General features: G+C 39.4%; 4 protein-coding genes across 11 annotated transcripts; 3 read left to right on the top strand and 1 right to left on the bottom strand.

Annotated features, from left to right (window-relative positions):
• Positions 1-21,347: 21,347 nt before the first annotated feature.
• DEK (DEK proto-oncogene) lies at positions 21,348-40,999 on the top strand. 2 transcript variants are annotated; one of them, XM_063298952.1, is made up of 10 exons: positions 21,348-21,557; positions 24,515-24,651; positions 28,475-28,576; positions 29,051-29,160; positions 33,536-33,630; positions 34,642-34,762; positions 36,177-36,362; positions 36,876-37,011; positions 37,657-37,805; positions 39,054-39,134. In XM_063298952.1, the coding sequence occupies exons 2-10, from the start codon at positions 24,528-24,530 to the stop codon at positions 39,132-39,134; spliced, it is 1,104 nt and encodes a 367-aa protein (XP_063155022.1). In that variant the 5' UTR covers positions 21,348-21,557; positions 24,515-24,527. The 2 variants fall into 2 exon arrangements, with proteins under 2 accessions (XP_063155022.1, XP_063155021.1); XM_063298951.1 differs by lacking the exons at positions 21,348-21,557; positions 24,515-24,651 and adding an exon at positions 39,523-40,999 and having other exon boundaries at positions 28,376-28,576; positions 39,054-39,122.
• A 612-nt stretch (positions 41,000-41,611) lies between these two features.
• On the bottom strand, positions 41,612-76,923 carry KDM1B (lysine demethylase 1B). Of its 5 annotated transcripts, none has more exons than XM_063298946.1 (22): positions 76,808-76,923; positions 76,015-76,059; positions 71,649-71,742; positions 70,317-70,441; positions 68,229-68,318; positions 66,457-66,568; positions 65,285-65,401; positions 64,241-64,279; positions 63,373-63,577; positions 60,836-61,014; positions 58,911-59,087; positions 57,358-57,432; positions 56,724-56,861; positions 55,811-55,982; positions 54,130-54,257; positions 53,118-53,249; positions 52,362-52,436; positions 47,509-47,625; positions 46,711-46,836; positions 45,711-45,833; positions 44,701-44,853; positions 41,612-43,464 (listed from the first exon to the last, which is right to left on the bottom strand). In XM_063298946.1, exons 3-22 carry the CDS (start codon positions 71,736-71,738, stop codon positions 43,381-43,383), a joined length of 2,457 nt encoding a protein of 818 aa, XP_063155016.1. In that variant the 5' UTR covers positions 71,739-71,742; positions 76,015-76,059; positions 76,808-76,923; the 3' UTR covers positions 41,612-43,380. The 5 variants fall into 5 exon arrangements, with proteins under 5 accessions (XP_063155016.1, XP_063155019.1, XP_063155017.1 ...); XM_063298949.1 differs by having other exon boundaries at positions 56,823-56,861; XM_063298947.1 differs by having other exon boundaries at positions 76,015-76,175; positions 76,808-76,874.
• On the top strand, positions 76,916-88,475 carry TPMT (thiopurine S-methyltransferase). Of its 3 annotated transcripts, XM_063298955.1 has the most exons (10): positions 76,931-77,037; positions 77,269-77,321; positions 78,811-78,989; positions 79,956-80,048; positions 82,021-82,153; positions 82,850-82,902; positions 83,728-83,802; positions 85,290-85,375; positions 86,118-86,162; positions 88,232-88,475. In XM_063298955.1, the coding sequence occupies exons 3-10, from the start codon at positions 78,850-78,852 to the stop codon at positions 88,351-88,353; spliced, it is 747 nt and encodes a 248-aa protein (XP_063155025.1). In that variant the 5' UTR covers positions 76,931-77,037; positions 77,269-77,321; positions 78,811-78,849; the 3' UTR covers positions 88,354-88,475. The 3 variants fall into 3 exon arrangements, with proteins under 3 accessions (XP_063155024.1, XP_063155025.1, XP_063155023.1); XM_063298954.1 differs by lacking the exon at positions 77,269-77,321 and having other exon boundaries at positions 76,916-77,037; positions 78,807-78,989; XM_063298953.1 differs by lacking the exon at positions 77,269-77,321 and having other exon boundaries at positions 76,941-77,037; positions 78,827-78,989.
• Positions 88,476-92,446: 3,971 nt separating this feature from the next.
• NHLRC1 (NHL repeat containing E3 ubiquitin protein ligase 1) lies at positions 92,447-94,847 on the top strand. Its single transcript, XM_063298945.1, has one exon. It carries the CDS (start codon positions 92,548-92,550, stop codon positions 93,748-93,750), a length of 1,203 nt encoding a protein of 400 aa, XP_063155015.1. The 5' UTR covers positions 92,447-92,547; the 3' UTR covers positions 93,751-94,847.
• The last annotated feature ends 17,075 nt before the right edge of the window (positions 94,848-111,922 follow it).

The raw sequence follows: 111,922 nt of genomic DNA, 5'->3' as shown, positions 1-111,922 counted from the left end.
GATGTTCAGACATTCCAAGATGTATCAGGCTGTGAAGGAATGGACCCAGAGGTTTCTAGATGGCATGTGGGGATCTGGAACACAATTCTTCCCCCAGAGATGAGACAGGCCCCCTCGCTCCTGGACTTCTGTAAAAAATTAAAAACCTGGTTCTGTCAGCATGCCTGAAGCAGGAAGGGGAACAGTCTTCCTTGGGGATGGCTAATGCCCTAGAAGGGCCCTTTATACTCACAGGTTGAGATGAAAACTTAGCCATCTGGATTTTATTTTTATTATTTATTTATTTATTTATTTATTTGATTTCTATAGCCACCCATCTCAGCAAGTGACTCTGGGAGGCTTACAACATTTTATTACATTTTATATTTTTACTGTTTATTTTATATTCATGTTTATTGTATTTAATGGCACTGAATTTTAAACTTTGCTTTTGTTGTAAACTGCCCAGAGTCCCCCCTTTGGGAGGAGATGGGTGGTAATAAAATTTGATAAATAAAATAAATAAATAAATTATGTTGACTGTTTAGTTAGCCTGTAAAATATGGAAGAGAGCAGGGCATTAGATGGGAGTGCTTCTGAGTAGCCTCTCTGCATTAGCTGATCCTGGGTGGCTCCTTGGTCCTCTGAGGAGCTCTAGGGAATGAAGTAGTTGGAAAGATGCCTGGAACATTTCAACACTGTATTTATATTATTGTTCCATTTGTTTTGTTGTCACTTGGTATCTTTCAGTTGAAACTCTTTTTATCCTTCAGGTGCCCAGGGCAGGCCATCCAAATTAGCATATCTTCTGTGTGGAGGCTAGCAGTTCTGGTCAACCCCTTGATCACAAGGAGTTGATCTGTCCATGGCAATGGACTGATAGAAATCTCTCCCAACACCAGATCATGTTTCATGGGCTCTGAAGTAAAGACCAGGTCCAATGTACTGTATAGCCAGGTTTATGGGTTGGAGCCATGATGACCTGGTACTATCCTGCATTTGTCATGGTAGCTATCAGTGCTCAAGCAATCTCTGAACCTTGTGAGGGGTAGTTAAAATCACCCAGGACTAATGCAATGGGCAAATCCACAATCACCCTAAAAAGTAATTGAATAGCTTAGGAAAGGATGCTGTTAAGATGATAGCAGCTCCCACAGCCTATTCCTCAGGCCCAGCCTCACAAGTACACCCTCAAAGCCGGCCACCTGTGGAACAATGCTTCTCACAACTGCCAAGGTCTCCCAGTACATGATTGCTAGTCTACCTCCCCTGCCTTGTAGTCATGACTATGCACTACAGGAAACCTGGCTGGACCGATCTTTGAGAGGTATTCCTTCTCCTTGTCCAACCAGGTTTTCAATGACACATGTCCTCTTATTCACAGTTTCATCAGATTACACATCTGGCATTCAAAACCATCAGCCTCAGCCTGGGGTGCCAAGCAATCCAGATGCTGGCCTGTGAGGTGAGATTAGAGACCCTAAAATAGATTGAAACCAACTTTCAAATTTCTCTTGCTCTGGAATGGCTTGCCCCCACACCCTGCCATTTCTCATCATACTCACCTCACCCTTCAATACTGTACTACTTCTGTGTCAATGTCCCCAAGATGAATTAAAGTCCCCTCTCAATCACCCAGGCCTGCACCAGACAATCAGTTTTAACCACTCTCACTATACCTGGCAGCTACATTTGGATAATATATATCCAAACAATACACATTTGAACAATATACTGTACGTCCTCCAACCCAACCCTACCCTTCTCCTATACACACTCCTCTGACTCCAACCACCTCTTTCCTCCCTCCAGTTCTGCACCTGGCTCTCATCCAGTCTGGAGTCTGGGGTCCCAAGGTTAGACAAAGACAAACAAATTAATAGGATTTATATCTTTGAATACATTGGTTTGAAAATACAGGTACTATAAAACATTTGTGTCTAAACTTTTTTCTTGTCTAGCCTTCTTTTTGGGAGTTGGCAGCTGCCTGATGCTGTGGCTAGTTTGGCAGTTCGATTTCCCAGGCCTGTTCTAAGTGTGCCTTTTCTGGGTGTGTAGTCTGAAGTGGCTCCAGAGTTAATGACCATCATGGCAGTCATGGACTTGACACAAATCATCAACTGCCTAGCACATAGTGAGGGTTACACAATGGATGTTTATTCCCTAATGGAAGTGGCAACAAGAACTGGAGTTGGAGGATGCTGATATTAGTCCCTTATCATGGTCAGATCACTCTTTGATTGCTTTGGAACTCTCCACAACTACTCGCTACCCAGAGACGCCTAATGGACTCCACTGGGAATGAACCCAATTTGTTCAATCTACCCCAGATGTCTAATGGACACTGCTGGGTTCCAAAAGGAGCTTAGTGAAGTTCTCAAGGTTCAAATGTACAGTTCAAATGAGGCTTTAGTCACAACTGGAATGATGGGGTGAAACAGCCTTAGATCAGGTTACCCTCTGCAGCCTCTCCCCACATGTGGACCCCAGAAGATCTCTGGTTTTCAGAGGAACTCTGCAAGATGAGCCAGAAGAGATGCCTAGACAGCCACTAGAGAGAGATGAAGAGTAAGTCCTATTGAATATGGTAAGACCTTTCATTAAGGATTATACCCTGCAATAAGAACAGCAAAACATAATTACTTATCTCCTATAATGGCATCCATGGGTTGCCATTTGGCAGCCCTGTTTAGAGCCCTAGTCCCTCTAAGGGAAGGATCAGTCACAGGATCATCTGAGGAGAAGATTTGTTGGGAGGATTATTCAAGGCATCTATCCAGCAAAATTGTTCAGATCCACTCTGTGTGGGATTTGGCTGTGCAGTATCTACTGAGTTGACTGAAGTATGGTCTCTTCTGTGCAACTAAACATGCATGCAGTTAGCTTCTGGTACATTCTCTATTTACTGCAGTCTTACATTTTTGACTGTAATAACTGAAAACATTGCAAACTGCATATTTTCTGCTTAGACAATGCAAATACAAAAGCTTACTTTTCAGATAGTCCAAGAGACAAAATGTCAGTTCAGAAATGATCCAAGAGTGGTAAGGTTCCAGTCCAGAGTTCAGTCAGGTAATGTAAGAAATCCAAAACAAATAGAGTTGCAAGCAATCAGGGAATGGAACGTTTATTGCCATAAAGAGCCAATCTAGCCAGTTTTCTTTATATAGCCCTTACAAAAAAACTGAATCACACTTCCTTCTGTCAGGTAGATCGCTTGACTTCCTTGTTCTTCTCTTCTTCATTTGCAATGTGTTGCTGGGCTTAGGGTCTTGCCTAGCTCAGGTTCTGGATCAGGTGACTCAGCTTGCCCCTGCATCTCCTCAGGTGTCCTCTCTTCAGCTAATTCCTGTGGTGCATGATGAAACTCAGAGTGGTTCACCTCTTTAGCTTCTGAATCTGAAGACTCAGTCTGATCCCGGACATAGTCTGGCTTGGTTAGGTAAGAGCTTCAGCCTGTTGATCCCAGGGAAATGGACAGGCTCCTCAGAGTTGTGAACAGAGCCACTATTAAATTCATGTTCCTGTTAAGGCACATTGGAAGATGACATGTCACTGGGGAAAAGCAGTGTTGAATTCATCCTTAAATGAGGAGATGGTTCCAGCTGGGTTCTGTCTCCTCCTCAAGAAGCCATCACTGGAACCAACAGGGCTGAATAATTTTTGATCCATGTCCAAGCTTGGACATGGATCAAAAAGAAGAAGGTTGTTGAGAAGGTAGTCAGGCTGCAGGTTGAGAGGGCCCCAGAGGAGGAAACCCCTCTGGGTTTCAGGCCTAGGCACAGTACTGAATTGGCATTGATCATACTTAGTGACTACCTAGGGGCTGTGCATCCATCCTGGCCCTCCTTGATTTCTCAACAGCTTGAGATACCATCAATCATGGCATTCTTCTGGACCAGCATAAAGGGTTGGGAGTGGGAGGCATAGTATTAGGATGGCTGTCCTCCTTTCTCTAGGGCCTGTTCAGTTGGTGTTGGTAGGGGGCAGAGATCCAGCCTTTTTTGGTTCTAGATGGGTTACACTGCTGATTCCTGCCACCTGCTCAAAAAGCAGGTGGCAGCCATGGCTAGGAGGGAGCCAATGTAATGGTATGTGGGAATGGCTTTGGCATATAGGAGGGAGAGCAACAGATGGGACAACCAGCATGTAAAAGATGTGTCAGCCCACAGAAGGGGGGATGGCATGGGAAAAGTTTCAGAAGGGACCATCCCTAGTTTTCAAGAGAGTAAAAGGAAATGAGGGGAGAAATACTTTCAGTCTTGCAAGATTCGATTAATGTAACTTTACAATAAAGCTAATACTCATGGTTGTGCTGCTTGACTGGACTACCTTGCAGGGCTAACAGCAATCTTTGCACCCCTTCCAGGATCAGCCTCATGTCTTGGTCACCTTGCATCTGGTGCAATGCAATTTACATGGACCACTTTTGAAGACCACTTGGAAGGCTCAGCTGGTCCTGAATGCAATGGCTCAAGTAGTTATGGATGCATCTTGGTATGCCTATTTAACACTGCTACTATGCAAGTAGCACTGGTTGCCAGTGGTCTTCTGAGTGCATTTCAAGATGCTGGTGGTCACAGTCCCCTGTGGAACTGCCTGTATCTGATTAACTGCCTGTCTGAAGCTATCTGACAGGGTTGGGAAGGTCTGGGTACCATCTCTCGTATCAAATTGAGGGAGCCAGGAGATGTAGCTTCTTGGTCACCACACCTGCTCTTTAGATCCATATGGCCCAACTGCCTGCCTTTTGAAAGGCCTTGAAGAACTGGCTGTTCCTGCAGGTACTGCATCAGGGACCCATTTTAATTGTCTAAATGTATGAACTGTCTTAGGTGCAATATGTTTTTAATTTGTTTTGTTTTATTATTTGCTGTTTTTAATGACAAGGGGGTAACCATATAAATCAAAACAAGCTAGAAGGCCAGTTTTATTCTGAAATGGTTAGTCCTGACTTTGAGAATTCTGGGCATACTTTGAGAAGGATTCAGATAAATTGGAATAGGTTCAGAGAAGGCCAACAAGATGGTTTGGGAATTAGAAATTGAACTGTAAAAGGAAATTGAACAAAATGGGGATGTTTAAACTTGAGAAGAGAATAATGAAGGAGAATATTAGTCATTATTCAAAGAGCTGAATGGAGGTCACACAGAAAATCAATATCAGCTTTTTCAATAGGAATTCTCTCATTTCCAGAATGCAGGACATGGAATAATGAATTTCAGATATAGCAGTATTTCTCAACCTTGGGAACTTTAATGCTGACTGGGGAATTCTGGGAGTTGAAGTCCACACATCTTAAAAGCTCCCAAGTTTGAGAAACACCGAGTTATAGGAAGGCAGATTCTGAAAGAATCTGACTGGAAAGTAATTATCCAGAATATGGTGAGCTTCCCTTCCCTGGATATGTTTAAGCAGAGGCTAGATAGTTATCTGTCATGGCAGTTTTAATTTGGATTCTTGCCCCAAACAGTGGGAATAGACTCAATGGCCATTTCTACCTCTATGATTCAACAAGCCCATAACACATATGTACTCATCATTAAAACATTCACTCCCACTCTGCATTGAAATTCAGTATATAGAGGGGTTTTTAAGACCCTTGTTCTACTGTTGGATACTGTAGTGCCAAATGCACCTCTCCCTAGTTGAGAGCAAGGGACAAAGGGTAATAATATTAATCCCTTTGGAATGTTGTATTTCACACCCACTACCTGACTACTGCATTCCTAGATTAGTACAGCCGATACAAAACAAGAATGATGGGTGGAACTCTATTTTAACTTGTAACAAAATAATGTAGGCTTTTCCTCAATTTGAGATGCCATCACTTTATTTTTACTCAAGTTTCTTTGTCAATTCTCTGCTCACTTCTGAAACCAAATTACAATACTGGAGTAAACATCAGTAATCATCTGGCCTAGACAGCACTAATAGATTAAAAAAAAAAATCCATTGCACTTTACTGAAAGAATGGAAATCATTGCTTAGAAAAACAGGATGATGAATCTTCATTTCCATAATCCTAACCTTCCTGTTTTCTGCATCAGGAACAATATACCTGATAAAACTACCTTCACCTGCTTCTCTGATCAATGATAGTGATCTCACTCTGAGTAGCCACAGAGCTTTAGAAGAGGTAATATGCCTGCATGGTCATTATAATAAAAAGCACTGTAATATTTGCAAAATTTAAAATATAAAGAATATATAATGTAATGAAGTAATATGATAAATTAATAATTGTATAAAGTCCTCAATTGATTTTTTCTGTGGGCCACTTTTATCCTAGCCCTTGATTAAAAAAAAGGAGGGGGGCGGTCACAGGCCTGACCTCTTTTGCAGATAAAATGGATTTGTAGAAACAGCTAGTAGACAGATGGACTTATTGTCCTAAACATATTTTTTGGATGGTTTGACTTAATGTATTATGTGAACCCAGCATTATGCTTTGTAAGCACTGTTTTATGGCTTAGAGTGATATGTGAAGTCATCCAGCTATGGCTTAGCCAACAAGCCAAGCTTAATTGGGGCTTACCACAATCATCCAAGACAGTTTGGGAACAGAGGCAGCAATCTCAATACTTCATCCCCTATGAGGGAACAATCCTTCATCTGCAGAATGCATGTTGATTATCATGCTGTGAAGGGTTTGTAGTTGCCTATCCCTACAAGACAGCAGGCTGCACGATTGCAGAATCTACCCATACCTAATCATGGAATATTACAGTCCACAATTCCACAGCCTGGACTTCATGGTCTATGTGAGAGAAAAGCACTGAGTAAAACTTTTAATCCTTTCAACCCACACAGCTCTTATTTATAAGTTTGTATTTGATCACACTACAAGCAAGGGTTTTTGTTTTTGTTCAGTGATAATACTCTGAATGCCATTGACCCAACTACCAATCATTGACTTTTACAGTTCAGGAAGGCCATGAACTCCAAAATTATCATTGGGCAAATTCTTGGCAGTGAATACTACTGCAAGTTAGCCATTTGTTAGAAAAAACACCACTTTGCAACTCAGATACAGATATGCTTGTACATACTATGGCTTTCCTAAACAGAAAGGATTTGCATAGATAGAGTACATATCTATTTTCACTGTAGGAATATGTTATAGGAGCAGTGAATACAAGTGTGTGCAATCAAGCAGGCTACTTTGCTATGCAAATAAAACAAAAGGAATGCAGATATTATTCTGCTGTTACGAGAGTATGAATAAATATTTGTGAAACCAGAGTATGAAGAAAGTATTCTGCCTCTATCACAGCAAAAGTCACAACAAGGAGTGTAAAACAAGAAAGCAAGCAGTTACCGAGGAAATAACATACAACAACTGTAGTCAACAGCCAACAGTACATGCACCAAGCAACGGCACTGCTCATTTTTGGTGACTGTTAGGTAAACCCAGCCATTGGGATTTGTAAATCATGATTCATGGCTTAAGGAAGGCAATTCTGGGTGGTGCAAGGGTCACACCAGATTTCTGTAGCATGTTAAAGGCTATATCCCAAAAGCAGCTGTAGTAGAGTTTAACATGAGGCAGGGCACTTTTTATTTTTATTTTATTTTTATGCTTACATTTTATTTTTGCTGTTTTTTGAGTAATAGCAAATTTCTTTTAAAATGCCACTCTTCTAACAACAGAGGGTGCTATGATTTTGCTTGTTATAATCATCAGTTCTTGAAAGCTGCATAGAATGTTTACATTTGTAGTGAAGAATGAATTGTTAGATGTACAGCCCGCCTTCCTTTCAAGAGCAAAAGGTACTTCACGTAGCACTTCCTCCTTATTTTTCCCCACAACCACCACCTTGTGAAGCAGAATGGACTGAGAATGTGACTAGCCCAAAGTCACTCCATGAGCTTCCATGAAAATAAACTTGAAACTGGATTTCCCCAGTACCAGCTATAAACTGCTACTTGCTACCATGTTATTAGTAAAGTTGGATGTAATTGAATAATTTTAGTTGAAGTAAGGGGGGGAGGGAAACTACTCAGACAGGTTTTACAAAGTAGCCTGCCAGAAAAGAACAAGATTTAACATATTCCTACCTATACTTAAACAAATATTTTAAAATGAGCACAGGTGAATATTGCCTTTGAAGTAGCTCCTTCCTTCTGCCCATCTAAAAAGCCAATGTTGTGATATTCAAAAAAAAAAGGGAGGGGGGTATTTTTTAAGCAGGCAGGTAAAAAAGGCTGCAATCCAAAACACACATTTTGACATATATAGGATTTTGATTTAAACTTCTGTTAATTCTCTCTGGACCAATTCACATAATGTGCTAAGCTATATTATGCTTTGTTTAGTTTTGATTTAGTTGTGTGATCCCACCCAATTATGTTTATTCAACAAATAAGTGTAGCCTTCGCGTATAATATAGCCTTAGCACAAAGGCTTAACCCAACCAAACTTCCTCATAGTAAAACCAGCAGGATCTCCAGCTCTGTTATAAGCTTATTAAAAAATTAAAAAAGAGGAGACACTATTGTAAAACAAAGAATCACAGAAATAGAAGAAAATCATGCTGATCCTGCTGTTGCCCTGAGTGAGGGGTCTCTGCAAGACTGTGGGCTGCTAATCAGTCATGCCTGATTTCACTTGCCTTGAGTAGATGGGTCTATACAGGAACATAATTTAATAATATAGGAACACTGACTGCAGGCTGCAATTTGCTGGAAGCCTGACAGAAAGAAGACCATCAGCTCCCAGACAGACCAGGAAGAGAGCCTGTCATCCATCTGGTGTATCTGCTGCTGCAAGATTACACCAGTGGGATTGTTGAGGTGACAATGGTGGTGCCTGCAGCTAAGTTGATGAGGATCTCTGCAGAACTAGGTCTGCTAATCAGCTGTTCCTTTTTATATACAGTAATTTTATTAAAGATTATAATTACAACAATAAAAACTCATACAAACTGAAAAAAGAATAAAAAGAAAGAGAAGGTGCAGAAAAGAAAGGAAAAAAGGAAGAAATAGAAATAGGAAAGAAAAAGAAAGAAAGAAAGAAAGAAAGAAGAATATAGTAAAGAAAAAGAAAAATATATAAAGAAGTGACTTCCCACCTTCATCAAAAAATGAAAACAATTTTAGTAACTTATCGCCTTCTCTTAAAATATAACAAATGGTCTCTTCTTCCCATATCCCTTCTCTTATCTATAAACAAAGATCTGTCAACTATGGCAGAATGAAGAGCCAGCAAGTAGACCAGCTTTTTGATAATTTCTGTCCAGACAAGAAGGGGACTTGAGATCTCAAACAAAAATCCATAAAGCCTTGTCATTTCAGTCCTGATGTCAGCAAAAGTCCATTAAGGGTTACCAGAGATAACAATATATCTATTTTAACCTTGATCAAATAAACCAACTTTATATTCCTTCCTTTTACTTCTAACAATTTTAATTGTTAGTCCATTCGAACAATATTGTAGAACTTGATTTCTTTTCATTTTTCCTTTGTCCCTTCTCACAAAACTCTTCAAAGCTTTAACAAGCTTCTTTTGTAAATCCAATATAGGAAAATTAACCAGGTCACTCTCTTGGTTTGTTGTTTCTATCCCTTTTAATTATTAAGACAGCAGCTGGTTTCTTTTGTTTGTCCAGTGTAACATCTTTTTCCATGTCATTCTTGTAGCCTGTCATTTTTAAATCCACTTTCAGATCAGTCTCGATCTTGTCAGGTAGAACTTGTTTGTCTTCTATAACATCTTTTAAACACAGTCTCTCCATAGAGACAGACACTCTTAAAATTAACTTCTGGGTCCATTGTTCAAAAATTCTTTTCAGTATGTCCAATGTTAAAATATTTTGCTTCATTCTGTAAGTTGAGTTTAAGTGTTCTTCTCCTTTAATTGTAATCTTTAGTTCCCTCTAGTGTCCAATTTTTAAAATCTTTCTACTTTTTAAAAAATAATTCAAAACAAAAGCATTTTCCCATGTGAAGGATTCTTTACAATTAATTCCAAAATCTTATTTCAAATTTATCTGGACCCTTAGTCCATTTGTAACTTTCTAAAATCAAAATTTTAATCACCCTTTTGCTGTTTATTCCAAAAAAAAATTTTTTTTTAAGTTCTTAAACTTGTAGTTAAAATTTCTTTCACTAAGGATTGAAGGGAACTCACCCAGTGCTATAAAACTTGTTGATCCAAAGGTTCATAACAGCTGAAAAGCAGTTAACAAACAATTTCTGAAAGTGATTAGAAAAGGAAGTATGCAAACTTAGTGTCCTTTCAAAGGTGCCAACTACGGTTTGAGCAAGATGGTTATTCCCTCATCTTCCAGAGCTCTAATCCCACCAGAGACTGCTATCTTCTAGTCTCTTCATGAGGAACAGCTGTCTGAAGCACTTGTGGGAGATCTCAAGTCCCCTCCTTGTCCGGAGAGGAATTATCAAAGAGCCGGGCTACTCGCCGGCTCTTCATTCCGCCACGGTTGACAATTCCACTTTTCAGAGCTGTCTTCAGTTCACCATTTCTTCCTCTGGAAGTCCCCAATCAGCTGTTCCTGATTTTTATTTTTTAAATACTTTTTATTGAAAGTTTTAATAATAATAAAAGAAAATACAAACTAAACTCAGAAAGAGGAAAAAGTAAAGAAAAAAGAGAATTATGTGGTACAGAAAAAAACAAAAAGAGAAAAAGAATAAGAGAAAGAATAAAAAAATATTTAAAGAAGTAGCTTTCAATCTTCATCATAAGTACACACTTAATAACTCATCATCCCCTATAATATTGCATGCAAGTATCTCTTCTTCTCATAACCCATCCCTTATCCATACACAAATCCATAAATCATTAACTTTCAGGCCTAGTGTCAGCAAAAAGTTCATAAAGGGACCCCAGATTTATATAAACATATCTTATTTTAACCTTGGTCAAACAAACCAACTTTGTACTCCTTCCCTTTGTTTCTAACAATCCTAATCTTTAGTTTGTTCAGATAGTGTCATAGGATTTGATCTCTCTTCAGTTTTTCTTTTTCCCATCTCAAAGATCTTTGCAAGGCTTTAACCAACTTCTTTTGTCAGTCCAGTAAAAAGTCCTTATCCAGGTCAATTTCTTGGCTTGTCATTTGTATTTCCATTTTAGTTGTTTTCTCTGTTTTATAGTCCATACTTTTTTATTTTCCAGTATTTCTGCAAATTATTTATGTTCTGATATTTATGCATCAGGCAAAATTTGTTTCTTCTCTTTATCTGGTAAATCTTCCAAGATGTTCTCACTCACATCAGTCATTTATTATTTAATATCTTTTAGACATAATCAATTCATAGGAGCATGCATCATTGCTGAGAATGAACCTTTTTTTTGACCCCACTCTTCAAAAATCTCTTGAAGTATTTCAACTATCATAGCATTTTCTGTCATTCTGCAAGTTCCAGTGATGACCATAGGCAAGAGACAAGCTTTTCACTTTTTTTCCCCTTTTCCTTTCTGCCTGGAATCTTTAGTCCCCTCTAGTGTTCAATTTCTGAAATCATAATCTCAAATTTCTGTTTTGATATAGGATAGATTAAACAAATTTGTTCCCATGAAGGTGCCATTTATTTATATAATCATTTCTAAAATCTTATAGTAAAAGTCCTCATATTCCATTATTCCAAGGTTGTCATGTCCCTTAATTTGTTTATAACTTTCTTGAATCAGATTCTTATTTAGCTTTCTGCTGTCTATTTTTAATTCTTTAAGTTCTTAAACTTAGAGTTAATGTTTCTTTTATTCAAGAATGAAGGAAACTCACTAGGTGGCTTTTCAAACTTGTTGGTTTGAAGATCTCTAATATCCTTAAAGCAGTTGAATAGGTAATTTCCAAAAGTGATTAGAAAGTGAGTTAGTGAGCTCAGTGTTCTTTAGAAGTCTTTGCTGCAGGTGTGAGCATGATGGCTGTTTCCGTCATCTCCCAGCGCTCAAACCCATGGAAGACTGTTGTCCTGCAAGAAGCAGCTGTTCAGAGCACAAGTGGGTGATCTCCCATCCTCTCCTTATCTGGAGAAGCTCTATGGGACCGGTCTACTCGCCAGTCTTTCAGTCTTAACCACAGTTGTCATTTCTACTCAGAGACATCTTAGCTCACCATTCCTTACCCAGAAGCTCCTGCTGTTCCTGATTCTATACACCCTGAACTGGGATTACTGTATATGGAGCAGTGAATGTGATGATGGATCTGCCACCAAACAGTTACTCCTTTGGAGGAGAGCAAGGGTAGTGGCCATCTTCCTTGGTCCTGGGCAAAAAGTGCTGCTGGTAAAGGTGTTCTACTCTAATATCTTGATTGCTACATTATACAGGCTTTCATTATTATTACATTATCATTGAAAGAAAGGGACCTTCTCAAATCTTTAATCACACCATTGAGAGGCATACTGTGTCTAATTCTAGAAGAAGCGTTTAGCCATCAGCAGAAGCAATGAGGGTTGTTAAATGAGTATTAAACAAATTAATAGAATATTAGTCTATCAGCATCTATTAGCTGCATTAGTTAATATCAAGGCATTCTGCAGCTCTGTCAACTTTTAAATCAAATTATAAGGGACTTTTTTTCATGTAAAAGCTACTCCTTCCACAGGAAATATTTTCAAGTTGTTGTTTAACACCATGGTTATTACATCTACTCAAAGAGTGGTAGTGACTAGAGGAATCTGGATAACAAATTCCTGTGAAACATACAGTACCAACTCTCTCCAGACCAAACTATTCTTCAGAAAATAAAGAGCTTTCGGGAATAATTATTCTAGACTGAGAGCACTATTTTAGAGAAGGCTGGGTTAATCCTTGCACAAATGTAGTATTTCTAAAGATTTCCTCAAAACTCTACAGGTAGTCCTTGTTTAGCAACCACACTTGGGACCAGTAACTTGGTCATTAAACCAAGCAGTTGCTAAGTGAAACTGTGACTGTATTTATGATCTTACTTTAGCTTTCCTTTGCTTTACAGACCTGCAAAGGTTGTAAATGTGAGGATTGGTTGTAAAGTTACTTTTTCATCACCATTGCAACTGTGAATGGTTGCTAAACAAGGCAGTCGCTAAACAAGGACTACCTGTACTTCAGTGGACATCAATATTTATTGCTGTTGATCCATTAGTAAATAACTAGCTTGATGAAAAGCATAAAGATACAAATACTACTGACTTTTCCATTTTGGAAGAACATTTACAGATATTGCCAACCTGTAACCCATCTGTAGGGACGCGGTGGCGCTGCGGGTTAAACCGCTGAGCTGCCGATCGGAAGGTCGGCGGTTCGAAACCGCGCAGCGGGGTGAGCTCCCGTTGCTCGTCCCAGCTCCTGCTCACCTAGCAGTTCGAAAACATGCAAATGTGAGTAGATCAATAGGTACCGCTTCGGCGGGAAGGTAACGGCGTTCCGAGTCGTCATGCTGGCCACATGACCCGGAAGTGTCTATGACAACGCCGGCTCCAAGGCTTAGAAACGGAGATGAGCACCGCCCCCTAGAGTCGGACACGACTGGACTTTACGTCAAGGGAAACCTTTACCTTTACCTTTTAACCCATCTGTAAGGATAATTTCCTTTTTTAGCATTATTCTGCAATTAGGCCCACTATGCTGTTGATGTACTTTGACTTCTCTATCAGAGTACCAATGTGTCTGAAGAACAGAGCCTGTTGAAGACACTGGGCTGCCTCCAGTGAAGAATGAACTGGTGTCCACCCTAATTCTATGAGTGGACTGATGACTGAACCTTTTTTCACAGTTGGGATGAAATAACATCTGTCACTGCACTTGAAGAAAATAGGTTAGCTGAGTGTGCAAGACAGAGTATTGTACTCAGCTGTCTCTTCCCACACCTTGTTGCTACCTCCCAACATCTGAAGCCTGAGGCAATTGCTTCAAATTGCCTAATGATAGAGTCATCCCTCTTGAGGATGGAAATGCATCAAACAAATCCTTGGGAATCAGGCTGTACACTGAAATTACACCCAAGCTACAAATAATTCTTTATTCTCTTTCTCAGGTTTCTGTCTATGAGATTATAAGATTAATGAGTGCATTCTATTCCTGTGCATCCACCATCTAGGTTAGGGCATGAAAGACAGAAAAAAACTTCTTAACTAGATATAAAAATAAAAGACCGCATAGCATTTGTAGGATCAGTTTCTCTCTGCTTATTTTCTTATGAGCTCCCAAAGAGGGAAGAAATGACAATAAGGTATCCAAATAGTCTTAAAAAGCAGCCTCAAGCAGACCACAATTTGTGCCCCTGCATTGAGCAGGCAATGGATGTGATTATCTAAATGGCCTCTTCCAGCTACATAATTCTATGGGCTAAATCAGCGACAATAAATTAATTGATAGGATTATCAATTGGGAAACTTGAAACTTTCAGAAGGACTACAACCTAGAAATTAAGTTAGGAAAGATCTATGTTTATACTTCTGTACCTATGGTTCCTGCAAAAATATATGCTGTGTATGTGTGTGTGTCCCTTCAAGTCAGTGTTGACTCCTGGTGACTGCCTGGACAAGTCCCTGCAGTTTTCGTGTCAAGATTTCAGAAGTGGTATGCCATTGCTTCCTTCCTAGGGCTGAGAGAGAGTGACTGGCCCAAGGTCACCCAGCTGGCTTTGTGCCTAAAGTGGAACTAGAACTCCTGGTTTCTAGCCTAGTGCCTTAACCACTATACCAAATTGGCTCTCATAAGCATATTAGTTAGTGCCATTTCCACCTGCAGTTATGGGTAGCCAAACACTTTTAACAACATTTATGAGCGGCAACAAATTACCCCAATCATAGGTTTGTGCAAAACCTACCATCTGTTTGTCCTGCAGGCCATGCCAATCTGGTTATTCTGAATGTGGTCCTGCAATTTTCTGGAAGTTAATCTCCATTTCTGATTCAGAAAATTAAATACTGAAATGTATTACAGTAGTAGGGGCTTGTTCTGATTAAGGAACGTCCATAACAACAACTGCCAATGGATGATTAGGAGACATTATCATAAAATATACACATGAAGACATGTACCATACATTGCACCCTAACTACAAATGACAATTAAATCAGGCTACACTCTTGTGTCCAGACAAGAATGTATGTGTTTTGATGTAATAAGCTTGCCATAAATTAACAGCACTGGAAAATCCTATGTCCCCAAATTTCCTTGTTATGAGATGGACCACTTTAACGGACTACAACAAATTTTCTTCTTGGAATTCCTGACACTTCTTGAGTCTAACATTCTGTTGGAATTAAGTAAACACATTCTTTTTTGGCATGGAAGTTATTGACCGTATAAAAGTAAAAGGAATTCAGAAAATGTCAGGAATTCCAAGAGGAAAATATGTTGTGGTTTCATTAAGGTGGTCCATTTTGGTATGATATCTGAATGTGTCATGCCCATATTTAGACCTGGATAAAACAGGATTACACCTCTGAAAGCTAAGTCAGTATTGTTTCCATATTGCAGATGAGATACTAGGTGTGGCTTTTTCATGAGCACATTCTCAATTCATGGCAGAAACAAAATTCCAGCAGTGACTTTTTAACAATTTTTCTTATGATGCTACAGTTATGAAAATGTTAGAAACATGTGAGTCAGATCCAATATAACAATAAAATAAACAGCCGCTTGGGGAGAAATGTACTTTTAGTATAGCACCTGTTTCATTCTGTCAGATTTACAATTTGCAAAGAAATGAAATTTCATTGAAATGCCCCAAAATAGATTTAATTATTTAAATTTACAGGTATCCAGAATTTAATAGATCTGTGTGGAAAAATTCTGGTCCTGTTGAATGCAATGGCAAATAAAGGCAGGATAGAAAATAAATAAGTAAGTAAGTAAATTTCCTGACTTGTGCTAGATCACAGGTTTCCTTTATATAGCGAGACTAGCAATAGTGTGCTAGACCTTGTAGTTCCTTGAAGAAAACTGTGGTAAAAAATGACTGATCCTCTGGAATGCCTAACGTACAGACACATATAAATACACACTTCACCACAAATATGAATGCAATGTCTTGGTATAATTTTACAAAGTTGATAGTTTACAATAGAGAAACCTATAGGAGGGAGATAGAACAATTAAATTTGCAGTATGAACATGACAATATTTGGGAACCAAACACTATTTTCACTGCATAGAGAGAGCTCACCTTTTTGTTCAGTCTTGGCAATTAATAGTTTCGGAAATGGAGAGCAAACTGTTTCTGCTGGACCCAGCTTACATCTTCTAGTTCTCTTGTAAATACAGCAGTGTATTTAGTGCACCAACAAGAAACTTGGTGTCACCTTTAGATTGAGATAATGTTTTAAAATATCCTTTTGTAGGCATTGGTTTGTCACTCCTCTTTTTGCTCCTGTTTCATTCTAAACTATCAGCCTTCTATGTTTTCCAGAGAAGTTGAAGAAGTTCAAAATGTTCGTATTCTAGAAGTGTCAGACAACTTATTGCAGGGACTATTTTGCTGGAGGTGAAACAATTCAATTGCTTCTCCAGGAACTGGCCTAGCCTGAAAAGCAAATTTCAGTGCAGCAGTATATTCACAGCAATTCATACAGGCAGTTTGTGTCTGAAGGCACCTCCCTCCTCTAAAGGGCAAACATTTGTTCTATATTTCAGGAATACTGTATTAGAAAGAGTCTGTCTCAAGAGTCAGCTACTGTTCAGATAGAGAATTAGGAAACTTATCCTTAAAAAGAAAAAGAAAAAAAAAGGACTCCTGTGTAATTTCTGCATCCAGAAATAAGATATTAAATATTCTGTTACAGTAAATAATAGCACAAAATATTTAATATTTAGCTTATTGCTAAAACACACAGAAAATGGAAAAACTTCTTCTGTGTTAAGCTTCAATATTTGCATGTAATTCCCTTGGTTTAGCTTTGCCATAAAGCAGCAATATTATTTATTTTATTTACCACTTTGGAGAACCAGTTTGGTTAAAGCAGCAGGCTAGAAACTGGCAGACCATAGGTTCTAGTCCTGCCTTAGGCACAAAGCCAGCTGGGTGACCTTGGGCCAGTCACTCTCTCTCAGCCATAGGAAGGCGGCCATGGCAAACCACTTCTGAAAAATCTTGCCAAGGAAGGTCTAGGCAGTCACCATCAATCAATCAATCAATCAAATCACTTCAAATGTACACCTACTTTAAGAGGCAAGATAAGTGAGAACTCCCTCTCAGCCCAGCTCACCTCACAGGGTTACTGTTGTGGGAAAATAGGAAGAGGAAGGAGTATGAGGTATGTTCCCCACCTTGAGTCATTTATAAAAATAATAAAGAAGGGAGATAGATAGATATTTTCAGAATTAGGCATTAATGATTATGGATCATTTTTCCCCAAGACACTAAACAAGCTTGCAAAATCACAAGAAAAAAGACATTCTGATAAAGTTTCTTTTAATTAAAATTACGAGTCCTATTGCTAGCATTGAATGGCATAGTTAACTTCAAACTATATAAAACCTGAAGTCATTATGTGAGTGCAAATGCAGGGGAGGAGGGTCATGTTTCCAGTTCACCAAAAACATTAAAAATATTGTAAAATTGGAAGATTGTTCTAGATGGTCTGTTGGGATTTCTTTCAGCTCTACAGTTGTGGACCTCTTCCAATTACTAAACTGGGTTTACTTAAAAATAGCATTTAATTAAAAATTATACTTAGTTATTAAGAGTACTGTCCAATTATGTATTTAATATTTTTAATCTTCTGTCACAATATGCTTCCCCATACTGATAATAGATTAGCTTACCTGAGCTAGCATGAACCAGAAACTCACGATATGCCTGGGTTTCCAGATTAAAATATGGTTGGCTACTTTGTGGCTCTGTGTATCATGTGAATTCAGCTGTTACAATGTACTATTTTGTAACAATTTTGAAACTTTCTCAGAACTGCAACTAAGGTTTCTGGTGGTTACACATAGCCTTGGGATCTCAGATTGTGTACCTCTGATTAAATGATGTATGTCTAATGTGTGCATTCTTAAAAAACAGTAGTGGTGTGGTTTCAAGCCCAATACTTCCTTTAGAAGTGTGCCCATCTGTCAAGAAAAAAAAAGGCAAAGATAAAGGAGAAAACACACTGCAGAACTAGATGGTTGTGGGGAACAACCTCACCAGTCTGACTTCTAGTAAATGTGTGGATCTCAGGCACTAGACACAATTATGCAATTTTGCATTAAAGTTCAGTTTCTATTCCATTACAGATGTCAGAAATTTTGCATCTGTCAAATTATGTAAGAAGTCAGTGACCTCACCCAAAATCTTCAAAGATTTCCAATAGGAACACTGAAATCTCTAAAATTTCAACTAGTTTAAAACATTATTTTGTGGATCCTATGTACTCCATCTGCTGATACAAGCAATACAGTTAATATACTGCCCGTAGACACCACAAGACTTGCCTTACAATGTACTAATCCAATTATCAGATCCAGTATACAATTTCCTGATCAAAACCAAAAGCCAAGTAAAAGTTATGTCCTGCTATAAGAATGAATCTGATATTGAGCTAAGTTGACACTTAGTAGAAACAAATAAAAAAGGAAATTGTAACTATGTTTACATCATTTGTACATCTATGCCTCTGGCTGACCAAGTGATACTGCCTCAATGCTTTCTCAGTGTCTGGAGGCAATTGGGGTATGGATGGAGAACAGACTTTTGACTCAACCCAGGCAAGACCAGCTGGTTGTGGGTTTGGGACCCAAATCAAAGGATTTTCCATCTTTGGTTCCTCCTATCCACCATTGGCTATCTTTATAGCATCCTAACTCAAAAAGTTAACAGGTATGAAAAAAGCTGCCCAGAGTCACTTTTATAGTGAGATGGGCAGTGTATAAATTAAATTAAATTATTAAATTAAATTAAATTAAATTAAAAAATAAAAAACATATTTTCTGTTGCTTTTGGCTCTATAACCAAAACCATAGATTTACTGTGCTGTCCAAATCCACTCCCCCATTCAGAACCTGTGTGAAATATGGGGGGTCCTCTTGGCTCACAACTCCTGCTTGAGAAGAGTTGGCAGCTGTGGCCAGGAGACTCCATCTCCAATTTCATCTTATGTTCCAGATGCACCTGTTTCTGAATCAAGTAGTTCTGCTCACAGTCACTCATGTCCTGGACACCTCCTGTTGGCCTTCTGCAACATGCTCTACTCAGGCTGCCCTTGAAGGCTATCCTGGAGCTGCAGTTGTTCCAGAATCCAGCAACACAGTAATAGGTATGTCTTGGGACACCCATGTGACACCACTACTTTATGAGCTGCACTGGCTTCCAATAGGCTACTGGGTGCAATTCCAGGATGGTGGTTATCAGCTATAAAGCCCTGCACAGCACAATGCCAGGTCACGAAGCAGATTATCTTGACCCTTTTCAGACAGGATTCAGGCTGGGCTATAGCACTGAGACAGCATTGGTCATGCTTGTGGATGACCTTTGGAGGGCTCGGGATGAGGTTGGTGTGTCCATCCTGGGCCTTGTCAGCAGCTTTTGATACCATTGACATGGTATCTTGCTGGACTGGCTCAAGGGGTTGGGAGAGGGGGGCATTGTTTTGCAGTGGTTCTCCTCTTTTCTCCATGGCCAGTACCAGTCAGTGCTAATAGGGGAGGAGAGGTCCAGCTCTTGGTCCCTATTATGTGGGGTGCCTCAGGGCTCAAGTCTCTCTCCCCTCCTATTTAACATCTATATGAAGCCACTGGGAGAGGTCATGTGCCAATATGTGGATGATACCAAATTATACATCTCTACCCCATGCTGGGCAAATGATGCTGTTCAGGTGCTGGCCCTGTGTCTAGTGTCTTTAAGGGCCTGGATGGGGAGAAACCAGCTGCAACCAGTCCAAGCAAGATGGAGTGGTTGTGGGTTTTTGGCCTTTTGGGGTCAGGAGAGGTGACATCTCTGACTCTGGATGAGGTAACACCCCTCCAGACAGATCTGGTGCACAATTTGGGGGTCCTTTTGGATTACTGGAAGAGCAGGTGGCAGCAGTGGCCAGAGGAGCCTTTGAACAAATCCATCTTGTGCACCAATTGTGCCCATTTTTGGACCAGGAGGCCTTGCTCGCTGTCATCCATGCCTTAGTCACCTCCTGTTTTTATTACTGCAATATGCTCTACATGGGATGCCCTTGAAGACCATCCAGAAGCTGCAAGTGGTCCAGAAGGCAGCAGCACACATTTTGGGTGCCCTGTGTAATACCACTATTGCATGGGCTGCACTGGCTTCCAGCTGCTTTCTGGCTGCAATTCAAGGTGCTAGTTATCACCTTTAAAGCCCTGAATGGCGCAGGGCCATGTTACCCACAGGACCACGTCTCCCTGAGGGATTCCGCCTAGCCTACTAGATTAGATAGGGTGGGCATGCTCCAGGTCCCCTCCCTTAAATATTGCCACCTGATGGGATCTCAGAGGTGCACCTTCTCAGTGACTGCCCCAGCCCTTTAGAACAGCCTCCCACCTGAGATCTGAGGGATCCCTACCCCTTTAGCCTTCTGGAGGGCCATGAGGACCTGGCTCTTCCCCCAAGCATTGGGCTAGGAATGGAGTTGAGCTGTGAGGATGTTTGGTCTGAAAGGGTACTTTTGTTTTCAACTATGTTTTTATGGATTGTTGTAAGCCGCCTAGAGTCACTGTATGAGATAGGCAGCCATATAAGTCCTGTAAATAAATAAATTTCTGCTCATTCCCCTAGGTCACAGAACATGGGCATGCTCTAGGCCTCTTCTAGGAGGCAGTGTCATCTTATGGGACTTAGGAGATACACCTGTCCTTTGAAACAACCTCCCTGCTAAGGTGCAGATGGCCAGGATGCAAGCCTGTTCTGTTAGGGAGTGTTTGTTGTATCTTGACTTAGTTGTGCCTTTAGTTCAATATGCCACCCAGAATAATAAATTGTTGGGCAGCCTTCTAAATCCTTTAAATAAATAAAATATCCCTAATACAAAATGTGTCTCATTTGCTTGGGGTCTACTGTAAACGCAGGCAATTGCACCTTATTCAATAAGCTATGGTTAATACAATAGAAAAACCAGGGCACATATTGAATAAAGATTACACTTATTTCGGGTAAATTCATGAATCACGTAATCCCCCGCTGAGTTTAGAGAAGAAGATGACTCCTGAAGAAATGATAAGCTGCCCCCCCCTCTGGATTTGAAAGGGGGCGCAGCTTCCCCCTTGCAGCTAGGGAAAGAAAACACGCGGGCAACTCCAAGAGGTCTCGCGCAGAACCGAACCCCGCTCAGACATCCTTCCGGCTCTGCGCATGCTCCGCATACCTTCCTACAAATTAATATCTTTGACTTGCTCTCAAGGCTCCTGCCCATCACTTTCCAGCCCCGCCTCGTTCGGTCTACGTCATGGGAATCTATTGGCCAGCACTTTCCCGCTTCCTTCTTCCCCTTTGACAACCCGCCATTTTGAAACGTTGTTGATTTTCTGCGAGGAAGGGAGTAACGCCAAGGTCACGCGTAGCCCCACCCCTCTTCTGTTAGCCGCGGATCTTCTCTTGAAGGGTTTTGTTTTGTCGCCGTCTGGGCCGCCTCCGTCGCTGCCGGGCCTATTTTCTTAGAAGCACCCCGAGGAATCTGTCGCCGACGAGGTGGGTGTTTCGGTGTTCTTGTGATAACGGCCGAAAAGAAGATGCTTGTAACAGGCCTGACGGAGGGATGGTGTTAGTGTCCGAAGCCCGGCCTGGGGCCTAGCGGGGTGCCCCAGAGAACCGTCAGGAAAGAGAAGAGTCTCACAGCGCCTCTCTTCCCTACTCCCCTCGGAGTGGACTTCGACTCCGGCCGGCGCGAGGCCTGACGTCTTCCGCCGCTCGAGCTGTTTCCCGCCGGAATTCTGCTGCTTGTCACAGTCCTCGCCAGCTGCTTGGGGGTCTGTGCTCTGACCTTCGGCGCTCCATGTACCTATGATCCTTAAGCAAGCAGTGGTAGTAAATGGAATAGATTTTGATGTGAGGGAGGCACCTTCCTGATCAGCTCGCCTCTTGGGGACGCGTGGAAACGTCCATGTAATGCCTTGGCCGCATTACTCTTCCTCCTCCTCCTCCTCCGTGTAATTGCTTGGCCGCAGTTGTCTTGTTGTTGTTGTTATACATTTTTATCCCGCCTTTTCATATAAAACTCAGGCGAACAGACTTAATGCTTCTACCTCCTATTTTCCCCACAACAACTCTGTGAGGTAGGTTGGGGTGAGAAAGACGGACTGGCCCAAACTCATCCAACCGGCTTTCATGAGTTTCAGGGGTTTGCAATTACTTTTGAGGGGGAGGTGGGAGTGTTTTTTTCGACTTCCCACTCAGACTTATAGCCTGGTGATTTCTGAACACCCTCCCTCCAAGTATTAACCACCTCCCAGCTAGCAGAGAATTTGCTACATATCTGCTACAAGTTAAAACATCCATCCTGAAAAAAAGTTCAGTGCCACCCAGAAGCGTTCAAACTCCTTTTTGTTGTTCTGGAAAGATATTTTGTTGCAATGAGCTGACAATCTGACAAACATCGACTCTACATCAAAAAACAGCTAACTATTTTAGCCTGAGAAATATACTGGTGTGGTTAGTTTATGGTATGGTGTATTGCACAAGACCAGATGATTGGATTAATTCCATAAATGATCCAGTTATCCATTACTAAGCATGTTGCACAAATACAACTGCTGCACACTTGCTCCACCAGCTACATGAAGTAGCCTCTTAAAATAGTGTGTTTATATCTGCAGAGATAGCAAGAATTGCCTACTTCAGTGAAGAAAACATATAAATGTGAAAATCAGACACAGAATGAAGCATCGGAGTTCATTATTTAGCATTTTAAGGAAAGCTTCCCTGCCCTTATTTCAAGCAGCTTGGGATGGATTTCATGGTGTGCATTGTATTTTATTATCTCAGTAATCATACTGGTAGTTTAAGTTGAGTTGTATTGCCTTATCCAAAGTAACTACTTCTTTATGCAACACAGTTAAAGCTATTCACCAACTCAGTTTCAGAAGGGGATAAATACATTCAAGGAACATAAAGCTATCATCACTGTGAAGCAGTATCCCTCTTGACTATCAGTTTTTGATAAATGCACATGGAGGAGTCTAATTTAGTTTTCTTGCTTGTGGATGTCCATGTTATTGGTATATTAACAAAGCCAAGAATTGGCTAATTTCAGTATAAGCATTCTATTAGGAATTCTGTCTGTCCCTCTATGAAACTTACCACGCAGATACATACTGAGTACCTTTTTAAAGTATGTGTTGAGTGATCCAAAGAGTACCCATTTTTTTATGGGTAAGACCATGGTCTGTTTGGGTCAGAATATTTTTGCAAAGAACCAGGTGGTCTACTATAAAACTGTTGACTTGCTTATAGAAAGCAAAAACTCTCCTGAATTAATTTTCTGGAAAGGAACTTAATAGTTTTCTAAGTTAACGTGGATTAATTTCCTTTCATGTGTAGGAGTCATCTTGTCCAATTATTTTCTATTTAAGTAACTAGAAATCTTTAGAATCAGGATATAATAATAAACTCCCAACCATGCTAAAAATTATGCAAAGCTTATTGTTTATTTTGAATACATTTGTCTACGCTTTAGTGTGTTTACTGTAGAACATAGGATTTTATTTATTTACAGAAGGGCCTATTCTAGAACAAGATTTGAGTTGTTGGATTCCATGGCCAAATATGGATGCTTCCATACTTGTCGTATGAGAGGACGTGTATTTGCAGTGCCCCAGCCATCGAAGATACTGCTCATGTTTTGTTTGATTGACAACTGTATGCCCCTTTTAGGCTTAGATATTTAAAACCCCTACTTGAAAGAATAGCCCACTGGGACCTGAATTGCAGATTGTCCTATTTTCTCCTAGGCTCTAACATACACATTGTTAGCAGATTTACTAATTTTATAGACCAGGCAGTTTAGCTAAGAATCTGTTATATTGAACAGATCAGGGTATCATGTAAAGGCAATGTATTTATCTGAAGGTTGATTCTTTGTAGTTAGCACATACGTATTTTATTGTTGTGTTTTCTTTTACCTATATGGTTGTAAGACTAATCAATAAACCATCTATCTATTTTATTTACAAGTAGTTACTCTTTATCAGCATGTTTATTAGCTATATGATTTAATCTACCATATCAGATAGATAGTGTTGAATCTATAGCAAAATATTCACATGATATTTTGGGCTGCATTTAATAGCCAAGATAGCAAACAAACACTTATATCTGCTGTTAAGAAGAACTGCTTCTTGTGCTATAAGAAAATTTGAAAGAAAGTAATTGAGCTTATGCAATGAAGGATTTAAAAGCAGGACTTTTTAATCACTGTTTGTGGAACAAATATAAGTGACCTAGTTCGTGCATAACATTAAACAGTAATGGGTAGACTCACATATCACTCTAAGCCAAAAATAAACCAGTTTTGACTATGCACATTGTATGAACCTTTGTGCTAAAAGATGCAACACTACAGCTTTGTGTTGAAAGTCTCAGTACTAGTAGTAATAATAAAATACTTCATACTAATCATGTTGACATTTTCCCATATGTCTTCCATGCAGAAAGAAAGCAAATATGTCTTCAGTTTCTGGAAAAGATGATTTACTATCTACGGAACAAATGGAAAAAAGAGACCCACGAACTGAAAACAAAGCTGAAAATAGCGAGGAAGAGGAGGAAGAGGAGGAGGAGGAAAAAGGTGGGTGGAATCTATTCTAAACTGAGATTCAAAATGCTGTTAATGCAGCAAGCTATTTTCAGGCCCCATCCCCTTCTGGCTCCTTGTCACTTTCAAGTAGAAACTCTCCAGAATGGAGTTCATTGTAAATTATAGAGATCAATGAAGAAATATACTTTTTACTTTTACTTTCTGTTCACTGTATATTAAGCTGGGGGATCTCAAATTTTGGATGTGACTCTCGGGAATCATAAGCAAATTTAAAAGGTGGGGGATCATGCTCACTCTTTGTCCAGACACAGTGGAAGCACGGTTTGGCATTGATAAAGCTGTGCGTTTACAAGCCAAGCTTGCACAAAGAGAATGGCTACTTTCAGACAGGAGATAGAGAAGAGAAGCAGTAACAGCATGTCTCAGTGAACCCCACCAGATTTGGCTGAAAGGGAGTGTACCTCCCAGTGTGAAGGAGGGCAGAATAACATTTCTGCTCACAGAAGAGGAACAAAAATGCACTCCTGGTACAAGCTCCACCAGTCTCGTTTCACTGTTGGTACCTGTAGATCTGCCATAGGACCAAGGGAAAAAAGTTGCTATCTTTTCTGCAGAGTTCTCCTACCAAGGCTCTTTGCCCATTACCCAGGAGCTGCCCCTGAATGAGGGGCCCCAGTGCAGCACTAGCCTCTCCCCTTCCTGTTTCTAAGTTACTGTCCCGCTCCAACAGGTACTGGCATGCCCAGTACTTATACTGCCCAAATGTGGAGACAGGCTACCTGGGTAGAACTGTCTTGTGCTGGGGAAGAGTTCTGTACCATCCCTGCCAGCCTGCCAGTGTACCGTGCAAGGTTCACCAAGTCATCTATCTCAGTTCAGGCACGAGGCCTGCCTCTGATGCTGCCTTAAGATTGCTTGTCTGTATGGGAGTGACCTCTAAGATGGTGGAGAAGGTTGTCCCGCTGGCTTACATTCCTCCAGAGGGGCTTCTGGGCCTAGGCACCAAAAAGTTTCCCCAGAAACAGGAAAAGGAAGCAGCCTATATTGGCTGTTCCATACTAAATAATAAATGAACACATGCAACCCCACTTTCCCTGAATGAAGTTGTCAGATTGAACTCTGATCAGGCTCCTATTATCTGTGCTTGTCCAGGCACAGCGTGAACCATGTCACTGTGTTATGACAGTTCTATTTATGGAAAAGGCTAGCAGATCATGGCACCAAAAAGTTGAGGAGCTTTGCTTTAAGCCTCTAGTAACTTTAGTTCCTTTCTTTGAACTACAGTATTTATGTAAACACAGGTAGTCCTCACTTAATGACTGTTTGTTTAACAACAGTTCAGAGATACAACAGAGCTAAAAAAGTTGCTTATGACCATCGCACCACCCCCGCAGTCACATGATCGCAATTTGGGTGCACAGTAACCGGCTTGCATTTACAACCGTTTGTAGCATCCCACAGTCAAGGGATCGCGATTTGCGACCTTCCCAGCCAGTTTCTGACCCAAAAAATCAATTAGAAACAATTGATTCGTTTTACAACCATGTTGTTGTTTATTCGTTTAGTCGCTTCCGACTCTTCGTGACTTCATGGACCAGCCCACGCCAGAGCTTCCTGTCAGTCGTCAACTTCCCCAGCTCCCCCAGGGACGAGTCCGTCAACTCTAGAATATCATCCATCCACCTTGCCCTTGGCCGGCCCCTCTTCCTTTTGCCTTCCATTCTCCCTAGCATCAGCATCTTCTCCAGGGTGTCCTGTCTTCTCATTATGTGGCCAAAGTATTTCAGTTTTGCCTTTAATACCATTCCCTCAAGTGAGCAGTCTGGCTTTATTTCCTGGAGGATGGACTGGTTTGATCTTCTTGCAGTCCAAGGCACTCTCAGAATTTTCCTCCAACACCACAGTTCAAAAGCATCTATCTTCCTTCTCTCAGCCTTCCTTATGGTCCAGCTCTCGCAGCCATATGTTACTACGGGGAACACCATTGCTTTAACGATGCGGACCTTTGTTGTCAGTGTGATGTCTCTGCTCTTAACTATTTTATCGAGATTTGTCATTGCTCTTCTCCCAAGGATTAAGCGTCTTCTGATTTCCTGACTGCAGTCAGTATCTGCAGTAATCTTCGCACCTAGGAATACAAAGTCTTTCACTGCTTCTACATTTTCTCCCTCTCTTTGCCAGTTATCAATCAAGCTGGTTGCCATAATCTTGGTTTTTTTGAGGTTTAGCTGCAAACCAGCTTTTGCACTTTCTTCTTTCACCTTCATCATAAGGCTCCTCAGTTCCTCTTCGCTTTCAGCCATCAAAGTGGTATCATCTGCATATCTGAGATTGTTAATGTTTCTTCCAGCAATTTTAACTCCAGCCTTGGATTCTTCAAGGCCAGCTTGTCGCATGATGTGTTCTGCATACAAGTTGAATAGGTAGGGTGAGAGTATACAGCCCTGCCGTACTCCTTTCCCAATCTTAAACCAGTCCGTTGTTCCGTGGTCTGTTCTTACTGTTGCTACTTGGTCATTATACAGATTCTTCAGGATCTTTACAACCATAGTGACTCACTTTACAACCACCACAAAATGGTCGTAAAATCAGGTCTGGTCACATGGTGCCTCGCTTAATGACCACATTGCTTAGCAACTGAAATTTCAGTCCCTATTGTAGTCGTTAAGTGAGGACTGCCTATAGCTGAATGTCAGACATATTAGACGGTAATATTTTCATTTCCAGAGATTTAATTTAAAACATTCTCTATTAAGTATGTTCAGTTGCCATGCTTAAGAAAAATGAAGAGCAAATCAATACTGTATATAATGTATTGAGAAAATATTTTGTTGCTATTTGCTTTATGTCCACGAACTAAAAAAAAATCCTCTGAATGTATAGTCAATATTTCATATTTGTATACAGTACTCACTAAATCCTTGCTAGTCTATTTATGATTAAAGATTCATCTGTTGGGGTTGCATCTACCTACCAATACCTTTGGTCCCCAGAAACCAAACAATGCACTTTCTAATTTACAGGCAACTGTGAAGAAAGTATAAATATACTTGAGGTATAGAAAAAAAAATATGAAAAGTATCAAGACAAATAAAAAATAGAGAGTTTTATCTCTATAGAATTGTTCCAACTCAAATTTCAATTACTTCTAAGGCCTGGAAATTATTTGTATGTTAGTAGTTATGCAAGTATAATATTATTTTTAAATGCCTACTTATATTTTCACTAGAAAACCCAGCTTCCCTTTTTCAGGTTTCCTACTTTAAATTACAACTTCAGTTCAAAACTTTATTATGAGGGACAGTATTTTTAACCTATGTTTTGAAGATTTCAAGCATCAGAACACATAGAAATCAGCATTTGATTTTAAACTACAATAATTATTTTCTATATATGTATAATGCCGACACTGAATCATGCAGAGAGATTCAGATACTTGATTTTCATTTATTTATTGCATGGTTCTCGGGCTGACAAGAGAATTAGTAGACTCACTAGATTCATTCTATGGTGCAGAATGCAAACAGACAACCAGAGGACCTGTTACTTGGTTAACATAACATCATACAGATTGTACCATATTTTCAGGGTCCTTAAATTTCAAAGTGTATTGAAAGTGCTTGATAGGAGATAACCTATAAAATTCTACTGGCATTATAGGAGTAGATCAACTGCTAAATTATTTGATCATTGATGCATCTGGCCCTAATTTGCCAGTATTTTAGGTGTCATCAGAATGCTTTTCCAAATGACACATATACTCGTAAGTCTACAGGACACTTTATTTTTGTTTCTCCCATGTAGTAATTTCAACAACTTTCCTAACTGCATGAAAGTATCATTTGTCTTTCAGAAAAGAGCCTCATTGTTGAAGGAAAGAGAGAGAAGAAAAAAGTAGAAAGGTTGACAATGCAGGTGTCATCATTACAGAAGGAACCTTTTACAATTACACCAGGCAAGCTATTTATTTTGTATATTAATTATGAATTTCTTTGTCTGAAGTTAAACAAATGCTAAATTAAAGAGAAAACCTTTGTGTATATTATATAGAAGATGATATTTGTAATTTCTAAACTATCCTATATATAGGTATTTGAGACATCTTTAATGTTTATTTTGAAGCAGCATTGCAATAAATCCTGTTGAACTTTTAAGAGGCTGTTCTCCAAATGTTATTACAAGTTTGCATTGTTTGTCCAGTGTGCAAGGTAACTCCATTGGTTGTTCTTAGCAAACTTAGGAGTCTTAGTTGTTAAATGAACCAGTTGTACTGGTCTAACCATAATAAATTATGAGAGTGAGTTGAATGTTTAATTATTCTTTACCCTTTATATGGTGATGGCCTTTGGTTAAATGCAAATAAAAGAATGACAAAAAAGTGATTAAGTACCTTTGTTTGATTACTATAACATAATACTTGCCTTTTCAGGAAAGGGTCAAAAACTTTGTGAAATTGAAAGAATACAGTACTTTTTAAGCAAGAAGAAAACTGATGAACTTCGAAATTTGCATAAACTTCTTTACAACAGGCCAGGCACGGTAAGAAATCTCATAACACTCTTTTCATTCAAACTGTTTTAAACTGTTTCATATAATTGCAAAATTTCCTGAATTGAACATATTTATATACTGCGTGATCCCACCAAAGGAAGCCCATGGCAATTTGCAATATAATCCAATAAATACCAATCACATTCAAAATTAAAAATATAATAAACAATGTAAACAAAATAACAGAACCATAAATAGTTAAACCTATTGCATAAAAACAGGGCATCAGGCTTAAAAGCAAATTGAAAACAAGTCTTCTACAAGGGAAATGCTAGGGTATAAGAGTAAATTCCTCAGATTTTGTTTAAACACACCACAGAAGAAGCAGACTGTTAAGGGGAAGGAATTCCAGAGTATTGGAGGCATTGCCAAAAAGGCCCTGGTCCTAGTAAACACCAGGTGAGCCTCTTTCTGGTGAGGCACATATTTTATCTATGCTTCTTAGGATTATATGGTTCTTCCTTTGGTTATTTGATCCCAGTTTCCTTCCATTTCCAAAACAAGTAGTAATTGTGGAAAAATGTCTACTCAAGAAAAGTAAGTCCACATACCTATGGCCACATAAAATTGGTTATAGATTCCTTTGAAGCCTTGTCTCTAGGATTTAGAATAGATATTTTTCTGTTGTTAATTGTCCTGTTGATAAATGTGGGATCTCCTAGTGTTGGTAGTTCAAAATACAATTCAGGTTTTGTTCATTTCCCAAGTCTTTTTTATTATTATTATTTAGGTTTGAGATTGTTTTGAGATTTTTGCAAATGGTACTTAGAGCAAAATATAGCAGTGAATGTGCCTAGTGAGTAGGCTAGCTAACCTTATCCTCTGCCAAAATAGTTAAATACAGGCACCGTCTTTTGTGGCTATCATCCTGTTCAGATCATATTTGGTTGTGGGAGTACTTTTCCCTTTATTTTTCTTTTCCAAGGTTCTTTCTTTAGTATGTGTGCACTGATATTACTCTCTTGTCCCACTTTGGCTACATAAAGATTGGTATGGGTAGGAAACCTACAGGGTTCATTACATTTCCTGATGGCCTTTCTGTAGTCTACAGGTAGTCCTTGATTAATGACCACAATTGTGACTGGAATCTCAGCTGTTGAGTGGATTAGTTGTTAAGTGAGATTTCCACATGACTGCTTCACTCGAAGGCCACAATCCCAGCACTCCTGGTTGTGGTTGTTAAGCAATCTCCCGGGATGTTAAGCAGATGGAGCAAAAGAGTTGCTTGCCAAAGGATTTCCCCTCCTCTCCGTGCATGGAGGGGAAATCCTTTGTGGGGCTACTGGAATAAAGCGGAAATCTTTTTTTTATAATAAATTTTATTAAATTTCAAGAAAAGAATAAAAACTACAAAAAACTACAAAGAAAGAGAAAAAAAACTAAAAAAGGGCAGAAACACAAATGAAGAAAAGTTTTTACAGAGAGAGATGTGGCTTCCGACTCTATATTAAACCAAACACCACATTATTTCTATAGGTCATTCCACTTTAACACATAATAAAAATCACAGAGTACAGTTGCTCTTCCCCCTTATATTAAAATGAAGAAAAAATAAAATTCATGTAAACCTCTTAAACATCTTTCTCCCCTCCAAAACATATTTAATTATTCCCTCCTACCACTATTCTATACAAATTAAAAAGCACATAAATTGTCTGCTATTATACTTAATACTACAACAATTATAATAATCTCAATATTCAAAACAGTGAATCCAAATCTTTAAAGCAAATAACATCAAATCCTTAAAGGAAAGCAAATGAACGTTCTTCAACCGTTATCCCACTTCAAAATAATCCAGAGTTACATGTTCCCAAGATATGCACAGGGCTTTCTTCTTAAGAAAATCAAACAGCCCGGCTGCCCCCCTCAAAAATTCCAGGTTCTTTTCATGGCATTCCACCAGGAGATCGACCCTATTTATGACTTGCAGATCACTCTCTCCCCCAGATTTCTCCAACTCCATTATCCAATCTTCAGCCAGCATCTCAATAAAGATCTCAGTCTTAAAAAAAACCTTTCTGTCACTCTTAAATTCTTCAATTTCATTCTTCACATCCTCAACCTGATGGCACATTTTAGAGCTCATATTTTCCACAATGTCCTGGATGTCTTGCATAAAGGCTTGACAGATGTCAGAAGAAATCTGTTTAAGATCCCGGTGAAGGTCAGAAAGTATCAGTTTGAATTCCTCCACATCTCACACAGTAGATTATGGCGCCCCCTAAGAGCTCAATCAGTGAAAGTCAAAGATATTCCAACATTGTTTACGTGACGTGAGAGTGAATTCTCAAGGGAAAGTGAACAGAAAGCTGAAGGTTCAAATCAGCCGATTCAATGTGCAGGAAAACACCAATATCTTAAAATTTAACACAAAAGCAATAACAGACAATTGCTTACTCTCAGTCTTTAGAATTTCCCTTAGAAGGAAAATGAAAATCCAAAACTTAAAAAAAAAAAAAAAACTTTAATCCCAAAAATAACATTAAGCGCTCAGAGGGCTGGCTTCTCCTCGCTATAAAAAGCCTCTCTTGGGGTACATATACTTAGAAAAAAAATGCAAATTGGTGATTTAGAAATGGGGTGGCCGTTCTTAGTGTCCCTTTAACACTACAGTGCAGCTTGGAAATTATGACGTCCCCGCCTCCCAGGAGCTCTTACCATCAACTGCAAAACGCTGTTTGTGATCTGGCTGCAAGCCGCTATTCCAGAGGACAAATGGGATGATTCCGTGAGTTCTCCTTGATCCAGAAAATGGTTCTGTGCTTCAGGAAAGCCTGCCTGAGCCCGAAAAAAAGCCACCTCGCTTCCTGCTCCTCCCACAGAAACAGTGGGCACAGCCACTCAGAATGCCGTTCCCATCGGAAGCCTGGAATAAAGCAGAAATCTTCAGGATTTGAGCTCCATTCCTTCAGCCTGCTGAAGGGTTTCCCCTCCCCACCATGCACGAACGGGAAATCCTTCATGGGGCTGCTGGTACAAAGCAGAAATCTTAAGGATTTGAGCTCCGTTCCTTCAGCCTGCTGAAGAATTTCCCCTCCCCTCTGTCCCTTCCACTTGCAACCTTCCCTGCTGGCTTCCCCATTGACTTTCTGGGGAAGCCAGCAGAGAAGATTGCAAATGGTGATCACAGGATCGCGGGGCTCTTGGCAACTGGTTGTAAATGTGACCTGGTTGCCAAGCACCTGAAATGCAGTCACGTGACCATGGAGGGGGGGTTGGCCTGACATTTCACGATGGCTGGAAGTGCTTTATGAGCTGTAAAGCACCCTTTCCAAGGCTGTTGTAACTTTGAACAGTCATTAAGTGACTGGCCGTTAAGCAAGGACTATCTGTATCATAGAAAAGTCTCCTGCCAGTACCAACAAACTTAGAATTTTTAAGATGGTTATTTCTCTGCTACTAAAAACAGCAGGAAAGCAGTCTCCATTGAAAATGCTTGGTGGGGGACAGCTGCAGACCCCCACCCCCATAGCATTGGATGTTGTCTTCTAGGCTAAAAATGTTGCCCACTATTAATATATTTAAGGTATCTAAGCTACATATTGGTGGGGACGTGGTGGCGCTGCGGGTTAAACCGCTGAGCTGTCGATCGGAAGGTCGGCGGTTCGAAACCACGCGGCGGGGTGAGCTCCCGTTGTTAATCCCAGCTCCTGCTCACCTAGCAGTTCGAAAACATGCAAATGTGAGTAGATCAATAGGTACCGCTTCGGCGGGAAGGTAACGGCGTTCCGAGTCGTCATGCTGGCCACATGACCCGGAAGTGTCTATGACAACGCCGGCTCCAAGGCTTAGAAACGGAGATGAGCACCGCCCCCTAGAGTCGGATTCGACTGGACTTTACGTCAAGGGAAACCTTTACCTTTACTTTTAAGCTACATATTATGATTCTATTATTTTTAGGCATAGGTACAGATGTCTTCCATAATTATTATACTGTCTACAATAATTAGACTGGGGCTGATAGAAATTCTGTTAATGAATAAATATAAAATTGCTTCATGAATTGTATTACCAGAGTAATATGTTTATTGTAGCGAACAGTTCCCACACATGTAATAACATTCCAACTATCCATTATGTTTAATATACCTTATGTTACTCAGAGATACTACTATGTGTAATATGTAGCAGATTCCTCACATCAGTACTAAGGCAAAGTGTTCCTGGGTTGTTTTTTTTTCTGATTGGGAAATGCTAAACATTTGTCTTGTTATAGACTTAGAACTGAATCAAAGCTGACATGGCAGCTTTGCAGTCTGACTTTAAGGCTATACTTTTGTACTCATCTTTTGATATTTTGGCAATTACATAAAGTAAAGAACATTGCAAGCTGTTTTATATTGATCGTATTATTTTCTAGGTTGCTTCGCTGAAAAAGAATGTAGGACAGTTCAGTGGCTTTCCATTTGAAAAAGGAAGTGATCAGTACAAGAAAAAGGAAGAAATGCTGAAAAAGTGAGACTTTAGCATGATTAAACAATATAATTAATGTTCAAAATACTTGGATCCCAGTGTGCATTCCCAGGACAAAATTCAGTTAGTAACTTCAGTGTACAAGTATTTCAAATCATATCTGTGAATGTAATTTTATATAATTTGACATTATACTCAAACATAGCTTATGTTTAAGAAGTTAAATGGCATTAAATTGTTGCTGATACTGTTTACAGCAATGTAGTTTTGGGTATAACGTTTTATTGAATAAAATACTGTAAGCTTTCACATACATAAATTTGAAATGCAATCCAGTCAGAAGTGAACATATTAGTTCCCTTTGCACTGTCTTTGGAAACTTTTGGAATTTAGCAGTATAATCATGTTTGTATTTAGGGATTTGATGAAAGACATATCTTTATTTTGGAGGGAATATTCAAGTTCCTCTACTATCAAATTTTATTTTTTTCACTATTTATTTGCATTAACTGTAAGATCTTCCATAGTTTTCAAGTTCCTATTGGTATTAATATTTTTAGTTATCAGAAGATTTTGTGCGACTTCATTTCATATATAGGGCCATGTAACAATCAGAACAATTGTTAAGTATTTGAATTGGTTTTTAGTACTTAATTTTAAAAATACTTGATTCTTGTGAGTCATTTGGATATGTTGTGTGGAGGCCAAAAGGGAAGTATAAAATACATATTAATTTAGTTATCTATTTGCAAAATTATGATTGGCAACACTGATGGGGGCATTGATTAAAGTTTGAAAGAACATTGGAAGCGTTTGCATTTTAAATACATACATCTACCTAGGTCATGCTTAAATACTATGTGTTTAAAATGTTAATTCTTAAGTACTTCAGAATTTTTGATAAGGTTAATTTTGTGGGCTTAGGTTGTATCAAATATATATATCTATATATTCCCATTTATATTACCTGTATTTAATACATACTTGTCTATTTGTATTACATATTTAGTACATATTTATAAATCATGTTTAATAAAGTATGTTTCTCTACAGATACAGAAATGCAATGCTAAAAAGCATATGTGAAGTTCTTGATTTGGAAAGATCAGGAGTTAACAGTGAACTGGTAGCAAGAATCTTAAACTTCCTAATGCATCCGAAACCTTCAGGCAAGGTGAGATAAGACATAGAGCTATGCTTAGATCATTGTGTTAATCTAAACTAAAATGGGGTTTGGGGCATAATTTGAACATGTTAGCATTGTTCCCTATAACAAAAAAGACAGGATGTTGTGCTTGGTTTTTTACAGCTGTTCCTCATGAGCCTTGCTGTTAGCACAAAATTACACTAATGCTTTACTTATTTCATGCATACCCATGTGCCATGGCTTAGGACACAGTTATACAGGTGAGATATTTGAGATGATATTGATATTAAAGTTTACCTATAGTAACTCTCAACACCAAATCAAATGCCCTTTTAGCCTCAGTAAGGTTATTAAATAAATGTTACTTTCAGTGGTTGTTTCACATCCACAAATGCTTATCTGAATGGGTTGTGAGTGTGCACTTCATGATTCTATTAAAATTAATGGAAGTCTATTATTTGAAACCATTTTAATGATTGTTTGCTTGGGACATTATAGAGTCACATTTTCTGAAAGCATATGCAGCAAACTGATAAGCTATAGTAGTAGGGGTCAGTGGGAAGAAATACAGAGTAAAATATTGCAGGCCTGTGAAGTTTTTAGAGTTGTACTAACATGCCTTGAAAATTTTAAAAAAACAGGTTTAGCAAGGCCTATATTTGAACTATTACGTTATTTTTTTTCCTTTTTTAAATCAGAAAATAGATGCAAATAGAAGTAGCCAATTAGAACAAAACTAGAGTTCATGGAGAAATTTTAAGAACAGCATTATTCTTGCTCTGTAATAATGTTAAATTCTTAAAACTATTCTTCTTGCTTCTTCAATTTTCCCTAATCTGCTACAAATAATAGAAAATTAGTATCTCAGATCACCAGAGTCCATGAGACTGATGACTGAATGCAAATCAAAAAGAAATAACCCTCTTCAATGAGGGAATAGGAATCCTTCAACTCTGCTTTCTAGAATTTTCTGCTGAATCCTATGGATCTGACTTTCTGGGAGTTACTGTCCTCATACAGAGCACCTCTCAAAAATGTATCAAAAAGATCACAGATATGTAACTTAAGTACTTAGTCTGAATTGGGGCTAAATTCATATTCAGTTCTATTATTGTCTTTTAAAAATGCATGTATTGCATTTCAGTGCAAAAAGAATTAAGAGGCTAACACAGAAAAGCAAAAATAAAGTGAGAATAAAAAAATGAAAACACAAAATACATACCTGAAAGTGAAAATTAACACAAAAACAATTCAGAAAGCCATAAAGTGTTGATTCATTTAAAGGAAACCTATAATCCTATAAAACCATTTTCCCAACAATTTTTACAGTAGGAACAGTCATCAAGGTTAGTTAAGTTAGAGCATTTCCTGTGGTAGGTATAGATTATAAAACTACTTTGGTTATTTTTTAAAGAATTACTTCCTTTTCAATATTTAATAGCCATTACCAAAATCCAAGAAAACACCCAACAAAGGTGGTAAAAAAGAACGTAGTAGCTCTGGAACAGCACGGAAAGCCAAACGAACCAAATGTCCTGAAATCCTGACAGATGAATCTAGTAGTGAGGAAGATGAAAAGAAGGAGAAAGACGAATCATCTGAAGAAGATAAAGAAAGTGAAGAAGAGGTAAAACCTCAGTACAAACAACCTGTGCTAAAGCAAGAATTACACTAGCCTCTGTAATTTACTTAAATGGCAATGGCGTGGGACCAGATAGTTACAGAAGAAGTCCCGGAATTCCTTAAATGTATCATTTTTAAGGTACATTAGTGTTACAAATGATTCTTAAAAGAATTGGCTGAATAATGGCAGTCATAAACTTTGGTGTATTATATGTAGGTATGTATTTACTACAGGTACAGTTTTCCAAATTGTTATTTTAAGGACAAAATTATCTACTTATGTCAGATTTCTAGGCACAACTCTGCTTGCTCTATAATGTATCTTTTTGCATACTGAAAAAAATAGAAACATCTGTTCTAACAAACCAGAGATATTTGGGACAGGTAAAGCAGGTATACAGTGTTTAAATGGGTTACATTTCTGTTTTACATTTTGCATTACATTTGCATTAGTTCAGTATATTAAAAGTCATAAATACTGAAGTACATTTTAATACATTTTCTACCTACCTCACAGCGACCTAAAAAGTCAACAAAAAAAGAAAAACCCAAACGAAAAGTAACTTCAAAAAGCAAAAAGGGCTCAAAAAATGCTAATGTCAAAAAAGCAGATAGCAGTACAACCAAGAAGAGTCAGAACTCTTCCAAAAAAGGTAAGTCCACCACTCATAAAGTCTTAAGTTATTATAAGCTGACAAAAAAACTAATTTCAAATTGTGTATATGTTTTGAGGAACAAGGCAACTTTAATTTCTCAAAATATTTTTGTACTATTACTTGCTTTTTAATGTTCTCCACTGGCTGCTGGTACTGAAGCCGAAATGTCCTGGTGGGCCAGTTGGAAATACTGGACTCAATTTTTATTAAACTTCTTCACTGTTGAAGCTATTGAACAGAAACCAGAACCCTTCTGAATTTTTTTTTATACCAAAAGAATTTGTTCCTGTGTTATGTCATGAACTGTTTTTCAGAGAAACTCTGAACTGTTTTTCAGAGAAATCAGCCACATTAGAAATCAAACATTATCTTGATTGATTATCCTTTCCTGTCTACACTGGGTGAAAAAAAACCTGGAGATGATTCGATGAGGAATAGTAAAGTTGGAGGGTATGAAAACAGGAGAAAGGCAATCTAAAAGATACCTCTGTTTACTGATTGTAAGCTGCTCTCTGAAAAATCCCAGTACAGCAGCTTTCCTTAGTACAAACTAATTTGCAGTTTCATTCAAAATGAAATCTGATTGGTGGGAAAAAAGGAGCTAATTGTTATTTGCATTTTAATGAAATATTTTTTATTTAGAAAGTGAATCTGAGGATAGTTCAGATGATGAGCCTTTAATTAAAAAATTGAAAAAGCCACCCACAGATGAAGAATTGAAAGAAACTGTGAAGAAACTACTTGCTACCGCAAATTTGGAGGAAGTTACCATGAAACAAATTTGTAAAGAGGTATATATTTGACATTTATTTTGTATATTGTTTACTGTATACATTTAGATTTCAGGGCTGAGAATAAAGATGCATGTATTTCTGTAGTTTTTGCCTTTTCTGCATATTACCAGCAGGAACATAAAGTCTCCTTTCCCATTGCCCCCCTCCCCGCCTTTAATGCTTGAAATCAGCCCAATAAAGAGCTGAAATATAATCAATCAAACTTTATTGCAGATCAGACCACCCTGCATAAAGGAAAATACAGTATGCAATACAAAGTAGAATGTAAAAGGCCTGGTAAAAAGGCCTGTAATTGTGCTTTGTCTACTTTGCTAACAACACATGAATTCTACCAAGATTAGGATGGCTGTGAACTGTGGTATGATGACAGGCTCAGGGTCGCTAATGAGGATCATAGTGGAGCCGCATGCTAAATATGAGTCTTCCAGTCCTGGTCTAACACTCTCAATATCAGTTTGTATATTATTTTCTCTACCTTTCACAGCTCCCCTGTAATACATACTGAGATTTTTTTTATTTAGTATCCAAAATAAATGAAAGTTTATTTTTTTATTTTTTATGAGATCTCAAGCAAATACACAGAAGTCTCCATTCTGTCTCTGCAGCAGTTCGCTCCTGTGGTAGATTGGACAGAGCAAGTAACTGGCCCAAATTCTGGCATACCATTCTATGTTAACATGGCCTCCCCCTTTCTGTCTTCCTGCCTTCCTTCTGTCACAGTCCTCTGTGTTCCTTTATGGACTCCTTTGCTTTGTACTGTCTCAGGGTCAGCCATAGGACAGAATTGTAAGGAGTCCAGCAGCACAGCACTTAAGAGATAAATATCTAGGTCATATGAACCCTGCCTTTCCAAGCTATAGGGGACGTTAATCTATTCTTAAATGCCTTTGTCAAACCAAACGAGAATAAACCTTCAGGGTAAGTATTTAGCTCAGTTTTCTCTTTTCCGTATATAAAGATGAGAACTGGAAAAGATTAATTGTGGAATGGGGTGCAAGTCAGTATTAGTTTTTGGCAATTTTGTATTAATAGTTTTGGAGACATGAATACTGTTTATTTTTATTGCATAATTTCTTTGGTGCAAATAGCTGAGAGTAGAGTTTTAATGAAAATACCGAAGGAAATAGTTCTTAAAAGAAAACCTTCCGTCCTCCCACCATAAGTGGGTCCATTCCATTTTTTTTTTCTTTTCATTCATTCTAATCTAATCACCTGATTAAGCATATTTTAAATTGATCGTTACAGGTATATGAAAACTATCCCAGTTATGACTTATCTGACAGAAAAGAATTCATCAAAAAGACAGTGACGGAGGTAAATACTTGATCAATGAGATATCATGTGAAGATTCAAATTCTAATATAAGAAATTTAAATTTTAGAAATCTTAAGTGTAGTATGAGTATTAAAACTTTCAACTAGGAAACTCAGTTCCTGAAACCAGGTCCAAGTTCTATTCATCTCTGTTAATTTTTCAAAATTGATTGATTGCATCTTGGTAATTTTGCTTTAATGTTTGCTTAATCACATCTTAATCTTATGCCATAGATTATCTAATAGTATAGCATAAATCTTAACAATATTTACTTGAAAATCCTGTTGATTTTTCTGGAAATTTCATCGAAGTAAGACATTAGAATTGCAGCCTGAGCAAGGTGTTTATAGAAAGGTGAATTTATACAGAAGATGAAACATTTTAATTCTTTTCTTTTTAGCTCATTTCATGATCTAATGGGAAGAAAATGAAGGCTGCAGACTTGTTCCCTTGGATTTAAATATTTTACAAATACCAGCAAAATGTAAACTTTGTTATTTTTGTTCTGACTTTTATTTTGCTCTTTGGTATAACATAGTATTAGTCAGAGATGACTCTATTGACTTAATGTTCTGAGTGTTAATGGGGATTACCAACTTTTTTAAAAAATGAGTTTAATAGTTCATAAATTTTGCATGGCAGTACATGTCCCCTGCTTTTACTTTGTACAACATGTTTCTTTGTAAAAGCAGTTACATAGCTATTGTAGGTTTTAGTGTTTGTAATGTAGAGATTTTTTTAAAAGAACAATTAATATGAAAGCTGTTGTATTAGTACATACACATGCAGAGACTGTCAGATACTGCAGTATTGGGCATTACATTTATTTTGAATACATACCCGTTCTCTATCAGGAGCAAGTCACATGCCCTGACTAGAAGTGCTGTTATGTTTTACTACCTTGCATGTGTATACAACTGATATTGTCGTAAAGCATGATCAATCAGATAGATATTATTTTTGTACTTTTAAGAGCTTTTGTATATAAGCTTGATTTGGATTCCTTTGCTTAAAACCAGGTTAAGAAAGAAAAGAAAATGTGTTTTAGAAGATTTATGACCAGTATCAGTGTTTATGAATCAAGTTGTGATTAAGTAGGAAGTAAGTATAACCACCATATAAATGATAAGGCAATTGTTTTTTGTAAGGAATTTCTTAATTGCACTCATTTTTCAGTGTTTAACTGAGTGCAGAGGATTATAGCTCTGAAGGCTTAAGGTGATATCCTATACTGCTAATACATAGGAAAAATAAATATGATTTTGAATTCTAAAATGTCTTTTCCAAGGTGGGTAATAATAAAGATTTCAGAGTAGAGTATTGATCATTTATGTGGTATCAAATAAATAGTTTAGTATTCTTTAGTGTATCTACATCCTTGTTTTGGACTTTCAGAATCTGTGAACGGGAGGATACACTTAAATGCATCAATCTTAGGCACCTACTGCTTAGTATGATACTCTAAATTAAAATCTCAATTCTGCAAATAATTGTTCCTGAAATTTTTATTCAACTCCAGAATTAAGTACCTGTTCACCAAAATCCTTTAAGGAGTCAGATGATCATGCGTTAAAATTTCCAACAAATGCCAAATAAATATGTGTCATAATGTGAAGTCAAGTGTAACTAATTTCTCCATGACTGTATTGATTAAAATGACTGCGGGTTTTAAATAATGTATTAATATGTAGTTGAGGAATCAGATCATAGATCTATATTCTGAAAATATTGTTAACTGATTGATCTCTATCATTTTTACCACTTTCTTTGCATGCAATCATTTTTATTGTAACAGTTTTGTATTCAATAAATGTCTTTAAGGAAAATGTATATTGATATTTTAATACATGTACAGTAAAACTTGATACACAATCAAAGGTGCCTGTGTGTGTCATCTAGACAAAATATGCCTTGCTTTAGAAGGAAACATGCTTAACTAAACAAAATTTCAAGGTAAGATCCTTATTCTTGTATGGAAAATGAGTATATTTCCCTAAGCAACAATTATTCTAGATAAATAATAATAAAAGTAATAAATGATTAATTCTCCAAATACACACTTCTAAGGTGCTGTGAGCTGTCACAGGAAATCATGAGACTCTATCCTATTTCTCAGTCATGTCCTTTTCTTTACTTGCTGGTAGGTTTTACTGCTTCAAGGTAACTGAATACACTGGCCTAGTTTGCCCACAGTACTAATTCATAATTGTTTAAACTATAGTTATGCAAACCATGATTTACTATATAGGAATAATAAAAATCAGGATTTCAAATTGATTTATAATCTTGGCTTTTAAGTATGTCATTCTATGGAAAAGAATCCTAGTTCATTTGTCTGTCTGCTGCTTGATCAGTATACAATTATAACTTTTCAGTTTGAAGCTACAAGCGAATGACACTTAAATCTAAAACAGAAGTGAAAGCTACCCAACCTTATGGTTACACTAGTATGCCTAAGTACCACTATATCCAACTCTTTTCAAGCTCTCTCAGGTCTTTTAGTCTTCTATTTTTATAAATTAACGTCAATAGGTTTTCTTTAAATACCTAAGAAGGTGATTGATTTCTTTATACTATTGCTGTTTTCCAAACAGCCTAAGCAGAGAATAGGAACAAAGTTCTATTATATGTTATATACAAAGGGAGTGTATTAGAAACACAGATGAGCATTTTTTTCAGTTATTACATTGCTATTAAGTCATTTTACATATCATGTTCAATAGTATATACTTCTAATGTTTTACAAGACATAAGTTGCTATATATACAATAGAAATGAGCAAGTTTCAAAATAAAACTCCACAAAAAAAATCTTTGGAATTTTTCCCTGAATATTTTAGCTCATTTAAATAAATGTAAAAAAATAGCCTCCATATCTGAACATTTTTCCTGGTATGAACAAGTGCATCTATTTTAAGTACTTATACAAAACAATAGTTTATAGAGTGATCCCATATTTAACGTAGGATTTCCACATTAATGGCTATGAAATACTTAAGATGCTGACTCCTTGGTATGTAAATGCTCACATTATACCACTTGGGTTTAAAACATGTTTCCTTTATTTCCTAATGCAATTTTCTATTTGTTAATATTTACAAAAGCTTTATACGTAAAAAGATTAATAAGTACCAAAGAAAAGAAGTTTAGATTAAAAAACAGTTAAGCTGCTTTGTATAAACATTCACACAGTTTTAGCATTTTAAATGGGAGGAAAATGTCCAGAAATCATCCATTTTTATTTTGTATTTCTTTATATACATATTTGCATGATTATAGTCTGGCTATTTAAATTAGTAAAATAAACAGTATTAAAAATTGTGGATATTTTTAAACAGTAATTCTTTTCCAGTTTGTCCTCTACTGTGTTAAACCACATTACTATTCGGGGATTTATATATTTAAGAAGTGTTGCATATTGCATTCTTGTAGCAAAACACTTTAAACACATTTAAGAGAGGTTTCTGAAAAGTAACAGGTATTGATGCTGCCATTCTGAAATTGTCACTTTACAAGATAATGATCTGTTATTACACCATCTACTAAAATTTGTTTGCTTCTGGGTGATGTCACATCATTTAACTTTTCAAAAACAACCAACCCCAATTTTAAGCCAAAACAAACATTTTTACTGAGTTTCCTACTTCCATTATACTTCCTTAATTAGAGTTCTAGTGATTAAAATTGTAAGTGCACAGAAAGGAAATGTCCACAAAACATTTTTGCTAGGCCATTTGCCTGATCAGCAAATGCTAAGCATCACACAAAAGTTGCTTTTATGTCATTTTTTGCAGGTCAGTAATGAAGGTTATGAATTGGTTGTTTTATGCATAATATATAATTAAACAGTACCAACAGGCCTCCATGTTTGTATTTCTGACCATTTTTTGCAGTGTTTTTTTTCTAGACATGATTGGAGAAACCTACTATCCTTTTGAAGAAATATTTGACTACCTATGAACTATTTGACAGTCCACCTACCACTATTAAGGCTCATACCACTATTTAAGGTTCATTCCACTTTCCATAATACAGACTCCCACCTGAAGTATTAAAAAAAGATAAGGGATGTATATGCTTGTCTGTCTGCCAACACTGCTCACAAGTAATTGCTACTTCAGCATGCTTTTCTGATAAAACTTAAGTGCATCCTCAAGTTGTAAAAAATGAAAAAGCTTTAAAAATTGTTTAGTCTTCACAAATTTGAGCACCACTTGGAGTTAGGATTTGTTTTAAAAATGTAAACAGTAGTTTAGTATTCAAAATGCTGATATTTTGCTTGCTTCTCGAACACCACTCAAGTAGGCTCCCGTAACTGTCTGTGGAAAGTGCCGATTTGTGGCCTGTTTAAAACAAAACAAGTTTCAGAGTAGGTATTTTGAGAGAAAGATAATTAACAATGGAATTCTTAAAGGCACAGGATATGCCATCCCCAAAGAGAAAGTTTTCCTTAGAAAAGACTCAGTGCATATACAGTTAGGGATTTTTATAGCAGAAATTACTTATGTAAGTTCCTTATGAAAGCAAAGCCCAAGAAGCAAGCTATAAAAGTAGAAAACCCTGGTCTAGTGGTTAAGGCGACGGGCCAGAAACCAGGAGACTGTAAGTTCTAGTCCCGCCTTAGGCCTGAAAGCCGGCTGGGTGACCTTGGGCCAGGTCTCTCTCTCAGCCCAACTCACCTCACAGGGTTGTTGTGGGGAAAATAATAGGAGGAAGGAGTATTTGGTATGTTTGCTGCCTTGAGTTGTTTATAAAAATAATAAAGGCAGGATAGAAAATAAATAAAAAATAAACATTTAAATTAAACAGTGGAAGAAGCCTACTAATATGCTGTGAGAGGTGTTACAAATCTTTAAAAACAAAAATCTTTAGCAGCAAAATAAAGCTTTCATCCTCTTGAAAATAATTAGGGAGGTAACAAGCTGTTCCCAGGTAAGAAGTCCCAGAAGGAAAGTTACCACAAAGAAGGACCTTAGGGCATACATAAATACATAAGGAGGAAACACTATCCTGTATACCCATGGCTTAGATTATTACAGGTAGTCCTCAGCTTATATTCATTAATTCAGCAACCATTCAAAGATGCAGCTGTCCTGAAAAAATGGATGTACGACCAGTGCTCAAAGTTCTGGCCATCACAGCATCCCCATGGTCACATGATCGTGATCCAGGTGCTTGGGTGCCCAGCTCACAGTTACAACATCACAAGGAGCCATGGTCACATGATTTCCATTTGCAACCTTCCCTGCCAGCTTCCCAGAAGCAAACTCAATAGGGAAGCTGGCACGGAAGGTCACAAGTCACTTGGACAAGTCACTCCCACTTCTTCTCCCACCCACAGCAGCCCCCCACCCACGTGCAGCCTCCACTGGCCCTCCCATCGCACTTTATGACTGCATCTTTAGCAACAGCAATCCCAGTCCCAATTGCTGTCATAACCCCAGGACTACCTATAATAGCTTCAGAAATCATTCTAATGACTGCAATGCCTACTCAAAGCATAAACATGTTTTTAGTCTTTTCAAACTTAGTTCTTATTTGAACTGTATTTTTAAAAATGTATGTAATTGAGATTTCACCTCGCCAGCAAAGAAGATTTTTCCCTGTATATCTTCAGCAAGTATATCATAAGCTTCACCGCTGCCCCCTGTCTTTACAAAACTATATGCCATTTGGATCCAAGGGTCTTTGTTCCATCGTGTAATGAAATATTTGACTGGATCTGGCACTTCCTGAATTACAAAGATAAGCAAAATTAATGGAAATGTAATGAAACATACCTTAATCCATGTGTGTTCAAATCTAGTCACTTACATTATTTTGACAACATCTTGTTAAAAGATAAAAATGCATAATTGTCCACTGAATAACTAAACTGATATATAAAGATCTCAATAATCATATGCTCCGAGGTTATTTTTTTAGTCAAGTCAATACAAAATACAATAAGCAACTAGAGAATTATAATTCTTGTTACTGTTATGACACGTGAATTAATAGGTTCTAGCTTTTGAAATGCATACCATATAACCTAGTGATTTCATTCATTCATTCATTCACTCCTTGTCATTTCTTGCAAACCTCAATTTCTTAAGAGTCCATGATAATGCCAGGTGCAACATCTCAAATTCAGTTTCCAGTTTCTCCAGTCAGGGCTAATACAGACTAATGTCTAAAATCTATTTCCAGTTGCTGCAGACAATATTACATTAAATAGATTGATGGCCTGATGTAGAGCAGCATGACATGAGGAAGAAGAACTAGAAAGTTCAGGGGAAGAGCAAACAGGCCAACTGGATATGCTGCACTTGCTGCCCTAAAACATTATATCAGAGAAAAATACATTTTATTATGCTAAATTTACAAAACATGTGCTGTAGGTAAAATGTCCTTTCTCCTAGTATTGGTAAAAATGTGTGCAACTTTTAAACTGCAAAGCCATGTGGAAGTGGAACAAAATAAATTTAACATAGAACAATCAGAAAATGACAGAGCATATAACAAATGCATCCATCCCTAATAAAAATCCTGGGAAATCTCTGGTTTCCATCTGCATGGAACAGATGTTGTCTTTGAAAAAGTAACCTACCTGTTCCTTAAACAATTCCCGAAGCACAGTCATGCACTGCTGCAGCACTTGCTTGTCATCTAAATTCCTAATAATTCCCACAGCATCTCCAGTAATTACAGACATTAGAACACTGCATTTACGCTGAGAACAAGAAAGAAAGGGTCATCTGTAGCTTCCTCCAATGGTGCTCCCTTTAACAATGAATGCTGGAGAGCCTCATGTGGCACAGAGTGGTAGGCGGCAGTATTGCAACTGAAACTCTCCCCACGACCCAAGTTTGATCCCAGAAGCTGGATTCTCAGGTAGCCGGCTCAGGTCCACTCATCCTTCCGAGGTCAGTAAAATGAATACCCAGCTTGCTGGGGAAGGTGACTGGGGATGGCAATGACAAACCACCCCACTATAGTCTGCCAAGAAAACATTGCAAAAGCTGTGTCCCCCCCAAAGTGTCAGATATGACTCGGTGCTTGCACAGGGGACCTTTCACCTTTCACCAAATGAATGCTGGCCAGCCCATCAAACATGAACTGCCTTTACTGTCTCATGTGCCAGGACAGAATAATTTTAGTATCATTTTTAAAATTCTTCTTACAATAGACACATTCATTTTAGAAGATAAAAGTCAAAATTGTCAAATGTTCTTAGTATAAAGCCTACTGTAAATTAGTGAGATTTTTTATTAGAAAAATGTCAATTTAGATTAAAATAAAGAGAAGATGTCATGAGTATGGATGGTGAGCAGGAGGAGGCCCCTATCCAGGGGGAAAACGCATGCGTAGTTTAGAGACTGAGCTGTCACTCAAAGAAACCCAGAACAGACCCGCCTTGAGTTTTGGGGTTTATCTGTCTGGGTTTTCCCATGCTTCTTCAGTTTGGTAGGATTTTCTGTCTACAATAGCAGTAAATAAAACACTAGAGACTTTCTCCTCGTCTCGGCATCTTTGCTTAGTCAGGACAGAAAAGGTGTTCTGAAGGTAATCATTTTTCCAAATCTTAAAAATAGGAAGATACTAGATACCTGTGGATCCATGTCGTAGAAAACACTGAAGAGTCCACGTTTGCCTGAATTAGGTGGCACATGGCCAAAGTAATCAGCCCCTTGAATTTTGCTGTCCCAGAATCTGTAAGGAAACTGTAGTGCAATCTAGACAAAAAAAGCAGTATTTACCTCTTGGCTCATTTGGGCTACCAACCTATATACACTTAGTAGGAGTATGGAGTAAGATCTACCACTTTCAGTAAACTTAGTTCCAGTTATAAGGGCATAGGATCAAGCCATTACCTTCAAAGATTTTTCTCTCATCCAATCTAACATCTATAGTTTGAACAGTACATATTTAACATCTGAGTGTCTTATACTTAGTTTCTTATACATTTTAGGAATGTATACAGAGAGGTGAATTAATCTTAGTTTAGCTCTAACGTATACTGTACTAATAATGTCAATAAGCCTCAAGCCAAGACTGATTTTGAAAAATAAAGGAAGAGGTGTCCTCCTCCTTTGGGTAAATTTTCATGATGAACACATACAGAGGAATCCGTTCTTACTGGAATAAGCTTGTCCAACCAGATCATGTAAAGAATATAACTTCAAAAAAGGTTATGAAGCAGGCCAAGATTTGTTTAGGATTCTTTGTCAGAAATACTAATACAAGTATATGGACCTGTATCAGTATTGAAATAATAATAATTTCTCCACAGCACTGACATGAGAGGCCTTCACTGGCCTCTACAAATTGCTACTAGAAAATGTTCCCTGCAAATATCTGCTGTTTCTATTCTACTTTCCGTAACAAAAAACCCCCCAAATTCTTACCTTCTCAATGACTCCTGCTCCTAAACTATTGATAGCTTTCATTTTTCTATCCGATAAGGCTGGATTGAACTGAATAGCTGCTTTTTGAAGAATAGCTAAAGGTACAGCAACTAAAACCTGTTGAGAGAAAAATAGCCCTAATTATATTATAATAAGATGCTAAAGGAATTCCGTGATTCTGAATTTCCTAATTTACACCTTGTTGGGCTAATGTGGAAATAACAACATAATAAACACTCTATTTCATATCTTGAAATTTTCTCTTTTTTTCCATTTTAATTTAATGACTTAATTGGCTGTCAATGAATCTTTCTCGTGGTAGCTACACATTATTTTGTCTTGAAATTTTCAATACAAATAAAAATAAAAAAGTATTTTAAGCAACACATTTAAGGATAAAATATTTCTAGAAACATACAGTTTGATAACTCTGCAATTTGTGAGAAATATTCTTTAAAATAATTTCTTTTGTTGTTTTTTAATTACATATATTGGGGAAACAGCACAGAACAGATTTGCAGCCAAATTGTTGTTTATTCGTTTAGTTGCTTCCGACTCTTTGTGACTTCATGGACCAGCCCATGCCAGAGCTTCCTGTCGGTCGTCAACACCCCCAGCTCCCCCAGGGACGAGTCTGTCACCCCTAGAATATTATCCATCCACCTTGCCCTTGGTCGGCCCCTCTTCCTTTTGCCTTCCACTCTCCCTAGCATCAGCATCTTCTCCAGGGTGTCCTGTCTTCTCATTATGTGGCCAAAGTATTTCAGTTTTGCCTTTAATATCATTCCCTCAAGTGAGCAGTCTGGCTTCATTTCCTGGAGTATGGACTGGTTTGATCTTCTTGCAGTCCAAGACACTCTCAGAATTTTCCTCCAACACCACAGTTCAAAAGCATCTATCTTCCTTCTCTCAGCCTTCCTTAAGGTCCAGCTCAGCTATATGTTACTACGGGGAACACCATTGCTTTAACTATGCGGACCTTTGTTGTCAGTGTGATGTCTCCGCTCTTAACTATTTTATTGAGATTTGTTATTGCTCTTCTCCCAAGGATTAAGCGTCTTCTGATTTCCTGACTGCAGTCAGCATCTGCAGTAATCTTCGCACTTAGAAATACAAAGTCTTTCACTACTTCTACATTTTCTCCCTCTCTTTGCCAGTTATCAATCAAGCTGGTTGCCATAATCTTGGTTTTTTTGAGGTTTAGCTGCAAGCCAGCTTTTGCGCTTTCTTCTTTCACCTTCATCATAAGGCTCCTCAGTTCCTCTTCGCTTTCAGCCATCAAAGTGGTGTCATCTGCATATTTGAGATTGTTAATGTTTCTTCCAGCGATTTTAACTCTAGCCTTAGATTCCTCAAGCCCAGCATGTCGCATGATGTGTTCTGCGTACAAGTTGAATAGGTAGGGTGAGAGTATACAGCCCTGCCGTACTCCTTTCCCAATCTTAAACCAGTCCGTTGTTCCATTGTTCCGTGGTCTGTTCTTACTGTTGCTACTTGGTCGTTATACAGATTGTTCAGGAGGCATACAAGATGACTTGGTATCCCCATACCACTAAGAACTTGCCACAATTTGTTATGGTCCACAAAGTCAAAGGCTTTAGAATAGTCAATAAAACAGAAATAGATGTTTTTCTGAAACTCCCTGGCTTTTTCCATTATCCAGCGGATATTGGCAATTTGGTCCCTAGTTCCTCTGCCTTTTCTAAACCCAGCTTGTGCATCTGGCAATTCTCGCTCCATGAATTGCTGAAGTCTACCTTGCAGGATCTTGAGCATTACCTTACTGGCATGTGAAATGAGTGCCACTGCTCGATAGTTTGAACATACTTTAGGGTTTCCCTTTTTTGGTATGGGGATATAAGTTGATTTTTTCCAGTCTGATGGCCATTCTTGTGTTTTCCAAATTTGCTGGCATATAGCATGCATTACCTTGACAGCATCATCTTGCAAGATTTTGAGCAGTTCAGCTGGGATGCCGTCGTCTCCTGCTGCCTTGTTATTAGCAATGCTTCTTAAGGCCCATTCAACCTCACTCTTCAGGATGTCTGGCTCTAGCTCCCTGACCACACCGTCAAAGCTGTCCCCGATATTGTTTTCCTTCCTATACAGGTCTTCTGTATATTCTTGCCACCTTTTCTTGATCTCTTCTTCTTCTGTTAGGTCCTTGCCATCTTTGTTTTTGATCATACCCATTTTGGCCTGGAATTTACCTCCAATGTTTCTAATTTTCTGGAAGAGGTCTCTTGTCCTTCCTATTCTATTGTCTTCTTCCACTTCCACGCATTGCTTGTTTAAAAATAATTCCTTATCTCTTCTGGCTAACCTCTGAAATTTTGCATTTAATTGGGCATATCTCCCCCTATCGCTGTTGCCTTTTGCTTTCCTTCTTTCTTGGGCTACTTCTAGTGTCTCAGCAGACAGCCATTTTGCCTTCTTGGTTTTCTCTTTCTTTGGGATGTATTTTGTTGCCGCCTCCTGAACAATGTTGCGAACTTCTGTCCAGAGTTCTTCCGGGACCCTATCTACTAAGTCCAGTCCCTTAAATCTATTCTTCACCTCCACTGCATATTCCTTAGGAATATTAGTGAGCTCATATCTAGCTGATCTGTGGGTCTTCCCTAATCTCTTTAGTCTGATCCTAAACTGTGCAAGAAGAAGTTCGTGATCTGAACTACAGTCAGCTCCAGGTCTTGTTTTTACCGACTGTATAGATGTCCGCCACCTTTGGCTGCAAAGGATGTAGTCAATCTGATTTTGGTGTTGTCCATCTGGTGAAGTCCATGTATAAAGCCGTCTCTTAGGTTGTTGGAAGAGAGTGTTTGTTATGCAGAGTGAGTTGTCTTGGCAAAATTCTATCAGCCTATGTCCTGCTTCGTTTTGTTCTCCCAGGCCATGCTTACCTGTAATTCCAGGTGTCATCTGACTGCCCACCTTAGCATTCCAGTCTCCCGTGATGAAAATAACATCTCTTTTAGGCGTGTTGTCCAGTGGATGCTGCAGATCCTCATAGAACTGCTCTACTTCAGCTTCTTCAGCATCTGTGGTTGGGGCGTATATTTGGATCACTGTGATGTTAGATGGCTTGCCCTGAATTCGAATTGAGATCATTCTATTGTTTTTTGGATTGTATCCAAGCACTGCTTTAGCCACTTTACTATTAATTATGAAGGCTACTCCATTTCTTCTGTGGTCCTCTTGTCCACAGTAGTAGATCTGGTGGTCATTTGATGTGAAGTGGCCCATTCCAGTCCATTTCAGTTCACTGACGCCCAAAATGTCTATCTTTAATCTTGACATCTCACCAATAACCACATCCAATTTGCCCTGGCTCATAGATCTTACATTCCAGGTTCCAATGGTGTGTTGATCCTTAGAACATCGGATTCGCCGTTCACCACCAGCACCGTCGGCCACTAGCCGTCCTTTCGGCTTTGAGCTAGCTGCATCATCACGTCTGGGGCTAGTTGAACTCATCCTCTGTTCCTCCCCAGTAGCATTTTGACCATCTTCCGACCTGGGGGTCTCATCTTCCGATGGTATACCGACATATCTCTGGTTGTACTGATCCATTTAGTTTTCACGGCAAGAATACTGGGGTGGGTTGCCATTACCTTCCCCACGGATCGCATTTAGTCTGACCTCTCTGTCATGACCTTCCTGTCTTGGGTGGCCCTTCACGGTTTAGCTCATGGCATCATTGAGGTGCTCAAGCTCCAGCACCATGACAAGGTAACAAATACATGATAATAAAGACAATAAATATTCTCTCCCTCTTTTAAAACAATTCAAAGACACAATCCATCAAGGAAACTTTTTCTTGTCCATCTTCCCTTTCAACTCCTAGCAATTCAAGGACACAAGCATTTCTGCATTTCAATTGCCCCTCCCCCCCAAAAAACAAATAACATTCAATCTTCCTCTATTGATAGAGCAGAACCCGAAACAGAACAGAAAAACAAATTGGTATTGTTTACTTCTGAATTGTTCTCTGTGTAATTTTCATGCAATATCTCCTATTGCCCCTATGATCTTCCCTAACATCTGCATCCACAGATTTCAGTTCTCAGATTTCAACTCAACAGCCTTGTTCACTGGAAATTGAAATCCACACATCTTGAAGACACCACACTGGGGAGAGGAATCTTATAATCTGAATGTTTTAATGTTTTAATTTAGATGTAACTGAGCAGAACTGCCTTGAAAGAGATTCAGTTAATGGATGACCAGGGCAGAATACTTAACAGAGCTTTTGAGCAACACTGAGGCCACACATGTGCCTGAAACTGCACAAACCATCTCAAACACCCTAGCACTACTTCACAATCCCAAGAGGTGTTTCTCAATATCACACAAAGATTACAAAGAGGATGCAGAGCTAGGCTAACAAATAAGAGTCATGAAAATAAAAGGGAGAGTGCCACAGAATGGATTGGCCTACAGCCTGAGTTTTCCCACTTCTGAACTAGGGTTTACATTTGTGAGGGAAGGTTGCAGGAATTTGAAACCCAATAGATATTAAAAATCTCAGTGGATACTTTGTTTCTTGCCAAATCATTTCCCAGAAGCATAGATCACAAATTAGAGACACACAATATTTGATCTAAAAAGGTGCAACAACATTTAATTCATCAATTGCATTGAACTCCCCCGCTCATCCTTCAAAAAAGGGGAGAATTAATCAAAACTGTTGGCTCCACCCGCTAAGAAAACCTCATGTCATCAAACAGGCCACCTTCAGCTGTCAAAGACAAAAATAATAACAAAATAAAAATGTTCCCATCGCTGAAAAAGGTTGCCTGCTCCAACAGAAACCAACGTGTTCCAGACTTCAACCTTGAAGAATGAGAGATCACCTTTTGTCCTTTCCACAGAGTTCCATCCGTTGTGGTCACCTGTACCTCTTCTCCTGAATAATCAATACTACAGACCTTTTAAGAATGAAAAAAGACATTGTAAAATACATATTTGTACAATATTAAGACATTAACACAAGTAACCCACAGTTCTCTTTCCTATGCTTTCCAGCTTACATTAAAGAAGCTGAAAAACTTTTCATGAAGCAGCAGGAATATTTTCAGCAAAAGACACAAGAACAATAGAGAGAAGACCTGATTTAGGAATAGTACATGAAAAGGATCTGGGTGTTAGTATAACACAAGTTGAACATGAGCCAGCAATGTGATGCAGCTGCTAAAAAGACAAATGCTATTTTCTGATGTATTAACAGCTCTAAATTATGGCGAGGCACTGAGAAAAGTCAGGGTTGAAGTCTGGAACAGATTGGCCTACGTCAGGGTAGAAGAAGGGAGGAGCAAACAAGTTAGAAGTTTTGTTTGAGTTGTAGAGGCAAGCAGCATCTGTAAGTTGGCTGTAGGAATGCAGACTGTAGACTATTAAAAGGTCTAGAATAAATTTTAATAGGCTCTGTGGAGACTCATTTATATTTTTTTCTAAAATGTATATTAAGTTGGGCATCCATAGAAACAGTTTGGAAAGTTCAAGTAGTTTGTGTATATACTACAATTCAAACAGAACTAAACACTAGTGAGATGAAATACTCTATGACAAAGCAAGGAAAACTGACCATCCTTCCATGTTTGTATACTTACTGGAACATTTAACCGAATGTCCAGGCCTTCAGCTATTTTTTCAGTTATGGCAGAGTATCCTGAACTTAATAAGGTGTGATCACCAGCAAACTGAGCAAAAAATTCATTATGATCCCAAGAACGTGCAGAAACCTATATGGAGAGACAATCAATTCTTCAATCAGTTGTAACTCTTAAACATAAGTTAACTGTTTTGAGGATGATGCAGATTAGTATATTTTCTTTTCCCAAGTACATCAAGCAATCTCCCCACTTCTCCTAATTGTCATATATGTGAAAGGCTCGTTATGTTAAGTTGCAGCTATACCATCCCTTCTTGCAGGCCTAGGACTTTGCACATTTAACACTGCAAGCCAATTACTTTCTTCCAGGTTCATCTGAGCATGAGAAAATGTCACATCTTCCAACAAGCGGTACAGTTCTTTAAAGCATTTTTATCCTTCTTTTCAGCCATAGCAGCTCCCAGAGTAGCTCACATGTAGCCAGTGAAGGGTTTTTAAAAAAGAGAGATCCTGCCAGCAAGCTTACGAACTAAAAGGTTGACACAGAAAGGGAAAAATGCAGGAAGAAGAAGGAAAACACCCCCATACACAGCCACCAACAATCATTCTTCTATAAGGAACAGCTAAAGTTCAAGAAGACGATGGATGGATGGATGTGGGCAGGGCAGATGGAATGGCTTACTCATCATCTAATTTCCCTTTTTTGCAACCTGATGAAATTTTCATATTTCAGAATTTTGTAGTCATGTAAAATGGGTTCTACTGCCTACTAGCTCTGTGAGGCTAGTTCATTAACTTGCCCCGTCCAGTCGTTTTATACTTTTCTTCCAGGATCTACAACTACAATTGGTTAGCAGTTCCAAGTTGATTAAAGCCCAGAAACATTTCTAACTCAGAGCATATCATTGCTTAATAAGAAAACATTGATCTGGATCCATTATTATGACAATGGGCAATACATATTTTTAACCATATTGTTCTGTCATTATAAGCAAATGATTTCCACTCACTTCATGGAGGTTGCTGCCACAGGCATATTCTAAATTACTAACATGGAACTGGAGCACTTTTTCCTCTAGTTCACTGAACTGGATCCCAGATTCTTGAATAAAAACTTTATAGATTTCCTGAATTTTATCTGCAAATGTTTTAGTAATTCAATAGTTAGTAAAAGTATTCATTTATCTCAGCTTCCGATCATTTCAGAAACTATTTAGCATATGTACTCAAATGAAGTCTTTTTAATTTTAAAAAATTATAAATACGACAGGCATAATATAATAAATTTGAACACCTAAATTGCATCCATTTCAATAAGAATTAAACTCGCTAACCTATTTTTCCACTGAAATTTATACCAGAACTAAAAAGTCCCTGATCTTATCTAGTGACCACTGTTTGGCAGCATTTTACATGCAGATGGACAGGCCACCAACAGAGACAACTAACCTCTACCAAATATACATTCACATATTAATCTAGCCAATATAGGACCATAGCAAAACTAATAAATATGAAACTTCGCTTATTTTCAAGTTCAGGGTACTCCTTACAATTCTCCCAGATTCCATGTATAGGTGCAATTCTGCATTTACAAATGTTGTATATCTTGCAAGCAAAGCAATACAGGGAGTCCTTGATTAACAATCACAATTGGGACTGGAATCTTGGTCGTTGAGCAAAGTGGTCATTAAGCAAGACACCCATGTGACTGCTTCGCTCAATGACCACAATCCCAGCACTCCTGGTTGTGGTCATTAAGCAATCTCCTGGGTCATTATGTGGACAGAGGAAAAGAGCTGCCTGCCAAAGGATTTCAGCTCCGCGCAGAGCTGAAATCCTCCCGGCAGGCAGCCCTTTTGCTGTTAAATGTTTCTGCAGCCCACCAAAGCATTTGAGCTCTCCTCCATTCACAGAGGGGAAATCCTTTGGTGGGCTGCAGGAACAGAGCTCAAATCCTGAAGGTTTCAGCTCTGTTCCTGCAGCCCACCAAAGTATTCAGCTCTCCTCCATCCCCTCTGTTAGCAACCTTCCCTGCCGGTTTCCCCACTGACTTTCTGGGGAAGCCAGCAGAGAAGATTGCAAATGGAGATCACATGATTGCAGAGTGCTTGGTAACCAATCGTAAATGTGAGCCGGTTGCCAAGCACCTGACATACAGTCACGTGACCGGGGGGGCAACACAATGTTTTACAATGGTCTGAAGTGTTTTATGGGCCGTAAAGCACCCTTTCCAAGGCTGTCCTAACTTTGATCAGATGTTAAGCGATTGGTCGTTAAGCAAGGACTACCTGTGAATGAAACCTATTAACAAATGGAGTTGATTGGCTAAATTTCAGCTGTTCATACATCCATATGATGAATAAAATAATAGTTTTGAACAAAAGACCATTTTTATTTTCTTCTCAGAGGGCAACACATGGCCAGGCTTGTATCCTAGGCATTAAAAAATGTGTGTGTTTTCCTTTTTGATTTAGTACATTGTGTAAATCTAGAAAACTGTCCTTATTCAGTAAACCAAAGTTAACCATATAAATCTAACAGGGATCCAAACTGGCCCAATACATAGATTCCAAGTGATACTGTGAACATATAAATTACGCAGACTAATACACATATCTGGTACTACTTCTGATGCAGTATTCTGCTTCCATTATTGTACTTTTTTGGCCATAATATGCTCTTCCTTACCTCCAAGAGGAATATCGTGATGTTGACTTTTATCTTTTCTCCAATCTGCCACAACATCAAGGATAGAATTGAAATGAAAATCCATACGCTTATCTATTGTAGGATCCGTTATCCTTCCACCTTCTTGGATCAAGTCACACTTCTCTCCAATTTTATGCATTTTAATGCCCAGCTTTAGAAGAAAGAAATTTTAAAGGTAGAAGAATATGAATAATCCAAATTACTTTTATTGCTAGCAAACTTCATTGCTAACCAAATATTCATTGGTGCTAATTAACAAGAATCCCAACTAATAGCTGTTGCAACAAAATATTTTTCAGTATTCTAAAGACAATTTACTGATTTGTATAAAAACAAGTATCAAGCAAAAAATAAGGAAACTTTTAAAATCTTGAGAGTTTTCTATTCTGTGAATAAATTATTTAATTTACCATAAAATACTTATGAGCCTAGTTTCATGAGTTATGAAGAACAGGCATTCTAAACAATAAGGATTACCCACTGAAAATGAATAGTTTACTGCAAGAGTGACATAATCCATTATAAACTTAAATCCATCCTGAAGGAAGAAACTTTGAATGCAGAGGATCTGTAGCTTATTACCACAAGCTAAGATTTTAAAATATGATTTCCTTGCTCTTAAGGAGGGCATTTACCTCTTCATATCCTATTCCGCCATACAAACCTTCAGACAGATGCTTGCTGTTTCCAATGATAAAACTAAGGGAACATTTCCAAAATTTCCCAATAAATCTACAACTAGAACACCTTCAGACCAAATCCTTCAGGCTCTCAGTGGAACACAAAAGTCCTTGTAAAACGTATCCAAAATAAACAGAGATGTACATTTACAGGGATCAATATATATTAAGCTTGGTATCTGCAATGTTTCATCTTCAAAAATGCAACCCACTTGCTCACACATTAGCGCTATAGGATTGTTGATACAGCCATTCACAATCTGAGCCCCTTTTCCCACAACGATCCCCTTGAAAGTTTTATCGTCCCATACTCGTCCGCCAATTCTATCCTTTGCTTCAAGCACGAGGACCTGTAACATACAAACAGGGTAACGGTGGTGTTAAGAAACAGTCTACTCTCGGTAGTTTTTTTCAGGGGTTAATGTGATTTCCCAGAGACGCCAAGAGGATAAAAGAGTATTATCTAATCATGTGACTTGTTTAGCAAGCTTTTGATATAATTACAAAAAGTAAGGTAAGACCTGAATCTAAGCTCTTGAAGCCTTAAAGCAGAGATATACCAAGTTCTTGTGAAAGAAGGGACCTGTAAGAAGACAGCTGAATCTGTCATATCCAAACACTGGCTAAACTATACTATGTTACATAATGAAACTGCACCATGATAACTTCAAGGTCATCTTGATTCTTTAGTCTCTGCAGCTAGAGACTAACTCTATTCCCCACTGTGCAACTGAGCAATTCACTAGAATACTTCCTGGATTGTAAAGATTCATGTTCAAGTGACTGGAAGATAATAGAATTATGCTAGAAGACAGCAGTATTACAATATCTTCGTTTATATCTTACCTTAATTCCAAAATTCTGAAGTTGCCTTGCAGCTGCTAATCCTGCTGGTCCAGCCCCAACCACAATTACAGACTTCTGCAATGAAGAAAAAAAGGAACTAGTACAAATACTATTCTTCTAAAGCTAGTAAGCTATTCTTACAAGACTTTGCACAAGTTGCATAAAACATAGTGATAGTAATATTCCCGCTGAAGGGATCTATTGCCAACTACAGAAAGGATACTGAGCAAGTCCCAGAAACATATTTTTTACTTTGAAAATCTTTGTTAGGATGAGAATAAATATTCATACTGGTAAAGTCTCTTTATTCATACTGTGAATAAATAATAAATAAATACTGTGAATACTTTTTATATTTATTTGTTTGTTTATCTAATTGATCCCCGCCCATCTCCTCCCGTCGGGGGACTCTGGGCGGTTTACAACAATCGATTAAAAACAGTATATTCATACTGTTCCTCTTTATTGAAAGACTTTAAAAAACTAATTCAAATGTTGACAAGACATATTTATAGTATAATGCCTTTCTGCAAATCAGGTGCAGATTTCTTCTTTTATTGATTTCTTCTTTAAGGTAACCCCCATGCCAGAAAAAATAGTCTGGTTTTATAAAAGGATACTGAAAAACTCAGGCATTACCAATGCTGCAAATATAACAATGTCAGATTCCATGAATAGCTACATATAACAGTTAACTGTTCAATCTGATAGATTTTGCTACTTAAATCAAGTGATACTTCCAACTAAGAGTGAAAACAAACAAACAAAATGAACACTATACAGGTGAAGTTAACCAGCTTGAGGGATGAGCTAGGGGAGAGAAAATAAAGCCAGGGGAGATGGACATCCCCGAGGTTTATTGTGTACATATGTGTCTATATAAATTGAAGAGTGTCAGATGGTGAATTTCCAATCTTCATCCAATTTCATCCCATCGTGGATGGACTACTGATTCTTTACATTTAATATTATGAGAACTCCCACCCACTCACCCATTTTTGAAACTCTGAAGGTGACTCAAAGTTGTCAGCTGCTACAACATATAAAGAGTCTTTAGAAACAGCAACCTGGAGGAAGACTTCAGCGACCTACGTATGGACTTTCCCAACCTGCCCCATCCAAATTTTTTCAACTGCAGTTCTTTTCATCTCAAACCAGAACATCCACAGAGAGAGAGAGATCAGATTGGAGAAGACTATTCAGGAGGCCATCTATTAACAGTATAATGCGAACTCCAAATTAATAATCATGATGGTAATAAAAAAGGAAAAAGGGAAAAAAAGCAAAAAAAAGCCTGTGCCTCTTTATTGAAAGACTTTAAAAAACTAATTCAAATGTTGACAAGACATATTTATAGTATAATGCCTTTCTGCAAATCAGGTGCAGATTTCTTCTTCTAGTGATTTCTTCTTTTAGGTAACCCACATGCCAGAAAAAAATCTATTACATATATTATTATCCTTCTAAGGAATCATCTCTCTTTGCCCTTCTTTCTGTACTTCCAGAATATTCTGTAACCAATTTCATGGTATACTAAATTTTAGAAGACCTACATTGTGGTAGTCTTTGGGAAGCAGGGCTTGGTCTCGATTAACTGACAAAACTCCTGTGTTAATCAGACCTTTCCTGGTCATAAAATGAAGAATTCTCTCTGTCTCCCGAACACAGCGAATGCGTACTAGTCCTCGAACAATTATGTGATGAGTGCATTTCTGAGGGGTTAAAGGTTCCTGTAGATTGCGAGAAGAAAACCAAACCCAAAAGAAGAAAAAGACTCATGAAGCAGGTCCAGCTCAAGCCATATAGCAAATTGTGCTGCAGATGGGGAATATTGGCTTATAATCATCTATACTTCTGAAAAATAAAGACAAAGGTTCTTATGACACATTAAATAATTTTACTGCATAATAATGACATCACGAACTAGATGGGACCAACATTTTCTGACCCTTGGGCAGAGGTAGGGAGCAAAAAGGGTAACCTAAAAAGCAAGGAAAATTAGCCTGATTTTGGATGTTTTTAAGGAAAGAAATCAATTCCTTAAGATTGTGCATGGCTTAAAGCACCCATTTTTTTCCTCTTAAAATCCCAATTTCCTCTCCCCAGGACAGGAAATTTTGGCCCAACCTATTCTGGGTATACTCTGAAAACTTTCCTGCAGTTTGTAAGCCATGGGTTGTACACCTATGAGATAGAACAACTATTTCAAACCTGGTGTCTTCCAAAGTTGTTGAAATATAAAGCATTACTTGTAGGAATCATAGCTTCAACACCTGTGGAGGGCATCAGGTTGGGGAAGGCTGATGTAGATTTCATGTGAAGAAATTATTCTGCTAAACAAGAGTATTTAAAGTAAGATTTTCAGAATTAAATAGGTGGAAAACACATGCTTCAGAGTATATTGCTTCTGCATTCCTGTATTTCCTTTCCTAAAAGGAGTATACTCTCCGCATCCACACTTATTCTTATATGCATTAACCAAATCTGCCATTGCATTAATCTTACTTAAAACTATCATTTGACAGGTGGTCTTGTAAGTATTCCCTTCTATGAATAAGGAAAGGGCAGATGTGGAAAGTGATTTGCCCATTCTATAATGCACCACTGTGCTAAGGCCCAGGCACTCCCTTCCTTTTCTAAGTGTTCTCTCTCCTTATTTATCCTATTCCTTAGGTTGGAATAATTATATCATAGGATCCAGACATAACTACATGTGAGAAAAGGAGCTACATGAAGCTTGGGAGGAAAGTCATATGTTTTTAGTGAGGGAAGTTGTTCACAGAAATGAGCACAGCTGGATTTCTCATGAACATATCTTCCTCTCAACAGATGAAGGAGCTACTCAACCCACTGGCTCCACAGCACAGCTTTGCCAGTCACTGAACACTTTTTTCCTGGCCACAAAGCCTCCCCACCTTCATCCCAAAAACATTCTTATTGCTGCAAAGTTGCCGAAATTGCATTTGGGGAATTCTTACCTCTCCCACATTCCAATCCCACCAGAGAAAAACAAAAAATACACAGAGAAGTAACCCATTCCTCTAGAACAGCTTAAGACTGCCTTCATGGCCTTCCAGCAACTTGTAAAAACTTGGCTGTTTTGGAAGGCCTTTGGAACCTGGCTGTTGTAAGCTGTTGCAATGATGTGATTGTATTAATAATATGATATATTAAGTTTCACTGCATTTTGTTAATGTTTTTCACTGGCTTATATTGCTGTTGTACATTGAATATAAACCTCATGAATAACTCAATAACATAACAAGTTAAAAAAAAGCTATTTTAGATAAAAATCTCTTGGCCTAGTGAAGGAAGCTCAGAGAAGCTAGAATTAGCTTGGTCTTCCTTACATGAGGTTTCAGAGCTCAGGAAACAATCACTAAGAGGACCCTGGAAGAAAAGCTTCACAGTCCCACAGAATTATCAAAATATTAAAATGGTATTACTTGATAATCTTCTGAGAACGCATAAAACGTACTTTGCAGTTTGCGTACCACAAGGCCAGAATGAGGTTTCGCAAAGCTAGGTACATGGTGGGGTCCCGGGAATATTCTGGAAACTCATAGAGTTCATCTAATTCCATTACATCTGGCCTTACACACAGGGCTTTACCGCATTCATTGGGCTGATAGAAAGGCTGGAAGTATTTGTTCATCCCTGAAACACAATAAAGAATCAATCGCCCATAGAACAGCCATGAGATCTCATTTGGTAAAGGCAGTGCAAGGAAGAGTTGCAATTTGCTTATAAAACTACTATTGGTGTTGCTTGGGTTTGTGGTGTTCATGGGTTTCTCTAAGCTCAGCATAAAACAGCAGCATAAAACAGATAGCAGCATGCGTATCCCTGTACTATTTATAGTAAACACATAAACTGTATTAATACAAGATACACACAATCAAAGGGTAGCATTGCATGCTACTGAGGCAAAGGCTCTCTCAAATTTTCATTGTATTGTATTCTTATCATCTCCAATGTGGAGCAGATCTCTTGTTCCACTCAAGCTGGTATTCATACTTCACTGATCCCATTTGTGGTGCCCCACATTGTGGTGAGTGCCTGCTAAATTGCTCTGTTACCCCCTTGTTGAAGGAGTTATGTCGCAAAGACTCAAATCGGCACTGAGGCCAAAGGAGCTGCTGATATGTGTTTCTCTGGAAGGGCTGCCTCATCGTATGGTGACATAAAGATTTTTATCAATGCAACCTGATAATGGACAGAAAACTCAATCATTGAAACAACCAATTTGGTCAAAAATAGGAGGCCTTCCTATATTACACAATTTTCTCCATGTCTCTTCATAAATATGCTCCATAAAGGACTGCAGCCTTAAAATGCCTGGGATAGTCTCATCATACATGGGAAAGTATTTGTAGGAAAAGTGAACAAATGTAGGCAAACTAACATACTTTTAAAAATGCTACTACAGTAAGTATTGTGAATTAGTCAAGGCTAGTTATTAAGGATGTGCAAAACATTTCAAATTTGAACCATTTGGACTCAAAGCACTGTTTTAAAACTATTGTTTTGAATGCAGCTCTTTCAATCATTTTGGAAGTGTTTTTGAACTCAAAACAAACTCAGAATGGAAGTGAAATGAAAACACTTCCAAGGAGATTGGAACAGCCAGAATAATTAGATCAGAAATGGGGAATTAGCGCTCCCTACTGCTGAACTATACTTCCCAGCATGCCTCATCATGGGTTATGCTGGCTGGAGCTGCTGAGAGAGTTCACCAACATTTGGAAGACCACAAGTTCCCTGCCCTGCTCCAGATGCTTTGAAAACAGTGTTGATCTTTGTCCTTCAACTAGACATCATTTGCTGTTTCTTCATTTGCTAACAAAGCAAAGTTGTTTCCAGGCTATCTTTTGACTCCATAACCATGGTTTATAACCTGAGGAATGAAACCACTGTACTTTCACTGCAAGTAACATCTTGCAGTACCTTCCCACTGCTTCCTCCCAAATGTGGCTGCCATGATGTTAGCCACCTAACCTCTTACCTTCTGTGTTGGTACTGTGCTGTTCAAGGGCAGAATTTGGGTAAGCCCAAGGGAAGAATGCAAGTGAGATCTAGTCAAAATATCAAGCAAATTTGCAGGATTTACCCTGAATGACACCATCAAGTCCAGAAACCAGCTCATGTCTTCCAAAGTAAATAAAATATATTGTGTTCAGGAAGACAGTTTATAAGCCCTGATTTTCAAAGCAAAGAATTGAGAACTGCAGTAGAACAACTCTGGGTTTAAATTACTGAGTGAATTTAATTTGAAATTAAGAGCAATTAATGAATTAACTACAAAAGGCTGCTCATTCACTCTTGGGCACTTCAAGCCAATTATTTACATATCCCAGTCTTTCATTTCAGAGCTGAGACAAAGCAGGGGCTAAGTGGGCTCATCTCACCATTAAAATGCTGCAAGCCCTTCTGTATTGTGAGTCTGCAGTGCTTGCTGAGAATTAACAGCCAATCAGGTGCCCTTCCTGGTGAATAGTGAGCAAAGATGTCTCGGCCAATCAATGCTCAGTTACTGGCCAGTAGCTAAGCGCCTTGTGAAAGTGCCTTTACTTTTGCCCTAAAAAACAAATCTCTTCCATCTCTTCCTCCCAAGTAAAAGAAACTAAATAAAAAGTGTCTCCTTTCCCCACCATGGCAATCTCTCTTGACATGATAATTTTGTATTCTGGCCTCTTCACCCATTTTGTCATTATGCCAGCAGATAAACAGCACTTTCACCAACTGACCCATTCAAACTACTGGAAGGAAATACAGACATTTCTGCAGTGCCACTCCTGAAATGCAAATGTCCCGTTTGCAAAGCCAGCTCACAACTGTAGCAACAAGAAGACAGGACCAAGTGCAATGGAAAGGACACAATGACAATGTTGACTGATCACTGGGAGAATAAATCTGCTTGAACCTACATCTGATAATGCCCACTGTCAGTCATAATTCAAATCTAAGTACAGAGTATTTAAGGGAGGACAGACCAGAAAAGAAATCCTAGCTTACCAGCTATGGAAGGTGGAGTCTTTAAGTGCTCCATTTTTATCACACTGGATTCACCAACCAAGCGGTGAGTACTGGTGCAAGATGGACTCATACCCACGCAGTCTGGGTAGTATGCAGACAGTAGTGGAGCAGCGACACTGTCCTTCAACAGGGGAGGAAGGATAAGCATGGAATACCACCAGTGATCTGAAACTTCAGCAACTCTCTAGAAAGAAGCATTGGAGCAAGGGTCAAAAAGAAAAATCTTAGGAACAACTCAAGTTTCTTCCCTCTCCCCAGTATTATTTCTGTCCTGACTGAACTTCGCATCAGAAGACAAATCGGATATATATAATAATATAATATAATATAATATAATATAATATAATATAATATAATATAATATAATATAATATAATATAATATAATATAATATAATATAATATAATATAATATAATATAATATATACTGTACACACACACACACAGTATTTGCCAATTCCATCAGAGGTGCAGGGAAAGTTCTCTGAACACATCTTAACATGTACAGGTTACTCATTCAGATGGTTCGAACTAAAAAAGTTGAGCTAGTTGACACAGGTCATCATCCCTACTCCATTAATATGACAACTTTGAGAGCTAAGGCTTTGCAGTGACACTGTCGGGAAGGCAGAAGTGCTCTGTTTTGTTCTTTTCAAAACAGAAACAACATAGAGATCATCCTGCAGACACAGGGCAAGAATACTAGCCACATCACTTTATTCAATAGCTCTGCATTTTCAGAAAGTGACCAGTTCTAAAATAGAGATGTCTGACCACATCTTGTATTTATTGCTAAGCGTGCAACTTCTATTAATCCATCGGTTTTAATATCACATGCGTTGCTTACCAGATCCTCAGGCATGGAGCACTGGTCTGAGCCTTCCACCTGGAATAAATGTAAGCAGTCTGAGTCTTTCCAGCTGGAACAAAATGCCCCCTCTGACCAGCCCTGTAAATGGAACAGCTTCTAGAGTTCGATAATGTTGTGTGACTGAAGCAATGGTGTGGCTTCTGTTCAGTATCACACAACATTCTACCTGACACTCAAATCTAAGTTTTTCTTTTAAGATGTGGGAAGCATTTTCTTTCAAGAGGTCAGCAGTTCTGAGAAGGGTGATTTGGAGCAGGGAAGAGGACATGTAGCCTTTCTACTCTTTGTGGGTTTTTTCCGCCTTCCCCCAAAGGCTTTTAGATATATATAAATTTTCTAGAGATGTACAGAACTCTATCTGAGGAAAGAAAGAGAAGCACCTCCAATCAACAGATATTACATCCAGAAAGTGAGTTTGTTTAAAGAGAAACACTTGCCTGTGACAAGCAAAACACAGAGTACTCAACAATTCTACCCAATGACTACTCAAAAACAATCGCTGTGCTACAGATGGTCCCTGGAACAAGTGCCAAAATAACTTCTTATAATGGCCGTAATATTGGGCGATCATTAAATCTCACAAGACCTTGGCATCCCAACACTCACAAGATTTCAAATGGGAACACCAAAACCTTGTGGGTTTGCCATTTGTAAAATTAAATTAATTTTTCATTTAATCTGTGATACCCCTCTACAATACACATAGGTCACATGCCTATAAGTAACACATTGTTGACCCCCCAGTGACCCTCAAAAAAAATCGGATGATACAAAAAAGGATTGGGAATGACTACTTTAGTGCAAACCAGGTGAGCTGCTCCTGTGAGGTAACTGGCATGAATGATTAGCAGGGATGAACAGACTGCCACATTACAACAGATTATGAAGGTGCTGACCATCAGGTCCAAGTACAGTACACTGTCATCTATAGGCAAGCTCACGGAAACATTGTGTAACTGGGGTAGAAGTAGAAATCACCAAGGCAGCAGCCTGTTCAGCGCAACTGGGTGTTGAAGGTACCTTAGTAGAACTGTTCAGTTTCATGCCACAGCGGTATGCTTTGGCTATTTGTGAGGTAAGCTGGATTTCCTTTGTCAGCTGACGCCACTTCCCACACTCCGGCTTTGTGCACTGAACCTATGGGTTTAATATGTAACATTTCCAGAACTATAAATGTAGCCAATCAAATTGGTTCTGAAAGTTCAAATTAACTTGGATTAAATTTAGCCATTTTATTTCAGAAATATTGTTGGGAACTACTTGAAGCTTCAAAGAGACAACAATACCATGCAGGAACAAAATATCCAGGAACAGATCTCATGCTTTCTATGAAGAAGGTCTTGGACTCAGGTCTGAGTAAAGGCTAAGTAAATCCCCTACTGGAAACTCTAATTGCTTGTAGTAAAGGTAAAGGTTTCCCTTGACGTAAAGTCCAGTCGAATCCGACTCTAGGGGGCGGTGCTCATCTCCGTTTCTAAGCCATGGAGCCGGCGTTGTCATAGACACTTCCAGGTCATGTGACCAGCATGACGACACGGAACGCCGTTACCTTCCCGCCGAAGCGGTACCTATTGATCTACTCACATTTGCATGTTTTCGAACTGCTAGGTGAGCAGGAGCTGGGACGAGCAACGGGAGCTCACCCCGCCGCGCGGTTTCGAACCGCCGACCTTCCGATCGGCAGCTCAGCGGTTTAACCCGCAGCGCCACCACGTCCCTATGGCTTGTAGCCAATCAGTATAAGCAATAATGAGCTGAATAAAGTTGATGTAAATCCTCTTGTTTACTACACATGTATCCCACCTTTCTTCTGAGAGCTCAAGGCAATGTGGGGGTCTTATCTTCCTATACAAATTCAGTTGAAATTAAATTTTGCATAAGCTATTCTATCCAATGGCTAAATTCTAAGACACACTAGAATTATTTACAGTGATACCAAATAAACATATGTGGAAGTGCCCATCCAATCCCTAATACATGTTCTAATTAATTTTATGGAGTTACCTATTTTGATTTTCACCATAAGAACTCAAAATCTGCAGCATAGCACTTGTATCAGAAAGGATTACTGAGAATTGATTATGTGCCTCAAGTCATTTTCGACTATTAGCAACCACAAAGAATAAAGGAGTTGAAAATGTACTTGAATTGTTTTCAGAAAGTTACATCATTATAAACAAAAAAGCTATTACCCAGTAAGGAAGCTGCTGATCAGCCATAAAAGCTTTAGGACTGGGTTCACTTTTTCCATTACTGGTCCAAATCCTTTTCCACGCAGTGTATTTTTCATAACCATCCTTATGACTAACAAGAGTAGAAAAAGTAAAAGATGAGTAGAAGGAATAAGCAGAACAAGATTTCTGTAGCTTATCTAAATGGGCAATATTAAGGAGAAAAAGGCAGTCATTAAAATAATAGGATTGTAGTCAGTAGGGTTTTCCCTAAACAGGTAGGAAAAAAATAAAGTCTCCACATCAAGATAGACTTCTGGTGACTTCACAAAAACATCTATTTAATTTTCTTGGCAGCAATACAGAAACAGTATTTGCTATAGCTGCCTTCTGGGATTTTTTTTGTTTTGACTTTCCACTCTAGACTGCAACATGAGTATTCCCAGGATCTCCCAGCCAAATATTAACCAGGCCTGCCCCTGCTTTAGCTTGTGAGCCCAGACAAAGCCAGTCCAGTACTTCCACCTGCTGAGGCAAAACTAAGCAGAGGTTCTAACAATTATTCATGGCAATACTATGTTATCCTATTGGTTTGATTAATCCAGAGATGGCTTTGAATGACAGCCCCTGCAATTATGCGTATCGAAATCTACACAGTGATTCCACTATTAGGATTGTTTTCTTCCAAGTAAATCTTTGGTTGTATCCAACTTCAACCATCTGCCAGCCAAACTGGGCTTCCTAGCAGATCACATTCTTTCTCTCTTCTGTAACTTTCCATATGACCCCAACCTGTTGAACAACTGAAGCACATGGAAAATATCTACTATGGAAGTCTACTTGTATGAGTCTTGATGTTGCTTTCACAAACAGCCAAACTTTAAAGCAGACAGACTATCTTTCAAGGAGATATTTGAATACTTTATGGTGCCTCACAAGTTCTAGCTGAAAGTATTTGTTAGTAGGACAATGGTTGCAAATGAAATTAAGCTCTATTAAAGTCACCCTGTGATTATGGAGCTGCTCCAGCTTCCCATATGCATCCAATACATACTTAGCAAAAAAGAGGCAAAAAGGAGCAAACCCTAGAACATGTTTTGCCTTTTGCCATGACTGCTTGGGACATAAAGTTTTCACATAATTGTGAAAGAGAGTATCTATCAACATCTTAGTACTGCATCTTCTAATACGAGGTGCTCGGGTTGTTTAATCCACCTTGAAACAGTGCTGGCAAAACAGCCAAAATTTCTGGTAATTGGTAGACTGCCTAATCTCCTGAGAATTCAACATTCCTACATGATAGGAGATAGTAACACTCTTGCATTAAATCTCAGAAACTCTTAGGCAGAGATTGACATGTTCTCAAAGTATTTGTTGCTCTCTTGAGATTTTAGGCATTTTCTTTTTTATCTGGCATGGGGTGGGATCTGGGCCTGACCATATTGCCAACCACTGTTCTAGAAAGAAGCAAAAGGCCTGGTTCACAATTGTTATTAACATGTTTTGACTGATATCAGTCAATTTAAGGGTTGTACAGCACTGCAAATGTAGTACTTATCTTTTATCTCTTTATTAAAAATCAAAGCAAAATGGGCAAAGCATAGAACTATGGATAATAAACATGCATAGAATTTGCTCACCTGGGAATAGATTACACTAAATGCAGTGTAGTTCATTTCCAAGAAAATTATGCTGTAAATCTTACCAATTTTCTTTTTCAAACTGCTAATGATTACAGGATTTTTGCTACCGAATGAAGTCATTTCCAAGTATAAACTCTTAAATAAGATTACCTTCTGTAGTAATGATCAAAACATTCATTACAGAAATGTTCCCCGCAGGACAAATGATACCACCTTGAAGTATAGCCATTTTTAGCACACCTAAAACAGAAAACATTTAAAAACTGTTTACCCAAATTATACAATTTGCTTTACAGTTTCAAAATGCTTCAGATTGCCTTTTATATTAACCATCTGTGAAGCATTTCTACATATTCATACCAGAAATAAAAGGCAGAAACAGGATAACATACACGTATCAGGGATTTGAAACTATTTCCTATAACTAAATTCCATTTGTAACAGGACAGCTTTTTATCTTCTTTAGCTGATTTTTAAGGAGAAACCAATATAAAGCTTTTTGCCTAATCCATGGATCATCTTCCTCTCTGTAAGGAAGAGTCTATGTGTTTTGTGAACATTTTTGCAGAGCTTGCACAGCAATTAGATCATTTCACCTTAAAAGAGCACATATATGCATATTGAAAAATGCAGTCTTTAATGAGAAATTCAGAAGGAATGCTGAGGCCACACAAATACCTTAGAACATCTATTGGTGTTCCAATAGTCCCAGTCTTCCTCCTCCTACCCTTTTGAGTCAAGACATTTTTGGTTGTTCTTTTGCCAGCACTGAGAGTTGAAGACATCTGTTCCATGTTTAAGTAATGGTTCTGTCTGGCTAAGGATCGCTGATCAGTTTCAGCCTTTACATTCAGCGAGTTTCAGTAGCTAAGGGTGGATTTGAACCTGGTTCTCAGGAGCCCTACTACAACATCTTAATCACTACACCACACTAGCTCTTGAGCCAGTGGTTTGAAACTAAGACAAGGATGATAGAAATGGATACTACAACACTGGAAGGATACCCATTCGTCATCAATTACCCAATGATTTGAAGAACTCAGCTCTGCTTGAGCAAACAGCTTATTGTCAGATACAAAACAGAGCTGAGTGCTTCAAATCATTGTGTAATTGATGACAAGTAGAAGATTGCTTTGAAGTTTGGACTGCATAAGCTATTTGCTTGATTTCTCCTTTCCCCCCCCCATAGTTAAACAAAATGAATTAAATGTTAATAATTTAATTATATAACATGACATGAATATATAAATAAGATTAATGTTAGCAAAATGATTTCTGGGCAATAGCAGTACACAAACTTACACTTTTAGAGCAGTGTTTTTCAACCGTGGCAACTTTAAGATGTGTGGACTTCAACTCCCAGAATTCCCTAGCCAGCCATGGGGAATTCTGGGAGTTGAAGTCCACACATCTTAAAGTTGCCAAGGTTGAAAAACACTGCTTTAGAGACTAGCTTTGTTTGATACGTGAGACAGGTAAGCTTTGTGGGTTTTTCCCCTTTCTTTTCTCTTTTTTCTTTTCTTGATGTATAATAAGAAAATGAATAGAAAAATAAAATGAAAATTCATGAATAAGAAGAATAAGGAATTATTATTATTATTATTTATTAAATTTATATGCTGCCCAACTCTGGGCAGTTTACAATGGTTAAAACATTTAAAAACAAAGAACAAATCCTGAATAAGAGCATTAAAATTTTAGGAACAAAGTTTCTTGGACATCTTGCCAAAATATCACAAGATTTCAACACTGGGGTTTATAAGCTGGCAGCAACCAAACTAAAAATGCTGCAAACCCCAGTGCTGAGGATTTCCAAAACTAGTCCAACCTCCTAAAATCCAAGATAAACAAGAGAGGTCATTCTTACATTAGCCTGACTCAATTTTTTTTTAATCCGTTCAATTGTGTCCGATTCTTGGAGACTGCCTGACTAGTCCCTGCAGTTTTCTTGGCAAGGCTTTTCAGAAGTGGTTTGCCATTGCCGGCTTCCTAGGGCTGAGAGAGAGTGACTGGCCCAAAAAGCTGGTTTTGTGCCTAAGGCGGGATTAGAACTCACAGACTCCTGGTTTCTAGCCCGGTGCCTTAAGCACTACACCAAACTGGTTCTCAACTGAGAACAGACAAACCAAAGTCAAACTAAATTTTACCACACTGAAGATCACTTGCTGAAGATGTGAGGATCAGGGAAGGCTGTGGGGGAGGGAGTTGGAATGGAGAAAGAGAGAGATTAACCCAAACCTTTCAGCAGCGCTAGCAAAGCAGACTGGACACGTTGCAGTACAGCCTGCTTTCTCACACTTCCGATATTTCTTCTCTGATGTTTCTTCATCATCCTCAGCTGCCTCTGCTGCCTTTCTCCTCACCTAATAGGACACAAAGAACTTTGTGACTAAAGAAGGTTGTGCAGCTGCCCTATTGGTTTACCGCCATATGCTGGTGACAGCCTTAATTTCTGCTGCATCTGTAATTGCAACCATCTGCATTCATATGGAAATGCTGCATGAGTAGCTGGGCACAGAAGAAATAATTTTTAAAAACCTAACCCAACTTTGCAATGTTGTGTGCATGTCTTACTTAGAGTAAAGCAGATAATAAACAGTAGCCCAATGATCAAAAGATTGTAACTAGTTCTCAGATGCAAGAGGAGCCAGGCCTCAAAAGCAGCATTCCAGGTAGATTACTGAGACTTATCCCAAGTTTTGCAGAACTTGGGATAAGTTCACTGTCCATTGAGACAGAAGCACCCCACCTACATGTAACATAACTTGCTAACGTACAGTCATTTGTATGCTAGGGAATTAGGGAATTCTAATTATTTTAATGAATGAAATGAAATGAAATGAAATGAAATGAAATGCCTGGTTGAACTGAGTTATGAGGATTAAGCCAACATTAATTGCACCAACTTCTTGTACTATGAAATAATTCCCTTGCTCCTTTGCTTCCAGTGAGAGACAACCTTGATTTATTTCTAAAAATGTCAGGACTAGGAAATAGCCCACTCTGCAGCTATAATGTTATTTATTTTAAGGGTGATGGGGGACAGGGAGTAGGAATCTTTTTATGCTGTAAACTGCTTCAATATTCAAGTTGAATAGAAGGTTAATTTTTTAAAAAGCAGCACACAATAGGGACACTGAAATTCAAATGCTCAGGTGCTAATGCACCATCATATTTTGAGGAAATGCCTTAATAAGGGTCTCACATACTTAAAGCTCTGTTCAAACATTCAAGCCTCCAAAGAGTCAACCATCTCCAATGCAAGAGTGGGGACGTAATAATTGCTCTTTCCCCCTCCATCCATAATCATTGCCTGGCCTTCTGGCCTCCATTTATCTGGAAGATAATGGTCTGCAGCAGAGGATTGCTGTGTATGCATGTTGCTATCCATGCAATGTACAACTTTATGAATTCGGTGTTCTGAATTCAGGCAAAGTCCCATGGAATTAAGCAAGAGACAAATACAGGGGGAAAAAGATGCGTCAGAAATGTAAATGCATTCTCAGTATGAAGAAGGCTAAGTGATTACCATTTCCATTTCATTTATATATTTAGAAAGGCATACAGTACCTGTCTCCCTGAACTTCTCAAAGGAAGATTATCAGGTGCTTGGTCTAATGCTGGTACTTTTTTCTTCGTTCGGACCCTTCCAGCTGACATGGTACTGAAGAATTTAAAAAAAGAGCAGACATTAAGAGGTCCTCTTAAAGGTAAGTTCTGAAGGGCCCTGCTAAGCTTCCCTACACAAGAGAAAAGGTCATATTTGGTCTTACTTATGGGTACCATTCCAGCCAAGGTTCATCTGTCAGCTGAGCTGGGAAGGAGGAAACTAAAATGAAGAATTTATATTTAGGACTACAGCATAAAGAACAAAAAGTAATAACAACAAAGCTCCTCATTACCACCCCCCAAAGTTATGTAACATCCATGGATTGGCTAGATCCTGAAGGAGTCTCTGTTGGTTTGTAAAGGTCTTTGCAAGAAAGGGGAAGAATGGTTGCTGAAGAAACTGAAGGAAGGAGCTCAACAGAGGTTGGATCCACAGAAACATAACAAAAGATTGTTGGAAAAAATATGTAAGCTCTACACTTAAAAGGTTCCTTGGCTGAATTTGTGGGAGCATTCTTCCCTATCACCAGTAGTAGCTATAGTCTATGTCAGGATTTCTCAACTAGGGTTCCATGGAACTCTAGGGTTCCATGAGAGGCCACTAGGGGTTTCCTGGGAGATCACAATGTATTTTAAAAATCATTTCAGATTTGGGCAACTTCACATTAAAGAGGTAAGTTTCATTCTTTTAGTTTAAGAACACTGTTAATGCATATATACAGGCCTACACATGAAACAAATATAATAATTTTGTAACTTCTGGCCTATATTTGAGCCTGAACGTGTAGGGGTTCCCCGAGGCTTGAAAAATATTTCAAAGGTTCCTCCAGGGTCAAAAGGTTGAGAAAGACTGGTCTATGTAATACTGTAAGGTAAAGGTAAAGGTTTCCCTTGACGTAAAGTCCAGTCGAATCCGACTCTAGGGGGCGGTGCTCATCTCCGTTTCTAAGCCTTAGAGCCGGCGTTGTCATAGACACTTCCGGGTCATGTGGCCAGCATGACGACTCGGAACGCCGCCGAAGCGGTACCTATTGATCTACTCACATTTGCATGTTTTCGAACTGCTAGGTGAGCAGGAGCTGGGACGAGCAACGGGAGCTCACCCCGCCGCACGGTTTTGAACCGCCAACCTTCCGATCAGCAGCTCAGCGGTTTAACCCACAGCGCCACCGCGTCCCTATGTAATACTGTAAGTTCCCTTAAATCTCAGGAGAGATATGGGGAGAAACCCATCAGAAAGGAGACTGGAAAGGTATCTTTTGCCAGCTTCAGAACTGATCAAAATATTAAATTAACCTTAATGAATACCCTCTTTTGTTCTGAATCTAATAGCCATAGGTTTGCAGACAAAATAGGAAACTACAATTAATGAAGAACTGTCTGGTTTATTTTCAGCTCACTCAAAGGGAGGAATCAAAGGAATGCTCATTCATATAACAGCTAATTTGTCTGAAACTACTCTTCTAGGACCATCTTCTCAATCCAGTTTTCATCTGCCCAACATGTAGTTCCCAGGAGAACCTACTAGTAGTTCCCAACCTTTGTCAGCCAAGGGAGACAGAAGCCCACAGGCACTGCTTCTCTGATGCTGGGATGATGTTTTGGATTCCTTTCCTACTAAATTTCAAACAGCCCCTGCCTTATTACAGTTTGGAATGTATTAAAAACAGAATTATTTAAGAAGCCCTTAGAATTATGAATGCTGCCATTTATTTGTTTGTTTGTTTATCTGTTTATATTTTCTGGCTGCTTTTCTGGCTTTTATTTTATTGTAGTATATTGTGGTTTTAATGTTACTTTGTGATTGTTTATTTTAGCCTTAGGTTTAATGCTGTGGAGATTTAGTGAAATCTGATGATTGTTAACTTGCCAGGAGTCTGTCAACTGCGTTGGACAGAAATCAAAACAATCAGTAAAACACTTCAGCCCAAGCCATAGCAAGAAGAGCTCCTGGCATGACAACTTCTCACCCAGATCTTCACATTAGGATATTCTGAGGTGCACCTAGGCTGATAAAATAACCCTCACAGAAGACAGGTGCCTCATCCAGGTAAGTTTACAGAGTCTCCAAGCACAGGAAATCAGGAGCGGTTTGCTAGCACCTTTTCTGACTAACAATTTTTAGAAAAGGCGTAAGCTTTCAGGAGGTGTTGCGCACTTCATCGGATGCATAAAGCGGCTAGACAGAGGTAGGATTTAGATTGGGGGGGAGGTGGGAGGTGGGGAAGGGAGGGGAAGGTAAGTTGCTTATGCAGATTACGTTAGACAGACAGACAGACAGACTTTATTACAATCCTATCCAAAAGGGAAAAAAGCCCACTAAGGTAAAACATTGCAAAACCATGGAGTTCCAACTCATAACTGGGGTGAGTTCTACATACAGTATAACCCAACCTGGCAACATTTAAAGACACAAAATTGTCTTTGCTATCTAATGAGTAATGCAAGTGGAATAAACCAGAATGCTCTGGAAATTTAGAGAAGAGAGGTAAGATCAACTGCAAAGGAGTACCCTAAATAATTGGCAGTATAGTAAAACATGGGCTGTGGTTTCCATTGCCCCTGCCTGACGGGGGCCCAGCTGTTTAACAAAGGAGAATGTCCAGTATTTCTCTTCCAACACTGCTATAGGTAAGCCAAGGATAAAGCTCTTCTGAATTTTGAAACACTGGCCTTGTCCAAATAGCTGGCCAATTTGTATTCTGGAAATCTGCTTCAGGTTGGGTGATTATCTGCAAGTATGGGCCTGCCCTCTACCCAGATTTACCTAACCCCAAAGATCAATAAACGAATCAATAAAGCCAAATTGTTTCACATGGAGAACCTATTAAAAGACAGACCAGAACAACACTGATCAAGCACATTATTAATAAGCTACAGCCCATGGTGGACAATGACACTGCACCTTCTCAGGCACTGGGTGACAGGCTCATACCTGCATCCAGACAACCACCCTATCAGCCCTTTGTGGTCATCCAGATCAGGGAACAGACTCCACAAGAAGACTACAACTATCCTTTTTTGAAATAGACATTGCAAGTCTGATCCCATTTTATCTTTCCTCCATCGTATTCCCCAATGAGTCAGGGAACAGCCAGCCTGAGATCTCTTCCTGACTGCCTCCTTTCCCAGAGCTTAAGGATAGCTTCTGCCCTTTTGTTTTTGGAACGGCTTCTGAATGTTTCCACAAGGCCTTATCTGTGGCAGTCTACACACCCAGCCTGAAGCAAATTCTCACAAGCAACAAGAAACAACAGGGCAATGATGCTAAAATGGGAACCAGACCTGCAACAAAACCAGATGTCTATTCTCCCCCACATCTACAACAGCATCATCACAGGCCCCAACAAGTGCACACACAAGATTAGAGATGCCTTCACACGCTCTTCCTCTACTGTCGCATAAGCCAGCATCTCCCAGCAATGCCTCTTTAGATTCTACGCAGGACAAACTTCGTGAAAAAAATTAATGGGCAAAGTTTAACAACAGGACTCAAAGCAAGGACAAACTTATATCAAAGTAGTTCAACCGCCCAGGACACTCTATTGCAGATCTCAGAGTGACCATTTTGGAAAATGAGACTTTAACAGCATTACTGAACAAGAAATTACTGAACTCACATACTTCAAAAGATTTCAGGCTATCTCAAAAGGTCTCAACAAACTCATAGGGTTTTTAACACATCACAATTGTTAACTGATAAGGTACTGACAATCCATCTCATTCATAACTGCATCTACATAGCCAACCTGTCATCCCCTCCCTTCATTCCAATTTAAACCTATCAGTCAACCATTCTATGCATCTGATGAAGTGAGCCGGAGTTCAGGACAGCTAATGCCTGGTAATAAAATGTGTTAGTCAGAAAAGGTACTACCAAACTGCTCCTGATTTTTGGCTGCCATAGACTAAGGTTCTCCTACAAGGTCCAAGCACAGGAATACATGGTGCTGGCTATCATCTGCTTTATCATGATTTATCAGATATATCATGACTGACACATTAAGTCAAATAATTTTAATTTGCCATAATGAGCAAATCACCAGCTTTTGCTTTTTTTTCCCTTTATGCAAGAAGTACTATTTAGATGAAGATTTTGGAAGGAAATTGACATCCAGCTGAATTCATATCAGTTGTAGATTTAAAAAAAAAGAAATGAGAACTGAGGAATCAATATACAATTGAAGACTAGCAGGAACATTTACAGCTCATCAGCTCCACAATTTCTTATGGGCTATAAATAAGAAGATGGGTTGCAACTGCATGAGAAAGAAGAAAATTATGGTTCTCAGAAGTTTCATAGTATAAAGGGCAGCTTTTTGTTTACCTAGGAGTCCAAGCACCCAATTTTCAGATGTGCAATTAAGTCAATCTGTAATAACACAAAGAGAAAGAAAAAGAAAGCATTGTAAAAACAAATGAAAGTGGCATAAGCAGCACTGAATCTTCTTCCTTTATGAAAGTCTCACTCCACCCAATTCCTCTTTTCTACAAGAAAGAGAACTATCTCATCAATTCCAGATCACAATCGAAAAAGCTTTAGGCAACAATCTCCCTTGATAAATTCTACAGAAGCATCTCTTAGAATCCCCCCAGTTCAGCACTTCAGTGTCTCCAAGGAGACAAACTGGAGCAAAACCCTGCCTCGAAATCGTACCCTCCGGCCTTCTCCTAATCCTAACAAGCTTCGTAGAGTTTTTCGGGTTTTGTACACATTTTATTTCACCCTGCCCCTGGTGCTGAAAGGGCGCTCTGCCCACGGCTCGGAGACAGATACGAGGGGGGTTTTTTGTTAACAAAAGAGACTGCTGCGCCCCGGCACTGAAAATAAGCTGGGGGGCGAAGTCCCCGGCTGGCGTCCCTTTAAAACCCCAGGATCTGGAAGGCAAGGAGTGAAGAAGTAAGCCCTTCTTCTTCCGCAAATGTCCCCAGTGAGCGCAGACACACATTTTTGTAGCGGAGGATCCCCCTGTGGAGGGCATCCAGTGTGCGGGGAAGAGACGGGAGCTGCCGCAGGTCGAAGAACGGCAAAGACCCCCAGGCCCGCCGTAACTTTCTACCCCAAGAGGGAACGCCCGCCTCGGCTCCTCCAGCCTTAGGAGCCCCCACCCCACGCTTACCACCGGCCAGCCCTTCCCGTTGGCTCCGCCAGCGCCTGCCGCAGCTGCTTCCGCGGGCCGCAGCGCGTAACGTGCTGGGCGAGGGGAGGAGACAGTGTTGCGAGCCTCTCGCTTCCTCTCCTCCGCGCGCGCGCGCAGCCAGAGAGAGCAGCCGCGCGCAGCCCAGGATCGGCGCCTCCGGGGGCTCGAGGAGCTGAGCGACCAGCCTCCCGCCGCTGCTCTTCGTCAAGGTTACTTTTTTCCTCCACTTTGTTCTGGTTGCTGTTGTTCTTTCTCTGTTGCGGGTCGAAGGGAAGGCCGTCAGATCCGAACTAAGCAGCGGCGCCCATTTATTTCTGTTTAGATTTGTATCGCGGGTTTATTTCTGTTTATGCGAACACCCAGGATAGTTGAGATAAAATGTAACAGTAAAATCAGTACAGTGAACGATCAAAATTAAAATGGCTGTATTTTCGTCTTAGTGTGTGGCTGCATCTGGTTGATCTTGGCGGAACTTCAAAAGTTGGCAAGCTTAGTACAGGGATGGGAGACCACCAGAAGATTTTAGGATAGTAGAATAACAAAATATTTTGGAAGAAAGCAATAGCGAACTTCCCTAATTTGCCAAGAAAACTACACTGATATTTCAGTGTAGTCTCCAGGAGTTCAGATCGACTCAAGGAAGTTTATGCTGGCTTGAATTGACTTGATTTAAATTCAGAGACTGCAGATTCACTCGTGTTTGCTCAGGGTAGAGGATGCAATGAACACTGTGGGTTTTACTTTCAGTAGAAAGAGAGACAACTGTGGCAAATTTATTTGTTTGTTTATTAAAGAGGTTTATATGGCCGCCCAACTCACTCATGGTGACTCCAGGCAGCTTACAAAAATAAAACCCTCAATGCAACCCACCCCCCTGCATTATAGCCCAAACGCAGCTTGCAAGTTTAGAAGTTTAGAAATGGTTTATGAACCAATAAAACATGTAACAGCAGGAGAAGAACAGTCTGAAGACCAGAGGGCACAACCAGCACATTTTAATTTGCTGAAAAGCTAAGCAGAATTTTAAAAGAAGTTTTAACATCTTGTCTAAAGCTAAACAAAAGGACCTCTAGGAAGGTTTTAAATAATGGACAGAATCACATAGGCAGAGATGACTTTTCAGGTAACCTGGTCTACAAAAGCCATTAAGGGCCTGCCATGGTTTTGAAACAAGCCCAGTGAACTAGTGAAAACAAAATGATTCAGCTGCACCCCTTTGGTCTAATTGCACTTTCTGAATACTCTAAAAGAGCAACCCTGCATCAACTGGAAAATTAAATTAGACAAGCCCCCAGGAAAGTAATGGCTGATATCAATCTCCTTAATGTTGACTGGGAAAATACATCTTTAATCTATTGGAAGTAGGAACCCACCCAAGGAACCAGTGGAAAACTGGGCAATAGCTATAATGGAAATGTGCTAAAAAAAATCAGGAAATTCTGAAGGAATTCGGTGAATTATTTGCAGCTATCTTCACTATTGAAATGAGCAAGGAGAATTGATCACACTCTGAATCCATTTAGACTTTTGGATACTATGGAATTTCCAGTTGGTTGTGGGTCTGCTAGCCATTTGGCAGCACTCGTTGTAACTCATTTGGGACTAAAAATTGTGCTGAAGTCCTCTTAACATGATTGTAACTCAGAGAACATTATTCTGCCCTTTCTCCTCTCATGCAGAATTATGTGTACATTTGTTAACATAACCGTAAAACACACCCTTTCTTCCTTCCCTTCCTCTCACACACACACTACTTTCATTCAGGAAATCAGCAATACATTATGGGGTCTATGCTGTGGAATGAACTAGGAGGAGAGCCAAATATAATTCTTTAAATAGCTATTAGTGCAAATAATAGCTCTCTGCATATGTTGCAATATGTTATTCAAAAATATAATGATTTTTAGTCTGAGGATGCAAAAATCATTACCTTATGAATGTACACAAATGTTTTAAGAGCAACATTAATAATTCACAGGCAGTTTTTGGATAGTTTAGCCTGTACAAAGGTTGTCTGGGCCATGGAAAATTCCTCCAGTTCCTCTAGAAATGAAGATTGTGATGATCCTAAGTTACAATGGAATCGAGTGATGACTGAAAAGGAATGGCTAAAGTACTGGGAAACAGGCAATATTGGATTTCATAAAAAAGAAGAACATCAGTAAGTATTCTGCTAGCCCAGGAGTCCTCATCCCTTTCAGCCTAATGATCACTTTAAAAAAAATTGACGCATTGCAAAATGTGTGAGAGGGGCCTGGCCCATTCACAACATAGCTGCCAAAGGGGATGTGACCTGTTTTAAAATGCTTATTTGTGGTGTTATTCATACTTTACCATCTTTGCTTTTGGCTTCTTTCTGGTCAGGGACAATGAGCTGCAGTCACCCATGAAGTTTATCAAGCCTATTTGGGCTCAGAAAGAGACATTCTTGGCATGTATTTTGGTTTAGCATGTTGGCTTCTGTTCATTACATTCTTTTTTTTTTTTAACAAAAGTCTAGAAAGTTCCTGAGCAACACTGGGGACCCTGGTACTAGTGCCATGTTATAATGTGTTTTATGGCAGAAGTTTTTCTCATTTCTCTCTCTTCCCATATCTCCCTCCTTCTCATGCTTACGGTCACAAAAGACTTACAGTATTTACACTCATAGCCATGAAAATGTATTTTGAGGGCTGTTAATTCAGAGTACTTAATTATCTCTTTTGCTTTGCAGAATCACAGGGTGCATTCTAGCTCACTTATAGAAAGAATTATTATTATTATTATTATTATTCTCATCATCATCATCTGCCTTTTATTTTGTACAATTCAAGGAGCACACATAATACTTCTGCCTCCTATGTTCCCCACAACCCCCATCAAGTATTTGCAACACTCAGAGAAAACAAACATTATGATTTATTACAGTGTGTGAAACCAACCATGTTTTCTTCTGTATTCTTGTTGCAACAAATAAACCTTTTTGGTAACTGATTTTGAGATACTGAAGAAGCTCAGTGTTTGAATTGGTATTCCCCTCCCCCACCCCGAAATATTAATTGGTTATATAAGTGGAACCTGAGTGTGAAGATCAGTTACTTTATGCTTTTTAAAACAAATAACATTTTCTTTCTTTCTTTTTTGGTAGACTCCTAAAGAAATACCTGGATATTTTTGTCAACGGCAGGAAGGAACTGAGGATATTTTTTCCGCTTTGTGGGAAAGCTGTTGAAATGAAATGGTAAATGAATGGTCAGATCATTTCAGCATTATCTAGATATCATTATACCACTTCATGAGTATAAACAAATAATACCACCCAATAAAATATGGGAAAAATTTGTATAATGTTGCTGAGTCACTCATACTTATTTTCAGCTATCCTCATGTAATATTCTTCTTCACCAGACAGACTTGGTCCCTCTATTTCAGAATGTTCACCTTGCTAAGTCATTCTCCTCAAGCTAAGAAATAAACCAGCTTTCCTCAACCTGGTATCCTCCAGAGCTTTGAACTGTAGCATCCATCATCTATGAACAGTGATGGGCCAGTTGGAATACATGGAGCTGTAATCCAAACATCTGAAAATGGATTAGGGTTTAAATGACTTTAATCAGTTCATTGAGACAAGACATTGTCTGTTAAAATAAGCAGGAGCTGTGCAAGGACTCTAGCAATCAGTCAGACCCCTTGCATATAGCCAGAGATGTTAGCTGACAGTAATGAAACAATAGAGAGGCATGATTAGAATAGTTTGAGGTTGAAAAACATGTGGCTGTCCAGATCAATTTGTTTATTTTAGATTTTTTTTATCCCACCTTTATTATTTTTATAAATAACTCAAGCTGGGGAACATACCTATTACTCCTTCCTCCTCCTATTTTCTCCACAACAACAACCCTGTTAGGTGAAGTGGGCTGAGAGAGAGTGACTGGCCCAAGGTCACCCAGCTGGCTTTCATGCCTAAGGCGGGACTAGAACTCACAGCCTCCTGATCTCTAGCCTGCTGCCTTAACCGCTAGACCAACCTTTCTCAACCTTCTGACCCTGGAGGAACCCTTGAAATATTTTTCAGGCCTTGGGGAATCCCTGCACATTCAGGCTCAAATGTAGGCCAGAAGTTACAAAATTATTTAATTCGTTTCATGTGCAGGCCTGTATATATGTATTAACAGTGTTCTTAAACTAAAAATAAAGAATGGAACTTGCCTCTTTAATGTGAAGTTGTCCGAATTTGAAATATTTTTTAAAAATAAATTGTGATCTCCCAGGGAACCCTTGGTGACCTCTTGTGCAACCCTAGGGTTCCACAGAACCCTGGTTGAGAAACCCTGCACTAGACCAAACTGGCTCTCAGTTGCTTAATTATAGTTTCCTGGGTGAAGCTGCTAAGCCTTATAGCCCAGCAACATCTGGAAGGTTAATAGCTCCCCACTCCTAGAATAATCAATAAAATATTGAAGCTTTAGGTTTGAATAATACTGCAATCCATTTGGATGCAAATACTTCTTAATTTATTATTGAAGTCTTTATGGTATTCACAACACTGCTAGTATTAAAATGGATTTTTCTGTGCTTATTTGTTCAATAATCACCCAAGAAATTAATGTAATTTGGGTTGTGTCTCACTTTGAATGAAATGCTGGGCAAAAAAAAAAAGTCTCATTATATCAGTACACTGATACTTCATGATGCTATGTTTTGTGAAACATTCCCAGTTTATCAAGGATCCACCAACTGAGTGGGTTTAATCAATATGGACATAAACTTTTAAAATGTAAGAGTTAATAATGTAGACAAATTTCATATTCATCGTGGATGCTGCACTCCAGCACACATCTACATCTTGACGTTCCATTTTCAGTAATTTTATTATATCACTATTGGGGGGGAAAAGGGTCGAAGGCACTTCATGGAAAAGATCCCAATGGTATTTAGCAGGTTGAAAAGTCTTATGAGAAACTAGAGAGGCAAAGTAGGATAAAGCATTCCGTACCACTTCCTACCCTCTCATTGCATTGTGCTTCCTTTCTTCAGTTCAAAGCTTTATGTGCTTAAAAAAATAGCTAGAATTCTCTTGCACACAATATGCTGATTGTTAGACAATGGCAGTTGCTCACTAGCACCAAGAGGACTTTGATCTATCTTCTTTGATTGTAAAAAAAACTCAATAACACATGAGTAAACACGGCATGTTTTATTGCCCCTTATAGGTTAGCTGACATGGGACACCATGTGGTTGGTGTGGAAATCAGTGAAAGTGCACTGAAGGACTTCTTCACAGAACAAAATCTTTCATTTTCAGAAGAAATGGTTCCAGAAATCCCTGGAGCTAAATTATTGAAGGTATGTATTGAACTCTCTGTTTTCTTTGTAGAAATTTATTTATGTTTATTAGTGTAGCTTAGCCTAAAAGTTTATCAGTGGCCCAAAATGGATATATCCCTGGTTTATTGCAAACCATGATTTAAAATATGGATCCTTGCAAACCATCATTAAACTACATTAAATGAAATAATAATACTGATTATTCCAAAGGTAGTATAGTAAGTAATTAATAGCATTAGGGTATTAATGCTGAAAGTAGAATTAAAATCTGTAACCGTTATTGAAAGAGTAGAATTTTTTGATAGAAGTTAACTCCTTGATGAGAACTGAAAAATTCATCCTTATGAAGTTCCTTTATTTAGGCTGAAATCTCAGATAGACACCTTGCATGTTTAAGGTTAGATACTTGACAATCCTTAAGCATTACATATAATATATATGTACATACATACATTTCTATATATTATTGCTCATCCTAAGTACAAAATTATTATATTTTATTGCTTTTATTATTTTAATGCTTAATTATTTTAATGCTTAATTAATTTTGTTTTCTGCCTATAGGAACAGTATAATATTGCTACTAATAAAATACAACTAATAATAAAATAAGATAGGATATTTAGATGTTAAGAAATTGTGTTAATTACTTTTTCTGCCATGTTGCTTTATTTTTTATTTTTTTAAAAAAAGTTCATTTACTTTTCACTGTAGAGCACATCTCTGAATATTTGTCTGTACTGTTGCAATATCTATGATTTGACCAGGTAAGAACAAATTAATACTGAGTCTTTCCATACACATTAATTCAACTCCACCTGTAATGCAGCATAGGTAGTATCTATGGGAAACAACATCTTTCTCTGGGCTCTGGCTGAAGTGTGTACATGACTGTGTAATGTGCTTTTCATGCCATGAAAACAGACATTGGCTGAGTTCCCACATCATGCTAATAGTTGGTTAAATGGGCTAGATTATATAACACCAAGCCAGGGATCAACCATCTTTTCAGGCATTGGATACTGCGACATAATATTGTGTAATGATGCAGATCTCTGAAATGATTTTAAAATATTTTAAAATGGCCCAGAACTCACTAGTTCATCAAATCACCTGATATTTTGATACTCTTATTGTAAGGTATCATGCTAGAATATTGACATTTCATAAGATCTAGTGATCTTGCCAGATTCTGGAGATTTTTGAGAAAACATCAATTTTCTCAAAAGTGGGGGGCTTCTGGGTGCCAGTTAGGGGCTTGGTAGATGCTGTGGCATATACCATAATGTGTTGGTTCACAAATGATGCTAAGCCAGAATCAAGCATACCATATAATGGCTTAGTATTATGTGCGAATGAAGCAATTACGTCAATTCGTTTTCTGATTCTTGGATTGTATTAAGCATAATTCCTGCTAGTTCTGTAGAATGCTCTGCATCCACACCAGAGCTGTATCTTTAGGCTGTTTCTTGTTTATGTGGATTTTGAAACCTTTCACTTTTGCTTTTTTATGCAACATTGCTTTTCTGGTATGACTAATTGCACAATAATAACATATACAAATTCTGATGTGACTTTTTCTCCCCCTGTAGCACTGTGACTGGTCATTTTGATGGGATTTGGGACAGAGGCTCTCTAGTAGCTGTTAATCCTTCTGAGAGAGAACGGTCAGTAACTGATACTGCATTTTATGTTCCTATCAGGATCGACGGAGTTGGTCATTGAAGCCTTGGGTGCTAAGGAAATAGCATTGTTCCAGTCATTCTGCACTTGGGGTACCTTTACTGAACAAGTTCTGCCACTTAAATGAAATGATATGGAAATGCCTGACACGGGCTGTGATTAAGGTCATTGCATTTAAGTCACGGCTTGAACTGCACTGTCACAGGTAGCGCGTAAGGTGTGGTTAGGCTTGAATGACAGCATTTGACAGCTGCACTCAGGTACTTTATTTCTCTTCTCCTGACAACTACGGCTGTTGCGTTGCCCTAATAGGGATCAGGGTTGCAGTGCAGCAAATTAGTGCAATGGACTGAGTGCTCTGAGAAACCCATCAAGACTTCGCTGGCCACATATAATTGCTGCTCCAGGGTTGGTTTCCCACTCAGAACAGCTTGGTATCCAAAATAGCTGCTCCGCAATTCCCTGACGCTTTTCTTCACAATTGTTGCTTTATCCTTTTGGAACCTGTATTGGGTATCACTTACATCTGGATTTTTGGCATGTCAAGTTTTCCTTTTGGAATTTAATTCTTAACCATCTTGGATGATGTTACTTGCTTCTGGAGTTATTGACTGACATATCTGGATTGTGATCTGTGCCTGCTCTGGACAGGGCTACCCAGCTTTCATTTCTCAGGCTGATAACCAGTAGTCCCCGTAAACCTGACCTCTAGTCAAGGCTGACAAAGCAGGCTCTGCTGTAGATAGTGTGTTGATCTACTGTGATATAAACAGGGGGTTAAAAATGTGCATGATGCATACTGTGTAAGCCACAGTTTACTGAACAAACCATGACTGGCTGAGTTTACACAATGCAATCATCACACAAACTTAGAGCTGACAAAACATAGCAGCTGGGTTCCCATGTCACAACAAACCAGAACCAAACAAAATATGCTGTGGTGTAGCACACTGTACAAACCCAGCCAGTGTGAAGCCTGAACCTGAAAATTCAAGCAACACCTGCTTCCCCTTCCCCAGGCTCATATATGAGTGAGATCCAGTGTGCTGTAGTGGTAATGAGCTGGACTAGGGCCAAAGAGATACAGGCTGAAATCCACCTCCAACTACCTCACGGTTTGTTGTGGGGATAAAATGAAGGGAGAGTCCAGCTCCTGGAGAAAGGATGAGAGGGGAGAAGGAGGAGGAGGCGGCAGCGGCTCTGTGGTTTCACACCCCACACTAAGCTACAGCACAGTTTTGGCTTAGCATAATTATAGGAAAGTAACCTTTGTAGTAAGTTAGTCATGTTTTACAGATTAGCAAGTCAATTGTGGGAATCAACACAATTGTGACTTAAATAGGTTTAAGAATCATAGTTTATTGTATTGTGTGAATCCAATTTTTCTCATATTAATTCTGCATTTTCAATTCTTTCTTTGTAATAAAATAAGAGTTTTCCCAGATATGTGCTTCTTGTCCTTTCCTTTTAGCTATGTCCAGTTGATACTGTCACTAATGAACAGAATGTGTCGCTGTCTTCTCGTTACTTTGTTATATGATGCAAGAAAACACAAAGGTAAGATATTGGGGTTAAAACAATATCAGCTAGATATTGTGAGAATCTTACAATGATTTACAACCTTTGTAGCTGGAAGTAAGACTTTAAGATTAGTCTGGAACTGGGTCATGGGGTTGGTCTGGCATGGTTAGAGGGCAGTGTGACTTTAGCAAATCTGAACAGAAAAGGTCCCTCAATGAATGTTGGTCTATATTCCCACACCTTTCCAACACTTTTACTGTATTTATTCAAGGATATGCATATTTTTCATGGGTTCAGCTTTTAAACTGGGCAACCATGATAATTTATTTTTTAAAAATCCAGTTAAAAACACAATTTAGTTCAAAAATATAATTCAAACAGACCAGATCACTAATGTGTAAGAATATAATATAATGAACAATCAAAGTATTCATAGATCTCCAGGGTATGGTGATTGCAATTAAATATTTTTTTTTAAATCCACAATTCAGTATCTTGGAATCTGCTGTAATTTTTTAGTACCCAGTTCAGAAATAAAACTGGGAGTACAGTTCTAAATATCAAGAGCAAGCCATTGCATAAGGTTTTTCAGGTGATTGCCCTTTTTTTCACACCTATCTACTCCCATTCATCCAGTTTTGGAAATATAAATGGACTGTTACAGACTGAATTGACATTAAACTAACTGCAGCCCTGAATTCTCATTTTTTAAAAGTGAATACTCAGGGCCATGGATGGTTTCAACTTTAATTACTTATATCCATCATTTTTATTGTAGGTCCACCATTCTATGTTTCTGATTCAGAAGTGAAAAGTTTATTTGGTGAGTCAATGGAACAGAAGCCTTAACTTCTGCCCAAATGCAGTTTACAGTTGCAGTTGCCCTCGTCAGATGTGAAAATGCTTATCTCAACAGACAAGGAGGGAACAGGGCTGTCTCAACTGGCCCCCAAACCAGGACCTTAGTATGCTATTTGGGGGAGGAGATCCTGTTAAATCCAAATGTCTGATAAATCAAAATGAATGGCATTTGTGTTAATTTACATTATTTGCATAATCAATGTAAATGGCATCATTTGCACAAAAAAATCTTGGTTTAATAGACAAAACACTCAATTCAATGAAAAATTTGTCCATTGCATGCAAAGTCCACTAAACGGAGGTCTGTTTAATAGAGGGCGTGCATCAAATAATAGTGTCCACTGATGTGCAGATACAGTTGTGCATATGCAGGACCTCTTTCTCTCTCTGCAAATGATCCTACTGTTTGGAGCAGAGCTACTCAGTGTTGTTCCTCTTACCTGTTGTGTTATATACTCTTAATAATCCCTGGGAGCTAAAGTTTAGAAACAAATTTTGGCATTTTCTATATTTGAAAATATGTGGGGATATTCTGCAAGAACATTTGTTTCCTAAACTGCATCTAGAGGTATATGCAGTCCAAAAACAAGCACAGGGAATATCTCAAAGCCCTCAGTGTGTATCTGCTATTTGTTTTGTGCTAGAAAAGAAGAAACTTGAATCTGTACATCTAGCAAACAGATATTGTATCCAATGGAAGATATTGTATCCTTCCAGTTCAAGGTTATCTTCCATGCTGAGTCCTAGTAACTTAATCTAGATTCTTGGATTTATTCCAGCTCTCTTTAGATTCCAGTGTCATAGCATAAATCTAACACCCTTTGCGTTCACCTTTCCTAATTATTTTGGACAGCATCTGCTTTTCAGGCCCATGATAGGGAAATTTCCTTTTTGTCCCAATCCATGTCCAGCCTGTTATCTGGATTGAGCTACATGGAAATGTCCCATTTGTCTGCACTGCTTCCAGCTAGTTGGATCTAGAGATATGCCAGTGGAAAGCATTCTTGTAGCCATGGTCTTGTGCTTGAAGAAGGCTGTACAAAGAACAGTAAAGATACCTCATGACATTGTGTAATTCTTTGTGCTAATCCTTGAGATATTGAGCAAGACTTTGTGAGAACAGACCTCAGGAAGCTGAAAATTGGCTTGTGGCAGCAAATGTGGTACACAAGAGATGGTGCAACTCCTTCTGCTAGTTTGCATCTTAAAATACTGGGCAGGTCCTTGGTGTGACATGAATCTTGGGAGATTGGCCAAGGTCTTTTTGCACAGCATTGTTTTTTAATTCTCATTTATCATGCAAGGGACTTGTTTTAATTGGGAAATTCCTTCCATTTATGTAGGGGGCTGTCCCCTGTTGGTAGGCTACCTCTGGGTCCAATTTTTAGTAAGAATAACATCTCAGTATAAATACACATAGTTGTATTCTTACTCTTGCCACTATTCGCTATGGTTGCCTGACTATAATCATAGTTTTCTTTTTGTGCAAAAGCATGCAGAGGTAATAGCTTGACCATCATACACAAATATAGCAAAGCCTATCAACAGCCTCCCCATTAATTAAAGCACCAGGTTTCCCAAAAGCACATTAAAATGATTAAAACAGATTTTATCTTAATATATAGCAGCATATAAAGTTATCCTTATGGCCTGTATTACTTTGATAAGAGATACTAAAAAATAAGCATGATTTTTTTTTTCCATACAAGGCTTTTATAATGTGTAACAGAGGAAGGGGAAAGAATAGTTTAAGCAAAACCAGAATGATAATGATTGTTGTAAAGACCATTGTAAAGACCATGCTAGGGAGAGTGGAAGGCAAAAGGAAGAGCGGCCGACCAAGGGCAAGGTGGATGGATGATATTCTAGAGGTGACGGACTTGTCCCTGGGGGAGCTGGGGGTGTTGACGACCGACAGGAAGCTCTGGCGTGGGCTGGTCCATGAAGTCACGAAGAGTCAGAAGCGACTAAACGAATAAACAACAACAACAAAGACCATTGAAAGTCATTTTTCTCTCTCTTTCCTTTCAGGAAAAGACTGCGATATTCAGTGTCTTGAAAAAGTCCATAGTTTAGAAGAGCGACATAAGAAGTGGGGTTTAGATTATTTATGGGAGGCTTTATATTTGATTGTATTGAAAGAGCCAAGATGACCCCCTAGACTTTTAAACACTCTCATATAATTAATAATTAATTCTGCAACCCGTCTGGAGTCACCATGTGTGAGTTGGGTGGCCATATAAATTTGTTTAATAAATATAAATAAATAAATAAAATATTTCTGATGGCAATTTACTTAAACATTCCCTTTGCAAAGAAACCTATGTTGTGAAAATAGAATCCCAAGGGTTATATTAGGATTTGGGCTTTCTCCCCATCTTCCCATCAACTGGGTTCAGGTTGATCATTAGTTTTATGCCAGGCTAAATAAATAAGTAACATTACATAATACTGACTTTGCTGGAAAAGGTTACTTTGGCTGTAGAATGCTCAATTAAATGTCTACCTAGAGGCCTCCTATTTGATGTGTGTTTGCTGCCTTTTGTGGTGTTTCCTCCTGGTCCACTGCTTGCTGCATGGCATATACTTTTCTGTTGCACTAAAGACTACAAGGTAAAGATTTCACTCAAGTCAAGCTTCATGTCCTAACAGCCAGGAAACACGCTGAGACAAGGAACTGGTCTCTAATGTTTATTGCTAGTACTTAACAGAAATCCTAACAAACTGAAGAAGCGTGGGAAAACCCAGACATATAAACCCCAAAGGTTAAGGCGGTCCCAATCTGTGTCTCTTTGAATGGCTGACCAATTCCTCAGTGCTACGCATGCACTTGACAGTCTGGATGGGAGCCCCCTGCTCGCCATCCTTACTCATGACACTTCAGGTTGGATGACTCCATGGAAGAGTGTGTGTAGTTTTTGTGACAAGGATTCAGAAGAGGTTCACCACAGTTGCTTTCCAAGATGTATTTTTTTCAAACACCATGGGGTGATCCTGGTGGTCTCCTTTCCAAGGAACAGCAAAGATCAGCTTGGTGCTGGCATCTGCTTTGAGGAACAAGTACAGCCAGGGCAATCTGAGGCAGTGAGAGAATGTGCCAACATGCAATTTCAGAAATTAGAATCATAGAATGATCAATCAGTTTGTGCAGACTTGTTTTTCCTGCATACTATTGTGAATATATTTTTCAGCAGCGGTAGGCATGCCAAAAGTTTGACCTTATTTAGGAGGATAAGTCATTTCCCGAAGTAGGAAATCACCATCTGGTGAGGGGGAGAGAGAGATAAATAATAAATTATTGGCAAGGCTTGAGAGACTTTAAACTCCAGTAACTTCTGCTGATACCATCATGCATGGCTGCTATAGCCTGTCAGTTACACCATGCTGTCTGGAAAAAGCCCAGTATACTGAAAGCTGATTCATACTTTCTGGGGCAATTCTATTTGTCATAGCTACAGCCCACAGCCAACATGTAGGCACAGTTTTTGTTTGTTTGTCCCAAGCATTGGTTACTAGTTCTTTACTTGAAAAAGTACTGGATAGTGGTTTATGTGAGGTTCACAGCAAATGAGATCTGCTCACAGGTTTACAATCTGAAAAGCACAATCTAAAAAAGATAGAAGAGGAAGAAGAAAACAAATGTGGGCAAGAGGTTTTAAAATCTAAGCAGCTTATGAGTGGAAAGGAAATAATACACAGAGAAGAGGAGGCAAGTGCAGCTAGTCTCTCAATGGGAGGATGACTACATAAGAACATCACTGCAGATGTCGTAGGGTGACAGCCTTGTTACTTTATGGTAGCCCAAAATCAGGGCCTCATACACCTTTTAAAACAGATTTTACTGTAAGGCGTATGCTTTTGTGAGCAGTTGGCACACCTGATGAAGTCAGGCGGACTTATGCCTTATAATAAAATTAGTCTTTAAAAAGAATGTGCTACCAGAGTGGATATGTTATGAACTTTACTCAGTCACATCTAAGTGTTAGGAAACATTTGTTCTCTTGCTTTAGTTCGTGAAACAATAATAGAGAGGTCACAGCAAATACGTAAGAGTGATGTTCTGATCTGCAATCAAAGAAAATAGGAGTAGCTCAGACCCCATGCTTTATAACAACTCCAGCATGATAACAATAAATGGCCTTTGAAATGGTCTGGTTTGCACTGCTGTGCCACGAACAGAGGAAGAAAGGTAGCTGAGAGACCATTGTTCTGATGCAGCTGAACAATCAAAGTAGGGTAAGTACAGTATAATCCCAAACCAATCCTTGGCACATGGGCAAGGTGTTTCACAGGGATGGACCCAGGTGGGGCTCTTCCCTCTTTAGTCAATTTATGGGGCACATAGGGCAGCTCCTTGCTTAGTTGTAGCTATGCCTTTTGCCATCTTCCCCATCCACCCCTATAAGTGAAATCAGGAATGGAGACTGGACACTGTTTGAAGGTGTTGGGAAGGAATTTCACCCCTAGAAGTACCAGGTTTTGCTTATATGCCACCTTGTTATCATTACTGCATCTTTATTGGTGGCATCAGGGTCATCTGATACATTTCTAGGATCACTAGTTAGAGCACTCTGTTCCCCCCAAATGAGGTCCTCATAAGAGATCTTGGAGTGACAGATTCAGAGATCTAATCCAGTTTGGGGTAATAGGTCCGCATAGTAGGAGATGCCTATAATGGTATATATAATGCCTATGATGGTTGCTATAGTGGTAAGTCCACATCTCTTGCAACTGCCAATGGCAATCTGCCATATCAGATGGATAGCAAATTGAGCTGGGAGGTTAAAGGTGGTGGACCTGCTTTTACTCTCTAATGTATGCTGCTTGCTAACACAGAATGAACACCAGGAAGCATTACGGCTGCAAATTGTCTTTAAGAAGAGCTTCAGCTAATTCTATAATACCTTCTTCATGCCAAAATTTCCTTTATGCTTGCTATAATTCCTTTGGTAGCTAATTTGTCCCTGTGACTTTTTAAAATTTACTTTTAAAATGTACTATAATTAAAAAAAATCTATTTTTGATACTGATTTGCTCTTAAGTGGCCAATCAATATTCTTTTTAAAAACTACTTCCCTTATGATAAGTTGTGTAACATAAAGCATCTTGGTAAGTGGAGCTTTGTTTTCCTCACTACAACACAAACTATAATGTACATTAAGCTATTGAAGGAACAGGAACTTCATTCATTCATACCAAATTAGATCATGGAGGATCTCCAAGAAGGTGCTAGAAAAACTAAAGGAGGCAATATCATGGGAAGACTTGCTGGGGTGATAGGGTTCTTGATCTGCCACTAAAGACTTCCTTACATCAAGCTCAACTTCTGGACCACACAGTTGTAGCCATGTAGTTTTCCTGGCAGCAATACTAAAGTGGTTTACCATTGCCTTCTTCCAAGATCACTTTTTTATTCTTCTTTCCAAGCTACTGTCCTGGATTTCCTGGTTGTCCTATGCTACTAATGTTCTTTTGGGATCAGCCAAGATCAGTTACGTACTTCCACCTAGTGATTCCTGGCTTTTTAGACTTTTATTTATTACTTTTTAAAATATCTACCAAAGTAGTTGATAGGAAATATATTTGAGGGAAGAGTCTTTTTAGCAAAACTATGAATACAGGTGACCCTCTTTTAGCGACTGCCTTGTTTAGCAACTATTCGCAGTTACAATAATGATGAAAAAGTAACTGTGACCAATGCTCGCATTTATGACCTTCGCGGGTCTGTAGAGCAAAGGAAAGCTGAAGTAAGATCATAAGCACAGTTGCGGTTTCACTTGATGACTGCTTCACTTAATTACCAAGTTGCTGGTCCCAACTGTGTTCACTAAAGAAGGACTACCTGCATTGTTAGTGCTAATCAGCCAAGGCTGCCAAATCAACTTTCACCTTTCCCTGCTTTATTTATTTTAGTGGACTTTAATCTTATGTGAGTTGTTTGTGAATAAAATCAGACTTGCTAGCCTTACATCCCAAACTCACTGGAATGAATTGTGAAAGCTACATTTACATGGAGTGTATTACAGTTGTCAGGATTCATCTTTCAGTGATTCAGGTACATAGCTCTATCTCCTTTCTCTCACATTACAACTATAGAATTAAAATTGAACACATCAATTATTTGTATCCAGGCGCTCCTAATGCAAGAACTTTTATGCATGTTTTCCTTTACAGGGATTTTCCTCAAGAGGGCAGCAAACATCAATGCAAGCTTACGCTGTGGACTGTAGCCGTCAGCACAATCTGCATAAAGGCCTCTGAGGTAAGAGGGTCTTGTGACCAAACCAATGTGACCAGATGGCCCAGCACCCCACAAGCAGTGCAACAATTCTCTTAGAGTTGTACTAATGACGGCCAAGGCCACCGATAAAACAGAAATAATGACAGAGCTGCTAGATCAGTCTGAGAACAATCTGCTTGAATGCAAAGTGTGCTTTGAAAAATATAACCCACAGAAAAAACATCGACCAAGGAACTTACCGTGCGGACATGTTATGTGCCTGGAGTGTGTCATGTCTCTAGCTCACCCTCGGAATTTCAGGCTGGAGTGCCCTTTCTGTCGCCGAGCTTGCAAATCTTCAGAGACCAGCGACTGCTTGCCACTGTTGCACCTGATGGAAATCTTGAGTCCTTCAGCCAATCAAGCTCCAGTTGCAGGAGGGACAACAGGGAGAAGGGAGGATGTGGCTGCCCCTGGATCTCAGGTCTTCACATTTAATCTTTCTTTCGGAGGATGGGGAACGCTGATCAATCCCACGGGGATTGCTGTGTGTCGGAGCTCTAGCTGTTTAGCAGTGGCCCATGATGGCAAGAAAAGAATTAAGTTGTTCAGCTTCCATGGGAACTGCATTCAGCAGTTTGGAGAAAGAGGGCAATCAGGAAATGATCTCAGGTACCCAACAGATGTCGCAGTTACACTGGATGGCCATATCGTTGTCACAGATAGTGGGGATCGTTCTGTTAAAGTGTTTGATTATAATGGCAGGAGCAAGATGGTCATTGCAGAGTCCTTTTCTTTGCCGTGGGGCCTCGATACTACGCCACAAAATGATATCATCATGACCGATTCGGAGGCAGGTGCTCTGTATCGCTTGTCTGCTGACTTCAAAAAGGGAGAGTTAAAGGGAGTGAAAAAGTTGTATTCCAACCTATGCCACCCAAGGAAAGTGGCCATTTCGCAAATCTCCGGAGCCATCGCAGTCATTGAACATTTGATGGCAAAAGGGCCGTGCCACGGCAATACCAGACTGAAAATCTTCAACGAAGACCTGCAGCTAATCAGTCAGGTGGACAGCTTTGGCCTGAATCTCTTCTTTCCTTCCAAAGTCTATGCCAGTGCTGTGACCTTTAGCAGGGAAGGGCAAGTAATTGTAACTGATGCTTATAACCAAACAGTTTTCTGTCTTGGAAAACCTGAAGAATTCCCTGTATGTAAACCTTTGATAACTCAGGGTCTTTCCTACCCATTGGCGTTAACTTTCACATCAGATAATTCTCTAGTTGTTTTAGATGGTGGGGATCATTCTTTAAAAATCTATACTGTTAGCTAAACAGTAGTCTGGGAGGAACTGATCTTGCTCATAAGTTCAAGGAAGAGTATACAGAATGCTTAATTCTCCAACTCTTAGGGACTGGTGGGTTTGAGTCTTCTCTAGGTTAGCTGTACAGTAGTGGAATGCAGTTCATATGAGTTGAAACTAACTTAGTGTTGCAGTTTGATATCTACCTACCTGAATGGACGTCATGTTAACTTATTTCTGGACAGAACTGCACTGCAAAACGACCATCCCTATTAGAATTCTTTTGGTAAGATATATGGAGCCATATGTGACCTACTTGGAAACTGTATATACTAGATTCTAGATAGGATGAGTTTCTCTTGGGTTATCAATGGTACAAAGCCAGACTGTTTGATCCCCTACACCAGAAAGTTAGGGTTTCTTAAAACAAAACAAAACAAAACAAAAGGCAATGTCTATGTTAGAAAATAATTATGATTTGTGTTAGTTCTCCCTGACCTGATGCCCTCCAGTAATGTTGAGCCTGCCTATCCCAATATTTCTAGCCAGTGTAGTTGAGGATTCTGGAAGCTGACATTTTCACACATTTGGAAATTAAGAAAGACTGATTTATAACCAAGACTGACTCAGGAAACATCAGGGAAAATGGCATTTGTTAGTTATCCTGGGAATAGTTGCCTTCACTAAACGTTCTGCAGTGTCATCATGCAAAGTATTTAAAGCAGAACAAAACAGGGCAATGGAGTGACATGTTCACAGCTAGTTGAGACATGAGGATGACTCACTTCCATGCCATTGTACTAATTTCTTTCACACACCTTGCAGCTAGTTAAACCAGTGCAAACCTGCATGTGGAGAACATAAAGCATTAAGCAAAGTTTTTAAAATAATTCTGTACCAGCTGCAGTATCTTTCATAAAATAGACAAGCTTTATTTTTGTTTCACAATAGATATCTCTACCAGTTACTAATTATTTTTCCATGTTTATCTATAAAAGGGGTACATATTCAGTTGATTAAATTAACATATCTTCCCCATGATAAAATAAGCCAGAATTTTATTGTATTTGTGCAAGATCGCTGTTTTAAATCAACCATATGATCTATGTAAGGGACAAACTACACATTATGCAGTTACGTTTTACGTTATGTATTCCTTTCTTCGATGAGTGTGAATGAGATATATAACATATTATGCACAGTGATATGTTTCTTTGGTGTGTATGTATATATGTAATGTATATCTAAATGTATTAACTGTGTGTATATATAAGGAATACAAATACATACAGTCTTCAGAATTATGAGTTCCATTTAAATGGAAAAAACAAAACAAAACAAGGAAAGTCTGGCCATTTTCTTTGGGGCTATTTTTCTGCTCACCATTGTCCCTTACAGTTGCTTTCATCCAGTGAACATCCAGATAATTTCCTTCAAAGAATAAAACAAAGTTGGAGACCCATTTTTAATGGGGAAAAAGGCTAATGGAAGTTAAGCATTCTCCCCTCTCTTTTCCTTTGAAATGTACAGTCTCAAATACCTTTTTTTTTTTAAAGCAACCCAGAAATACACACGGTTGCCGCTAATGTATATCTGACTTTAACAAAAAGTGAACATAAGTCTCCTTCAAGTCAAGATAACTTCATTAATGCACCCATGGATTTTGGGCGGCAAGTAGTTTGCCACTGTCTTCTTCCAGAATTTTTTTTCCCGGTTTTCTAGTTTAGTCTGCAGCTAGGTTATTCTCTGTGATCTCCCACCCCAAGTGCCAACTTGGCCCAATCCTGCTTAGCTTTTAAGGTTACACATGGTTAGGCAGGTGCTGCTACCTGCTTTTTCAGCCTTGACATTGTTAGGAATCTAGGATTCATAACAACAGGAAAGCAAATATATTCCTCACAACACAAGGCACACTGCTATTGCTGTTTTCTTAACAAGAAGATAGAAATGATTTTATGGGATGAACTTAAAAAATCTGTGATAAATTATTTTCCACTTCTGGGGGTTAAAAAAGTAAAGTGCGTTGTTCATTGCTTAATCTGGTGGATCTTTGATTTTATGTAGTGTTCTGAGGTAAATTAAAACAGTTACATATGAAAAACTCATGAGATGCTATAAAAACATAATATTCTTGGAAATCCACATGGAAAAAAAAATACTGAGTCAAATTTTTGAATTGGGTCCAGAGTTCTTCTGAGTGGAAGAATGAGGGAAGGCAATATTTGTCATTTCCCCCTCCTCTCCTGCAGCTCCTATGCCCACAAATATATATTCTGGAAGGGTGGGACATTCCCTTGAATAGAGAAATGCTAAAGTAGGACTCAGTGCAATTTGGGCCCCATCCCCTACTTTCAGAGAAACTAAAATTAGATCTTGGATCCTTTTGCCAATAGAAGAAAATGTTTTGATTCACCGGAAGCTAATTCTGGATCCCTCCCATGATTTGTACAAAACTTACCATCTGACATGTTGCAGTTAGAACAGGAATGGAATTAGGATAAAAATAATGTGGAGTTTTTTTCCCCCTCTTCTTGGCTTTTGGAGAAAAACTTGGCAGTCAAGTATCCTACTTCTTGCAAAAAAAAAATTGCTTCACATCAACACAGGCATGATACAATGGACTGTCAGAAAAGCATGTTCATTTACAGAAGTAAACCTTTAATAAAATATTACAGTGCCTTCCAAAACAGGTGGGATTGAGAAGTATTTTTGATACTGGTTATGTCACTGGCTTCACATACTGAAAGGTAAAATAAGGGTCAACAAATTCATTTCAAGAGGCAGGAGAAAGGTTTGTACACAGTTTGGGGCAGTGTATGCATATTGCCTACATCCACAGAAAATGTATTATGGTTATTTTTTTAAATAGTCTATAAATAACCACAGCAGCATTTGATTCATTTAGTAGCTCTGGGCCAAAAGATATGGTGCCAGAGAACTGTGATTGGGTCTCCTGAATTTTGTTTTCATTTTAAGTAAGTCATGAGGTTTAATGTTCATACTTCTGCTGGAAAGTCTTTATTTCACTCCAAAAATCTATACTGTAAAACAGGGATAACAAAGTGCAGCTTTGGAATCGCATCCAGCATGCCAGGATTCCTATATTTGTGGCTTTCAGAGCCCCGCTGGAGTAGGGGGGACAAAAAATATTGCCACTTCTTTAAAATTTGGGGGCAGGTAAGAATTAATGTCTTAAAACACAGAAAAACCTTAAGATATCCATTGCATGCTGCAGTACGCCCCCCCTCCACATCCCCATACTGGAAAAAGGAAAGTTATACTTTTAGAATGTGATCCTAAACATGCCACACAAAGTTGTGAAAAATTGCTCCCTTCAAGGGTTTCCTTTCTCATCTGCATCTTGTATCAGGGCAGAGAAACTTTTCCTGTCCAGTACCTCTGGATTGTGGGTAAAAATGGAGCCCAAAATGGGCAAGGCCACCCTTTGCTTATTTTTTTTCCCTTTCTGCTATTGCCTGCCTGCCTGCCTGCCTCTCCCTCCCTCATCAGGGAAGGGACAGAACACTGTTGCCAGCAATCTGATTTTTTTTCATGCTTTACAATTGAGTGATATGAATTGGACTGAAGGCTATAAATTGCCCGCATTTCCATTTGTGTATGCATACATACATACACACATATATATAGATACATACATACAGTATGCATGCTATTTTTATTATTAATATAGCCTACCATTGCAGAAAAGCATCTTTGGGACTAACAAACAAAATTTGCAACAATGAGTTACAGTACAGAGAATGCTTCAGTTCAGAATTCCAGCCAATCCATTCCATTTCTCTCCCCCTGCTCACCTTTATGATTCCAAACTCCACTGCCAACAATCTGGATTCCATGAATAATGAATCAGTTTAATCATCCCTGATATTGGTTCTCTCCCCCCAATAATTTTGAAAATATTTTGGTTCCCACTGACATCCCTTGTGGCATCTTTTTGGAACTGAATTACAGGTAGTCCTCAACTTACAACCACAATAGGGACTTAAAAATTCATTGTTAAGCAGCATGGTCGTTAAATGGGGCGTCACATGACCACACCCATTTTTACAACATTTCTTGCAGTGGTCATGCAGTTCCCCTTTTAGTTTGCTTGTCAGAAGCTGGCTGGGAAGGTCACAAATGGTGATCACGTGACCCCAGGGCACTGCAACCATCGTAAATACATGCGGGTTGCTAAATACCCAAATTTTGATCACATAACTGTGGGGACACTGTGACGGTCATAAGTGTGAGAACTGGTCATAAGTCACTTTTTTCAGCACCGTCATAACTTCAAACGGTCACTAAATGAATGGTTGTAAGTCGAGGACTACCTGCAGAACTGCCACTTGGAACTGAGATCATTATTAATGTATACAAGAGAAGCCCACAATAATATCCTATGAGATCTGTAACTGCTGTTTACAAAAGGAAAGAGAAATTTTGAAGTGGGAACTATGGATTTTGACCAAAAATAAATAAAATTATTTATTTAGACCAAATCTTCTGCTTTGATACTGTAGAATGTTAAGATGTGATATCGTATGTTTGTTGTACAGTGGTTTGAAAATGATGTATTTTTAAGTGTATAAATTATCCAGCTGTGGGTTTTACAGATGCTGATCATGTGAGGAGGGACTATTTGGAGAAAATGATACTTTGCTCCTTCCACCACTACCCTCTCCTACCAGTTGGGTCCCTTCTTCTCTTTCCTAATGCTTTAATATATTGGCTGCTGTTTCCTGTTAATTAAAAGGGGAGAAGAATCTCAGTTCAGGACACTTGTTTAAGTGTTCTGCAGCTGTTAAACATTGTCTCTGCCTTTTTGAACAAAAGGGAAGTCCATACCTCTCCCCCAAAACAAATATCTAATGGTTTATTTTGTGGACACCCCACCCCCCTGTCAGCACTAGACCATTCGAGCATTCACACAATAACAGTCAGGAGCCTGGATTCCTTTAACTGTTTAATGAAGCAAAATGACTAGGACAGAGGTAAAGCTGTGAATGGAGAATTCCCACTAAAATACATTTAAAACTACATTCCCTTGTCTGCCTCCCTTTCCCATGAAAGTATGTCACCCTCCTTCCCATCCAGGTGGGGTTCCTGGTGTATCTCTAACCACTGGCCTTGATGTGACCCATCATAAATCTGTAGCCATAATAATGCAATTCACACTCCAACTTCACACCCCCTCCCATCCAGCGACAGAGAGTCTAAGCCATTGATAAGGAAGTGATGGAAGATGCTCCAATAAGGGGTTCTGTGAACCCTTTGATCAGAGGAATCTGACATATTGCCCCCCCAAAAAAACACATACACAGTATCAAAGCAGAAGACAGAATAACTGCAATAAAAAGAGAGAGGATATGATGGGGGAATCTTGTTAGTAAGGAGAGGGTTTGGAAGGGTATTTAAAATGAAATTTTCTTGTTAAAAGGGGTGGGTTTACATGACATGCATCAACCCACTTAGGATCTGGAAAGTGTTTCCATTGAATTAAATACTGCAATGATTTGTGATGAAAACGAGAGTCCAGGATGTCTTTAACTTTGAAATGCTGATGGCCATCAATCATGATGGGTGGAGAGGTTGGTGCAGGCTGGTGCCACTTAGAAGAATCAGGTGCTGACTTAAGCAAGCTGCAATGAAAAACAGGATGAAGTCACTTAAGGGTTGAAGGTAGTTGCAATTGTACAGTCACTGGGTTAACAATCTTAGTGATGGGAAAAGGACCCACAAACTTAGGAGCCAACTTTTTGGAAGGCTGCTGAGAGTGGAGAAATTTAGTAGAAAGGTAGACTAAGTCCCCAACTTTCATTTTCCACTCCGGGTGTCTGTGCTTGTCAGCAAACTTTTTGTGGGTGTCATGGGCATGATCTAGAGCCTGGGGAATGATCGGCCATTCCCTGGCGACCTGGGCAGCCCAATCAGCAACAGATAAATGAGGAGAGGATTGTAGCTGGAGTTCAGGGATTGGAATGAAGTCCTGGCTGTAAACAATGTGAAAAGGAGAAAATCCCGTGCTCTGATGCACCACATTGTTGTAAGCAACCTCAGCGAAGGGGAGGAGGTCAATCCAGTCATCCTCCTGAAAGCTGATGTAGCAACAGAGAAATTGCTCTAGAGTAGATTGAGGTTGTTCAGTTGCCCCGTCCGTCTGCAGATGGTTCGACGAGCTAAGGGATTGTTGGACTCCAATTAATTTTAAAAATGAGCACCAAAATTTTGAGGTAAACTGGACACTGCGGTCTGAAATCACACAGGTGGGACAGCCGTGGATCCTATAGATGTGCGTTAAAAACAATTTTGCCAGCTGCTGGGTGGTGGGGACTTTGGCGCAAGGAATGAAGTGGGCTTGCTTGGAAAATAAGTCAATAACAGTTCAAATCACAGTTTTACTTTTTACTCTCAGGCAAGTCCACAATGAAATCCATAGCAATTTCTTTCCATAGGGATTGAGGGGAGGCAACTGGTTGTAAACGTCCTTGCAGTTTCCCCCCCTTCCTTTTTGCTTGGGCATAGACGTGGCATGAGGTGACGTAGGATTACACATCAGAGCGAAGGGAGGGCCACCAAAATTGGTGCCTGACCAGGTGTAGAGTTTTGGTGAAGGCAAAATATCCTGCAGATTTAAGATCATGGGAACGATGGAGAATTGTTTTGTGCAAAGATTCAGGCACTAGATTTTATTGTTGCAATACCAGATGTCAATTTCAGTCAATTGGGCTTTGCTACATTGTAGCCAAGGATCGTTAGAGAATGCCTGAAGCAGTTCCTCTTTCAGGTCTGCCTGCACTTTCACTTTCCCGGCTACTGCTTGTTTGCGCGTTAGGCAAGCCATTCCAAGCTGTTTTTGAGAAAAAACAGTATCCACAATGTCAGAGTGGGCTGTATTATATTGTGGAAGGTGAGAAAGTGCATCAGCAAGGAAGTTCCTCTTGCCAGGGAGGAAATTTAGGGTGAAATTAAAGTGGCTAAAAAATTGAGCCCAACAAATTTGCTTGCCATTTAACTTTCTGGGAGTTTGTAAAGCTTGGAGGTTTTTATGATCCATCCAGACCTCAAAAGGATGTTTGGAGCCCTCCAATAAATGCCTCCAATGCGTTAAGGCAGTTTTGACAGCAAAAGCCTCTTTCTCCCATATGTGCCAATTGCACTCAGAGTCAGTGAACTTGTAGGAGAGGTAGGCGCATGGGCAGGGGAAACCGTTTTCATCCTTTTGAACCAAAACAGCCCCTACGGCTGAATCAGAAGCATCTGCTTGTACAATAAAGGGGCAGTTCGGGTCTGGGTGAGCTAGAATTGGTTCTTCTGCGAACAGAGCTTTTAGACGATCAAAGGCAGCTTGGCAGTCATTCAACCAAGCAAGCTTTGCTCCGGGGGAAGTTACTTTCCATGTCTCCCCACTCCCCCTCGTTTTTAGTAAGTCTGTCAGGGGCAGCGCAATTTGAGCAAATTGGGGGATAAATTGTCTGTAGAAATTGGCAAAACTGAGAAATCTTTGAAGTTGCCTTCTGGTGCGAGGCAGCTCCCAACCTCTTATGTCTTGTACTTTATCTGGGTCCATTTCAATGACATTTGAAGAAATATGGTAACCCAAGTATTCTAGTTGATTCTTGTGAAATTCACACTGGGAAAGCTTAGCATAGAGCTGAGCATCCTTCAGTTTTTGGAGTACTTTCCTAACCAATGGGATGTGGTCCTCTAGACTTTCAGAGTGGATCAGAATATCGTCTAAATACACCAAGATCCCTTTGTACAAATGCTCATGGAGAACCTCATTGATGTATTGCATGAATACTCCAGGAGCCCCAGCCAACCCAAAAGGGAGAACCTTGTACTGGAAAGAGCCCAGCAGGCAATTGAAAGGTGTCTTCCATTCATCCCCCTCTCTGATTCAGATTCTGAAGTAGGCTTCCCTGAGATCAAGCTTGGTGAACACCTTCCCCTTCAATAGGTGTGAGAGCATGTCTTTCATGAGAGGGAGGGGGTATTGGTTGGTTACTGGGATCGCATTTATTCCACAGTAATCTGTACACAATCTAAGGAGCCATCCTTCTTTGCCCGGAAAAGCACCGGGGCAGCCAATGGCGAGTTAGCAGGCTCGATAAAGCCCCTAGCCAGTTTTTTATCTATGAATTCCCTGAGGACCTTTTCCTCAGTCTCGGACATAGCGTACATTTTTGACTTGGGTAACTTAGCTGCTGGGTCAATTTCTATGGCACAGTCCATTTTTCTGTGAGATGGTAACTGGTCAGATTCTTTCTCATCAAAGACATCAAGGAAGTCTTGAATATTCAGTTGGTATGGCTACAGTTGCCTCTGGCATTTCCCTGGGCATCTGATTCAGGAGTATTCCTGCCACTTCCCTCTTTTTGGGTGGTGGGACCAGTGGGTTGCTGACACCATCTTTAAATGTTAAAGTGACCATTCCCCAGTCTATGTGTGGTTTTCTGCTTTTTAGCCATGGGAGCCCCAATATGATTGAGTAGTTCACTATGGGGGCTACAATGAATTGCAAGGTTTCCTTGTGCCTCCCCACCCTCATGGCTACAGTCTCAGTTCGAAACTCTACTGGGCCCCTGTGGGCAATGGAACCATCCATTTGGGTAAAAACAATGGGCTGTTTAAGTCTCTTAGTTTTAAGGCTCAGTGTGTTGATTAATGCGGAGTGTATTAAGCATTTAGTGCACCCCGAATCTAACATCGCCATCAGGTTGGCTTTGTGGCATGTTCTTAAGTTTTTTATTTCCACCCTGACTAGCAGCGTGGGGCAGGCATCACTCACCAGAGGGTCCTCTCTGTCCTCTTCCTCAGAAACCGGCGTGTTGCACCCGGGATTCTCCACCTGTTCACGGGTGAGATTCAAAACAGGTGAAATTCGTTTCCTGCTGGCTTCTGGTCTTCTGGTTCAGAGTCCTCACTTGACTCCAGCAGTGGCCCCGCATCCAGGTCTCTGCATGCCAACGTGGTCGCGGCTGCCCCTTTGCATTTGGTTGGTGGGGTCTTGACTGGTTTCGTTCCACCTTTGGCGGTTTTTGGCTGTCCGCATGGACACTCCACTGCTCATTGGCTGTCCTTACCACATTTGAAACAGCTGTCCCTTTTCCAAGTGCTGTCTTTAGGCTCTTCTTTCTCTCGGAATTGCTTTTGTTGAGCAAAAGGGAATTGGTCAGGAGCCCCGGTGTTCCTCCCTGCTGCTTGTGCTCTTAGTTGCCTGTGAAATTGGTACTGGGTATTTTCGACCTCCCCAGCCAGGCAAATCCATTCTTTTAGAGTGGGGGGGGGGTCTCCTCTGCAGAGTGCCCATCTGAGGACTTCCAGCTGCAAACCCCTTTTAAAATAGTTGATCCTGGTAGTCTCTGACCAGTCCATAACTTTCCCAGCCAGGGCTTTGAATTCCATGGCGTACTCTGCCATGCTTTTCCCCGCTTGCCTAAGCTACTGGATGGCTGATTTCACCTTCATTTTGTCCAGTGGGTCCTCGAACCTCTCTCTCAGGGCTTTCATGAACTCCCTCAAACTGTGTAGTTCAGGGGCCATGGCATCATGCAGCTGCACATACCTGTCTGCCACAGCTCCTCGGAGCCTTGCGCCCACCTGGCTCACCTTCTTATATTCTGTGGGGAAGCAAGACCCAAATTCTCTCATATAGATGGACCCGTTGGTCAAGGAAAACACCAACTATCGGGGGTCTCCATTGAACTTGACTTGAATCTCCTTTGGGGTCCCCAGAGGTGGCGCCCAGCCAACATTGGGTCACTCCAACTCCTCTTGACTCTCTGTGTGGCCTCCGCTCCTTCGTCACCTCGTTGGGGAGTCGAACCCCCTAGGTGGGGTGATGGTGCGGTGTCTCCCTTGTGGGTCGGGCGATGCCACCCTGGAGAGTTGGCTTGAAATTTCCGCCGGGGGATATGCCATAGTGTCAAAGGTTTTCGACACATGCTGCATCATCACCTCCATGGCAGACATCCTCGCCTCCAGTCCCCAAATTGCTTGCGGGATCCCATCAGTGTCTGTCACAGTCCCATGAGACCCCGGGCTCAGCACCCTCATGTGTGCCTCCAAAGGTGGATGTGCTCTCTCCTCCACCTCCTTGGCACCTGACTGTGAAGGTCCCATCTTTGGTTCCTCCAGTATTGCGTCGGGGGTCTTGGGCTCTCTCACAAAGTCTAGGATAAGGAGCGCACTTTCCAGCTCAGTGGCGTTGAGCTGGGTTTCTGGTTCGCACTCACCTTCCCCACTCCCAGAGCTCTCTTCTGACTCTACCTTCTCTTCTTCCTCCTTGGCATACAGCACCATCCTCTCAGTGGAGGTTGAGGGTGACGGCTGCTTCGCCTTGGTTCTTCCATGTTTCGGCATTATTTCGTCAACTCTCAACTGAGTTACTTTCACAGGAAGAGTCTTCGAACACAATGGATTCGCAGCTTAATGTCAGCACTAGACCATTTGAGCATTCACACAATAACAGTCAGGAGCCTGGATTCCTTTAACTGTTTAATGAAGCAAAATGACTAGGACAGAGGTAAAGCTGTGAATGGAGAATTCCCGCTAAAACATACATTTAAAACTACATTCCCTTGTCTGCCTCCCTTTCCCATGAAAGTATGTCACCCCCCTTCCCATCCAGGTGGTGTTCCTGGTATATCTCTAACCACTGGCCTTGATGTGACCCAACATAAATCTGTAGCCATAATAATGCAATTCACACTCCAACTTCGCACCCCCTCCCATCCAGCGACAGAGAGTCTAAGCCATTGATAAGGAAGTGATGGAAGATGCTCCGATAAGGGGTTCTGTGAACCCTTTGGTCGGAGGAATCTGACACCCCCCACCCCCATGTGCTCCATTCTCTTCATAGGCACTTTGCAAAGCTCTCAACTCTTTCTAAACCCCTTGCATATGGAACTGAATGGAAGCTCTGCTTCTGCCACAACAGTCACGATAACTGCCCTGATTATGTTGAGATTTTTCTTTGCAAGATGCCTTGACATGGCTAATCTAAGATTCATTGCTGGATAGTAGCTATTAGCAGTTCAGTTTGTATGCCAAAGACAAATATGAAAGACTATATTTTTCCCTCCTCACCATTAAGCATTTTCTTTTTTCAGATCAAACAATGAATTCAACTGCCTATTCATTCTGAACCATGTTGATGTTCTTTCTAAGCAAACACTTATGCTGCACAGGATGGACCAGAAAGTATACCATGACTTTAATTATATTCATTACCTCTAACCATTACCCTGCTGGCATTCCGAAACCTTGAAGACGTAGTTGTTCTCCCAAGCCTTGGGGCGAGACAGATAGCTGCCTTGTTGGGTGTGTCTGTTATTTATTTATTTATTTATTGTCTATGTATTGTGCCCAGATCCCGTCTTTGCTTTGGTTTTGATGAGTTTTGATGTTATTATTTATGAATCACCCAGTGTGAACTATCCAGTGGAGTCTGGCACTGTCTAAATTTAAATAAACAAACAAACAAACAAACAAATAAATAAATTTTGTTTCTGGGTCTCTGGGCCCCTAAAGCAATTCTACCTATTCTCACCATTCTATCTTTGCACCTAGAACATTTCACAGATAACCCTTCATTTAATGAAATGGACATGAACCTCAAAAGGATATGTAATAATAAAATTGGTTAGTCTTTAAGATGCCCAATCTCCCCCACCTCTTTAATTTTCTTGGTTTGTTTTTTCTGCAAAAGAAAAACATAGCTACCACTCTGGAAATCTAACATTATTTTCTCAAAGGAATTACAGGTAGTCCTCACTTAACTATCACAATTGGGACCAGGAACTCTGTCGGTAAGTGATGCAGTCATTAAGTGAGACATCACATGACCATAATGGATTTACAACCTGACTTCTGCCGCAATCGTTAAGCAAATCACCCACAGTTGTTAAGCAAAATATCATGTGACCATGACTTGTGATTTTACTGCTGGTTTCTCCATTGACCCTGCTTGTCAGAAGTTGGCTGTGAAGTGCACAAATGGTGATCATGTGACTGTGGGACGCTGTGATGGTCATAAATGCCCATCGGTTGTGAAGTGCCTGAATCTTCATGACATGACTGGGGATGTTGCGATGGTTGGAAGCACCAGGACTGGTCGTAAAGTTACGTTTTCAGTGCCATCATAACTTTGAACTGTTGCTAAACAGGACAGTCCTTAAGTGAGACTACCTATATGCTCAGTAAGTTCCACTTGATCATATGTTGAATATGTTAATGTAGTAATATATGTGAGGAAATTGCCTCCCTGCTGTCACACTCTTTACAAAATTACACTTAATAAAAACAACTTTCAACTTCAGCTGTATCAGTTCAGATATTTCAGGTCATCATGATCTAAACCCATGAGCAAACTTTGCAAACCTATTCTGTGTTAGAGAGAAGGTATTTGCCGTTTTGTAGATGGAAGGAAAGATGGCCAATGAAAAGAGAAGGACTACCTTTCTATTTTCTTTCCATCAGTACCCCAAGTTGGACTTCCTCACCTGATTGAGCTAATGGGGTCTGTTATTGTTCTTGCATTGTAGATTTGATCCTGTACTGACTTGGAATGATGAGAGTGGAAATCAAGCACATTTAGACAGCAACAGGCAATGCAAATAACCCTTACAGAATTTAAACTCAGAGAAGGGGCCAAGAATGGAGTTCCCTACACACATTTCCCCACCTCTTCATAATCCTTCACATTTCAAAGAAGCACGTTAGAGGGTTTTTATGGGTTTGCAAACTGTATATTAGAATATTATATCCACAAATATTATCTGTATCTTAAAAAAAACTATAAACATTTTAAAGAACAATTGTACAATATTCAAGCAGTGGCTTTTCCAAAATTTAGGAAGCTGAGAAACTACATACTGGGTGGCTTCATACAATATTCTAGACTATGCTAAGTTGGAACTTGGTAGTTTGCTGTTTTGCACATTGCAGGAACCTAACCTTTCTTTTAGCATGTTCTTGTGTGAGAAAGGCCAGCACATTAAGCCATAATTTTATTTATTTGAATGTAAATTATATGAGACCCAGGTTTAAAGTTTAGTACAGTATGTTGTGTGAAGTTCTCCATCTAAAAACAGCTCTGCAGCTATTGCTTAGAAACTGCCATCCTTTATTTAGAATAAATGCATTCCCTCTCTTTCCAGTTCAGGGACATCACAATCACAAGGAATACAATGTAGCAATGCAGTCTGCTTTGCTCCAAAGGTTTACAGAAAGCAAAATTAAAGTCAGAACAAATCACACACACAAAAAAATCCTGCCTGAAACATGATTGCAAATAGTGTAACATTGCTACTGTAATAATTTTACTTTAATCTGTTTCTTTTTCATTGGATCTGGTTAAATTACCATCCATGTGCAAGAAATGAAGATCATTAGAGTTGTGGAAACACCAGACTGTTCACTTAGATGATGGGGAACTAGGGAAATTTACTCCAGAATTTCTTAAGAAGTGAAGCAATCTATTACAGGGCCCTTCCACATGCAATATTTGCACTGATCTGGGACAAGTGTTGTGCCCTGTGTTCTTTTAACATGGAAGTTCTTTAGCAGCTCTCCAACTCAGCTGTGATGCAGGAAAACATTGTGATGGGAGTTTTGCAATGTTAATGCTGGAGTTACAAGACTCCCATTGGGGAACTCTTTCTTCATCTTACCCCCAAGGCTTTCCTCCCCTCCTTGTTGAAGTCAAAGAACCATAGTGCTGTCACTCATTCCGCGTCCTTTTTTTCTTCTTCATTGGAAAACAATGAGACAGATGTTAGCTGGTTTTTTAATGCCCCTTTGGTCAGCTGGAGGAATCACTGCTGGGCTCAGGAGGATTTTGAATATTGCAGAGATAGCATCAGTGAAGATACTCACTTGAAGCACAAAAATATTCCTCAGATTCAGGAGGCGAAAGTTCTCGGCCAGGTTTTTCAGAAGTGGTTTGCCCTTGCCTTCTTTCTAGGGCTGAGAGGGTATGAATGGCCCAAGGTCACCCAGCTGGCTTTGTGGCTAGGGCAGGGCTAGAACTCACAGTCTCCTGGTTTCTAGCCTAGTGCCTTAACCACTATACCAAACTGGCTCTCCAACTGGATCTAATACTGAACAATAATTTGTAGCCTTTGCAAATTCCTCTAATTTCCTTTTCAGGTCATCAAAATTATGGTAGCAAGTTACATCCCTGGCAATATGCTATAATGAAGAAGTGCTTTCATCTTAACTAAACTTTTCACCACTCAGCTTCACAGGAAAACCTGGTCCTACTATTTACATCAAAATATACATAATTTTAAATCCTCTTTTACTTTTTTCTAAAGGGGTTGGTCCATCAATTCTGAGTACACTGATTGTTTCTTTCTGCATTTTCTCCAACTCTATAGAATCCTTTGTAAGATATAGTTTGAACTATGCACAGCATTCCAGCTGTGGTCACTCTAGAGATTGTATAAAGGCATTATAATACAAGGACTTTCATTTTTTAATTTTTTATATAGTTCTGTGGAAATGGGTGTCTATTATGTTGGAATTTATTATTTTTATACAAATCCAGAATGGTACACCAATGGGCTGTCCTTTTATAGAAAAGGATTATTATTTTTTGAAAGAAGACTTAAACATGTAGATTATCTTGAAATACAAAATGCTATCCTTTTGCACCGTGTATATGATTTCAGAAAGTATCTTTGAAAACTATATGCTTAAGCAATACATTTGTCCTAAATTCCTAAGGCTTTTTAGAAGTTGGCCTCTTTTGTCAGGAATCCCTGGTTTCAGTTCAGAATCCATGTTCATAACCGAATGATGGGGATCTCTTTCAGCCATACTTGCATACCAGACATTCTTTTGTCATTATGATGGAGAGTGGATGATTTTAGGGAGGGGCAAATAATGGAAGTCTTGTCTTGTTTTCTCTATAGTTCACACTCATTTGTATTGAGTATGTCACAAACTGAAAACGAGTTGCTAAATGCTTTACAGTGACAAGCAATTTATTTTTCAGTTCCAGAATAGAGAAATGAGAAAACTGAACAGAGCAGAATAAGAACAATGATCACCCAATTAAACATTAATCATTATGCTTTGCAATAGCCAGAAATAGCATGATGTGAATCTCGATATGCTCATTTCTCTCACACACTTACTTCTTTGACTGCCTATCATAGAGCATACCACCATAGGGGCATGCATGGAATTGATACATCATTGATTAAATAACATAACTTTTCCTATTGTTTGAGAGAATCATGTATGCATTTATTTTAATAAACCATAAAGCCTAACCAGAGTGCCTTGCCCACCAAAATGCATGGCTTCAAGGGACAAATAGCACCAATGTGTTTTAACGACTATGTCAGATCTAAGTTAATTGTTAACCCAAGAATTGTTTGTATCAGCATGACTGATGCTTATATCAGAAAGAGCGAAGTGGCCACAAAAGCCTGGAAGGCAGGGAAAGGCACTGAGATATTAGATAATTGAACCGTATATGCTATTAGAGCTGCTGGCACTTCACTCCACCTGCCAGCCTAGTTGCTTCTGGTACATGGAACTGGGAAGGGGACATCAATTTGTGGTTCAAGCAGAAAAAGACCTGATTTAGCCATGTGTACTAGAACTGCGTCTGAAGTCCTAGCATGTGCTGCCCAGAGTCGTTGCAATACAAGATGGGCAGCGAAGAAATAGGATAAATAAATAAATAAATGTGCAAGTACACTCCTCCTCTTCTTTTAGTTTTTCTCTATTTCAACAAGGTAATTTGGGAAAACAACCCCACCATTTTGATGGTGATGCAGTTACTGTAAATAATATATCCTGCCTTTCCTCTAGAGGAGTGTTCCTCAACTTCAGCAACTTTAAGATGTGTGGACTTCAGCTCCCAGAGTTCCCCAGCCAGTACACACTGGGAGTTGAAGTCCACACATCTTAAAGTTGCTGAGGTTGAGAAACACTGCTCTAGAAGCTTAAGGCACCATACTTAGTATTCCTCTTCCAGTTTTTCCTCATAATAACCCTGTGAGGTAGGTTGATCTTTGTTGTTTATTCATTCAGTCGCTTCCGACTCTTCGTGACTTCATGGACCAACCCACGCCAGAGCTTCCTGTCGGTCGTCAACACCCCCAGCTCCCCCAGGGACGAGTCTGTCACCTCTAGAATATCAAGGTTGATCTAGAGATAGCAACAACTCTGAATTACCCAGTAAGCTTCCATGGCTGAGGATGGACTTGAATTTTAACCTCTTCAGTCCTAGTCCAATGTTGTGATTGTGATGATACTGCGCTTCAGGATACCCAGGATTCTGTCAGTAGTACCCTTCAATATAATAACTGAAATGTATCAATAAAATATTAGCTATGTTCACTTTGTGCTTTAAGCTGTGCTTTAAAGGAAAGGAATGGAACTCACAGAACACCCAAAGTCATATAAACTATGGTTTTACAAAGGCACTGCGCAGCATGCAAATTATTAGGGCTGAACACTGTATTGAGTCTATAGGCTAGCCCTTCTCAACTTTTTCATCCTGGAGGAACCCCTGAAATATTTTTCAGGCCTCAGGGAACCCCTGCACATTCAGGCTCAAATATAGGCCAGAAGTTATAAAATTATTATATTTGTTTCATGTGTAGGCCTGTATATGCATTAACAGCGGTCTTAAACTAAAAATAAAGGAACTTACCTCTTTAATGTGAAGTTGCCCGAATTCGAAATAATTTTTTAAATAAATCGTGATCTCCCAGGGAACCCCTAGTGACCTGTTGCGGAACCCTGGTTGAGAAACCCTGCTATAGGCAGTGATTTATAACCTCATCAAGCAAAGTCCAATTTTTAAACCACGAAGTACTGAACAAGCTGTTGTGGCCTTTTCATAAAGAAGTAACCTATAATCAGATCATAACCACAAACAAATCAAAACACATTGTTGTGTACAACAGGCAGACCTAGACCCTGGTAGTTCATGTAATGTGCTATGCCATTCCACAGTGAAGGTGAGGGTCTAAATAGAGCATTTGAGGCAGTCTAGACTTCATTAGTCATAGAAAGTCTTTTCGTATATTTTTAAGGTAAAAACATGGCATAATAATTACTGTAACCAGACTCAGAATGGGGTGGAGTTTACATACTCTGTAACAAAACTTAGCAACATTTCAGGTGCATACAGTATTTAGGAAGAGGAAGAACCCCCATTCTCCTCCCAGTATCTAATATTTTTTCCCCTGTTCAATTATGTCCAATTCTCTGAAAATGCCTGGACAAGTCCCTGCAGTTTTCCTGGTAAGGTTTTTAGAAGTGGTTTGCCATTGCCTGCTTCCTAGGGCTAAGGGGGCATGCCTGGCCCAAGGTCACCCAGCTGGCTTTGCACCTAAGGCACCTTAACCAATATGTGCCTAAGGCTCTCCAGTATGTAACAGTTGAGGGCTAAATCGGTGGTCTAAGTCTGTATTCATTTGTCCTGCTACTAAAGGACAAATGAATTCAAGTCCCTCCTTTGCCTTACCACCCAATTCTCTGCAGCTTTAGTCTACTTCACAAGCAGGGAGAAAAAGCTTGACAACAGTTGAGTATAAGGGAAATGCGGCGGGTGGGGCTCCAAGCATTCCTTGTAGGACAAACAAAAAAATGAAACCCACCCTTTCTGGCCGGACGGGGGAAGTTGGACACGAGAAGCGGTGGACCGAGGGGAGTGAGGGAGAAGGAGTGGAGAGAAGAAAGCAGAAGAGGGGATGGTTTTTTTCCCGTAATGGTTCCTTTGTTGCAGACAGGGCTAAAGGTGGTTCCGTGATCTCAAAAACTTGGACTAGTGCCGCACGGAGATTTATGAAGCGAATTATTCAGTCCTGGCGAGTCGTGGCTGAAACGAAACAAACAGCGCAGCGTGCATCCGGAGCAGACGGGAATTGTGTCCTTTCAACTAGTACTATATTCCAGATTCTACTCTTCCTCCAAAAGGGCAGTTGCTCCTGAGCTATTTCACGCCCGTCCACGTCCCTGTCTCCCACCATACGCCAAGGACACGCCGCAGCACCAGCCTCCGTTGCCTTAAACTTGCTGCTCTGTCGCGCGGCATGAGTTCTCCGTCACCGCCCACTCTTCTTTACAAACTTGACACCGCCATCCAGCCCCCGGAAAACAGGAGAATAGGACCGAGAGGATCAACTCCCGCTCTCCAACTCGTACGTCCCCGACTGCGCTTGCGCCAGCT

Source organism: Candoia aspera, chromosome 3 (assembly GCF_035149785.1).
Source record: "Candoia aspera isolate rCanAsp1 chromosome 3, rCanAsp1.hap2, whole genome shotgun sequence".
NCBI lineage: Eukaryota > Metazoa > Chordata > Lepidosauria > Squamata > Boidae > Candoia > Candoia aspera.
This window is presented reverse-complemented; position numbering and strand designations above follow the sequence as displayed.

Bases quoted from the DNA above. Each gene is read 5' to 3' on its own strand.
- KDM1B (XM_063298946.1), bottom strand. From the start codon at position 71,738: ATGTCAGCTGGAAGGGTCCGAACGAAGAAAAAAGTACCAGCATTAGAC. The intron at 59,088-60,835 runs GTACGTTTTATG...CGCAATCTACAG, and splicing joins TGTGGTACGCAAACTGCAAA to GAACCTTTAACCCCTCAGAA. The intron at 52,437-53,117 runs GTAAGTATACAA...CATTCTTAAAAG, and splicing joins ACATTCGGTTAAATGTTCCA to GTCTGTAGTATTGATTATTC.
- NHLRC1 (XM_063298945.1), top strand. From the start codon at position 92,548: ATGACGGCCAAGGCCACCGATAAAACAGAAATAATGACAGAGCTGCTA.
- TPMT (XM_063298954.1), top strand. From the start codon at position 78,850: ATGGAAAATTCCTCCAGTTCCTCTAGAAATGAAGATTGTGATGATCCT. The intron at 78,990-79,955 runs GTAAGTATTCTG...CTTTTTTGGTAG, and splicing joins CATAAAAAAGAAGAACATCA to ACTCCTAAAGAAATACCTGG. The intron at 83,803-85,289 runs GTCAGTAACTGA...CTTTCCTTTTAG, and splicing joins AATCCTTCTGAGAGAGAACG to CTATGTCCAGTTGATACTGT.
- DEK (XM_063298952.1), top strand. From the start codon at position 24,528: ATGTCTTCAGTTTCTGGAAAAGATGATTTACTATCTACGGAACAAATG. The intron at 24,652-28,474 runs GTGGGTGGAATC...TTTGTCTTTCAG, and splicing joins AGAGGAGGAGGAGGAAAAAG to AAAAGAGCCTCATTGTTGAA. The intron at 36,363-36,875 runs GTAAAACCTCAG...CCTACCTCACAG, and splicing joins ATAAAGAAAGTGAAGAAGAG to CGACCTAAAAAGTCAACAAA.